The sequence below is a fragment of the Perna viridis genome, chromosome 6 (genome assembly GCF_037379345.1).
Source record: "Perna viridis isolate PV_CMFRI_1.1 ecotype Kerala chromosome 6, ASM3737934v1, whole genome shotgun sequence".
Lineage (NCBI taxonomy): Eukaryota > Metazoa > Mollusca > Bivalvia > Mytilida > Mytilidae > Perna > Perna viridis.
The window spans coordinates 14,653,321-14,797,499 of NC_142450.1; the positions used below are offsets into that span (position 1 = coordinate 14,653,321).

Below are 144,179 nucleotides of genomic sequence, written 5' to 3' on the forward strand. Positions count from 1 at the left end.
AAATAGTTTTTGATGGGCCTCTTTTGTGTCGGGAAGCTGCAATATTGTTGCTAGAATATTATCGGAGTATTATCGGAGTATACTCACTTGCAACATGACGAGTGCCCTTAACCTTTCTGGAGCACCTGATGCCATTTGATATTACTCTTCCATACACTACTTTCAAAACTTTTAACTTCTATTCTCACAGCTGTAAAGATGGTTTCCAGTCCTACAACTACATTTGTTTTTTTTTCCACAGTGGTATTAATTCAATGAGGAAATTGAAAAAAAATACATAAAAAGTTTATCAACAAACGGTCGGCATGCCAATGGGAACAAATTGGGATCTACTATTAGCTGACCTATTTCCTCACTCTAATGAGTCTGACATTATATCTGAACTAATCCAAAATGAAGGAATATTGTTTAGTCAGACCCTTTGATCTCAGTTTCCGCTATGAAGAAGACGCATTATCGTTAAACAATCCTAGTTTCGGGGATTTTATACATCACAACTACCCAAAAGAACATGAGATAAAAGATACTACATACACTTAGAGATCGATGGTAAGGAAAAAATCTGTTGACTAAACTATACGACAAACGAGAAGACTTTCCACTCGTTATTGGCAATTTTCCTTTTGATATGTGTCAATATCCCTTCTGTACGTTAGGACATTGAACAAAATTAAAAACGAAAAAGGGAAGTCACCTCCTCCGCCGAGTGCGAAATTTCTAATATATTTCGGAAGGGTTACTGGTAGTGGAAAAAGATTTGTTCTAATGTAATGAACGTCTTTAGGTTGTTGTAAACTGGACAAAAGGTTATTATATCTGTGAATATGTCGTAATAGGGTCGGGTGCATTGTTTTACCTAGGCTTCCGTCGTCTTTGGTCATGGCTACGTTAAGTTTTGGGATAGGCAGTAAACAGAATATCAAATACATGAACATATATTGCGTATTAATGAAGACAAGAGATCATCTGTAGATGTTTAAATCATTTAGTCATACAGTTTTGATAATTTAAACACAAGATTACAGTGTTATCTATACTAAAAGCCACACAAAAATAAACTGTTTGTAAAAGTCTTTGAGGACCTTAATTCTTTCAAATTTCGCAACATTGCATCTATTATTTCTGGCAACCATATCACTCAATAAAACGGATCCAAATTTTTAAAACATGATTAAGTTTTTCATATTATTATTTCTGTAATATTTTGTCACCATTGGGCATGTAAAAGCAAACATATGGGAGAAAATGAGTTTCCACATACGGTTTCAATGGCAAATTTGATTGGCTGCATCTGAGCATCTGGTGAGCATCTGAGTCACACAAAAAGTGGATCGTTTGCAGAAGGCATTGAGGCCATTATTCCCACCAAGTTTAATATGTTTCAACAAAAAGATAGTGTAAAATATGTGTGTGTTACAGTTATTAAGCCCTGGTTTGTAATATTAACCCAAGGAAGACTCTGTTATTGTCGGAGCACCACCGATGACTATCTTTGCATTATAGTCTTCCTTCATTGCTGGTCGAGAACATATAAGTGGTCCAATAATGAAAAATGCACATCTATTTATACATACTGTTACTCGAATGAATTAGCATGTACGATAAGTGAATTTTCAAATTCAAAGTGAAATACAAAAACGACAAAAATATTTTGTTGTATTTTTAGTCAGTCATATGCCAATTCTATACATGTAATTAAGTACCTCTCTGTCTAAGAATCAGGCAAAATGTGTATAAGGTGTGGCACATGAAGGAAAAAAAACACAGATTTCATTGCATTAACCAAGTATTTATACCTGATAAGATCCAAAAATAACCATCAAAGTGTTTGTAAAATTTGTCTTTTTAAGATATTGATAGTCCAATTTGATTGAAATGCACCATGCAAAAATGGCAAAAAAAAATTTCCGCACTTCTTCCTTACATAAGCAGTAAAAATATCTACGTCACAGACGCATCAGGATAAATTAGCTTTTCAGTTCTTCCTAGATGTATTGAATATATTTAAGGCAAAAAATACCAAATTGAGAAATATGATGTATCACCCATTGTCGGATTCTCACACAGAATGGTACTTAATATGCTTATTCATGTTTCAAGTTACAATAGTTCATGATCTCAATATTATTTATACCCTTAAGTACTAAATTGGGAAAAGGTAAAATTTGTTCATTTTCCTGTAAAAAGAAACCAAATCATTTAAACGTTGGACTCTAAAAAATATATTACATTTTAAATCTTGTCAAGGTCTTAAATATCAAATTGGAATAGAAAACTCCCCTTTAAATTTAAATTTTGTAATGATTTAAGAAGTTTGCAACTGATATTAGCTGCACGACATAAGTTTGTTTATTATGCTTCATGCTCACTATCTAGTTTTCGAAAGTGGTTTGTCTACTCTATTATTTATGTTAAATTAAGGTAAAAGGATTATTCAAATGACACACGAATACATATAGTTCTATTCTCTGCATATAAACTAAGTATAAAATCTTTTATCACAGTTTTTAGGGTTTCTTGCGTAACCTTCTTTTTTGTAACACCAACTTGGCGGGTATTTCTAGACAAACAGAGGACGCTTACCCTACCAGTGCACCTGGTCCATGCTCCCACTTGTTAGTGGAGTCCGAGTTGCTCATTTGCTTTTGTTACTTTGTATGTATTATTTTAGTTACTTTATGTTCTTTGTTGTATATGTCAGTTTTCCATGTCTGGTCTTTGTCCCTTGATTACATTATTTTGATTACCGCGATAACCTTGGTTCCCGTGATTACTTTATCTTATTGAATATCTGAACAGCTTGTGAGAAACCTTTAGCCTTTCATTAAAACTCCGTCTACATTTAAAAAAAATATTCGGCAGTGCTAATTAATTTTTTTGTTTGACACTTGGTTAACCCACACATGCATATTTACATTATTTTAATGCAAAAAATCCGTAGAAACCAAACTCTTGCTGAAACTTAGTCTTTGGCCCGGCTGAAGGTGGTGTCCAGTTTTAGCAGGGTCTAAAAGTTTCAGATATGAAGTCTTTCCCAACATAACTTTTATTTCGTGTTATTGGTTAAGCAAATTTTACCTTTCTACATGCAAATGGTTTTAAAAATAAATAAACCACGTGATCAAAGGTTGTATTTCCTGTTTCATAAATCTACATAATGCACTTAATAACGGTTATGTTATGTTGACACTTTCTTGTTACATAATGATATTAATCATTGCGACATTGATTGTAACCCGGATGTGAAAATGCGAAAATGTTTTGGTTTTCCCTTTTTAAGTCAGTTCTACACTATCCACTTTAATTTTTTAAAGAATCGTGCATGTCATTTCCAATCATTTAATTATTTTGATATGTGGGAAGATGCAACGGTTTGCAAAAATATTGTAATTACAAATATATTCGAATGCGTTATCACAAGCAATTCTTCAGGCATTTTTTATCACATCATATCAACAAATGTTGCTTCCTCTCACATAAAAAATGCTAGTTGCATAATTTACAGTCGAAATTTTCTAAGAGGCTACATTTTTGTATGTTTGTATCATTTCATATTTTACGTGAAACATCCTATTCGGAAATGTAACCTTGCTTACATTCACAGAGCATATAATATAAAATGACTAAATTATACAAGTTTAATGAAAAACTAGCATGCAAATATCAATACTCTTCAGTGCCAGCGTTTGTTTATTGTCATCATCAGGAACTTGTGGATCGTTATGGTGTATCCATCTGAAATATGGGAACTTGATTTGATCAATGAGTCAAAGTTTCCCTTTCCATTCGTCTACCCTGGACTTGACTTTGTATGAGCAACTCGGTGCGTGCTTCTAGGAAAGCAGTGGACGCTTGCCCTGTCGGTGCACCTGGTTCGTGTTCCTCAAAGATTTTAGTGGAGTCCGAGTTGCTTTACTTTTGTTACATTGTATGTATTATTTTGGTTATTTAATTTTCTTTGTTGTATGTGTCTGTTTCCATGTCAGGTTTTTGATCCTAGATTACAATCTTTTCATTTCCACTAGAATCTTTCCCTTGGTTACTCGTTCTATGTTATTCACATAAAGAAATAAAACAAGATCGAGTAAAGCAGACGAGTTTCACATTATTCTCGGACCAATCATACATCAAACAATTTGTATACATACATGAAATATATTTCAATTATTTTTCTCTACCGTAGAATGACCTTTCAATATTTTTGTCGTTACAACATAACTGTTTTGTGTTGTTCTAATACGGACAAGCCATATATACTTACGAATACAAAACTCAAAATTTCATTAGAATATGAGTTAAAGTAACTTTACTCTTCCTAAAAAAAAACAAAACAAAACAAACAAGAAAAAAACAAAACAAACAAAACAAACAAAACAAAACAAAACAAAACAAAAATAAAACAAAATAAAAAAAAAACAAAATCCTAAACTAATCAATAAAAATAGAAACAAAAACAAAAACAGAACAAAAGAGAACAAAACAAAAACAAAAATAAATGTAAACTAGGCAAACTCACTGGAAATTTATTATTTATTTTTATATAAACATTATATATTCTAAACATTCTATTATAAAGCCAGATTAGTCTTTCTTGTTATCAAATATGAGTTTATTTATTAAAAAATCAAAAAAAAAAACAAGAAACAAAACAAAAAACAAACAAAACAAAAAACAAAAACAAAAACAAACAAACAAACAAACAAACAAACAAAAACATACAAAAAACATATACCATTAGTGATGCTTCAGACGTTAAACTTAAGTAACCCAACCTTACAAAATATAAGCAGTGTACAACTATATTACAATGCTATCAGTATTGAACAATTCAAAGGTTTGATAGGTAGTATTTTTTTTAATTACATGATATATATATATTATATTTGTTTATGTAATAACATAAATGTTCATGTGTAATGTTTTGTGTCTTTATATTCATTTTAGTATTATAGTAGTCCACTGTTTGAAATACCGCAATAAAAACTTGTTTTATGTTCGTTTACATTGAATTCTTTAAAAGGAGATGATTTAACAAAGTCTATTTTTTAATACGTTTCAATATACCACAAACCTCTTTCAAACATTTTTACTTCTATACTCACAGATGTCAAAGAAGGTCTCTAGTGTTACCACAGCACTTTGTACTCCCGTAATGGTATTTATACAATGTGGATCCTGACAAATTCGAAAGATCTTTTGGATACCCTCAATTCAAGATTATAATCAGAATGTAATAGCATTAAAAACTATGATTTTTCAACATTGTAGACTTCTATTCCTCACAAACAGTTAAAATTCCGACTCAGAAACATAAGACATTGTTGTTTCTAAAAAAAAAATATGGTACACCTAGATATAATTATATAGTTCTTGGTAGAGATTCCTCATACTTTGAAAAAGAAAAATAATTCAAAATCATCCTCCAAGTATATAAAAGAAGTTGTTTTCAACATGTGGGAATTTTTAATCGATTACATATTTGTCAAATGTGGTGGACGCGTTTTTTTTTTTTAACAAACGGTCGGTATTTCAATGGGAACAAATTGTACTCCTCTACCTGCTGACCTATTCCTACACTCTTATGAGGCTGACTTTATAGCTGATCTGATCCAAAAGAAAGAACATCGTTTGGCTAGACCCTTTAATCCCAGTTTCCGCTATATAGATGACGTACTATCGTTAAACAATCCTAGTTTCGGGGACGTTATATATCGCATCCGCCCCAAAGAACGTAAGATAAAAGATACTACAGACACTGTGAAGTCAACCTCATATCTTAACCTACAATTAGAGATCTATGGTAAATGATTACTGTTGACCACATTTACGACAAACGTGATGACCTTTCATTCAACATTGCCAACTTTCCTTTCATCTGTGGCAACATCCCTTCGGCACCTGCGTATGGAGTTTTAATTTCACAACTCATACGTTATACCAGAGCTTGCCGTATTTATGCGGACTTTCTGTATAGCGCTTGAACTATTACAGATAGGCTTTTGGAGCATGGTTATGTTGCTTCAAGATTGAAGTCATCACTACAGAAGTTTTATGGTCGTCATCATGAACTCGTTGACCGTAATGGTGTATATAGCTGCACCATGGAAAAGGATTTGTTCATAGTGTCATAGTTTTCCTTTCTTCTACCCTGGACTTAATTTGTATGAGCAACTCCCCGTGTGTTTCTAGAAAAGCAGAGGACGCTACCCTACAGTTGCACCTGGTCCATGCTCCCAGTTTAGTGGAGTCCGAGTTGCTCATTTGCTTTTGCTACTTTGTATTTTTATTTTAATAGTTTAATGTTATTTGCCGTGGATTACTTTCTTTTGATTTCCGCTAGCATCTTGGTTCCCTTGATTACTCTTTAATGCGATCTACTTTGTACTAGCAATTGCAAGTTTTTATTTGATTAATATTAACATATTTGATTTAGTCTTATGCAGTATCAAGTTCCAAGCCGAGATAATATCCATTTTCATTCTTCTTACTTACCGCTACAGACAGGCCTTTCAAATTTCTCGGACATGGTGCAAATGAAACGTCGTATTACCATCGGATGACGTCGCGTTAAATCATTCATTTTTGTCCCGCGTTTGAAAGTTTTTTTGCATCTTCTAAGAGGGCTGACTGCAGCTTTTAGAATAACTTCAGAACGTCCGTTTCTGTTTGGAGCTTTATGAAGTAAGTACCTTTTAAGTTTAAAAATCAATGAGGCTCTTTGCTCGAAACATTAGATAAATAAAAATCGTTAAAATGAAAGTTTCTTCTGTTAAATGATTCACATTACACAAGCGCGATTATGGAACAATAATATGTGCTTTGTGGGGAAAATCTGAATCTTAAAAATAATGCCCAAAATATGAATGTTCCAGACATATTTATCATTTAATTTGTTTTATTTGTATTTCAGACATCAGATAAAAAAAGAAAATTACCCTTGAAATTGTGAGATGTTGAATTTGCATTTCAACGTACATGTTTAAACTAGTCTCACGAAAACTGTATAAAAATCATGTTAATAATTTTTATTATGTGTCTTTACAATTATGGACTCTTACATGTATACGAATACATTAACAAAAAGCTGGACGCTTTAGCTGTCTACTATAAAAGAATAATCAAGGGAACCAAGACCAAAGCAGTAATAAAAAAGTGTAATTCAAAGACCAGACATGAAAAATAGACACACACAACAAAGAACACAAAACAAACAAAACATCACATACCTGTACAAAGTAACAAAAGTAAATGAGCAACTTATAAACGAATCAAGTGTAAAACATAAAGATAATATAGTTTTGAACCTTCTAGAGGAGGAGGAACAGAGTGCGTTGATTTTGTTTTTATTTTGCTTCAAAGTAATCAAGGGAACCAAGATTCTAACGGGAATCAAAAGAATGTACTCAGAGGACAAAAACTAGGGACATTGAAAACAGACACACACAACAAACATTAAATAACCCAAATAATACATACAAAGGAACAAAAGTAATTGAGAAACTCGGACTTCACAAAAAACTGGAAGCATGGACCAGGTGCACCGGTAGGGTAAGCGTCCTCTGATTATATAGAAACACTCGCCGAGTTCATGATGACGACCATAAAACCTCTGCAGCGACTTGTAGCAGCATAACCCTATTCCAGAAGCCTAATTGTGAGTAGTTTATCGCGATACAAATAGTCTAATTAGGTATGGCAAGTTTGAGCAATGATGTGTACTCGGGTATTTCGTCCGTGCGAGACCCGACAGGGTAGTCAAGGACGTTAGTTAGTTACTAGGAACTAGTTACTAGTTAGTAGACAAAATGTATTTCTCATAAATAAAGCATTTGTTGAGACATTTTTTGTTTATATCAGTCATAAAATAACTGTGAGTATCATTCATTATTTTGTCAAATAGTGTACCATTCTTGTTTTTTTTTGTTTTTGTTTTGTTCTGTTTTTTTTTTATATTTCATACATCATATTTTGAGTTCCTAGTATTTAAACATAGGTCATAATTAGCGCAACCCTATAGATAATATTTTTTTATTATTTACAAAGTGCAAGAAGAATTTATCGATCCGTGTATGACATCAAAAGGGCTTTGTTTTTCATTTAAATTATTAGAATTAAACCTTCGGTGAAACAAGACTGCTTTTGAATCCTTCTTTTGAACTTGAGGAATAAGTGGTCTTCCTAATCTTAGCTTGATTTTAGAAACCAGATCATGATTTCGATTTGAAAAGTCAATATCGTACTCAAGCCTCAAAAAAGCTCGTAATCGTTGGTCCATGTCCTCTGCAGTATCGATTTGGTCAAAGTTTATTACGATAACGTTACGATCCAATTTATCAAGAAAATTGTGCCAAATGTATTTCCATTCTAGTTTGGTCCAGGTGGTACTGCCGTGTTTGTAGTGCTTACATAAAATTACAAGAGAGTTTTGGCTCTTCAGAATGTATTCTAATGGGAGTTCCTCCTTAGGAAATCCAGCCAGTAAATCCAGCCAGTAAATCCCTGTAAGGAACAAAAAGTCGTATTCGACAGACTCAAGTTGCCTAACTAAAACATTTAAAATCCAATATCTTAATTCATCATTATCCTCATTAAATGAAAAGAATGCGTCGTATTTCAACATTGGTATTATTTTAGAGCGCTTTGACCGTACGATGTTGTACATATGCTTCCGGTGTAAAAGGTGTAGTTCATACCGAACTTTGTACGTTGCAAAGGCAGACCCAATCAATTAAGATGAACATAAGCCCAACGCTACAGCAATATATACTGATTTGTATGACATTCCCCGATCACATATTTTGCTTTCATCAATATTCTCAATTGGCATTTCCCCGTTTTCTGTTTGGCAAATATATCTTGATGAATTTCACATTTCTTAATCCTACTCTTTTCAGACCATTGCATAGGCCAGACGGAACTACAATCGCACTTTAATTTCACTTCTCCGAAGCTTGCACTGCAAGGATCGAGAACTTGAAATTCCTGCGGAAGCTTTGTTAATGGGTTGTTTGTAAGATCAAGCTTCATCGATGGTTTTAATGCACTAGAGGCTTTTTGCGTGAAATCTGTTATTAAATTTCCTGAAAGCTCTAAAATAGAGGTATTCTGAAGATAGGGCCTATAATCAAATTTCGTGATTTGGTTATTCCTTAGGATCAGAGTAAGATTGCTGCTTTCAGGAAGTTCTTTGGGCAACATTCCGTCTCTCTTTTGGCTGGTCGAACAATGGCATTTGTAGGCCATTTATCAGTTAGGTTGCATATTAAAATATCTAATCGACCTTCCCTCACTATATCAGGAATAGTCTTACCACGTTGTTCTAGAGGATTCCAACAAGAAATATTGAAATAATCTCTCCAAAATATCGAGATAACATCTTCTGCGAGTTCAAGGTAAGGTTCCATGTGGCAATCACAATTCCATTTTGTATCCGACATCACAAACCCGTACTGAAAAACTTTGCCTAAAATAGTAATATCTGTTATCCCTATTTTTTTTTCAAAATTGATAAACTGCGTAAAGCTGTTATGATTAATGTTGACGATACCACCATGATATTTCTTGTTCGGGTCTATTGCGAAACTGTTAGTGTTAACAATTTCTATAATGTTGTTATTAGAAATATCTATTTCGCAAAAATCAGTTTCGGAAATAAGATTGCTATATTCAATTAATTCGAGATTATTGTCAGAGAGGTCAATCTGGAATATTTGGGCATAGTTGCCAGTAATTGTGGCAGGATCAAGAGTTTTTAAGCCATTATTTGCGATAGATAAAATCCTTAAATTCAAAAGTTCACCAAAAGTATTATTTCAAATGTGCTTAATATCATTTTAACTCAGATCTAATACATCAAGCAAAGCTAGACATGATATATTTCCGATTTCTGTTATTTCATTGTTCCTTAGATTAACGGTAACTATTCTTTCAAAGGTACAAATATTATTTGGAAATTTTGACATAAATCCTTGGTTATGAATTAAATTTAAATAAATGTTTTCTTTGTTTTGTTAATCATCGCCACCAGCAACAATGGATTCGCCGTTTCTGCGAACGTATTCAATATTAAGATTAACGGTAATATCTTTAGGAGAGTACCATTTTGGTTTTGCCTTACATAAGCAACAATTTTGTCTATGGTCCATTTGTGGTGTTGTTATATTTTTACAATCACTAAATGGACAGACACGATAATTCCTATTGGCATTTTAGGTGACCATAACTGACCTACATGTACTCTATGTGTAAAACTATCCAGCATACACAAGTAAATGATTGCACGGGAAAAAAAGGAATAGATAAATCGACACTACAACACATGTTGGCTAATTGTATACTAATCTATCTAAATGTTGTAAGTTTCATTCACCAATCCTTGAACATTGTTACATATTGTTGTCGGTGGTTTATTGTATAATTCTGAATTTATTTGATGAACAGGCGAATCATTCTTTTACTTTTATATTTTTTTTAAACTATGACGTAACAACATACATATTAATACGAGGTTATTTTTTAAAGAAGTCAAAAGCGTTTCTTATATTAATGATTTTTTTCTCAACTCATTTGTACGGTTCATGCGCATTGAAAAGGAGTGCGTATGTTATGAGACGCAAATTGGACGAAGGTATTTGTGTCTGGTTTGATTTTTTATCAACAGCTATCCATTTATTGTTTCATGCATCTCATTAGAATAGAAAGTTATAACTTAGCAAAAAAAGTGATATTCATTGCATTGCACTAAATGTGTCCCATGACACATCTAGCCTTAGTCCCTGACAGGTTTTGACAGAAACTATCCTAGGTCGTGAAAAGGGTGTTTTTAATTGTCATACAATGTACCCTTGAACACTTCCTGTCAAAAGAAATCCCGTTATTCTGCATGAGGAAATCTTGAATAGCAAATCTGCTGTAAAATAACCACTGTATTACCCAACTTTTGGGTAATCATTTCTCAATATTCACTTATTCGCATTTCATATCACACCCGGTTTATTTTCCGTCTTTTGGCGGTACGTGCATAACAAACTGTACCGCATGTAATAAAAATACATTAATGCTTTTTACAAACATACTTCGAACATTCTGAAGTGTAAAAATGATAACAAATAACGTTAAAATGCTTGGTAATTTCTCACTTAATTCAAGATTGGGAGGAAATTCTAAAAATTGAAAGATATTTTTGCGAAGTGCATGAAGTTTTAATTTACATTAAGGTCTCAAATTATAAATTTATATACCAAAATGAACGGGATGTTGAAAAAAAAGTAATTTCAAGACATATCCAACTGTTTAGATCTACCAATATTTTTAATATATTTTGTCAATTGATTGATAGTTATACCTTTTTTTTCTGTTTATTAAATTTGAAATAAAGGATCACCGACCTATTGACAGAACTACGATGCCATCTCTCCACCTCTATCACCTTGTTTTTAATCTACAATAATAGATAGTTTAGCTAATTTAGTTTCTTCAAGAAATCTTTTGAGGTTTTTTTAACAAATAATCCAGGAAAATATTTTCTATTTAGTGACTGCCAAGATCTGACAGGAACTGTTTTAATCAACTCCATTTAGAAGGAGATTTGGTTTATATGGTTGGTTAAGTAAGAAAGACATCAGATAAAATGATTCTAACTAGAACAGTTCCTGACAGAAAGTGTCATGACCGACGACAGATTCTGACATGGTCTGTCGCGGGTCAGAACAGTTTCTGACAGTTTAGACTGTTCTTCGAGACCAGACAGACTAAACGTTAGGTAGTAAAGGCAACCGTTAGTTGTCAAAAACTCAAAATGTATTGAAAATAGGATTGCCATATTTCAACACAAGAAATATTCCAGTAACGTTTGTTACTTTGTACCCAAAAACAATCAGTAAATAACAAGGCCGAAAAATGCTATAAACGAATATTCCCCTTTGGATGCTTGACAGTCAACTGTAATCTCAAATTACCGAAAATGGAACATGATTCTTTTATTTTTAGATTCGTTTGTAGATAAGATTTGACTTGAATTGTAATTCGACAAATGGATCAAGGCAAACACGCTTTAACTTCTTACAGGATATCGGGTTCTTTTAAGTTTCCTTGTTTTACACATATCTCATATGTAACTTTTTTGTACAGGCCATAGTTGAAAGTGGTACTTAACAGACTGATTTAAATTGATAAGATCTTTTAAAACTATATTTAATATTGCATAAACATTGTTTGGTGTGTGGTTTTACGTATAGATGGGAACAATAAAATTCAAAAGCATCAAACCACAAGTTTAAATATGTATTTCATCCGCTGTCTTTTTCTACTCAATGTACAAAAGTAAAAAATGCACATATAGCAAAATGTACATTTCTAAAATTCGTGTATTATTTTTTTTACACATACAATTATATTTTCAAAAGATTTTAAAGGAACCTTCAAGTTGAAAGTAAATGCTGAGCCACACATCTTTACACACCTACAGCGAAATTGCTTGTATATTCTTTTAAAACCGAGCCCAATATTTATTAACTTCCCATTTTGCACTAACTATTCAACATTTTAACCTTTACCTCATTCGGCTTCCATAATTCTATGAAAGACTTATTGTTGTGAGTACCACTCTCCCAAGCTCATTCAGCATCTTAAAAGATGGTCGTTTCCTTTCAATCCAACCTCTGTAGAAGTTCAGACAGTTGTTGTAATTAGCATGTGTCGTGTGCCAGTAGAAAATTTTCAACTTTATATATGTACATATTTTTTTTGCTTAAGACACAAAAGATATTTGCTTTTTTCAAAAAAAGGACTGTTTGCAGCCTCTAGATCATCAGACGTTTTCAAGACTTTGACAAGACAGAGTCCATGGTTAACATTGTTTCATGAACCTAAAAAAATCAATTTCTTGAAAATATAGAATTTGCTCCTTTCAATCAAATAATAAAACTTAAAAAATCTTAATTTTAACGCACGTAAATAAATACCTACGAATATAGTTACATTTATGATACATGATGGTGAGTTTGATATATACGGTACAAAACCACCTCTGTGTTTGTCTGGTATAGCATGCTTTCGTCAAGAGTGTAAGAGTTCCTAGGATCCATCAAAGGCCGAGTCACATCAAGCATTCAAAGGACTCGGTACATATCAGACACAAAACCTGTTTGTTCGGAGTCAGAATAGTGTCCCTATCCCCGGTGTATTGCTTTTGTGATATGAAGGTTTATAACAAAATCACCAAACTAATAAAAACTAGGCAGTAGTAAAAAGAAAAGTTCTAAAAGGAAATTTCGCATAAAAATTGCAATGTCAGGGCAAAAACCGATAATTTTGAAAACCACCGCAATGGTCCTCACTTGGTAAAGGCATTTCAAGATGAAAGGTTGATTAAACCAAGTTTGAAAGCGCGCTGAATCTCCTGTGAATATTGCAAAATGGGTTGTATTGAGTAAAAAACAGATTTAAACAAATTAAATTTGCAAAGCGATTTTATTATCAATAGAAAAAAGTTCCGAAATCTACATTATAAATAAATAACCAACAACCTTTTTTTTCAGAATCGCATGTGCTCTATAAAGTTGTCATATAAAGAAGTCAACAGAAGTCTCCACATTTATATTTTTCAACTTTTTTGGAAGTAATGAACAACTTTTAAAAAAAAGTTACCAAATCAACAGTAAGAAAAACCTTAAGAAAATGAAGAAAAAAAGGAAAATATATCTTTTTACATGAAAATTGTTTGATCGACATTTAAATAATTTATAAGGTGTTGATTTGTGTCACATGAGAGATAGCATATTCAAAACTGCTTTAATTATACGTGCATTGTTAACAAAGACGTATTTTGATTTAGTAGCTGTTAATAGATTTGTTGTGCAGTGAAATGAATTGTACATTTGTAAAAAGAACTAGATTGGACAGTGTTAAGTGCACAACACACAAAGCGTTGAATATAACATCTTGCTGGTAAGGAACCATCATCCTGATTGAGTCCAAAGGAAGAGTGGTATTGGTGGACGAGTTGTCATCAACATTAACGTTGTGATAGATCGCATGATATCTGTTCGGTTCTCGAGTGGTTTGTTCAAGATATCTGTATCCACGACTGCTCCATGAATAAAATTCAGTATATGGTCGTCCTAATAAACATTTAAGTTTTGGAACAAAATCATGTTTCCGATTCGAGAAGTCGACATCATAACCTAGTCTTATAAACGCGAGTAAACGTTGGTCCATGTCATCAATCGCATTAAGTTGGTCGAAGTTCACCACGACAAGGTTACTGTCCGGTGTATCTAGATAATTATGCCAAATGTATTTCCATTCCTTTTTTTCAATTTTTTATTTTACTCTTATCAAGCCATTGCTTGAGTCATAAGGAATTACAATCACATATTAATTTCACTTCACCAAAAATGGAGCTACATGGATCTAAAGTTCAAAGTTCACTTGGTAGGTATGTGAAAGAATTGTTTGCAAGGTTAAGCTTAATTGACCTTTTTAATCCAATGCTAGCATTGCCTTTGAACTTTGTTATTAAATTACCCGATAAATCTAAAAAAGTATTTTTCAGATAAGGTCTATACTCAAATGATTAGATTTTATTATTTGCAAGAATCAAAGTAAGATTCCTGCTTTCTGGCAGAACATCAGGAAGTCTTTTAAGATTGGCATTTGTGCAGTTCACAGCAATCCTTACCTCTTTCGGTTGCTCAAAACAATGACATCCTCGGGGACAATTTTCGGTAACGTTGCATATTAGAGTATCTAATTGGCCATTGTTTACAATTTGAGGTATAGTATTACCGCGATGTTCAAGTGGGGTCCAGCATGATATAAGTAGTCCCTGCAAAATATTTTAAGTGTATCTTCAGCCAACTCTAAAAACGGTTCCATACGACAGTCACATATCCATTTCGTGTCAGTCATAACAAAGCCGTACTCAAACAAACCACCTAAAGTCTGAATATATTTAATTCCAAGCTTTTCAAAATCTATAAATTTTGTCAACTTGTTGTGATTCATATTAACCTCACCTCCGTGGTATTTTTTATGCTTTGGGTCTAACTCATAATTTATTGTATTAATGATTTCCTTAATTCGATTGTTGGAGAAGTTGATTTCACAAAAATTAGTATCTGAGATGGCATTGCTGAATTCCAAGACTTCCAGTTCATTGTGTGAGAAATCTATATTATATATTTGATAGGAGTAACCAGTAACAGTTGCGGGATCGAGAGTTTTTAAACTGTTATGTGTGATTATAAGAGTCCTTAAATTCGATAAACCACGAAATGTTTGATTTCCAATGTGCTGTATCATATTGTAGCTTAGGTCCAGTTTATCCAGCAAAACGAGGCATGATATTTTTCCTACTTTTCATAATTTGTTATGTCTCAGTTCAATCGTAACAATTCGATCGAAAGAACAAATATCATTTGGAATTGTTCTCATAAACCCATGGTTATGAATCAATGTGAAATGTGAATGTCTTAAATCAGTTGTATAATGATCAGCAAAAACAATACATTCTAACTTCAGGTGTACTGTATTGTCGATTGGTACGCTCCATATAGGCTCTGCATTACATATACAACATCTTTGTCGTTTATCCTTTTGGGGCGTTCACACAACTGTAAAGGACAAACGAGATAGGACCTATTTCCATATTTAGGTGACCATATATCATACGTTCCAGCATGTGTGAAATGTTCAATAAAACACAAATAAGTAACTATGATTGAAAGTCTATAGAATAAAACTGCTTGATTATACATGTACATGATAGTTCAATGCTTTGATTGTGTCTTAAGGCTTCTTGAACCTGGTCGACAGATGATTACATTTATATAAGTAGATATATCTATATAATTTTCTTATCAGTAACAAAAGTTTCTTTAGAAATACAATCCCATGAAATCTTTATCAAATATCAAATATTCAATCGAATTTAAATATAATTTGCGGGATTAAAATGAAATGGGGAAGTAATAGAAATTCACAGTCAGTAATAATAACTTGTGGGTTCATTCCATGGCTTCTCTGTACCTTTCCTTACCTGCCAACTAAACAATCCAGAATAGAGCATATTAGCAGTTAGATATTGCTCATCTTGATTTGTTGTTTTTATGTGTTTGATTTTGTTGCTGTTGCTGTTGTTTTTGTTTTATTTTGATTTAAAAAAAATATTCGCCATGTTATATTATGTCTTTTTTTGTTTTTGTTTTGTTAATGTTTCGATTATCATTGTCATTATTATTTGTCTTGGATTTTAATTGCACCTTGTGGTACAATTTCTTAAAGACCTATTCATTTTTACAGCCCTGAAATGACTATGGAAGAAGACGATGCCTACACTGAAAACAACGTCATAATACCAAAACATAATTAATATGATTATATTTTGTGGTCATATAAGATTTGTGCCATTATTTTGTCTGTCATATTAGGCATAGTAAAAGATACAGGCCAAAATGTGTTCCTTTGTAAAAAACAAGGTGAGATCATTGAAATTTTAAATTTCATAAAAAATTTTAAACTCGGACTAAAAGTTAAAAAAAAAAGGATTTTTGGGCCATGGCCTAATTGGATACCTAATTTGATTTCACAGCGATTAAAGATAAGTTTATCCTGTAACAGACTCTTACAGTAGAATTTCATACGGAAATTATAACAAGAGAATCATCTAAAATGGATCTACAATGCTTATGAGATACACTTGAAGTGTTTCAAACAAATTGTGATGAACTGTTGCTTTGGTTGTATATTTTAGGAATAAATCTAACTTTAAGTGGCACAACGTAAAAAATGGGATCACAATTTCCAGAAAACATGCACAACTACAAGTAAATATGGTAAATGTCCTTACTTTCTATTTCCTTTAAAATATTCACCAGTTGAGTAGTGTTTAAAAAGTTACGTTTTCAAGCTGTCTCAGTTGTATATTTTAGAAAATTTCTAAGTTCTAAGGAACATTCTGTAAAAGTGTGTGGGGGTGGGGTTGGTATCAATTTTCGTGACTTTCATGGATTTGGTAAACCACGATATTTGGTTCCATACCAAAACGGAATTTTGAATTCATTGTAAGATGGATTCGGAGATGTAAAATCTACGTATTCAAGAATCATTACATTAACAGGACAAAATCGCTAAAGTGGGGAGCTTTGCATAATTCCAGGAATTCCTAAACCACAAAGATTGCTACCCACGAATACAAATTGAACAGTGCATTTGCACTATTGCTAAGCAATCTAGTAAATTCCCGGTAGTCTAGGATCAGCAAGATATTCATTACCATGGGCAAGACAAAGACAAGACCTATGAAACAAAATGTAAAAAAAAGACAGAATGGCCATACTCAATACTCAAAAAGGCGGTCATGATCTTCGCGTCATTTCTTCATCAAATGTTTTGATCCGTTTCCTACCGAGCGCCTCGGCTGCTGCTATCATAAATCATTCTTACAAGTTGGTGATTTCTTTTATTTTTTAAAATGTTTACCTGATATTGTTTGGAACTGTTTTATCTCTTGTTACTCCTGTTTAAAAACATGACATTTTCATTTTGTTTTTTAATGCTTATTAGATTTCGTTTAAGCAATTTTCAGTTTCTTCGACCTCAGATTCAAAAGACAAAAATATCATTGTACACAAGGAGTCGTAATAATGTTATTTTTATTTTATGTTTTTTTTTTTATTTTATTTATTTGTTTTTAATGTGCCAATGTCCATTTACTTCTGATATTTATAATGAACACTGCCCGTAATCTGATTTAATATTAAGACGTAATGAACAATCATGATAACAAAGTATAATCACATACAAAATAAACACGCTGTTCCATGGAAACGCAAATCACCTGATCGCAATTCTGTTCCCTATTGGCCAAACACTGCTAACTTAGTTGCGTTCGAAAAATTGACAATCGAAAATAACAACTGCGTGCTATGTGTTATTTCCTTAGTGAAATGTAGAAAATTATACGTAAAAAGAACAGATTTTACTGCGTCGGCTGTCTTTATTTTTAAAGATAGTACTTGTTTTCAATGTGCCTATGTTCATTTACTTCTGATATTTATAATTAACACTACCTGTTATCTGATTTAATATGAAGACATAATGAAAAATAATGATAACAAAGTATAATCGCATACCAAATAAGCACATTAATCTACATTATACCCCATTCGTGCACACCAAACTTTATGGTGAGTTTTAGATACCTTTATACCTCCCATTACCGAATCAATTTGTCGATTATTCTTAGATTCTTTTTTAGTATAAGCCTATATTTGTACCCCACTGGGTAAGAAAAACTAGATTTTTGTGACTCAATTGTTTGATCGTCTAAGTCTTCCTGCATGTATGAACAAACTAAACATATTTAAGTATAATCATGTCGCACAAATTCTCAGCTTTTCAATTATACCAAAACAGTTGCGGTAACACTTAGAGTTTAGGGGTAAACTGAAATTAATTTACCCCTACCCAGCCGAACAATCGCTTAAATTGGCATATTTTTTAATGTCAAAACCCCTAGAGTATTTATGCTCCAATAAAAAATGGCATATTTGGTAATTTCTGTTTAGTATTATCAAAATTTATACTTCTGGTGTTCTATTGATGAATTTTGCCGATTTTCGTAGTCAGAATTTATCAAAAAATGCAAAAAATGGGATTTTGGAATGTTCCGTAATAGTCAGATTAATTCTACTCTACAAGTTATTGCTCGACTGAAACGTCTCAAATTTGGTATCATTCGATAGCTAATTTTATTTTCTACATAATAAATACAAAAACTAATTTTCAATAAAGATATTTTTAAAAAAATGATAAAAATATTACCCCTACCCCTAGAAAACTTGTCTTAGTATCAAACAGAATTCTCATTCACATCATACCAAGAGTGTAGGACTCATATTTTAAGAATTCATAGTTAAGATAAAGATGAACAAAACATATCTGATTAATGCATGCGCTTAGTTTTTCCTTTTAGTGTGACAATTACTATAAAATTGGAAAAATGGGAAATTTTAGAATTTCAGAATGTTCTTCTATAAATTCCATAGTTTAAACAAGCTTCTATGTGATACAGCAAATTCATAAAATGTCTAAGCTTCAAAATGAGCCTATGCAATAAATATTTGAACATTTTCATGCCATGTTAGGTGGGAAATGTCACCCCTTCCCACGACAAAAATGCCTCAAAATGAACTTTAATATTAATTTTTAGCAAATAAAGGGTGTACATGTTGGGTTCTTTTGTTTGACCTAGCGATGCATCTAACATATCTTTTTATTGTTTCAGTTTCAATGTGGCAATAATGAGTTTTTCATAAAAAGGGAAATTTTTGGAATTTAATAATTTCTTCAATTTCACATATATATATAATTGTCATTTTTTTTTCAAATACTGTACTTCAAACAAACGTGGGTATATTCAAACACAATTATATAGTGTGTTAGCTTTCTGATGAGTCCTAATAATAAATATTTAATTTTTTTCAAGACCAATTAGGTGAAAAATTGCCACCCCTACCCATGAGAAGAATACCTCAACATGGACCAAAATGTTAATTTTAAGCATATCATCGATGCAAAAAAGACATGGTGGGTACTTGTGTTTTATGTATCGATGTATTAAACATATGTTCTCATTTCAGGCGAGTGGTTTTCAGTTTGAAAGAGTATTCACGGGAACCAAGGTTATAGCGGTAATCAAAAGAAATAATCCAGGGAAAAAGTCCAGATATGGAAAACAGACATACACAACAAAGAATATACAGTAACTAAAATCATACATACAAAGTAACAAAAGCAAATGAGCAACTCGGACTCCACTAAAAACTGGGAGCATGGACCAGGTGCACCAGTAGGGTAAGCGTCCTCTGCTTATCTAGAAACACCCGCCGAGTTGCTCATTAAAAGTCAAGTCCGGGGTAGACAAACGAGGAAGCTGACAATGATGATTTTTTCATAAAATGGGGAATTTTCGGAATTTCATATTTTCTGCCATTTCACATGTAGTCAATGCGCGATTGGTCAAGCTCACTTGATCCTTTGAGCCAATACATAGGTAGGAATCTCTTTTTAAACGATTATCAGAATGTATCAACATTTTTGTACTCGTAAACATGGTATCAAATACAGCTGGCCCGTATTTTGTTGCAGGTATATATTTTCTCAGCATTTAAATCATGATCATGCATAACGGATACTTTTTTTTCGGATTTCCGATTTCGGATTTGATATAATTATCATTTACATATGGTCATTTATTAGCCAGATACGAATTAACCCTGGTCTGCAGGCGTCTTTTTACATGGGGAGACATTGTCGGCTGAGGAATAAAAGCTTCTTACCAGGATAAGTTCCTAACCTGGTCACTAAATGACTTAAGTAACGAATCGACGCCATCGATAATCTACATTTGTTGTCAAAAGATTTGCATTTGAGCGACACGCTTTGTCCCCATATTTGTTTTGGACAGCAACCGGAAATAAAGATAACTCCACCATCGGCCAGTTATTGCTAACCGAGTACAAAACGTCGACCATGTATAAGAAATACATGGTCTCGTTACCATAATAATGGAGGGGTTTGGCAATTTTTTTTAGAGACGGGGTAACTTACACTGCATGCTTTTCTCTTAAACTTAAATTAATTTGATTTATCCTAAAACATACTTATGAACAAGCTAGTAAAATTCAAAAGCCAAAATTATCCATATTTCAAGCCTTTTGATTTAATGAAATTGTACATTTTGTATATCTAAGTTGACATCTTTCTTTAGAACTTAATGTATATGTGTTGTTGATTTTTAATTTGAATTAAGTAAAATAGACACTTACTGTACTTTCATTACCCCCGCTCGAAAAAATCGTGTAAATTTTCAGGTTTTTGGCATAAGCAAGGCAGACATAATCTAATATTTTTTTTAAAGTGAAGCGCATGACTTTACACTAAACAAACTATACAATAAACCCGATAAATTCTTGTTCCGTAATGAAAACCTTTTTTTTTTATTTGTTGTATCATCCCAATAGTACTTTCCAATGGGACTTTTTTTATATCTCATACGTAATTCCAGGACTTTATGAAATTATGCGCACTTTTCATAGTACAGTGTTTGATTTCTTACAATTAGGCTTCTGGACAGGGTCAAAGATAAAAGATAAAAGATAACAGTCATCCCTTCAAACGTATGGTCGTGTAACGATATGGTGTATACATCTGCATTATGAGAATAAAGTTTTCACCATTTCACTTCATTGGCAGAGCGGTGGGTGGAAGACACTTCCCCTACTAGTACAAATGGTCAATACTCAAAATCATAGACGAGGCTGGAGGTGCTTTCCATTAGACGGTTCGTTCAACTTGGACAACAGATTCGTGTTCCATAATTGGTTCGTACCCTGTGGGATGTCGCAGTCACACGACGAACCAGACAAACCGAAAGTGGAATTGGAAAAAGTTGGTTGGCACAGGTTAATGGGAAAAAAGCTAGGTTGCACATTTATTTTTGTTCCTATGTAGTTTAAGTAGTTTTTTTTTTGTTCTGTATTGTGTGTGCCTAATCCCTTTGTCTAGTCAAATTTCTCAATAATGTTCTTTTTGATATACGTAGGTTTTCTCTTAATTTCCCTATCAATATATATTTTTACCATCGTTTTCGCTGGCAGCTACAAAGCTATGGTAACAAATGTTACATATATCTAACTACATTGTACAAGTCTGTGATTCTATTTGAAGGAGTTAGACCTAGGGTAAGGGACACAACTCTTAAACATCATTGGAACGTTTGTATTCAGCATTTTACATTAATATTATGTAAGCATCTAATTAACTTGGATTGATTTTATTCTTATTCAAATGAAAGCTTGAGAGGCTTTGGTATAATTAAATATGATACAGACATATCACTCATTTCAAAACCATACATTTGATAGATTGTACTATGATATTTGACACATATTTCAAGAGTGGTGCAAAATTTAACAATAAAAATACTACGTTTTGTATGTTTGTTGTAAGGTAGTGTTAGACAATTTATTCATGGGATAATCAGGTAATCAGTGATTTCTTTTGACGACTAATATATGAAGTGAATATAGATCCTTTCATGTTAACTGCTGGATAGTCGATGAGCAGGCCCAATACGCATTTCCGCGAGGAAATTTCTATTGTTCTACCCATGCAAGCCCTGCTACGCGAACTATCAGTCACACATGGTAATCGATTTAATGTTTATTCATTTGAATTTGATTATAAGATGTGTTTGGAAAATCAGAATCACCTCCATTTAAAATATAATTCGTTATATATATATATATCGTAACTAGACTAGGAAGATTTTGCAATATATCAGAAATAGAATTTGAGAAGTGATTTTTCGACCCATTCAACACTCATGACATTTTGACTGCAAAAATTATAAGAAGCGCTTGAACATTATAACTTCCGTCATCTCATCAATCTCTGTCCTTGATTCTTTCCTAGTTAAAGACAGTCCTCGTCACGTTCGAACTATCAATATTATTTATTTAATCCTGAAATGATACGAAAATAGATTCAATGTTTTAAAATGATCAGGAGATAATGCAAACTGATCCCTAAACACTGCATAATATCTGAAACATTACGAACTGAGGTCCAGTTGGAAATGAGATATTTTATGAGAAGGTAAAGTGAAATTCTCTTTATTTGTACTTGGGAAATTACATAATCAGACCTAGTACTCCATGTGATTTGAATATATTGTGTAACATTTTAACCACTTATCAAAGTTATAACTGTGCTAAAAAGTTAAAGTTGAATCAGTTTATCATTAAGAATAATGATGACACATGTAAAATTATACAATTTGACAACAAAATTTATGATCATCTGAATCCATGAATTTCCTTTCTTCTTCAGTCTACCAAGGACTTGACTTTTTTATGAGCAACTCGGCGGGTGTTTATAGAAAAGCAGAGGACGGTTACTCTACCAGGGCACCTGGTCCATGCTCCCAGTTTTTATTGGGTCCGATGTTATAGCAGTAATCAAAAGAATGTAATCAAAGGACAAAAACCAGACATGGAAAACAGACATACACAACAAAAACATAAAGTAACTAAAAGCATAAATGCAAAGTAACAAAAGCAAATGAGCAACTCGGACTCCACTAAAAACTGAGACCATGGGTCAGGTGCATCGGTAGGGCAAGCGTCCCTTTTTTTCTAGAAACACCCGCCGAGTATATAACTTTGTAAACCTATTGCTTAAAATTAACTTATTTTGTGTTCAAAGTTAAATAAAATGTGGTTTGTTTTGAATGGAATCTTTCATTTGGTTGTATTTGTTATCAATGTAGTTTTACACACAAAAAAAAAAAAAAACAAACAATGGAGAGAGATATTTAGATTTCAACTTCTAGAAAGTAAATTCTTTACCAATAATTTATTTCAAAATCCTAGCAGATATAAACGAGACTTTTATTTTTAATTTTGATAGATATCATTTAATTTCAGATATGGGTATTAGCTTGAAATACACTTTTCTTGAAAAATTAATTTATCATGAAAACGACGTGTTGTCATTTGTTCATGATCCAGTACGCATTTTGATGAGAATGACAAAGCAAATACAAACATGTTGGCATTAAGACAACATGAAAAGTTCTTTTGTACTTTTTACCTGTTTCTTACACACTGTTAATTTTGGATAGAAATTATCATCAATGTAACAGATATGATATCAAAACATACCAAGCAGTTCCCACAAACGTCGACTGAAACATGAACATATCGTTTACGCGTAATAAGATAAATTATCATCAGAAAAATGTGCAGTATATTTGGACGGAGTCAATAGCATAAGCTGGATATCATACTTAAAAAAAAGGTAATTTCACTGAAGAGCTTGCACATTGATTGAATCTACATGGACAGTGGTAAGTTCACTAGTACTGACTGCCTCGAAACTTTGTTTACCATCCGTTTCTTGAAAATTCAGCTTTTGATAAATTATTCCCGGATCAAATCGTGCTTTTAAGTTTTTCTTTGACGGTGTTGCAATTAAGGGCGGTCCTAGTTGGAGTTTAATTTTAGAATTGAGGTCATGATTGCGATTAGAAAAATCAATATCATATCCGAGCCTTACGAAAGCGCGCAAACGCTGGTCCATGTCGTCGACAGTATCAAGTTGGTCAAAGTTTACAACTATTACATTTCGCTCAGATATATCTAAGAATTTATGCCATATGTACTTCCATTCTAACTGGGTCCAAAGTGATCCGCCATATTTGTAGCAGTCACATAAGACAACAATCGAGTTCCGGCTGTTTAGAATATGATCAAGAATAACTTCTTCTTTGATCGACCCTATCGGCAAGTCTCTGCACGGAACAAAAAGACGGTATCCAGATGATTCTAAATTCGTAACTAAAACTTTCAACACCCAATATCTCAACTCAATATTCTCATCATTAAAAGACAGAAATGCATCGTATTTCATGACTGGCAGTATTTTCGAAGTTTTTGACTTGAAAAATCGGTAAATATATTTCCTTTGGACGAGATATATTTCGTAACGAAATGAGTACGCGGAAACAGCGAAACCAAACGAAACTGACGACAATAATCCAAAACAAATCGCTAAATATATTGATTTATATGATTTTTCCTCTTCACATATGTCGTTTTTGTCTAATTGTTCAATTGGTACTTCACCCGTTTCTGTCTGGCAAATATATTTGGAGACATTACCACAATTCTTAATTCCAGCCTTTTCGGACCATTGCTTTAGCCAAGCTGAGTTACAATCGCACTGTAATTTCACCTCACCGAAATGAGAACTACATGGATCTAGTGTTTGAAATTCTCTTGGTAAATCCGTGAATGAATTGTTTGCAAGATTAAGCTTTATTGATGGCTTTAAAGCACTTGTGGCATTCCTGGAGAAGTGGGAAATTGAGTTCCCTGAAAGATCTAAAACAGATGTATTTTGAAGGTAGGGTCTATATTCAAAGTTTTCAATTTTGTTATCTGTCAGAATCAATGTTAGATTACTACTCTGTGGGAGCTCATCTGGTAATCGTTGTAAGTTCGCATTAGTACAGTTCACAACATTTCGCCTCTCTTTCGGTTGTTTAAAACAATGACAGTTCCGTGGACAGCTTTCAGTTACGTTGCATATTAAAAGGTCTAAATGGCCTTCTCTGACCATTTGGGGTATACTCTTCCCCCGATGTTCTGGTGGGTTCCAGCATGTTATATTAAAGTAATCTCTCCATACATTATGTAGCACTTCTTCGGCTAATTCTAAGTAAGGTTCCATACTACAATCACAATCCCACTTTACATCTGTCATAATAAAGCTGTAATCGAACACACTTCCCAGTAGTGAAATATCAGTTAATCCAAGGTTTTCAAAGTCTATGAATTTAGTTAGGTTGTTATTATTAAAATTAACTTGTCCACCGTGATATGTTTTGTTTTGGGGGTCAAGTTTGAAACCATTGTTGTTCACAAGTTTCTCTATTTTGTTACCTGAATATGATATTTCACAAAAATCACTTTCAGAGATCACATTGCTTACTTCCATGATCCTTAAATTGTTGTTGGAAAAGTCAATATTAAATATTTGAACTGAGTCTCCCAATAATGTTTCAGGATCTAATGTTTTTAATCCGTTATTACGGATTGTGAGTATCCGTAGATTCCAAAGCCCGTGAAATGTACGGTTTCCGATGTGTCTTATTTCATTGAAGCTTAAATTGAGCTCATCAAGCAAAACCAGACACGAAATATTTCCTACTTCTGTTAATTTATTGTGTTGTAGGTCCATAGTGACAGTCCTATTGAAAGAACAGATGTTATTTGGAATTTTAGACATAAATCCATGGTTGTGAATTAATGTAAGATATGATTTGCTAAGGTCATTTGAACTGACATCAGCAAACGCTCTCGATTCTCCTCCTCTGCGAATATATTCCAAGTTCAAGTGAACTGTAGTATCGCCAGAAACTTGCCATAATGGTTGCGCATGACAAATGCAACATCTTTGTCTCTTAGCTGGTAGGTCAGTTTTTGGACACCAATATGCTGGACACACTAGATAAGATCTATTTGTATTATCAGGATACCAAATATCACTGTTTACAGCAACTGTAAAACTGTTAAGGCAACACAATAGCACAATTGAATATGTGGGTGAAAACAGGTAGAAAAAGATCGCTTCGGAGAACATTTCTTTTTACTTCGATTTTAATGCACACGAAAGTCACCAGCGTGTAGATTAACTCCTATTGGCGTACTTTATCGAAACTTCAATAATTCATTGCTTACATATATGAACTATCTATGGGTTATTTTAGATGTATTTGATATGTTTTATTTATCGACATTGATTTCTATTTGGGTCAAAACCTTGTCGTTATCTTCCTGTTTTGAGATAAAGAAATAGATGTTTACATCCCCGTAGGATTACATTCATTTGGAACACCAAATCAAATATTCAATATTTACATTTAAGTGATGTTGGGTATATTCAAAATTGTACTGCCACCTTCAAAGCAAAGTTATTTATTGATGTTTGTTTCAATGGTCGATTGAGCTTTATTAAAATATTGATGAAGTTCACAATATGTTTTCCGATTTCTCGCAATTTTTGTCACAAACAAAATATTCTATTTAATTCAATTACCTGTGTTTGTGCAACTTTTATAAGTTTTTGAAAAAAAGCAGTATCATTGTGATACTAATCAATGATCTGTTCTAGAATTATTCTAAATATATTATTAATAAGATAATTAATTGGAAAGAGTGAATAAATAAAATATTATCACTAGTGCCGACGAACGCTTGGATTTAACGAGTATGCGGAACTAGTTGATGATGCATTATTGTACATGTAAATGATTAGTAAAAAATATGTTTATCTATATAAAAACTCAGACCAGCTGGATGAAAAATACACAATCATTCTATGAAGCTATTTCATTTGTACTTCTATTAATAAAATAGTTAAGGAGGAGCTCTGCATACAACATGGTTCATCTAATTGATCTCTCTAAGTCAAAGATTGAGTGCCAACTCATTAACAGAATTATATTAAAAAAATAGCAGCTTCACAAACGCATAACCTAATTATCCTTTTCAGATTTTCGGGACGTTTTAACTTCCAATGCATCTGAGGTCTATGCTCCACGACTTTAGTGTGGATCAAGTTGTTCGTATTTTATATAGTTCCTATTTGCATTATTTATGTTCGTTTTCAAAATAAATTTAAAAATCACATAAAGACACGAAGACTCATTAATGTCAAACATTGACATTAGGGCGAACACATCCATTTCTAATCAAGCATTACGCTGCAAGTACATGGAAGAAGTGAATCTGTCAGCGAATAGAATGACAAAATGACGGAAGATCGTGAAACCTCATTATTTCATCCTACCCCGCTTTAACAAGAGGGGAGTTGTAAAAATATTCTGGATCTTGTCGCTTAATATTTTTCATTCGAAATGTGTTTTGTTTCAGTATTTATGTATTTCGTTCAATGACATTGATTGTAAAACCAATATTTAATCACCTGTTAGATGAACTGTATCATGACACTTAGTGCGCCTATCTGCATTTGTTAAGTTTAAAACTAGACACATTTTATAAATGGAAGGGAAATGTAGATTAAACCTTCGTCAGTTATCTTTTGATATTTGGTCTATATCATTTCGTGTAATTTGTAACCTTTGTGAACAATATTTTGACCCTCAGATTTGTTTGTTTTGACAACTTACGAAAAGGCATATACAAGTAATACATCATTTTAAAGTTCAGTTAGTGTGTAGATTAAAGAAAACTATATAGAAAGAAATTGTCATCAACATATATTCCATTGATCTATATATTTCATTTTATTTGACAGTGCTTCATATAAAAACGGTTAACATGGGTATAACACTAACAGAATTGCACTCTAAAACAATTCAATATTGCCCTCATGCATGTGGTAATGTAGCCACGAGATTAAAATATGTCTCGTGACGTAAGCAATACGATGATAAACTGCTCTATCAACACATTATTTGACAATTTATTACTTTAAAATTGTGTTGTGTATGAGCATGCACTTTGATGAATTACTTGGAAACCTCCAATTGAATGTTAACTTGGCTCTTATTATGAATTTTATAGTTTCGACTGAAAGAGTAGTGGAAAGCCAGCTGAATCATTAAATGTTAGTTGTACAAATAAATCTAAGATTGATGTTGCCAAATATATGTATTTATCCTCTTGTCTTGAACTTTCGCTTTAAAGTTGCATTTTTTCCTTTGTCATTTTGCGTACTATTCATGTTATCTATCTTAACAATGTAATTTTGACATAGTTTTTCTTATTTTAGGTCCTTTTTTCAGTATTTTTAATTCTCACTTAAACTCAACTCCAGTTAAAACCTTTTTTCGATTTTTCCTTTTTGTTTTCGTTCAATTCTCCAGCCGTAGTTGCCCTTCTCTTTGTTTATTGTATGTTTCTCTGTATATAAACACATGTACTAAGCATCAATATATACGATTAATATGCTCCATTAAAATATATAATTTCTTGTGAGAAATTAAATTGAAATTCCGCTCTTAATCCATTTCTTTTCGTTTCTAAGAGCCAAATGGTGAAAAATGATATATGCTTTTAACGTGCGTGAACATGCTAAATCATTCATTAAATATTTTGTATTACAGAAAAACAAATTTCTTATTTCTAGTCATGCATGTGGCTGAATATGCGCCTGATATTTTAAACACAAAGTTAAACAGTAAAATGCAGTTCTAGACGCTCACTTTACCGGTGCAACTGGTCCATACTTTTTAGTGAAATCCGAGTTGTTCATTTACTTTTATTACTCTATGTATCATTTTGGTTATGTTTTGTTCTTTGTTAGGTGTGTCTGTTATCCACGTCTTGTATTTATTCATGGATTACATTCATTAAATTTCCGCTAGAATCTTGGTTCCCTTGATTGCTCTTTGAATAAATAACTGCAAATCGTTAATGTAACAGAATCGTGGCCGATTTGTAACCATAATGTTTCTGGATTTCGACGTCAAATAATTTAAACAGTTCTTTTTTTTTGACGGTGGGGTGGGTGGGTGTGGAGAAGCCCTGTTATGGTACTAATGAGCTGGTAGATCTATATAACTAAACAATAATGGTTGGCAGTAAACTTTGTGTTTTATTTTAATTTAAATTTAGACAGAAAATCAGACTCCTTTTTTAAATAATAGCATAATGATCCTGCCAAAACAGATACATATTTCTTAAAATGGATGGGTTAATTTCTAGTACTTACCATTGTTAAGGGCACTTGATTAATATGAATTAGGCCGAATATAATTATTATGCAATTAGTTTCAATACAGTAAGTAAAATTGTCCAGTTTAAAAAAAAATGCTTTATGATTATTCGGGTTTATTTTCCTACTACTGGGGCTTTAATTACTCTGACGTATTTGTAAATAGGTTCATGGACTCCTTCACTAAGCGTGTAATAATTCATTCCATCAGCATCCCAACATATCGCTTCCCCAAATAACTCAGAATGGTACGGCAACTCAATTGGCGGTGTCGTAAGTGCTGTTAGGTAGTCATTATTTTGCACTTTCCAGTAAAACACGTGGTTTCTTGCTTTTATCAACACTTCCGTTCCATCAGGGGAAATATCACCTGCACCTGGGTCGTGATGGTGAGTAGTAATATTGACATGCGCATTTGAAACAACGTTAACTGGTGTTGTTGCCCCCCAAGCTAATGAGGGAAGTTTAACGATAAGACCTTTACCTCCATTAACATTTGAAATCATATACACGTCGCCATTGTTATCTATCATCAATGTTTGGCCGTCATCCGCATTCCATCTACAAAGATAGATTACTCCAATATCTTGCGTTTCTATTAATATTATAATAACTTGAAATTACACAACTCAAAAATATAAGCATGGAAAATCTTCATTAATAATAAATTGCAAAGTCAATGTTATCAAATGATAATCAAAGACTGTCGTTTCAACTGAGTACAGCAATCTAGATATTATTTCAAATATGTGCCAAATTTTATATATACAACAGATATGTGTCGATTGGTCCTATTTTATATAACTCGAATGAATAGCTAGTTTACATGAAACTTTTATGATTATTTCAAAAACGGGAGTCTTTCTTACTTGAAAGGTAAACTGCTAGATACTTTAAGATTTTGGTCCATAAGTACAGCTGGTTCAGGGACCATGTATATCATGTTGACTTTCCTACTTGAGCTGTGTCCAGCGTCAGCTATGTAGATACATGATGAGTTGTCGGGACATGGGCCAATGGCAATATCCTCCCAGTCATAATGGTCAGCGCCGGAAATGCCCAATGTTGCAACCAGTGAACCGTCATTAACGTCAACAGCAAACAGTCTGGTTGTGTCCCCGCCATCATTATGAGTATAGATAATATCTTTATGAATCCTGCTTGCAGCTATGCCCGAGGCCTCGTCAATGACCCGAGGGATAAGGTTGGACACAATAACTCCTTGCCTAAATTGTGGCTGTGCGTATCCTAGAAAATATAGAAGTATATTTTTTTATAGAAGTCTTATCACATTTTTGTTAAAATCTAAACATTTTCAAGAACACATTTTATATCATACAAACTATAGTACCATTTACCAACGAACATTAAGAAATAAAAAACAAATATTCGTATTATGTTCACCATACACAAATATGTTTTTTTCATTGCTCATTCAACTGTTGAAATCAACGGATCTATTGATTTATTGATTTGTTGGAGTAACATTACCAAACAAATAAACCCTTTACAATCATATGCTTTGCAACAAACGATTATCATATAAATTGAGCACATAATAATCATACGTATTTTCCAACTTTCCGGTTTCGACTTATGATATTGCTATTTGCAATACGGACTTTTTTTCCATTCCTTTTGACCTTTGCTTAGAGTTTATATCAGTTTAATAATAGTTTGATTTCTCTTTATTTGATAAATGTAATAGGGAATCCTTTCTCGTCGGTTACTTTGTTTGCCAAATCCACGCACCTTGAACTTTGAATCTCACAAAAATAATTCTTCCACAGCATGTTATATATGGTCATGTAATGATAGAATTTAATAGTAGATTTCGTAAGAAAACGTAAATGATCGAACTTGTAAGTACCAATCCATATTCAATGCATACACTGACTATGGTAAAGGTGATTATAAGAAAAGAAATCCCTACAAAAAGAACTATTTTATTTTCGGTCTACATATGCTATAATATAGACATTACTGAACTCCTTTCTACAGACTGGTTACATGGTCTGTAACTGTTACCTAATAGAGAACAACCACATTTTGACATTTCTCAACGTATCGGGACGTAGACATAAGGGGACCGGTTTTTATTCAATAATAATACCATGACAAAAACGGTGTTTGGCAAATTGAATTACATGCAGTAATTTTGTTTCTTCATTTATTTTACTTTACTTACACTATAAACAGTCTCTCACAAAACGGTTTTGTGTGCAGAATTTTGTCGCTTTATCAAAAGGTGGAATTACGCTTCAACACGTTCTCGTATGTGCTTGCAATCAGCTACATTTATCCCAAGGTTATCGTTCTTGTTTATATGACTGTATGTGTTTTCTTTTTTATTTAATAATGATATTTGCTAAACATATAAGTAAAAGTAGTTTGAGTTGAAAATACTACGTTATGCACTCTAAAATAATTCTTTGAAATTATTAACAATGATAGGTCAATGTTTAACATTTTTATCAGTTTGCTTTTTTGCTGTGAAAGAAAAACATCATTTTAAAAAAGGGAAAATCAGTCTAAGTCTCACAGCATTAACTGTCAAAAAATTGTAAAAACTAACTGTTACATGTAGACTAACAAAAGAAATAAGTAGCAGTCCAGCTAAGAAATGTGCGAAGAGTGACGCTACATGTATTTTATCTTTGAAATCTTTTCAAGTTGGTCTTAAATAATTCGTTCATTATATAAGGGCACTTTTGGGGGGGGGGATTTTCCAATATTTTTTTCCTTTATAACCAGGTAAATTATATTTCCCATGAACAGAGTCAATTGCATACAAGTCTACAGCGGCAGTAGTTCGTTTCTTCTCTTACAAACCGCTGCAGATTCTCAAAAATGACTGAAATCATAGGTCGTTTGACAATCGGATAACGTTGCGTAAAATCATTCACTTTTTCACGATCGACTTTGCATTTTCTTAGAAGGCTGGCTTTATACATTATAATGTATCAATTACTTACATTTGTATAACATGAAGTCACGATCCTCGACATAAAGGCCCCGATAATAAAGACATTTATCTGGAGTTTGGTTTTGTCTTAATTCAAAATCACGAACATTTCTATTTTTTTAATTTCGTTTGAACGAGGTGCATATTTATAATATAGTAATTATTTTGAAGTAACAATTACACGGTTATACATTTGAAAACAATAGTTTAGTTTCATGCTTGAAAGCTTTATGTGGCGATAGGAAGTCATACGTTGATAAGTAGAGATACGTAGAGTAATGTCAAAATGCGGTTGTTCTTTGATTAGAAATCAAAGACATGTTTTTGACATGAATAAATCAGCCTCTGCCTGATATCAATAAAGACTGGTCCTGTATTATGTATATAATGTGTCACATACCTGTAGCAGCAAGGACCAAGTAAAGGAATCTCAAGAGAAACATGATAACAGACTTAATTCCTTTAAACAAAACTTGACCTCATTGTCGTCGGTTGTTATCTGTACATTTTGACATAAGAAGGTCAAATATCAATACAAATAAGATCGAGCATTAATATTTATTCTACAATCTTATAAAATAAACGGAAACACTTGTTTCGATACTATCAAACCCGTGAACTCCTGAAATTTAAGTATATGTACGCGTCCTATCGAATACAATTGTCTGAGCTGTTTTCTGGCATTCTGGTACGCTACGAATACTGGGCAAATTAAATCAAGGGGATGAAGTAAAAAGGAATGAAAAAACGTTCATTGGCTTTACACTTAATTAAGACATGTAAGAAGCATTACTTCATGTTACAGAACGTGCTTTAAATATTAATTATCTCCTATTTTTTTCTCTGGCGCTGGACACACTCTAGACATTGCAGACAACCCTCTTAGAAATTTCAGTTATTTTGCAATGTCTTGGACAACGACTAATTTTATTTGACTATACTATTGTCAAACAAAGTCTAGTGTAAAACAGAGGAAGTCTAAAGCTGCGTTGAGCTTGCTCCTCCACAGACTTTAGTATTACCCGATTGACTATGAAATATTCACTACATTGGTCAGGGAATCATTGTTCCTGGTAATAAACGATTCTGCAAAGGCACGCCCAATACTATAATAAACAAAGCTGTATTCGCCGTACTATGAATGAATACAATGAAGAGGATGTTCTTAGTAATGATTTCTGCAGGGGTGTCGAAGTACATGATAAGTAGCTGTGCTCCAGTAAATGGTCTTTAGATTGAATGTTTCATTTTTTTTAAATCTTAAAACGGTGTATAAAAGGTTGCCCGTAGCACTTCATGTCTAAAATGAGCGACCGGTCATTTTTTTTTAATTTACTCGCCAATAAAAATTGAAACATTCAATTCTTCTAATTACATTCCATATGTTTTTCTCTTATTTATTTTATAATATTTTAAATATTAATACAAAACAGAAAATTCACAGTGATAAAGAAATTAGTCCACTGTATTTTGGGCATGGCGAATATAAATAGTTAGAAGATGTGTTTTACATCACGTGTAAAGCCTAGCACCCAATAAAATTAGCGCATCGTATTTATTAACACAGTTAAGGGAATTGTGTTGGATTAAATCGTTCATCTTGAAAAGGAAAACAATTTATGTGAATGTTTTAGCTCATACATGTTTTAGTCATTGTACATTTCTTGCAAGAGTCTGAATTCATGCATCTTTAGATAATTTTATTCTTATCGTGATAGGGAGATTTCATTCTAACGAGTGATGGCTCTGATTAAGCTTACAAATCTTTTATAACTTTAATTTAAAACACATTTTAATAGAAGACTAGGATTATTATTGTCTTTTCATTATCAACTTACCTACATCTCACATAACACTAAGAATAAATATTTAAAAATAGTTTAACAAAAACACTGAATACACAATTCACATCATTCTTATAGTGCTTCCACTTGAATTGCTTGTAAAAGCTGTCTAACTTCTGACTTAGTGTATAAGCTGTGAGTGATTGGTAAAAAAGTTTGTCTCACAGAAATAGCAACTGCAACGCCATCTAAGTTGAGGCACATTAGTGTGTCCTTAATAAACGCATTATCAGCCATTTCATTGATATTACAACGGTTCTTTAGAAATAAATCATACATGTTGAACATTTACATGGTAAATAGTTAAGGTTGTGATACACAGGGATGGTACTTTAGATTAGCTCCTAGAGAAGTACTTCATGCAAAATACCAATCATATTGTGCGAGAATGGATATATGGACATATAGAGACGAGGACCCCACAGGAATGGAAAATGCCAGCTCAAGTCAACCGATGAGTCTTCGATGAATGGCGAGGAAACCCTAAAATCACGAGACAGGCTACAGCTGACCCTCAAACAATATTACACACAGGGTTAGCAAATTAGTTGCCCCCGTATATTCCGGCAACATAAATATCATATGAAAAAGTATTTCTTACGGCAATCACATCTCTGATAACCAAAATCCAGCACATGGCCTTTCATCGGTAGAACTATTATCGCCAAAACAAGTGAAGGGACAAAGGCCACTAAAAGCCGGTACATTGAGTAGATTGGACTCGTAAGCCTGGTAGGAAAACTGATTCTAAACCAAGACATTACAGCTTATGAACTGTGGGACATATAATCTTTCCAATCGTGATATCCTGATTAACTTATTTTGTTTCGTAAGAATAAGGTTTTAATTAGCATTGAGTTTTCAGATTGCTTAGTATAAATAAATATCTGAGTTATCCAACATGTTAGACTTTCATGGTTTTCTAAAGATGTCATGAGAGAAACTAATTTTCTGTTTGCTATTTTCGATTTCAACCATTTCTCCACTCTACTATCACCGGTATAATTTAGATTTTACCACCGAACAAATACCACTTATAAGTGCAGGAGAATCTATGATTTTGACTTTCTACTCTAATGGTAAGCCATTATATCATTATTTAAAATATCGGTTGCCATAAAATAAATTATTTCATGTAAAAATTTTAGTATGTTAGATTGCTTACTGAACTCATCTGTATCACAAAATTCAAAGCTGTAAACAACTCATTTTGTTTATTTTCTACACTGATTTTTTATCCCTCGAAGTGCACATTGTTGACTTTCTTGGCTACGGGTTTTGTTTCTTATTCCAGTTGTGTGGGTTCATTATCTCTTAATTATTAATAAATTAGTATTAGTATTAGTATTAATATTTGGATTCAGAGCAAGAGAAATACTTGAAACTTTAACATATATCTCATCGCCAGCATTCAAATATACATCTCTTGAAACAAGACTGCTGTATTTAGAATATATCATATTCTGAGAAAGTTCGAACGGGTGTTGCGTTACTACGATTTCTTCCTCTTTGACTCCTTGATTATTTCCTGACTTGAAGACGGCTGTGTTATTGACCTCTTTTCGGACTGCCCTCTGACATATGTAGCATTTTGATTTGGTTTATTTAAGACCTGGTACATATAGCTAGAGTGTACCAGACTGTATACATGAAACCATCCACTGACTGGAACCTTGATTCGTCCATGATTTAAACGTACTCCATTCAGCAATAGACAATTATTTGATCTATGCCACTTTTTAATTGTAATCAGTGTCCTTTTTGAGCAAGCTAAAACGAAAATGAAAGATATATTCTTGCTTAAATATTTCTGTGATGTAATGAGACATTCGTAAACGGAATGCAAAAATTGAACAAATTTTGCATTTAAAGATTTCAACTCTGTTAATAGTGGAGGACATAACTCTTGAAATCAGTGATACATTTGTATCAAATTCAATTTTAGCGAAGCCTATAAGGCTTTACTTTGAAACTGAATGAAATCAGTCCAAGTTATTTTGATGCTTACATGGGATTGATGTAAAATGTTGAATACAAACGTTCCAATGATTTGTAAAAGTACTCTAGCCCTACCCCTTTAAATAGGAACAGAAACAAATATGATCAGCCAAAGTTTAATAAATTACCATTAGCTTTATTTTCTTTCTCTTCGCCAATTAAATGAGCCAATGGCTTGACATCACTTATAGTACCATTATATATTATGTTACCTGTGTGAAAATAGATATATTAGTTGTAACAGAAGTAATGTTTTTTTTCTGATTATTTGTTTACTTTTCTATATCAATCAATTTGTGCCTGCCTGTCCAGTATCCAATATATAAGAAAACCTTACTTTGCTGTCTATCAAGCTATTAAATAGGTTGGTTCTCTTTTTGCAAATCAGGTTACTTTCTATAACCTCAGTTGGTATTGTTACGTCATGAACATCGATAGGATCGCATTCTGACATTCAAATAATTCCAGACAAAACAAAACGTATTGATAACGAAAACATTCTTAATATCTGGATTTGAATCCATTAGAAATTGAATCAGAAGGATTGTTTCTAATTTATGAACGGTTACACGATGAACCTGAATTGAGCTAGTTTACACGGTTTATAAGTTTTAACTGCCGCATACCATGTTATTTTATATAACCGATTGAAAAGGAGAAACATTTCATCATCCATTTCATATAATTAAACTTTTTTGATAATACATTTTCTATACTGCTAAAAGTACTTATTTATATATACGCGTCTTGTTTTCCTATCTTCAAATTTTATGTGTAATCTACTTCATTGAGCTTGCTACAGTGTGTATATTTTTTTTGTTTCATGTTTCACATTCAAGCAATGATTATGTTGAGATTTGTAAGTATTTGACTTACCCAACTTACCCAACTGCTGACGCTTTGGTATTTTCTGCCGATATTTAAATATATATATATATATTCCCCTTACGTAATGCTAGTTATCAAGTTTAACAGAAAAATACTTGCCTTTGCTGTGAAAATTTGGTTCAAACTTTTTTACAACCATATCTGTTACTTTGGAATAAACCTGGTTGAATTTCTGAAATTATACAATATCAAACAAATTCTAAGCAATTACTTTATTACCATGTTCTGAAGGGGTAAATTCACTAGCATTCGTTTCGGTCAAAAATTCTAGGGAAATTGTAAACTTTCTTTCTTTGATTTCTTTTTGGTATTGCTGAAACATAAAAAAAGGATATGCACATATTATTCGACGTTATCCTATTGTCAAACGATGTCTTGTGAACTATATTTGAGAATATGAAAATGTTTATCTACAGTTGCCAGTAAGAAAGGGAACGAACGTCTGCAGCGCTGAAGCTTTGATTTGTCGATGCATTACATATTATCAAATCATTTCCAACATCGTCCATAAAATCCATATATGTCCACCTTAGCTGGTTCAAACTTGCATCTAAAATGATCTTTGTTTTGTTTTCATGTCACGAAATATTTTTACCTTTGAAATACTTTGTAACGTACACACATTAACCATTAGAAATCGTATCTAAAGCATCAAGACAGCATCGTTGTTACTTTCACAAATCTTTTTCTCTGCGCATGAGATGTAGAGATAACATAACCGCGTTTTTTTCTAAAACGAGCTGCTGAACAGATGCAAGTATTTGTGTTTGAAAATAGAAATATTGGTTAAAAAGAGACATCTGCTTCGTTGGAACGTCATTATAGCTGTAAAAAATGATATAACTTTACAAAGGTATTCCATTCAAATTAAAGATCAAGGTCGATAATTGAAGCTCTTACTGTCAAAGAATAATCAAAGGGACCAAGGTTATAGAGGTAATCAAGAGAACGTAATCAAGGGACAAAGACCAGACATGGAAAACAGACAAACACAACATTGAATATGAAGTAACTAAAATCATACACGCAAAGTAACAAAAGCAAATGAGCAACTCGGACTCCACTAAAAACTGGGAGTATGGACCAGGTGCACTGGTAGGGTAAGCGCCCTTTGCTTTTCTAGAAACACCCGCCGAGTTGCCCATAAAAAGTCAAGTCCGGGGTAGACAAAAGAGGAAAGGACAAAGATGAGACGTTGAATAAATCAGTTTTCATGGCGCAGATTGATACGCCATAACGATCTATAAAACTTTTATAGTGATGATTCCAATCTTGTAGTAACATAACCCTGTTCTATTTGTTAGAATTTTAGTGCGATACAAAACGTCTGCGTAGTGTCGGCACGCTCTGGCATAACGTATGAGTTTAGATATGAAGACTCCATACGCAGGTGCAGAAGGGATGTTCCCACAGATAAAAGGGAATTGACAATTCTGAATGAAAAGTCACCGTTAGTGGTCAGGTTTGGTCAATATTTTTCTTTCCTTTACCATCTAAGTGTAGCAAAAGAATATGAGGATATGAAGTTTCAATAAAAAAAAATATATATATGGTTTATTGGGTCAAACGTGCGTACAAATTTAAGGTCATTACGAAGACAACAGAAAAATTGACAGTATTTCCACAAAAAAAGGAAAGGATTGCATTTTAAACTACAATTAAGGAGGTAGACCAATGGTAAGCAATCACTTTTGATATCAGAAATATGTTTGTATCATATTTAATTTCGCCTAAGCTTATCACGTTTTCATTTGAAACAGTTTAAAATCAATCCAATTTTGTCACTTAATTTAGGTCTACCTTACTGAACTAAGTGTGGTTGAAAATAAATGGTCTATCGGCAATGAAAATGCCGAGGCATCAGTAGTGGGATGTTCCAAATGCGTCAAATTCCAAAACATAGCTTTAACGTGAACACATGAAAACAGGGACGATCTACATACACAACAGATTTAAAAAGATTACAAATGAAACTGAAGATTGAGGAAACAAGAAGTCACAAGAAAATAAGCCCTAGCTATAGCAATTTTTAATTTAAAAGAAAATAATAAAATAAAATAAAAAAATAAATAAATAAACAAAAAGATGAAAAGAAAAACCAAGCGTTCCGGAATTATGTATGAAGTGACACTTGATGGGTGATAGTTATTTATCTTTATAATTTTGTTTTACTGACATTCCATGTGCGTAGAACTTGTTTTCTAAACACCTTGATCGTCCTTTGGTTTTTAAATGACAATAAAATAACAGATCTGTTTTTGTTTATCAATTTTCAAAACACGTTTGGTAGACTTTGTTCTTACAAGTTAAATTTGCAGTAACTGTTCAAGATTAATTTGGTTCTTTCACTTGTATTTAAAACAATGAAGCACAAAATATCTCATTCAGATATCATTCCATATTTCAGGAACAATAGAATTGTTTGCGTGTAACAGGAAATACATATATGCATATTTTCTTACGTCATGTCAAATAAGCTTCGACACTTAAGGTCATCTATATTGTGACTTATATTCTCCATAACCACTCAATAACCATTTCTGTTATTCTGTTATAAAACTTTCTTTGGCAGACTGGGTTTTAAAACATTCTAACTTGCATGTAGTTCTCGGTTCTTTCACAATAAATCTATTGTGTCTTTAGCTTTTATTTCTATTTTTTAATTTCGTGCTTCTTAAGTACATTCATTTTGATAAACGTGTGTGTGTGTGTGTGTGTGTGTGTGTGTGTTGAATAAAAAAGCTTTTAACAATGATTTTTTTACGTCTCAATGTGGACTGTTCATATCATGAGATAATGATATATAAATCCATTTAATAAAAACAACTTTTATTAGTAATTTTTGTTGTATGTTTCCTCAAAATAGAATATCAACACAACTTCAGAAGTTAAATATTTCCTTAACTTGTGATTTCATCACAAAATAAAACAAAAAAAAATGAAAAGTATTTTGAGAATATATTATGCATACAATACAGTTTAGATTTGTATATTTCTATGAACGCTTGTACGTTTCATACCATATACACTCCAAAAATGTTTCTCGGTGGGTTGACAGCAAGAGAAATGTTTGAAACTTTAACATATATCTCATCGCCTGCATTCAAGTAGACATCCTTTGATACGTAACTGCTGTATTTTGAATATATCATATTTTGAGAACGTTCGAACGGATGTTGCGTTAATACAATTTCTTCTTCTTGGTCCCCTCTAGAAATTTCTGACTTGAAGACGGCATGTTCTATCGAACCTTTTCTGGATTGCTCTTTAATTTTTTGACCTTGATTATTTATGACAGGATACATATAGCTAAAGTCTACAAGACAGTACACATGGTACCATCCGCTGACTGGAACTCTAATTCGTCCATGGTTTAAACCCATTCCGTTCATCATCAGACCGTTATTTGATCTTTGCCATTTCTTCATCGTAACTAGAGTCTTATTTGTTTTATCTAAAATAAAAAGTTTGATATTTTGATTTAAAAAAAAACGTTATTAAAATTTCATATAAAATAATGCAACATAGATTTTATTTTCCGTTATTCTCAAATTATATGACCACCTAATGAAATGGATAATGAGGTGTTCATATATCACAGAACTGCAAGTACTTTGCGATACGTAAAATAGATGATAAAATATTGCCTGTCTGAAATTTTAACTATTATAAACTTTTTAGGAGCCGTCATATAGAATTTGTAAGACTATGGTAACTTCAATGATTATTCCTTGGTCCTAGGTTCATTTCGTATTTCATTTAATTTTCTTTTTAAGAAGCTTTCTGCATGGTTGGTTTTCCTTGAGCAAACTAAGGGATTTTCTATAAATTGCGTTTGCACTGTGTGTGACGTCATTATCGTCGATCGGTTTACAATTCGCAATTCAAATAATCCAAAATAAATAACGTTTTGGTAATAAGTGATTCTGAATTTTTGGATTTGAATCCTTTAGAAACGAAATTCTGAATACCTTTTTTAAATGTGTGTACCGATTATACAATAAAGCATGGTTAGAGGCAGTTTAAACGCACAAACTGCAAAAGCATAATCATTTAACTTTCATCTTTATAGAATTCTAACATTTACAGCAGTCCTGTTAAAAGTGCCAATACTAGACGCTTCTAAGACAAAACGGTAAAAAATATATTTAGGTATAGATTAGTGATGATTCCTTAAAACATCTTTACAAAGGCAATGCTTTTGAAACCAAGGATTGAAGGTGATTTTAGATTGTACTTCAAAAATAGTTATTCAGAATGGTTTTGACCAAGTGTTGGAAATTGAAGAGTTTTGCTTGATTGTTTTAGATCTAGAATTGTTTGAACTTAAACATTTTACTCAACTTTCAATTGAGTTTTTATCGACATTTTAGTGTATATATATAACACTTACATTGGGCATACATATACCAATGGCGGTAACTATGAATGCAAGCTTTTTTTCTTACCATTCTTTAAATTTTCTTCCTCTTTTCCAATAAAATTTGCCACAGGTTTCACATCACTAATGGGTCCATTATATATTCTGCTTCCTGCATGTATGTGAAAATGAATATACCAAGATTATGAAATTAAAGAGAATCCGTGTAATGACCAACTGATATTAAACATAGGAGAGTGTATAAAAACATTGACGAATTACATGGAAGCATGGGAGCGTGGACCAGGTGCTCCCTACCGGTGCACCTGGTCCATACTCCCAGTCTTTAGTGGAGTCCGAGTTGCTCATTTGCTTTTGTTACTTTGTATGTATGATTTTAGTTCTTTATTTCTTTGTTGTGTATGTCTGGTCTTTGTCACTGGATTACATTCTTTTAGTTACCGTTATAACCTTAGTTCCCTTGATTACAAAAGTACTGATCATACATGATTAAATATTACATTTTTCGATATGATGTATATGTTTGTAACACCTCTGTCTGCATTACAACCAAATACTTTGGAAGTTCAAGATACAAACATATTATGTACTCAAAACCAAAAATATCGCATGCACATTTTATTTCCTGTTACATCATCGTACAAAAGTACCTATTTCACTTATCACTCTATTCCAGTACTAAATTGTACATGTTATCCAAGTGTGTTCAAAGTGTCGTAATTCTTTTGAAATATAACAAACTTTTGTCGATTCTAATATAGATATGTTTGAGGATTTAAGTGATTGGCTAACTGAGTTAATGACTAACTTTATGCAACATACACCCAAAAAAGGAATTTGTCAATGTGTTCAATAACTTTGTGATCAGAGTGATCAATATTACTAATTTTTTTATTATATTTATTATTATTTAATATTACAGTGTAAATATTTCCCAGAGTATATATTGTGTCGCTTGTCTAGTAAAATCCTTAAATACCGATATTTAAAACATAGGCCAAGAGTTCTAGAAAAAACTTGCCGTTTCCATGAAAACTGGAAATAAAGATATCAGCGTACTGTTTAGAAATTCTTGGATACTCTTGATCAAATATCTGCAATAAAATCATCATATTTCTGAATTCTAGTTGTTGTACAGCTTTATTTTCTCACAGGACATTGCCAATCCCATAAAACATGACTATTTCGAAAAATGTTGTTAATAACACCCGGGGTAATACTTTACTTTTCATATTGAATGTTAAAATTGTACATATACGTCATTATAAAAAGAAAACATATCAACGCTGATAATGATTGGCGCGTCTTAAAAATTTTGGTTTCCGATCCAGGGATTTAATAACGGGGGATTCAGGCTGTCATTTGCTATCTTGCTTAAATTTTGCATAAACTTTAAAAAAAAAAAAAAAAAAAAAAAAACTTCAGAATAAAATAGAACAGAAAACAGAGAGGCAAATATATTTCACGTGAATTCATTTAATTAAGCTTCGCACGAAATTAAAGTGGTTTTCACATTAAATTTACTAAACACGAATTTCATGTGAAGAATCCACGTAATGTTCATGTGAAGGTGCGAAGGTGAACTCTGTCAAAGGTTAAATTGCGCAATTCAGGTGAAAATCATGTGAAATATTTTGCCTGTGTATGCTACACTGCTCCATCGGATCAAATTGAACGTAATTTCCCCATATCAATTTGATCCGATTGATGGAGCAGTGAAGCGAATAGAGTCGTCACATTCTGAGACGTATATATATAATGATTTGTTGTGGCATGCATCGTTAGTTTGATCCTCTGTCCTATATAACAACACCTAGATGAGCTGTCCCGTAGGCTCATGTATCGTGTACCAAGTTACAACCCTAGATTTATCCTACGAGGAGGAATGTCCCGGCCAGCGAAAGTTATATTTTTATAAAGCCTAGCTAGCCGATTGGTCTATGGCGCTGGATTTTGTGCAGGCGGTGTTGCCATAGATGTCTCAGCAGTACAAGTTCAAGTTCCGTGGAGGGAACGACCAAACATTTGCCTTGTTAATTTGACAGTTCTAACATCGTTGGGAATTGTTCAGACCCTCACATATATATATTCATTGCCAGTTGTTTCATCTGGTTCCAAATCTGCTATCCTGGTTAATATCTGAAGCGATCCAAAGATCGCTTAAAATTTAAGAGAAACTTGCGGAACGGAAACATTCCCACACACTACCTGGTAATCAGTTGTTATGATTAAAAAACCTATCGTTATCGTGGTTACAAAAGAGTAATGATATCAAAGGTACCTTATTGGAAGTTACCCGATTTTAAAGCATACCGGTATTATATTCGTGCAATATCGGAGAAAGGAAGCCACAATTATTGACAAAAATTGTTTGACAATTAGTGACTTTAAAAACTTTAATCTCTGATTTTATATAGTCACTATTCGTGCTAGTCAAAGCCATTGTGCCGCGTCCGTAATCGGGGATATGCGTCAAATAAAATTATCATAATCATTGGGCTTTTTTCATGCCAATTCAATTAAATCACTTGGTTGCATATGTTTATCTTGACTCCAGTTGAGACAATATGTCTTTGTGTCATGCATATTTTAAAGAATCTATAAACAAAACGCGACTGTCAGCAATTTAAAAGTTCTGTATATCGAAGGGAACAATTAACTCCTGAACTGAAGTGTACAAAATTTAAAATATTTAAAGAACGTGAAAGTGTCAAGTTTATCGAGATCATGTTACAAGGTTTTAAATATAGCAATGGGGAATATAAATATGTTTTGTTCTTTTTGATCAGCGTCCAATTAACTTACCATTTCATTATATTTCAGCAGAATCTCATCCCTGCACCCACAATGCATGGTTTTAAATTGCAAACACATATAGCCACAGTTTTTGATTTCCATTTTGTTCTCTGGCATATTCCAAAGTATTGTTAAAACTATTAACAAAATAATGAAATTTAAGGTAAACACAACCGTAATAACAACTCCGTTCCCTTCAAGCAAAGCACGTTTAATTTTTTGTAAAGGCATATTTTCGTTAAAATGAATTCACTGTTTTGCCTTTAATGGTCAGCTCTCATTTAAGTTTTTTGCATTGGTCTAATTTCTATCGTTTCATTCCAGTAACGGCTAATACTGGACACAACAAATAAGCATATCTAATGAAACAAATAAGTACACCTGAAACATATTTTAAATTCCTTCTAAGTGTATAAATACGTAACGATCGCATGTTCAATAATGTGTATTGGACTATTAGGTAGCATTAATATAAATCGAAAGTTTATTGATTGCTTTACAAAGGAAATGCAAAATACTTTCTTTCAAGCAGTTTCACAGACCTTTCACAGGGCTCGGGAGCTTGCTACACAAAATATGTATTAAAGTAACCTACAGTTAAGAATAAATATTACAAATCTAGTGACAAAGGAAAAGATTAAAAAAAATATGATATAATCGCTAATCATGTACGCGCTAGACATATATTCACTCTATGGGAATTCCACGAAACAGGAAGTTTCGGACAGCCACGGAAATCGCTTACAATGTACGTTTAATATATAGTCACATATCAAAATCAATCGGTTCATTGAAAACAACGATTTTTTACAAACATTTTTTATCTGGGTTCAAAACGGACTGGAACAGACAAAAACATTTATTTATGAAACTATTGTTTCAAATCCTATGCCATTTATCCATTGTTCAGGGAGCATGCTGCAAGTTATTTTCTAACTTCAACTTGCTGCTACCATTATGTTACCTTAATTTTTGTTAATGAAATGCATCCGTTCGGTATTAGGCTGGCACTGAGGTAACTACAATTCGATCCTCAGGAGAAGGAAAATCATGCTCTTCCGTTACAATAGCAATGGGAGTAGATGACTGGAATTGACATTAGACTAAAAACAAATAGTAATAAATTGTGTTAACGGGAAGAAAATACGACACTTCTTGATAGATTGTTCTAGATGCTTAGGATGCTTAACAAAGAATGGTAGAAAGATATCTTGCCTGATGACAGGGGTGAAAGACATATTTAACCTTCAGTGTGGATGAAATATTGTTAATAGTGATTTGTATGCTTATTTATTTTTTTTCAATAAAGGTATCAACAAGGACATTGGAAATACTAAGGTGCCCACATTTTCATGGATTTAAAAGACACAAATCCGAAGGATCCTTTTCCGTTTCTGCTGCAACAGAAAACGGAGTATTTAGTGGCGGTCAAACCTCAAATGTAAACCGAATATACATGGGGCAATCCGCTGTTGAATTTTATAAAAACAGACTGTCTCGGACACTGGATAACATAGCGGCAACATCAGGTTGTTTTGTTTTGTTTTGTTTTCTTTTCTTTTTTAGTAAAAGATATTTTACAAGAAATCATTGCCATATTTTGTTTTTTCTTTCTATTTTAATTGTAGCGATTTCTTGTATGCACATTAATGTATATCTTTTTATTTAAGGGTAATCAAGGGAACCAAGGTTATAGCGGTAATCAAAAGAATGCAATCCAGGGACAAAGACCAGACATGGAAAACAGACATACACAACAAAGAACATAAAGTAACTAAAATCATACATACAAAGTAACAAATGCAAATGAGCAACTCGGACTCCACTAAGAACTGGGAGCTTGGACCAGGTGCACCGGTAGGGAAAAAAAGGAAAAATGTCATTGGCATTTATATTTGATTATTTCGCTCTTTTACAAGCATAACTATTATTCGAGATAAATAGTCTCCCAAATCAGCTTTTTTCGCTTTCATATCATACTTCCGTGCCCAAACCCTCCAGATAAATCATTCAGTCATACCGTGGCTTCTACTGGACTAGACATTTTATGGAACTACCAGCACATATGCCGATTGCACGGGTTAATAAAAATGTCCCGGTGCATGAGAGATTCTACGTAATTCGAGGTTTGGATATTATGTCTTAGGAATTCAAAATGTTTCCATGACTGATACGTGCATTTGCAGATGCTCTTTTGTAAAGTAAATTCAGTCTAAATATGTCAAATTGATCGTCAAAGGCATGTATTTTATTCATGACTAGAAACTAAAACTTCGATGTTATGTCAATTTGTATAAATAGACCCTTTTGTCTTAAATGCAGGCAGGAGATGAACATATGCTAATGGGAGGTACATTGTATAGCTAAAAGTATAGCAGTAGAATAGGCATCATGACTAATGTTCTTACTTAGTCTAGTAATAAAGAATAAGCTAAGAATAAATCGTTTTCTTTTCTTTTTAGTTATTTATTTATTTATTTAGTATTATTTCATATCTTATTTTTTTACCTGATAGTGTGGTTTAGTTCGATTTTCCAGAGGGTTCTGTCCCTGGTATAGGTCACAACTCCTCTGTACACCATATTCTGTCCGCAGTGTCACACACGCACGCGCGCACACACAATAACACACATGCACAGAATATTTTACACAGCAAGTTTTAACATATATGATAAATCCTGGTTTGATCTGCGCCTGAATATTAAAAAATACCACGATGTTGAGATATTTGTATGGCTGTTTACAAGGTACAAATCAAACACAAATTATCAAATGAGATGTTCTTTAAGGAAGTTACATATCCTCTAGAAAATATTACAATGACATATGAAATAATCCATGTGTTTCTTACCAAAACCATCTGATTTGCCATCTAAAATCCAACAACTGTACGAAAACCTTTTGATTTTAACGGTAGAATGCAAGATTCTACTCAGAAAATTTAGGGATCGAATTTTCTCGGAAACCCAGGTCAAGGTTAATTATTGATTTCAGATGTGGAAGACGTCTCAAACCCTTATTAAATTTTGTCACGTAATTAGCACTCATATGCATAGAAGACATGCAGAGTAAGCAATACTATAGGCATCATCACATGAGTATGTAGAGTGTGGTCCTAACTCAGTACTAATTAAAAAAGAATACAGAAACAGAACTATTTAGCTACTCGGCGGAGGTATCTGCAAACGAAAATGGCACTTAACCTACCGTGCATCCGGTCTAAGCATGTAACCAGGTAATCAGATACTTTTGTTTCTGTATGTGTGTAATTTTAGTTATTTCATTTGTTTTTTCATCCCCATATTTTGGTAACAACTATCGTTTGTTTAAATTTTTCAAAATGATTATGTGAGTAGAATAGATCTTATTTTTACTTATAACTTTATTATGTATTAACTTCTAACTTTCTCTACATGGTACCAATATTTACCAAAGTTTAATGCCTTAACATTACGTACTGACAACAACAAAAATCAATGTATATGCTGATTGGTTTCTATAATAAAATGGCTTAATACATTTAAGACAAATAGTTCTTTATTTTGAAAGAGTAACTAAGGGAAACAAGGTTCTAGCGGTTATCAAAAGAATGTAATATAGGAACAAAGACCAGACATGCAAAACAAACATACACAACAACAAAAAAAGAACATAAAGGAACTAAAATAATTCATACAAACCACAAAAGCATATGAGCAACTTGGACGCCATTCAAAACTGGCAGCATGGACCATATGTACAGGTAGGGTGAGCGTAAACGTAACAATATGAAGTGATAATCATCTCCTGTTTAATTCTAATTACACAGTTTATATATTGTTGCACTTGTTCAATACTGTAATACCGTGCGGTTTTAATAGCTAAGTTTTGATCACTACTACGTAAGTTTGTTACGAGGAACTTATACCTGTAATTAACTGATCTTTAATGATAAAATTGTTAACAAAATTCATAATATGAATTAATGTAAGTACTTATCTATCTAAGAATCTGGGAAAATGTGTATAAGGTGTGACACATGAAGACAATTTTAAACAGAGATTTTATTGTTTATCCAAGTATGTATATCTCATAACATCAAAAAATTACTGTCAAAGTTTGCCTTTTTAAGATATTGATAGGTCAAATTTAGTTGAGATGCACAATGGAAAAATGCGAGAAAATTTTCCAGAACTTTTTCCTTATATAAGTAGTCAAAAATATATACGTCACCAAAGATTCAGGATAAATTTAAATAGCTTTTCAGTTGTTTTCTAATTGTATTTGAATAAGACTAAATTGAGAAAAATGATGTGCCACTCCTTGCCCGATTCTTACACAAAACGGTACTTAAAATGTCAAGGGAAATGTACTTTATTTTATATCAGTATCACCTTATTCTTTCAATCAATGAAGTATATCTATGAAATCGGAAATGTAAAATATTTAAATTGCATGTATACTATGTCAACTTTTGAACTTCTTCATTCATGTTCTTGCTCCTTTTTGTGGCACATATATGAATGAGTAGTTAGCATATACCATATACATTGTTTTTAAATATTGCTTTGTCTTAAAAAATTACAAATATGCATATGTCATTATAGGATGTCAATCGAAATAACTAACCCTTTAAATCATTGCACAACGAAATATATAACGAGACAAATATAAAGTTTAGTCGCAATTCTGTTAGGAGGCTGTCCATGAGAAAACCATGCAAAACCGTCCGAAAGTGATATTGGCAACTACATATAACCTTTAGGGCATCTGGTAGGGCCCAATGAGAAACTTCTAATTGCAAAATATTTTTTTTCGAAAAATTAAAGATGGCGGAGAAAAAGGAAATTTCCTTAAAAAATGGCAACTTTTCATAATTGAAATATGCAAAAGAAGATCTAAAGTTAGGTATTAAGCTTACAATTGCCCTTTTTATTGGTTTTTTTTTCAGCTAAGTGTATTCAACATCGCATATATAGGTTCTAATAATGGCTTTGAAAAAGATATTTGACCTTGAATTGTGGCCAAATGCCTACATTTAGAAAATTGTCATTTGTACCACATTTCAATGCCCTGTATTTCCTAATATAACACTTTGAACAAGCTGTCATGTTCATACTCAATAAGATGCAGCTTTATATAAACTAGACTGCACTTCATGCTGGACATTTCAAATATGACAATAAAAGGACATTTTAAAGTAGCCAAGATTTTGTGGAATCGTGAAAATGAGGAAACAGCAGTTTTCTACCTCCTGTGTTTGTGATACAACCTCAAGATGATGTGTTGAATACCAGGATTTGTGACGACGGACCATAACCTTTGACCTTTAGGTAAAATTTTGTGTCCAATGTGGCTGTTTCTAATGTGCATGTAACAAATTGTGCTCCGGCTGTAAATGTATTACTATTCTTTTATCTTTCGACATATACAAATAATTATTGTAAAACGTCTATAAGACAGCAACAATTTATCCTAAATACCAGATGCATGTAGCCATTATAAATGTACACATTAAAGTTAGTAAGAAATCTTGAATGATTGCCCAATTGATGTTAACCAGGTCAGAGGTGTGTGGTAACAATGTTATGTATTTCATCATCTTCTACAATACTTGTAGTGCATCAGTCATGACCCATGGTAGGGTCTGTATGAGTCTCTTGCTAATCACACAACAATGAATCACTTGGGTAAATGTATTTAAGCTTCTTTACCTGAAACAGAAAGAATAAAGGGTTTTACATGTATATTCTTTTTATAAAATAAATTCACTCTACATGCACATTTTGTACTTAGTATCAATCAATTTAAAAGGAGTACTATAAAACCCATATTTAAAACATACACAGCTACATTGGATAGTTTAATACATGTACCTTATTACATGTACTTAGCATTTAGTTGTTAGATTAAAAATACATGCACATGTACATATATTTATACATCATATATCACAAGCATGTGCATTCTATATTGTAGAGACTGGATTCGTATACATGTATATAAGCATTTATTGACATACATGTACTTGTACGCTGATTCATGTAGACCCCATGTGGTCCATCCCTCTTATAAAATTCTAACTTTGAAAAAATTGCTACATTTTGTATGTTAAGACACTAAAAATATTTAGAATTCAAATAAATAATCAAGCATATCTGTTATTTAGCATTTCAGTGAATATACATATGTACATGCACTGATTATTTTTATCCACATTTTTCTTGCGGAAAAATTTGAGTAATGGTCTTTTTCCTTTTGCAAACCCCTGGATCTGCTCAAAATTAATCAAAACAATATATACAAAATAAAAATACTCCATTGCTACCAAGCACGCCTATAGAGGTCGAACCGTAAACAGATTGTGCGAATTAAGTTTTGTTAGTAGCAACCACATATACATGTATCCACGTGTGTGTGGAGGCCCAAGTGGTTTGAAACCTAATGATGTTACCCCCTAATTTACAGTTAAATAAAGAGTTTTGCAGAACAGAGCATAATACAACTACACCATGTTAAACTCTCCTCACTTTGGGCAAGTGTAGACACAATCTTAGTATTTAAACAAAGCGACTTACAGCTCAACTGGTTTTGGGGCAATACTGCGCAAAATTTGAAGTTCAATTTAAGTTGAAAGAAGCTAAATAAGGGTGATGAAAACAATTTCCTAAAATCCCTATAACCCAAAACCATGAGAGGTATCTGTATATTGACTGAAAAATTTAGGCAGGAATTTTCATAAGGAATCTAAATGTAATAAATACATGTTAGTCACAACATCTGACAAAAAAAAATATAAAAAAAAGAATTAAAAAAAAAACAAGAGATTTCTGTGCCGTGGCCCCACTTTGGGCCCCAATAACCTGTAAATGCTAAACTCTATATAAAATTTGTTAATTCGTCTTTCAACAGATTTGAATTGGAAAAATTTTCAAAATTGAATGAAAAATTAGCGTTCTAAACCTTTCATGTACATATTTTACCCCTTTTTTCATTTCATTTATTTCATTATTTTTAAACTTATACACATATTGAGCATGTTGAGAATGCTTGTTTCAACCATTGTCTATTTGGGTATGTGTCATGACCATTTATTACAAATGTATTGGTACAATAAAATAATTGTATTTTTACAATAAAACTAAATGTAACTTACCTAATAATTAGTAATATGCCTTTAATCGTTCCATTTTCCCTTCAATTAATTAATCTTTTATACACAGACAGTGTGTCCCTGTCACAACTTACATGTTCAATGATGAATGTGCAAATATACTTGCTTGTATGACATGAAAAATGATGCAATGATTTGCAGGTCCTCTTCTATCACTACAGTTAAATATAAAACTGTCTCCGATGTTCCCTCATTAACTCATTGTAATCCAGTGAAGGCAAAAACAGTAAAAGTGTCCAATTGTACATGCATGAAAGAACCTACATGTGATATATTGTTACTGAATATCGGGCATATATAAATACGACTCTCTTCTTGACTGAAAGGCATTTATAAAATGTTTGGTCCTTTGTATACTGAAGAACGAATTATAAAGAACACATTCCAATTCATGTCAGTAGGTACAATGTACATTTGAATTCATGTCAGTAGGTACTTATGAATAAGTCTTTTAAACTAAAAAACAAAATAGGCATTTTTTAGCGGGGAATACAAAAAAATCAATCTACTCGGAAATCCTCTTTCTCTGTTTAATTCAATTTACCTGACCATCACCTACAACTTCTCCTGCACAGGTAACCTTTGAACAGTATAAATTAATAGAAAATCTAATGTCTAAATATAGGTCCACAGCAGTGAATTCAGAAATGTCAACTTTGAAATATTGTCGAAGAGGCATAACTCCAGTTTAAAATTCAACTTAAAAATACAGTTCAGCAAATTATAGTCCATTTCAAATTCAGGCTCTGAAAATACACAACAAATAGTAAATGTAAATGTAAATGAACTTTTATCAATTATTGTGCCTATTAATATAGAATTCAGCAATGGTTTTATAGTCTGTATTTAACTCCTCACACAAATTACAAACAAGTTACATCTGACTTAACATTTTTCCGTCATGATAAGATTTAACACATGCATATATATATGTGTGTGTGTTTGTTGGTGTGTGATTGCATTTACTTATCTTTTTGCAATAATTTCTATTTTTGTTCTATAATTTTGCCATAAAAATATGTTTACATCAAATAACAAATATAAACAAATATTCAAATATGTACCCTACATACAGCCAAATAAGTAAATTTTCTATTCTGATTTACAGCAAACACACTAATCAATTATAAATTAATTAATAAACTCATACTAACAGTAATTTTAATGTTCCTTCTTCCTAATCTTCCTTCAACTCTTCAATAGTCATATCGTATTTTTCTAATTTGCTATGTTCTTTTTCATTTTTGTTGGTATTCCAGATGACAAGCTGAAATTGTTAATATGATTAAATGTTTTGGTACATAAAATTTTCAAAGCAAGTAACGTCAAATATAATTATACCACAACAACAGGAAAATATGAAAGAATCATAGATGCATAAAAAGCATTTAAAGCATATAACATTTACATCACAAACAACAAAGTATAAGCACTTCTGTGTTAAAAAGCAACACAGACATAAAGAGTTAATATTAGTAAACAGTATGTAAATAAAGGCAATTTTAAAGCACAGCGACCAAGCTGATATTTTTTTTATAATAAATGTATGTAATAAAGAAGCAAATCATTAATTGCACAACACTACAACCACACAGTCCAAGTAGCTACCTTTAGACCTATTTTGTTGGTCCAAATTCAGAGTCATCAATCTTATTTCTTACATAATCTATCATTTTCATGAAATGAAGTGATGTAAATTTAAAGCATAGCTACTTTGACATCAGTAAGTTATAACTAGTGAACAAAACTACAATTCTTTCGCTTTATCATGCTTATTAATGTATTGATAAAACAAGACTTTATCAATACATATTAGATAATCACATATTTATCAATGTGTATATTCAATGTTCATGTACACATCCAAATATTTACAATTCTCATTAAAAACAATTTTACATGCAAGTGCTACAGTATTCATGTAGTAACAAAACATCTCTACAACGTGCATCTTCATACCACTGAAGATGTAAAAAGTCCTTAAAACCCTGAACTGTTAGGACAAACGTTATTATAACAATTTCATGTTTAGATAATTTCTGAATTGTTTGCTGAACAATCTATACCATATGTATAATATTATCATAATAACTGTATGAGATTTCAAATGGAAGAAGTAACTGTTTTTGACAGCATGCATACCAACAAACGCAATTTTTTTATTACCCTAAATATCTTTTTTTTTTCTGTGTAAGAATCATTGAGTCATAGAAACTGGTTTGAAAACGAATTGGAGGTTGTGTTTCATCTGAATCAATGAAACTTGCACTGACTGATTCACCTTCATGGTCAATGGTGTACTCTGACTTTCAAAATCATTATCAGAATGTTTTAAAAGTAACTTTGTATCAGAATCAGATAGGGTATTATCACCAGATTAAAACACTATGACGTCAATCAGCTGACTGTTTTCTGATGAATACTCTTTTGATGATGTCTCTACAAAATCTCAATAAAAAAAAATCATTAACAGCAGCATTTATGCTTGCCTTCTCCCCACATGAACGGCAATTACAGTCTCCTGCATATGTGCAGGCATAGTGAAGTTCCTCAGCGATATTTTTATCTTGGAGAACTCCAAAATATTCACCAAAGATAAATCTGTACATTAATACTGCATTAGCATCATCACCTTTTGGCAATTCCATCCAAAATCTTTTAATAATTTCTGTAAAATCACAGAATATGAACGTTTCATTCTTACGATCCTGCTTAATTAATAAAATACAACCCTTTCCTTATAGTTAGGTTACTACAACAAAGTAAATCTTAACAAGCATCCAAATAAGATTTTGTTTTCAATATGCATCTAAATATGTATCAATCCAAATCATTTAATAGAGTTAATTAATTCAGTGGCGGACCTGGGGATGTGCAAGAGGTAAGTACCCCTCCTTTTTTTACTATACAAATTAAATCATGTCCTAACATCATCCCTTTTTCTGAGGAACCAAAGCTTGCTTCCAACATTTTCAAATTGTATAGATCCGCCCCATGCTAATGTCAAAATATAAAATAGAAATTACCATACATACCATTAAATGAGATGAAAAGGTTAACGTTGTATTCATATGCGGCAGGTAGGTCTAACTGTTCTTTCTAACAGAAAGTACAAATATGTGTATTACAAGAACACGGTATTGGTTTGTATTATAAAATAGCATCTTAGTTCACATTTTAGGGGGAAGACAACATCCAGAATAAACTCCTTATTTGTTTCTAATAATTGTTTTTTATTATTATTATTTGGTTTTTTTTGTTTTTTTTTGTTTTGTTTTTTTGTTTTTTTGTTTTTTTTTGGCAAATTATTTGGAAAATTATCTTCCTTTTCTTGGTCACACTGTAATTGGCATTTATTGTAATGGTGTTTTGCATAATCCACAAACTTTCATATAGGATGGACAGATAATTAAAACTTAGCTTTGGTTACCACCCCCTTCTATAATGATGAAATTGGAGTTTGAAAATCTACATAAAATATTAACACACAAACAGTAAAATGTTTGTATTGAATATTCAGTACGAATATGTGTACATTGTATCTTATATTGCAATTTAAAATAAGTTGAGTTATGTGTATTATATGAACAAGACTTTATGAAAGGTAGATAACTGATATCATGAATAATTGTAAAAAATGACAAATTTATGTGAATTGCAATAAAATAAAGCTTAAACTTGCATTGTTTCTCATAGACAGGCCCTTCAAAAGACGTTATATAAAGTATCAAGATGTTACAGCATTTTACATTAAGGAACAGGTAATGTTAAAAACATTTCTTCCTATTCCAATAATTTGCAAACAAACACTTACAATTTCTTTTGTTGCAAAATAATTTCATCCCTGCAACAACAACCACTTTTTTCAACTGTTAACATGTATATATATCCACAGTTAGTTCCGTCTATCTCTCTGTCTATAAACATAAGTAGAAATATCATTAAATATGTTGAATTCAAAATAAAGACAAACAATACAACTTATCCAATCCATTTTATATTTTGTCATGGCATCATTGAATCGACGAAATTTGCATTTTATTTTTCATAACATTCATTAATCACGTGTTATTGATATACGTTATCTGCAGTGTTTTGCTTTGTCTTAGTCCATTTTGTTCATATATTTTCACTGAATCTGGTTCCATCTTTCATATGTACTGATACTTACAATCATACCTCGGTAGCTCGAACTGCATGGAACCATTGAAAATGTGTTCGAGTCATCAGGAGTTCGAGAAATTGAAGTTCGTATATTTCCGGATATTTTTCGATGCCGATCCGAGTTCGACTGTAACGTTAGAAATTGTTTACTTCCTACAAGGTTTTGTTAGTTTATGGATGTTTTTCATTCGCTTTCGGAAAATTATGTTGATTTGTGGTCATTAAAAATGCTATGTTCGCTTTCAATCACGTTCAGAGTTTGAATTCCTTGGTCAATAATTTATTTTCATCTGATTTTCTTTGATGCTACAATCAGTACTATGTTAGGATCACAACTACCTATAGTTAATTAGTGATGACTTAAATATATCCTGTAATTAACTAAAATGACACTGATTAATGACAGGGTTTCAGTGTTTTACGCCTTTTATTTCCCAAGCTGACAAAATGGCTGACAAGTTTGAGATTCTCTAAGATTTATTACCGAACAGACCGACTATTCATCCGAATGTTCGAGAAATCCAAGTTTATTGATATTGATTGAACATTTCGGTACTTTGAACTGTGTTCGAGTAATCCCCGGTGTTCGAGCAATCCGAGTTCTACCTAGTGAAGTTCGACTGTATTTTGTTTTGAAGTCAGAAAATGATCATATTTTCTTTAAAGCAAATAAACAATAAGCAATAACGTTATTCTAGGTCAAGTACATTCGAAATGGTATCTAAAGCATCAACGCAGCAATGTGGTTACCTTTACAAATATTTTATTGCATACGAGATGCAGAGATAACATAATCAGTGTATCAATATAACAAGAGCAGAATAACATATGCAAATCTTTGTTAGTGTTTAAAAATATGAACATTGATGAAAATGATACATATGATTACTGTACACAAAAAGACAAAGGCTCGTTATAAGCTACATGTATCTAATACAGATAAGTGCGTACCTTTATAAAGGTATTGGGGTATTCCTTTTATGCAAAATTCAAAGATCATTATCTATATTTGGTACCCTTACTGTTTGAATGAGGATAAGGAATTTAAATAAATAAATAAATAAATAAATATCATCGTATTTTGGGGTAAAATGTGCTTAAACATCTGATGTCAAATGGGTTATAAAGACAACAGAAAAAATAACCCGTCAACAAAAGGAAACTAAACAAGGCAAGCATATATCAAAAGCAGCATGTGATTTTCTCTCTGCTGTCTTTTTTCATTCCTGTGTAGCTTTACTATTAAAGAAGTGCAATACACTACCTTTATTTTGAAGGTCATGTCGGCACAACAGTTGTATATTTCATATATAAGTGACATTTTTAATTTTGTTTGATTGCCATCCCATGTAAGTTGACTGTGTTTTATTTTGTTTGTTTGTTTGTTGGGGTTTAACGTCCGAGCAGCAATACTTAAGCTATATTCAGACGATGAACATGAAATGGATGATAATATGAACATGAAATGAAAAAAAAGGATGGGTCACAAGGATAATAGGGTCGACAAATTTTGATTGCCACTGGAAAAAGGGGGGATAGGTAACGTCGGGCAATTTAGCCTCCTGTGGCGGAGCGCAAAGGTTCCTACTCCTATCGAATACCACAGCAAGGTTCTTTAACGTGCGAGGAACGTGGCATCTTTCCCAACACGGTGCACCACTATGGTTTGCGGTCAGGTTTTCCGTATTATAGCCTGACAACCCTAGCATGTAACACGCCAGGGGTACCCCATTCCACCACCTGGGGCACACATCCCAGTTGCTCTGTGGGCAGAGCGCCTAACCCCCGGCTAGGTTTCTGAGAACTGTTTAGTCGCCTTATACGACAAGCTTAGCGCTGCAGCAGGCCTATTCTTTTAACACCCGAACCTGCACGGGGCGACTGTGTGTTATAAACCTTTGATTAGTCTTTTAGGTTCTAGGTGATAATGAAAAGCCACTCTTGTTTTTGTCTTCAATTTTAAAAACTATTTGATGGACTTTAACTGACATGTTCAGTTTGCAGTAACCAGTCATTTAAACCAATGAAGTACAAACTATTTTCTCTTGATATTCTTTCAATCCGTTGCCAGTCATTCGTGCTTCAGGATTGATAGAATGGCTAACTTGTGACAGGAAATTCATATATGCACATGTTCTTGCATCATAAAAGTAAACTTCGTCTTTCAAGTGTAATCTGTATTTCATAAATATATTCACCATAAAAACAACTCAACCATTGTGATTCCTATTATAAAGTCCTTATATATATTAACATTTCCTTTGACAGATTGGGTTTAAAAAAGTATATATGTATGTGGTTCTGTATTTTCTTCGCAATAAATTTATTTTTGTCTTAGCTTTTATCCATTGAATAAATGTCCTTTTATAGTTATTATGGTTATGTACAATTTAAGAAATTAAATATTTCCTTTCCGTGAGATTTCTATCAGATAGTAAAATAAAACAAAAAAAACTGAACAATATTTCTGAGAATGTATTATGTCCGTTTGACCACTCCCTTGACATGTCTACTCATATAATACATTTATAAGTTTTTATGCTTATAAAAACACCAAATGTACGTTTCATACCATATACACTCCAAATATGTTTCTTGTTGGGTTCACAACTAGTGCAATATTTGCCACTATAACAAGTAATTCGGTCCCACCATTCCTGTAAGCATCTCTAGAAACGGAGATGCTGTATTATGTATATATATATCATTTTTGGGAAAATAAGAACGGGTGTTGCATAAATCAATCTCTATATCATGGTCACCTCTGGAATGATCTGACTTGAAGATAGTAGGTTTCATGGACCCCCTTTTGGATTGCCCTTTGACATATATAGATTTTTTTATCAGGATGATTTATGACGTAGTATATAGCTAAAGTTTATAAGACTGTACACATGACACCATTCACTGAATGATCGGTCCATGTTTTATATCCATTCGTTCAATAGCGGACTATTATTTAATCTATGCTATCTTTTCATCTTAACCAGTCTTATTTGTTACGTCTAAAATTCAAAGTTAAATATTTTCATTATAAGATTGATTGATTGTGTAATTGATGTTTTACGTTGAGGCATCACTATTTCTGCTATATAGGGTCGATGAACATTACATAAATGATAAAATGAACATGACATGTTGATGAAATGAACAAGGGATGAGACAAAAGGATAAATACTTTATACCATGTATATTCAAAGCAATGAAACATTTGATTTTAAACATAAGAAATTATTTGATCACATATTGTAACGGATAATGGGTACCTCATAATACACAACACCGTGTATACTATTTTTTTTAACCAGCATAAGATTTCTAAGAATATGGTGCATGCAACTTTAAGGATTAGTAACTTGGTTCTGTTCTGTTTTATAAACTGTGATATTACAGCCTTCAAGACATTAATACAGGGCTATTATGGGTAAAACGAATAGACTCAAAGTTCATAATGAACAATCTTTTTCACACGGTATACCTAGTGAATTAAAACAAAAGGGAATCTACCCCACCCCCAGCATGTGGGGCATCCATTATTGGTGGTTCCATAATATCAAACATGTATTCGGGTAAAAGGAAATATGAACATGAGTGATTTCAGTAATAGACAAAACATTTAAAAGAGTTATTTGTTTCAGATGACACCTAGTTCACAAATTAGTTAATGTTAATGTTATATTCATATGTTAAATACATACATATTGATGGTAGATTTGTCTTGCTTTTATGTGAAATAATGAAAATATGGTTGAAACGGTTTTGTACGAAGAGGTTGAAGGTGCTTTTAGATTGAATGTGCTTTTGACCATATGTCTAAAACTGAAGTGTCAGTTGTTTGAACTCGAATGATCTTTTATCGAAATTCTATTAATGACATTAAATTAGGCTTACATATACCGATGGCAGGAATTTTTGAAAGCAAGCTTTTATCTTACGACTCATAGAATTTTCTTTCTCTTCATCAATTAAATGAGCCACGGATTTCACATCGATGTTGGATCCATTGTATATTCTGGTTCCTGCACGTATATGACAAAAATAACAAGATAAAAAAGTGAGAAGAATGTTCATTTAATGTCTCATTCTAATACAGAATCGAGATGAACGAATATTCAAATTTATTGACAACTAAAATGGTTTTCACCATACATGTATAATGCACATTTCGGTATTCTGTGAATGCGTATCAACGAATAACCTCTCTATCTGGATAGCAATCAAATACGTTGGAAGTTCAAGATTCAAAAATGAGATGTACTCAAACCAAAACATATAGCACTGCAATATTTTGTTCATGTTACGATACCGTACAAAATATCTATTTCCCCTTATAACTCTACCCCAGGACTTCCTTTATTTGATTCAATTTGTTTTCAAAGCGAATCAGTTCAGTCTCGTAATGTTTGCAAGTGTATCAATATTTGTTCAATCCTTATATGGTATAACTGAAATATTTGGTGATTAGACTTATAAGTATTTAATGGGTAATTTTAGAGAATTGCGATGCAAAATGAACATCCGAAAAGGAGTATGTCAGAGTGTCGGGATAAATGACTATAGAATGATCACAATGATCTGTAATAGTATAGACTTTCAGTTTACCTATTCTTCTTGATTTTTTTAATAAGAAATTTTATTTGCAGTAGGAAATATTTCCGAGGGTCCTGATTTTGTCGCTTGCCATGTAAAATCCTAAATTACTTCAAACACAGTTCAAGATTTAGAATTACTTGCCGTTTTCTTTTGAATCAGGAAATCAGCCTTTTAGACGATTTAGACATTCTGAAATACATTTCATCAAATATTTGCAATAAAATAAGTTTTGCTGTAGTTGAATTCCAGTACTTGTACAGCTTCATTTTTACAAAACATGATCATTCCTTATGTTTCTATATTACACGAACATTTGGGCGATACCATTTTTACCATTACCAGGAGTCAAACCAAACTTATGACTTTCATGTTTTGCCCCGTCCGGTTGTCAAAAGAATAAGCCCTCAGCAGCGCTAAGCTTGTTGTAAATGGCGACTAATAGAGTATAGAACACTGGGTTGTGTGTCCAATGTAACTAAATGGGAAACCCCTGGCATCCTATATGCTGGGGTCGTCCGACCATTATACGGAAAACCTGACTGGTGTACCATGTTGGGTTAAAATACCACGTTTCTCGCACGTTGTGGTGTGGTATTCGATAGGAGGAGCCTCGTCTTCGCTACAAGAGGCTCAATTGCCCGACCCTACCCACCTCTCATTATTTCTAGTGGAAGTCGAAATTCGTTGACTTTGTTATCCTTGTGTCCCATCCCATTTTTCATTTCATCTCTATTTCATGTTCATTTTTCATCCTTTTCTTGTCCATAGCCGGATATAGCTGAAATACTCTTTAACAAAACTGAGTTATATGTGACTTATTATGAGCTTGAGTTGAGATTATTAGGCATTTGTTCTTTGTTTTATACATATTTTAAAGATTGTATCATTTGAATAAACTGCAGCTGTCAGAAATTCAAAGGACCTCTTTGTCGAAGTGAACTATTGAGTTCTGAGCAATAGTTATTGTTTAAAGACAATTCAACTTTGTCCAGGTGATGTTCCAAGGTTTTTTTTAAAGTATAGCAAAAAATGATATAGTTAAATATAGATATAAATGATATAGATAGTTTCCCTCTTCTTTGGACCATTAACTAATATTCAGACTCACCAATTCATTATATTTTGACAGAATTCCATCCCTGCCCCCATCAGGCATGGTTTTAAATTACAAACACATATATCCACTATTTTCGTTTTCCACTTTGTTGTCTGGAATAATCCAGCGTATTTTCAAAAGTGTTCATTGGATAATCGTTTTCAAAACAAAAGAAACACATGACTTTCTCCAGTTCTTTCAGACAAAGCACGGTTATTTTTTTGGAAAAGCATTTGTTTTTGTTAGTAAAATCAATTCATTTGTATGTGTCATAAATTGGAAGTTTGTTCAAGTTTTATTAAATAAAAATTTATGTGAATGAAAAACAGTGATTTGTCATTCAAATACACGTGTACAGTACAGTACTGCACCGTGTTATTCAAGTATACGTGTACACTACAGTACTGTACCGTGTCGCTCAAGTATACGTGTACACTACAGCACTGTACCATGTTATGCAAATAGTGTGGAATTAGATACACAATTACTTACAACGTATGCCTTACCTATACAAAGCCACACATCATATGCAAGTCAAGCCGTCTATTTGAAGCCAAGATTGTTTGGAAACTAAAGACAAAACATGTTTTTCTTAACGATATTGTTTTCAATTTATTGCCACGTATCCATGGTTAAGGGAGGATGTTTCAAGAAATAAACTCTAGCTTCACCGTACTACCATCTTCATGGTTTTTTTTGTATAGGGGTAGGATAATTTTACAGAAAAAAAACATATTCTATTTATATGTGCCATATTGTATCATTTCCGTAACATTTGGTCTGTTAGAGGAAACATCCACTTACAGGAATATTTGCATTAAATTGAAGGCAAACAGTACAGCGGACTTAACAAATCCAAAATTTCTAATAGGTTTATTTTAGACTTTCATTCGATATACAATCAAATTATGTTACACATCATTTTTGAAATTAGAGAATGTTTTTGCTCTCTAGATTGGCACTTTTAACATGGATTCTTACACTTCTAATTCTAGGTAAAATTTTCATTTTATTGGTCAAATATCTCGTCCTGTAATTAATAAAATATCTACTAAACGTTAAAGCCCAATCTGTTTGTCAAAAAAAAACAGATTTCTGTATCATATTAAACAGAAATGATAGTATATGTAATACTAGGTAAATAGACGTGTGTATTCCGAATACTATATTTTCTATATTGATTTATATATTAAATTACCAATAAAATATTATACATGCTTCAAATAAATTAAAAATATATAAGACATATTACATTAATCAGTAATTAGTACTTAGTCAATTAATCAATCAGTAGTATAGTTATGATCATAATGAAGCATAAATGTCGCATCATAACATGCCACAAGAATGATATCTTTGACATTTTAAAGATTTAATTCTTCCAAGCGAAGAAATTTTTTCTTCATTTCTACAACATTTTGTAACAATACCAAACTAATCGTGAAATAATGGCATTCAATAATATCGTGCACATTTTTTGATAGATGATTTGCCCCAATTGTTCAGAAAGTTTTGTTTTTAAACCAATAATGATCCCACTAAATTACTTCTTCTTCTTCACATGTTGCGTGTTTTTCGTTTCCTTTTGGTTTACAATTACTGTAACCAAGTTCAGATTTCTTTTCGTCTCTGAACTAAAAATTCTACAGGAAATCAACGTCGTTCTTTTCCTCTCTTAAACATTTAATTGCACTGGTCTGTACATATTATATCTTTTCATTTTAAAATATTATCTGTTTCCGAATTAAACGGCACTGCATTTTTTTTTTTTTTTTTTTTGTGCTTGGGCTGATTTTATAGAAATAGACTCTTCTCGTTTCGTGCTACTTAAATTGTCTAAATTTACTATATTCTATTTTCAGAGATAAATAGCCTCATATTTCCGAATGTTTCGCTCGGGAGCACTACCATACTTCCATGCCAAAACCCACCGGGTAATACAATCATCCAATGGTTTCTTCTGGAAACGAAAATAAATGCAACAACCAGCACTTATACCGATGGTTTCCGGATTAATAATGGTCTCCCTGTCCATAAAAGAATTCGGATTCTACGTAATTCGACGTATGGAAACTATGCCTTAGAGATTCAAAATGTGTCCATGGCTGATACGGGCTTGTACAGATGTGCATTTCTAAATAACAGCGTTCTGCAGCATGTTGATGTCAAATTGAATGTAATAGGTACGTATTAAATTCTTAGCTAGAATTGAAACACAAGTGTTGGTCTCAGTACGAATAGACCCTTTTATGTTAAATGCGGTTTGTCGATGAGCATATGCTGATTCGAGGTAAGGCTAGGGATCGTACAAAATCAATATATTATTAAAGAATACACTCAGCAACTAAGAAATGAATAAGTAACCCGTATTCCACTAAAATAAAACTTTGAATATTGATCTGGCGCACGCGCCGTTTTCTTTTCGAAACATCTGTCGTAACTGGTGTCAGGAAAGCGGGGAATTTTCAAAGAATTTGTTGTCACTGTTGAGTTGGCCAACAAAACTATGTCAGATGTAATTTTTTGAAGTGATTATTTAACTAGTCTTGTGACAATATTACATGTATCAGTAGTAAGGAACACGTGTACACAATATAACAATCAGATGGCCATATGTTTTGTACATAAGCTGTATATGGGTCCGTACACGTGATTCAATTGAAAACCAGTAGTGCAAACGCAAAAAGCGGTGCTGCATACATTCGTTTGTGGGTAGAACTTTTCACAAGCCGTCTTTTAATAACCAAGTAAAACAAAATGGCTATTATCGAGATTTATCTGAAATTCATCCCTTATTCCGACGGAGGATAATGAAATTTATTTTTCAAAAAACAGGTGGGTTCCGAAAACGACATTTAGGATTCCTTACTATCTGCTTACATTAGCACATTTCTGTCCAACAATAGAGGATTCCTATTGGAACCCCTTCAAGGACCCACCATTAATTGTGTATATGTTAAATATTTGGTTACAATAATGAATGTTTTGTGTGACTTGGAACACATTGAAACACTGAATCAGGAGAATAGGTATGATGTATATGTTATGGAGTCACAAACCCCACCGGAATAAAACAAAATGTCATGCCAAGGCCACTCATTAGCATACAAACAAAGTATACTGCGTAAGTCATTATACTATACTCCAGATTACCAGTCATACATGTTAACTTTATAACACTGTCTTATGAGTTATTCAGTTGTAAATAGACTTCTAGCCCGCAAAGCGAGAAGTCTATTTGAATAACGAGGACGGTGGTGTTAAAATGATTTGTTACATGAATTGACCACACACGTTAATCGATAATTGACAAATGAGAGATATAAAGGCACGGGTAGTTCGTGCTCTCGTTCTGAGAGGAGTCATTTTCGTCAGAGGCGGAGTTGTCCATGTGCATTTTTTTATGCTAATGAAGTTGGATATTGCACAGCTGTTTTCCAATTGAGTTCTATGGGAACACGTGATCTTTCATGCAATATCATACAATATTTATAGGTAGAGCACACTTGGTTTTCCTCATATATTAATTTTTGAAAAATGACCAAAAGAAAAATCTCAATTCATGAAGCAATTACTTACTACATGTTGATATTAAACTTCGGGTTTTTTCTATTGATAGATGTTCTCGATTTGCCAGAAAATGAAGTGGATATGGAACAAAATATTACGAAATATGCTGATCTTCAACAGGAACAAAGACAAAAAGATATCAAAGGTTTTTTTGTGCTTGAACATTAGTTTTGTACATATAGACAAGGTCAATATGACTTAGTACGTATATTGATGAATTGTATGTCACGTGGCTTACTCTTAACCAGCAATCGTTTCATTTTACGAGTCGCCAAATAAAAAGACTTTCGTCGAATCGATGTACCTGACGCCTATATATCTTTATTGAAGAGGGTACGACAGGACACCAATATTGGTCTCTGAGGGTTGTCTTGCTAATAGAATACTATCACAGACCTATAACCACTTTCTGATTCATGGCATATCACTCCGCAAGCCTATAGGCTGTGCTATACAAGATTTCTAAAATAAAATCACAAGGCATGAGCACTACTCATAACAAATCTGCCAAGCTACATGTAGTTCCGTTGTTCTGTACTTATTTTCATAAAGAGGAGGGGTTCAGTACTGAATATGGTTTGAAATTGCGAATCAAAACCTCTGTGTAGGAGATTGAGTAAATTGAGTTTCTCTCTGTGTCACTTAAAATGTAATTCATAATATTAGCAAGTGATTTAGTGGAAGAACAAAAAATTCGCGAAATTGCACACTAATCAATTGCACTTGCATATACATGTACATCTATGATGTATATATAACATCCAAAAGTGTCCTGCGTGAAATTCTTTCCACTGGAGAAAAAATAATATCAAATTTATGTATTTTATGCTAGTTAACTGTTTTCAATATACGGGTAAGAAAAATAATTGAGTTAATATAACAAAATATGTTGTTAGGACGGGGTCGATGAATTGTTTTCATTCTTCTTCTTTGTTATGGAGATACATTTACAGTATATGTCTTTATTCATTGAACGACATGAATAATATATTGAGCTATCATTTCAGATTTCGAAATACGGGCAGTGTATATAGCAATATCAGTAATGGGAACGGTGTGTATTGTGCTCGCTATTATTGGTGTTGCTGTAACAAAGCGTAAGAGCCAAAGCAAACGGAAAACACATATTCATGACGAAAGTAACACGTCTACTGGAACATAACATAACGATCCTTTATCCAGAACACGTGATTTACCGTCTTACATCCAACAAGTGTATGGGGAACATATGTTTGGAATGCAAGATTCTGCTCAGAAAGATGACGTTCCGAGACTTCCGGAATTTCAGGGAACCGCAGGTAGTCTTTTGTATTCGTATATTGAAGATGTGCCAAACCCTTATCAACTTTTGACACGTGGTCAGCAGGAATCACATGTATACAAGACTTGCGCAGTGAATAATGCTTTAGGCGGAATGATTTCAAAAAATGATGAAAAATCACATGAATATGCAGAGTGTGGTCCTACCTCAGAACTGTATATGACCATGTTTGGGTGAAACACTTGAAGAACGGGGCACGTATTGTAATAGCTGACATAAATCATGTATTATATACTAATTGTGTATATTTATCTTTTTTATGATTTCTTCACTAACGATAGGAAAAGAAGTAGTTTAATTGTACAAAAAGGGCTATCCAGTGGCCCTGAAATTCCTAATTACATTTGGCTAACATTCCTAAAAAAAAACTTGAAATTCAAAGGGAATTCCTAAAAAAGCCTTCATTTTTCATGTGAATTCCTAACTTTTCACTCACTGCTGTTTTAGGAGTTACGAAAATAATCCTTGCATTTTTTGTTTCAATGACTGCTTGTTTTGTAATAAAGAGAGTGCATCGTTATTGTCTGTAAATAATTTCTTAATAACAGGCAATTATTCTGTCAGGAATTATCAAAAGACATGAAAGAGAGATCGAAAATTTTCCCAGTGTTCGTTACTGAAAATTCCTAATTTTGACCCTAAAGTAGCACTAAAATTCCTCATTTTTAATCCTAAAATTAACAACAAAAGTAGCTAGACAGCCTGTAAAAAGGTGCCAGATATATTTGTACATATGCTGTACTATCATTTGCCTTCTTACGGGGAGTATTAGGAAGACAACAGAAAGTACATATGAAAAATACAATGTACATGTATTTTAAAATGATATATTTTTTTCATCTTTCGATCAGTTCCAAATTGAGTTCTTGAGTTTGCATATTTATTGTTAATTTTTTTTGCAAGATTTGTTGCGTTACAATTCATTTTTACATTAAACTATATGGTGTGTATTGCCAGCATTGTAGCTGCTGTAAATATTTACTAGCGATAGGAAGAGGTGGGGCCCATTAACCTTGCTGCATCTTTTGCAATTGCCCAAGTCAATAACTACTAGACTTTGATAGTCTTGTATGGTTTTTTTTGTTTCTATTACGGGGCACCAAATGGGACTCTTGTGGTTTTGTAATCAAAATTAAAATTTGTACAGAGCAAAAGTGAATTTTCTTCAACAAAAGTGAATTCAGATTAACAAAATTAAGAAAACATACTACAAATTTTAATTTTCTGTCATAAAAGTTATTTTTGTGTCAATATTTAGAATGTTTTGATTATGAACAGACACAGACAACAAAGAACATAAAAATAACTAAAATCATACATACAAAGTCAAAAAAGCAAATGAGCAACTCGGACTCCACTTAAAACTATGAGCATGGACCAGGTGCACCGGTAAGGTAAGCGTCCTCTGCTTTTCCAGAAACATCTGCTGAGTTGCTCATAAAAAGTCAAGTCCGGGGTTCATTTAACTGGTTTTTTTAAGATATGTTTTCTTTTTTTCTTTCTTTTTATAAGAGTTGTCGGTTATGCCGTTGTTGTCTCCTTAGAAACTCTTAATTTCTTTCTTTCTTACACTCTATAACGAATAGGGGAGGAGAACGTGGAGAATGGGTTACGACTATCACGGTAAAGCGAGCTCTCATCGACCTCCTACTGAAAAATGAAAAAACAATGCATGACAGCAAAACCGTACAGAGAAGTAAATCATATCTGCCCCACTGCAGATATGTGCATGTCTACAGTCTTGAGATGTTGACCATTAATGTGTATTCGTGTCGTTATTTGAATCAGTTTGTCTTCAAGAAATGTCATCGTTCTTTTATCGTTCTGGATTTTATTGCTTTTGTTGTCGGGGCCTTTTAGAGTTACTCAAAGGTATTTACACTTGTTAAGATCTTTTGGTGATGTGAAGACTGTGGGTTATCATGCATATTCATATTTTGATAAAGTCACTCTTTGTTTACATGTTTATGTATTTATTGTATTTATTCGAAATCTATTTTGAAAATAAAATGTAATTTAAGATAATTTAGTATTCATTCACTGGGCATTAGTTTCTTTCGTTATGGACTCGTTACCAATTTATTCCTTGTAGAAGTAGATATCATTGAGATGGGACCTATCTCTGTGGGCTCCGCTGTCAGGTACATTTAGAAAACAGCACAACAGAAATAACCTACAGTTAGAAAACATCACGACAGAAATATTTTAAATGCATTTATATGAGAAAGTTGAAATACGGTAATCACTGTAATTTCATCTACATTCAATTTTACTGATGTATGATACTCCACATCCATTTTGGAGGGTATTATGACACATCGACGTAACTACGAACTAATAACGGTTCTCAAGAAATAGAGCTGACACATTTTTTTTAAGAATGGACAGATGAACAGTACGTTCGACAGACGGACCTTTGACTTAGGAAGTTGTACAAACATTATGACATACCCTCTGGTGTTGGTTAACATACATGTCAAGTATAAACTTTGAGATCGTAACGGTTCTCAAGATATAGAGCGGACACGATCTTTATCACATGACATGGGGTTGTCAACTGAAGCCAAAGTTTTTGACCTTGCCCATTGACATAGGAATTTGTACATACATTATGACACAATGTCTGTTGTTGGTTAATATACGTGTCAAGTATAAACTTTGAAATCATAACGGTTCTCAGGACATAGAGCAGACACGATCTTCACCAGAGGACATGGGGTTGTCAACTGAAACCAAAGTTTTTTTTTACCTTCACCTTTGACCTAGGAAGTTGTACATACATTATGACACACCTTCTGTTGTCGGTTAATATACATGTTAAGTATAAAGTATGAAATAATAACGGTTCTCTAGATATAGATCGGACACGAATTTGTTACAAACGGACGGACAGACAGACTTATCACTATAGGGCGACCCGCCTAAGGCGGGGCCCTAATAAAAATGAACATAATATAAAGGTACTCAACTAGATTCGTAATGTGTAGAAGGATATGTTTTTACCTCATCACCGATACAGTCTTAAAACAAATGTAGCTGGTTTCAGTATATTGTGAAAGTACTATCATTCGTGAGTACTAATTTTCGTGGTTTAGAAAAAAAGTTTGTTCGAAGATTCTTGAATTTGTGGATTTGACAACTTCAAACCTTCAAAATAATTGTACAAACCTTTTCTATAACATTACAATTTTATCACTTTAGCCTGGGACTTGGATGTCAGTGTTTTAAACCTAAATTACTTCCCTTTTCATGTTCGCTTGTACATTGCATCTTAATCAATAGTATAAATATAACGAGAATATATGTCAAAGGGACAATAAACACATTGGAATGAAAAATGTCAGCTCAAGACAATCCATGGGTCTTCAATGAACGACGAGGAACCCCCCACACCACAGGGCCGGCTGTAAAACTATTACTCTGTCGTTTGATATCGAATGATAATTAGAAACGTGTGTATTGTATACATGTATTAATATTCGGTTCAACTTTAGAAAATGAACGAATAGTAAAATTAAGCTTAGATAAAAGAACGATGACACTTCTTCAAGACAAACTGATTCAAATAACGACACGAATACACATTAATGATCAACATCTGAAGACTGTAGACATGCACATGCCTGCAGTGGGGCAGATATGATTTACTTCTCTGTGCTGTCATTTACTTTTTTCATTTCTCAGTAATAGGCCATTGAGAGGTTGCCTTACAGTTATAGTCGTAACCCATACTCCATGTTCTCCTGCCCCTATTCGTTATAAAGTGTAAGATGGTCTGCAATGCGAGAAGCAGAACTGCAGTTGAAATACACGCGTGTGTATTAGCCAAACCCGAATTATCCAAAACAATACGAAACAAACAAACAAACAAACAAAACAAACCAAAAAACAAACCAAAAAAGGTTGTATCTAATCAAAGTGTAATAATGTATGATGTGCATGAAGATTTAATCTGAAAAAAACATATCACCTAAAATCGAATAACTTATTGAGATAAAAAGAACAAAGCAGACATACATGTACATTGTAATAAAGAGAATTGATGTTTGCTATGGGGAAATTCCCAAAAACCACACATTTCTAGATAAAGGACTTACAAAAAACAAGAAAACACAGATATATTAAATACAATGTTTCTACAAATAAAAGCATTATCATAAGTAATCCATAAAAATAAGTCCTTGAGTGAATGACCTCATTTTTTTTAAAAAGCAAATCCTGTTGGCCACAAACGATTGTGTGAACTCGATTAATTTCCTTCCTCAACTGGAATTCCAAAGAAAAACAATGACAAGCGTGACTTTGTCTGGTTTGTAACATATTATTAGGCGTCAATGGTTCATACAATAATCTTATCGAATAAACATTTTACAGCCATTTTATATTTACTTTAGTCGCAGTGTTAAAGCAGTCAAACAGGCAAACAGCAATTTCATCAGCAGAGAAGCAGTAAAAACTGTAAACACGCGTGTAAACACAGAACTCTAGTAAACCACAGTAAACACACGTACATGTATAACCTGACTAGAAAATATTATGGTGGATATGTGCATTAGTTTGGGAGCGATAATGGTTGTCACATGAATTGCAGTTTAGTAAAGTCAAATACAATATACAATAGTCCTGCAAATGATAATTATAACAGGTGCTTGTGGTCGAACGTGCGCATCACTAAAATTGAAGAAGTAAGATTTAAAAGAACAATTTAAGGTACACGTAGTCAAACATTGTCTAAATACAAATTCTTTCATTACATAGTCTAGAATTGCTTTCAAAACTTTTACTTCTAGAACTTCTCTTCTTGTGTATATCCGCCAATGGTATTCTATTCTACGTTATCAATGTGACAGGAATGACTAATACATTAATTTGTTAAAACTGCATGCTATGCTTAAAAATTGTGTACTTTCAAGATTTCAGGGCAAATAAACGTTTTTAGTAAAATCAGTATTTTCTAAACCCGATATCAGATTACGTTTTGTTCTGGAGGGCATGTTGTAATGCACGCACAGATAAGTCGATCTTCACTTTGGCATTGGTTAATCGGTATTACGTAGAGACAATAAGAATCTCCATTACTAGTCTAAGTAAACGAAATTTTATTTAAAATTGGGAAGAAAGTGAAAGTTTTACAAAAAGACAACAACGGCACAACCGTCAAATCTACCAAAGAAAGAAAGACAGAAAGGAAGAAGAAGGAGAAAAAAAGAAAAGCAAACAAAAACAAACAAACAAAAAAAGCTAAACGAAGCCTTTGATTGAGAGCCTTTTTCACAAGTAAGAACTCGACCCAACACGTCTAATTTACCGATTCATCAACATGGGCACCACGCTATACCCTGAACATATACAAGAAAAAATTCAAAATCACACAAGATTGTCAAAAGCTCGTAACTATTGACATGGGAAAAGTGCAGAAGATGCGGAAAGGTTGAACACTAGGTTGATGGGCCCCACCTCTCTCTATCGATACCAAATATTTACAAAAATGACATAAAACACACAAAGAAGATCAATTCAAAAAAGGTCAGAATCCAATGTGAAAAACAAAAGTATTTAATAAAAACAACAAAGAAAATATTATTTTAACGATAAACGCAGGACTATTAGCAGTTAAAAGGAATGCAACCTAAAGAGCTCATTTCGGAACTAATCAAATGATAAAAAAAATATTAATTTTACATATGTGTATTCTGTTGCCTTTCTACTACTGTCTGTATGTGTAAGAAGGCAAGTGATAGTACCATACTTCCCAACTTATAAATGATTAAAACCCTGATAAAATCGGCGAGGGGTCTGGTCCCCTTGGCCGAAAACGAAAGTAAGGAGTTTGGAGAACATTCGGTCATGTTTCAAAGGATCAGTTTAAGCTTGTTCCATATGACTCATTGTTTCAAAATCTGTAAGGTAGCCTCTTACTGGGAAAAGGGATGTAATTTCTTCCCTGACAATGTCTGAAAACGCTGAGAATATTTTTCGCAACCATGAAACCTAAAAGAGGGCCAAAATCCCCAAGGATCAGGATGAATCACTGAGTGTTGGCATGTATGAAGTACCGTATATATAGTACAAGTATCTAAAGTTGATAAGGGTTTAGCACATCTTCAAAATACGAATACAAAAGACCATCTGAGGTCCCCTGAAATTCCTGAAGTCTCGGAACGTCATCTTTGTGAGCAGAATCTTGCATTCCAACCATATGTTCCCCGTAGGCTTGTTGGATGTAAGACGGTACATCATGTGGATGAAGGATCGTTATAGTATGCACCAGTAGACATGTCACTTTCGTAATGAACAAGTGGTTCCTTGTTGTTCTGGCCATTTAACGTTTTTACAGCAAACCCAATAATAACGAGCACAATACACACCGTTCCCACTACTGATATTGCTATATACACTGTCCGTATTTCAAAATCTGAAATGATAGCTAAATATATTATTCAATTCGTTCAATGCATAAAGACATAAACTGTATCTCCATAACGAAGAACATTTCATCGACACAGTTTCGACAACATATTTCATAATATGCAAGTGCAATTAATTAGTGTGCAATTTCGCAATTTTTTTGTTCTTCCACTATATCACTTACTAGTATTATAACCCCGTCTTGACAACATATTTTGTGATATTAACTCAATTATTTATCACAATTTACCCGTATATTGAAAACATGTCACTAGCATAAAATACATAAATTTGATATTATTTTTCTCCAGTGGAAAGAATTTCGCGCAGGAAACTTTTGGATGTAACATATACATCATTCATGTACATGTATATGCAAGTGCAATTGATTAGTGTGCAATTTCGTGATTTAATTTTTCTTCCACTAAATCACTTGCTAATATTATGAATTGCATTTAAGTACACACAGACAGAAACCCAAATTTATTCAATCTTCTGCACAGAGGCCTTCCTCGTTATCCGAATAGACTTCTCGCTATGCGGGCTCGAAGTTTATTTGAATAACTCATAAGACAGTGCTGTAAATATAATATGTATGAATGGTCATCTGGTGTATAGTATAATGACTTACGCAGTATAATTTGTTTGTATGTGTATGGGTTGCCTGGGTATAATATTTAGTTTTAACCCGGTGGTTTTTTTCTCTCTTTAACATATACGATGTACACCATACATGTACCTATTATCCTGATATAGTGTATTTAATGTGTTCCACGCCACACAGAACATTCATTTATATACCCAAATATTTTAGCATATACAAAATCAATGGTGGATCCTTGGAGGGGTTCCAGGGGTAGGAATATCCCCTATCGTTGGACACAATTGTGTTAATGTAAGCAGATAGTAAGGAATCCTAAATGTCGTTTTCGGAACCCACCTGTTTTTTGAAAAATAAATTTCATTATCCTCCGTCGGAATAAGGGATGAATTTCAGATAAATCTCGATAATAGCCATTTTGTTTTACTTGGTTATTAGAAGACGGCTTGTGAAAAGTTCTACCCACATACAGATGTATGCAGCACCAATTTTTGCGTTTCCACTACTGGTTTTCAATTGAATCACGTATACGGACCCATACAGCTTATGTGCAAAAAGGTGTGGCCATCTGATTGCTATATTGTGTACATGTATTCCTTACTACTGATAATATTGTCACAAGACTACTTCAATAATCATTTCAAAAAGTTTACGTCTGACATAATTTTGTTGGTAAACTCAACAGTAACAATATTTTTTTGACAATGTAATAGTTCCCCTGCAGGTGCACCAGATCAATATTCAAAGTTTAATTTAAGTGAAATACGAATTACTTATTCCTTCCTTATCCTCTGGGTTTATTGTTTAATAGTATATTTTTTTTTTATTTTGTGCGATCGCAAGCCGTATCTGCATCAGCTAATGCTCATCGACAGATCGCATTTAAGATAAAAGGGTCTATTCGTACGAAAATCAACACACGTATTTCAGTTTCTAGTTAAGAATACAATACATACATTTAATTTGACATCAACAGACCGCAGAACGCTGTTGTTTACAAATGTACATCTGTATATGCCCGTATCAGTCATGGACACATTTTTAATCTCTAAAGCATAATTTCCGTACGTCGAATTACGTAGTATCCGAATTCTTTTATGGACAGGGAAACCGTCATTTATCCGGAAATCATCGATATAAGTGCTGTTTGTTACATTTCTTTTCGTGTCCAGAAAAAGCCATTGCATGACTGTATTACCCGGTGGGTTTTGGCATAGAAGTATGGCAGTGTTCCCAAGCGAAACATTCTGAACTATGAGACTATTTATCTCTGAAAATAAAATATAATAGATCTTGAAAATTAAAGTAGCATGAAACGAGAAGTGTCTATTTTTATAAAATCAGCTTAGACACCAAAAAAAATTGCAATGCCGTTTTATTCGGAAACAGATTATATTTTTAAAAGGGAAGGATGTAATCTGCACTTACAGCAGACCACTACAGTGATTTGTTTAGAGAAGAGAAAAAAAACCACGTTGATTTCTTGTAGATTTTTTAATTCAGAAACGAAAAGTAATTCGGACTTAAAGACAATAATTGTAAACCAAAATGGAACGCAAAACACACAACATGTCAAGATGAAGAGACAATTTCGTGGTATTATTATTGGTTTCAAAACGAAACTTTCTGAACAATTGAATGCCATTATTTCATGATCTGTTTGGTATTGTTACAAAATGTTGTAAAAATGTCTTCGCTTGGAAGAATTAAATCCCTGTTAAAGATATCATTATTGTGGCATGTTATGCAAAATTTCAGCTTCATTATGATCAAACATGGGTTTTGCAAGAAAAAAAATATAGACTTCTTATCAACATTATCATCTTCATAACTTTCAGTGCTTTCGTTCATTTTCTTCTGATATTTAATGTGTTCAATACCATTTACACAATCGGAATTGTAAAGTTTCATCTCTATAAATAGCTGATCACGAACCACCGTAATCTTCTTTTTTATCTGTCTTCGTACTTTTTCAGTACAGGATAAAGTTGATTTTTTTTCTTTTCTTTTCCATCTTGTCTGATTATTGTTCCCTGACCGAAAAATTCGTGCTTTTCAATTTGTAACAGTCTTTCATGCCTAACTGTTTATCTGTTATCGAAACAAATTTAGCGACGATTAGTCAATCGCCGTTTTTCTTTTTTCTGTCCAAAAGGATGTACATTCATGAAACTCATGTTTTTCATTGATTCTATGTTTATTGTTGATGACTTTGTCACGGTGCTTTCTGCGTCCTCTGCTTCAAGTTCTATTCTTTACACAATGATGTTATTATTCATAATGGAGCTTTAAACAAAATTTAAAGAGGCGGTGTTTATTCATGATTAGCCCGGACTTTGAATGCGTATAACCTGGTATTAAATCATACCAAAATATCACTTAAAATATTGTGCATTACACCAAATAATTTTATAATTTCTGATGATAAGCATTTCAACCATTTTTAACAAAAACCCAGTAGTGTGTTTTATAAAAATGATTTTTTTTAATATTTTACATGTATATACATGTACAACAATGACTCAGAAGTCAAAGTTGACTGGGTACCAATGAATAATTGACACAATTTGCATTATACATTTTTAATATTTTATTAGTAATTTAATACTTAATTCAATATAGAAAATATAGTATTCGTTATAAACTCGTCTATTTACCTAGTATTGTTATACATGGACTATCATTTTTGTTCAATATGATACAGAAATTTGCTTGATTGAATAATGGATTAGGCTTTAACGTTAAGTAGACATTTTATTAATTACAGGACGAGATATTTGACAACTAAAATGAAAGTTTACCTAGAAATAGAAGAGTAAGAATCCATGTTAAAGGCGTCAATTTAGAGAGCATAAACATTGTATATTGAATGAAATTTTAAAAATGAACAAATTGAAATCTTGATTGATGAAATCTGGTATATATGCAATCTATTAACTTAAAAGAAAAGTCAATTCTGTAATTGGATATTTCCTCTTATAGACAAAATGACAACAGTTCCGGAAAAAATTCAAGATGACATATCTATATTTATAGTTATGGTTATACAATAATAGGTTACCCCCTTTACAAAATGAAAACCTAAAAAAAATTAACAAAAAACAAAAAACAAAAAAACAAAAACAAAAACAAAAACAAACAAAACAAGCAAAACACAAAGAAAAAATTAGCAAAAATAAAGCAAAAATCAACAACCACAAACAAACTGCTACATGAAATTTTCTTCCCGCAAAAATTAATGATTATGTTGAAAACGTGTATTAATGCTTACATTCACATATTTGGGGTAAGAATTTATGTACATGATATTTGTACAGTACATTGTGCGTTCAGTCAGACTTAGGTACGTTGGTGCAATGTTTAGAGGCACAAGTCTTAAAAATCACTGCTAAGTTTTTTAGAAACCATTTTATATAATTAAATCATCTTAAAAACTTATAGTTTGACATAAAAAATGTGGATATATGTGTTTGCAGTTTTTAACCATGCGTTGTGGGTGTAGGAAGTATAATCTTCCAAAGAGGAAGGAAACCGTCAACATCATTTATTTGCTATATTAAAAAAAACTTGGAACATCACCTGAACAAAGTTGAATTTTTCTTTAAACAATTAGTAATAAGTTTATAGTTCAGAACTAACTCAATAGTTCACTTCGACATAGAGGCCCATTGAATTGCTGACAGCTGCAATTTGTTTGAGTGATGCAATCTTTAAAATAAGTATAAGACAAAGAACTAATATCTAATAATCTCATAAAACAATAAAAGTTATTTCATTACAATGATATGTATCATGACTTTTTTTTATCTAATGCATATCTCCGACTGTAATAAACTAGAATAATGAATAAGTGAATAATACGTTTGAAAGGTAAGAAGAAAAGGAACTATTGTAACATACCAATAAAATATAAATACATTTTTGGATACGCCTCGGGTATTATCAGCGATGACATGCGTTCTTTTCCCATAACGTACACTTTCAACATACATGATTGATTGGTGGATTGGGTGGTGTTTAACTCCCAAACAAAAGTATTTTAGTATTTTAGCTCTATCCAGCAATGGTCAAGAAATGGATTATAAAATGAACATTAAATTATGATGAAATGTAAAATTGGTTGGGACAAAAAGATAAAAGATTTCACCGGAAATAAGAATAAGAGGTGGGAAGCGTCGGGCAATTGAGCCTCTTGTAGCGTTGCCGAGGTTCCTCCTATCAGAGTTCAATCAAAGTGCTTTTACGTGCCAGGAACGTGGCATTTTTTCCAGCATGGTGCACCAGTTAGGTTTTCCGTATAATGGTCTGACGACCCCAGCATATAGGATGCCAGGGATACCTAATTCAATCACCTGGCGGAAACAACCCAGTTGCTCTGCGGGCAGAGCATCCTGGGCTCCGGCCAGTGTTCTATGCGTTATTTAGTCGCCTTTTTTTCAACAAGGAAAAATGATTTCAGTTGTTTATGTCATAAATTGGGAATTTTTTTTCAGATTTTGTTCTTGATCGATTTATCCATATTATTATCGTTGACTTCCAGTAACCTCCACTATTTAGTAGTAAAATAAATGCATTTGTAGTCAAGTGTCCATTAAAATTTTATATGAATACGTAATGACCTATTGGAATATGAGGGATCATAAGGTATTAAAGAAATTTTGTGTTTCCGATAAGATCATCTTCAAAAATAGGGTCGGTAGGTTTGGTGGGGGGATTATAAATTTGCAGGAATTCAAAACCTACTATTTTGCTGCCTCTGTTATGACACCGCTGAATAATGAACTTGTCGTAGCCATGGCCATGTTGTTTAATTTTTTTTATGAAATTTGAACCTCCACGGAAACACCGAAAACCATGGCATGCACATAGTGTGGAATTAGATACGCAATTACTTACAAAGTATGCCCTATCTATAGAAAGTCCCATATCATAGGTATTGCAATCGGTCAATTCAAGTCCAGGATATCTTTGACGAAAAATATCTTTCTTTCTTTGTATTTTTTTTAATCCAATTCAAGCACCATAACTCTAACTTCAACTTACTGCCACCTTCATTTAACACAAGTTTTAAAATTAAGCGGAATTTGTTTGATGTCAAACTATAAGTTACTAAGATGATTAATTTACATAAAATGGTTTTAAAAAAACACTTATCAGTGATTTGTAAGACTTGTGCCTCTAAACATTGCATCAACTATCTAAGTCTGACTGTACGTACAATGTACTGTACAAATATCATGTACATGTATTCTTACCCCAAATATGTGAATGCATATAAGCATGAATACAAGTTTTCAACATAATCATTAATTTTTGCAGTCACAACATTCATGTAGCAGTTTGTTTGTTTATGGTTGTTGATCTTTGCTTTCTTTTTCTTTGTTTTTGTTTGTTTATGTTTGTTTGTTATTTTTTTTTTTGTTTTCTTTTTGTTTCTTTTTTTTGTTTTTTTTTTTTTTGTTTTTTTGTTTTTTTTTGTTTTTTTTTTTTGTTTTTTTTTGTCTTTGTTTTTTTTTTTTTGTCTTTGTTTTTTTATTTGGTAAAGAGGGATAACCTATTAGATAACCTCAACTATAAATATAAATGTGTCATCTTGATTTTTTTCCGTAACATTTGGTCTATTAGAGGAAATATCAAATTACAGAAATAATTGACCTTTAAGTTAATTCAATGCATGTAGACCGGATTTGATTACTTAAAACATTTAATTCAATATATACAATCAAATTGTGTTCCACATCATTTGTGAAATTAGAGAATGTTTATGCTCTCTAGATTGGCACTTTTAACATGGATTATTACACTTCTATTTCTAGGTAAACTTTCATTTTAGTTGTCAAATATCTCGTCCTGTAATTAATAAAATGTCTACTTAACGTTAAAGCCCAATCTGTTATTCAATCAAACAAATTTCTGTATCATATTGAACAGAAATGATAGTCCATGTATAACAATACTAGGTAAATAGACGAGTTTATTCCGAATAGTCTGATTTATATATATATATATATATATATATATATATATATATATATATATATATATATATATATATATATATATATATATATATATATATATATATATATATTAAATTACCAATTTTAAAGGCTTAAAATAAGTTAAAAATGTATAATACCTATTTTGTCAATTACCCATTGGTACTCAGTCAACTTTGACTTCTTGGACACTGTTGTAAATGTCTATACATGTAAGATATTTTAGTAAAACACACTGTACTGTGTTTTTGTTGAAAATAGTTGAATTTTTTATCATCAGAAATTATAAAATGATTTGGAGCACTGCACAATATTTGAAGTGACACTTTGGTATCATTGAATACATGTACCAGATTATAACGCATTCAAAGTTCGGGTTAATCATGAATAAACACCGGATCTTTAACCTTTGTTTAAGGCACCATTATGAATAATAACATTATTGTATCAGTAATAAAACTTGAAGCAGAGGAGGACGCAGAAAGCACCGTGGCAAACTTCATTAACAATGAACTTAGAATCAATGAAAAACATGAGTTTCATGAATAAACATCCTTTTGGAAAGAAAAAGAAAAACGGCAATTGACTAATCGTCTCTACATTTGTATCGATAAAAGATAAACAGTTAGGGATGAAAAACTGTTACAAATTGAAAGGTACAAATTTTTCGGTCAGGGAACAAGATGGAAAAGAAAAGAAAAAAAAATATCCTGTACTAAAAGGTGCGTTGAAAGACAAAAAGAAGATTACTGTGGTTCGTGATCAAATGAAAATGGTGTTGAACGCATTAAGTTTCAGAAAAAAAACACATGAACGAAAGCACTGAACGCTATGAAGATGACAATTTTGATGAGAAGTCAATATTTTTTCCTTCAAAACCCATGTTTTATCATAATGAAGCTGAAATGTCGTATAACATGCTACAGGAATGATAACTTTAACAGTGATTTAATTCTTCCAAGCGCAGATTTGTTTTGATATTTCTACAACATTTTGTAACAATACCAAACTTATCATAACATAATGCCATCCAATAATATCGTCCACACTTTTTGACGGATGATTTGCCCCAAATGTTCAGAAAGTTTTGATTCGAAACCAATAATATTGCCACTAAATTGTCTCTTCATCTTCACATGTTGCGTGTTTTGCGTTTCATTTTGGTTTACAATTATTGCCTCCAAGTTCAGATTACTTTTCGTTTCTGAGCTAAAACATCTACAGGAAATCAATGTGTTTTTTTTTTCTTCTCTACAAAAATCCATTGCAGTGGTCTGCAGTATGTACATATTGTATCCTTTCATTTTAAAATATAACCTGTTTCCGAATAAAACGGCATTGCAATTTTTTTGTGCCTAAGCTGATTTCATAAAAAATAAATTACTCATCTCGTTTCGTGCTACTTTAATTGTCTAGATCTATTATATTCTATTTTCAGAGATAAATAGCCTCATAGTTCAGAATGTTTCGCTTGGGAACACTACCATACTTCCATGCCAAAACCCACCGGGTAATACAGTCATGCAATGGCTTCTTCTGGACACGAAAAGAAATGTAACAAATAGCACTTATACCGATGGTTTCCGGATAAATAACGGTCTCCCTGTCCATAAAAGAATTCGGATTCTACGAATTTCGACGTATGGAAATTATGCTTTAGAGATTAAAAATGTGTCCATGACCGATACGGGCATGTACAGATGTACATTTGTAAACAACAGCGTTCTGCGGTCTATTGATGTCAAATTGAATGTAATAGGTATGTATTGTAGTTTTAACTAGAAACTGAAACACGGGTGTTGATCTTCGTACGAATAGACCCTTTTATCTTAAATGCGATATGTCGATGAGCATATGATGATGCAGATACGGCTTGGGATCGCACAAAATACAAAGAACGATATATTATTAAAAAATAAACTCAGAAACTAAGGAATGAATAAGTACATTGTATTTCACTAAAATAAAACTTTGAATATTGATCTGGCGCACATGTGGGGTAAATGGGCGTTTTTCAATAAAAGTGTGATTTTCAGTTGGCAAAACATATCAAAAATAACGTTTAATTATGTGAACTTTTTTAATGTAACCAAACTTTTCAACATCAATGCTAACAAATTCCAAGACATGCAATCTTAATGCAAACATTAACTGACTCAAAAAACAACAATATAATGGCACATAATAATAAAATATCCACTACGAAACAAATTATTTAGCTGAGATTAATAATATTAAAAAGAATATACTTCTATTTTTCGTGTTGATTTGGCATTAACTATGACAAAAATGATATGAAAAGTTTACTCAATATTTGGTATGTCACTTAATGAGCATTCACTTGGACATTTCATATCAAAAATACAATAACTTGATAAAATTATACCCTTTCAAATACAAATATTCTTTGATGATCTTTCAAAACCTGTTTTCTATACTTTAGAGAGTGTTGACTGGAGGGACTAAATTGATGTTTAATTCGGTTCATAAAAATAAATTTGCATATGAGCACAAATTGTATTTTCATGTTGCGTTACGTATTGGACAAGATTGTTTCCTAATGGACTAAATCGTTACGTATTGGACATTCAGCATAACTTGCTGTTTGAGTGGAAATTATAATAATACTATTACAAATTAACTGAATTCCTGGTATGTACCCTTACTCAGATAATATTTTCAAATTGCCTTAGATAATCCAAACAAAATAAGAATATGGCATTGCCTTATTATTACATTATTGGAATAGTAAGGTAAGGCTTGTAGTTATAACTTACATGAAAAAAAAAATTTTTTCGATTATTGTACAGCAAATGGAAATTAATAATTTTAGATTGGAGCTATTTAGATCAAAAGTACATATATTCTGATCTTTGCAAGATATACAAGGGCTAAAATATGTATTGGAATCCTCAACAAATCATGACATTTACTTGGCACAACTTTGCAGGACAAATATTCATGTAGACGAAATATTATGAGGTGTAAATGATATGAATACGTTGACTTGAACAATAAAATGTATGACTTAAATTGTATGCAAGATTTGACATATCCTACCTACAATGTTTATCATGTGACACAGTAAATTGATTTCCGTAGGTTGAGCATCTAATTCATATCAATATTTCAAATGTAGTTTTGCAGTTGTTAATATGGAACTAATAAGGTTGAGTTATTGGCATTCCGTGCAGTAATATAAAAAGTCCTTTTCTTTCAAAAATATGAATCAGATGGGAAGACCTGAAACCCATTTCCTGTACAAGGGTAAGGCATACTTACAGACGGACAAAATGATCGATATATATATATATATATATATATATATATATATATATATATATATATATATATATATATATATATGCCCCTAGAGATATGAGAGTATGGTAGCTACATAAATAAAATACACAGAACATCTAGACATATTCAAAACAGTCAATCAATGAGTTTATATCTCTGTATTCGATTATTTCCCTTAACATTTTGTCCTTTTCTGGAGTTTACCCATCGTTTTCTTCCATGTTTTATCATCAATCTGATAATGTGTTGTCCCCTCAATCGTCCTTGGCTGACTTATTATTCCCAAGATGTCTTCAAACTCATATCAGGTTTTGTCAAGGATATTTTTTTTTGGCCACAAAAAGCAATTTGCACCCTTAGATCCAACTCTTTGCATACACTCAACATATAAAATCTGCGATTCTGAATCAATGTTTTCTACATAATATTATCCTGGATACGCGTGTCCTTGGTATTCTATTATAACATATGAACTAACATAGTTCTCTACAGTATCTACAGAAAATAAGGACTTTGATGACTGCCCCCTTTTTTTATCTTCCTGGGTTTACCATGATTCATCGTTTGTCCTTTTAATCAGAATATATTCTGTCTCCTACCACTTGTGTCTTATAATTCAAATGTTAGGTGTCACAATTTGGAAAGAATTATTAAATGACTAACTTGTGCAGTATCTTGAGTGAATGCATCAAACGCCATATGTACGTAAGTTTCTTTGTTTTGAACATAAATATCTTTTGGTGGAAAAGAGGTATTTCGTAACATTTTTTTCTTTTTAAAATCTTTTTGGTTTAGAAAAATAAATAATGCGAATAACAAAATGATTTCTTCAATAAATGTCCATTACGAAACGATTTTGTCAACTACGAAACGAAAACTGTCGTTTCGTAGTTGACCGTTTCGTTGGGGACATATTTGCGGGAAAACGCGGAAAATTTAGCCACTAACACTACTTAAACAATTTTCTGATATGTTTTGATCTAAGCAACAACATATCTTCTAAATCACAAATTTAGGAGAAATTTCAGCGTGTGCATGTACGTTAAAATCTCCGTTACCAAGTGGACAAGTAAAAAAATACGGGGTGCTCTCTACTTACCAAAATGCAAGTATTTTCTTTACTTGTTCATTTCGACTTCCAGTATGCAGCCATGTTGTTACTAGGATATAGTATTAGTAGTAAGACACTTCCTAGTAACAAGGAATCCAGTTATGTGTTTATATTAGCAACAAAAGTAAAATAGTTTCGTAGTGGACTAAATTTCGGGGACAACTACAAAATGTAATTTTACATCGATTATGGAAATAAATCGATCAAATCGTTTTTGGATATTAATTTTGAGTATCTTGTTATGATCAGAAATAATGTATCATTTACTTTTGAATCCAAAAATCGATCAATTTCGAAGTGTATTTTATCTGTTCATGTTTTGGGGACATGTCAATTCCAACCATTCGAACTTGTTTCTTTCATTGATAACATTGAGGAGTTTTTTTTCTCCCTACTGTGTTTTGTATATTGACTCACAATATACTCAACAGACTAAAAATTACTCGCATATTTAGACAGAAATTCACAAAATCTTTTAGGACAAGAATTCTCGCTTTTGTTGAAAAAAGCCCATATATGCGTCCTTTTAGAAATATCTGTCGTAACTGGTGTCACGATATAACAATCAGATGGCCATATCTTTTTGTACATAAACTGTACATGGGTCCGTATACGTGATTTAATGGAAAACCAGTAGTGCAAACGCAAAAGGTGGTGCTGCATACATCCGTATGTGGGTAGAACTTTTCACAAGCCGTCTTTTAATAACCAAATAAAACAAAATGGCTATTATCGAGACCTATCTGAAATACATCCCTTATTTCGACGGAGGACAATAAAATTTATTTAAAAAAGACAGGTGGGTTCCGAAAACGACATTTAGGATTCCTTAGTATCTGCTTACATTAACACAATTGTGTCCAACAATAGGGAATATCCTTACCCCTGGAACCCCTCCAAGGATCCACCATTGATTTTGTATATGCTAAAATATTTGGTTATAGTAATGAACGTTCTGTGTGACGTTGAATACACTGTATAAGGAGAATAGGTACATGTATGGTGTACATTGTATATGTTAAAGAGACAAAAACACCACCGGGATAAAACAAAATATCATGCCATGGCCACCCATATGCATACAAACAAAGTATACTGCGTAAGTCATTATACTATATTACTCCAGATGACTATTCGTACATATTATATTTATAGCACTGTCTTATGAGTTAATCAAATAGACTTCGAACCCGCATAGCGAGAAGTCTATTCGGATAACGAGGAAGGCAGTGTTATAAATGATTTGTTACATGAATTGACCACACCCATTAATCGATAATTGACGAATGAGAGATATACAGGCACGGGTAGCTCGTGCTCTCGTTCTTTGTTGAATCATTTTCGTCAGAGGCGGAGTTGTCCATATGCAATATTTATGCTAATGACGTTGGATATTGCACAGCTGTTTTCAAATTGAGTTCTATGGGAACACGCGACCTTTCATGCAATATCATACAAGATTTATAGTTAGAGCACACTTTGTCTTCCTCTTATATTTATTTGTGAAAAAGAACAAAAGAAAAATCTCAATTCATGAAACAAGTACTTACTGCATGTTAATATTAAACTTCGGGTTTGTTCTATTGATAGATGTTCTCGATTTGCCAGAAAATGAAGTGGATATGGAACAAAATACTACGACTTTTATCGATCTTCAAAAGGAACAAAGGCAAATAGAGATCAAAGGTTTATTTATTGTGCTTGAACATTAGTTTTGTACATATAGACAAGGTCAATATGACTTAGTACGTACATTGATGAATTGTATGTCACGTGGTTTTCTATTTAACCAACAATCGTTTTATTTTGCGAGTGGCCAAATAAAAAGACTTTCATCAAATCGATGTTCCTGACACTTATGTATGTATATCTCTATTGAAGAGGGTGCGACAGGGGCACCAATATTGGTTTCTGAAGGTTGTCTTGCTAATAGATTACTATCTCTTCCACAGACCTATAACCGCTTTCTGATTCATGGCATATCACTCCGCTAGCCTATAGGCTATTCTATACAAGATGTGAAAAAAATTAGAAGGCATGAGCACTACTCATAACAAATCTGCTAAGCTACATGTAGTTCCGTTTTACTGTACTTATTTGCAAGAGGCGGGGTTCAATACTGAATGTGGTTTGAAATAGCGAATCAATCCTCTGTGCAGGAGATTGAATAAATTTGGGTTTCTGTCTGTGTGTACTTAAACGCAATTCATAATATTAGCAAGTGATTTGGTGGAAGAGCAAAGAACTAAAAATTCGTGAATTTGCACACTATTCAATTGCACTTGCATATACATGTACATGTATGATGTATGTGTAACATCCAAAAGTGTCCTGCGTGCAATTCTTTCCACTGGAGAAAAAAAAATCAAATTTATATATTTTATGCTAGTTAAATGTTTTCAATATACGGGTAAGTTGTGAAAAATAATTGAGTTAATATCAAAAAATGTGTTGTCGAGACGGGGTCGATGAAATGTTTTCATTCTTTTTCTTCGTTATGGAGATACATTTACAGTATATGTATTTATTCATCGTACGACTTGAATAATATATTTAGCTTTCATTTCAGATTTTGAAATACGGGCAGTGTATATAGCAATATCAGTAATGGGAACGGTGTGCATTGTGCTCGCTGTTATTGGTGTTGCTGTAAAAACGCCTAAGAGCCAAAGAAAACAGGAACCCCTTGTTCATGACGAAAGTTACATGTCTACTGAAGCATACTATAACGATCCTTCATCCAGAACACGTGATGTACCGTCTTACATACAACAAGCGTATGGGGAACAAGATTCTGCTCAGAAATATGACGTTTCGAGACTTCCGGAATTGCAGGGAACCACAGGTAGTCTTTTGTATTCGTATATTGAAGATGTGCCAAGCCCTTATCAACTTTTGACACGTGATCAGCAGGAATCACATGTATACAAGACTTGCGCAGTGAATAATGCTAAAGGCGGAATGATTTCAAAAAGTGATGAAAAGTCACATGACTATGCAGAGTGTGGTCCTACCTCAGAATTGTATATGACCATGTCTGGGTGAAACACTTGATGAACGGGACACGTATTGTAATAGCTGACATAAATCATGTATTATATACTAATTGTGTATTTTTATCTTTTTTTCATGATTTCTTCACTAACGATAGGAAAAGAAGTAGTTTTATTGTAAAAACAGGCTATCCAGTGGCCCTGAAATTCCTAAAAACTCTGTTTTCAGTTTGGCTAAAATTCCTAAAAAACTTGAAATTCAAAGGAAATTCCTAAAAAAAACCTTCATTTTTCATGTGAATTCCTAACTTTTCACTCACTGCTGTTTTAGGAGTTACGAAAATAATCCTTGCATTTTTTGTTTCAATGACTGCTTGTTTTGTAATAAAGAGAGTGCATCGTTATTGTCTGTAAATAACTTCTTAATAACAGGTAATTAGGTTTTCTTCTGTCAGGAATTCTCAAAAGACATGAAAGAATGATCGAAAATTTTCTCAGTGTTAGTTACTGAAAATTCCTAATTTTGACCCTAAAGTAGCACTAAAATTCCTCATTTTTAATCCTAAAATTAACAACAAAAGTAGCTAGACAGCCTGTAAAAAGGTGCCAGATATATTTGTACATATGCTGTACTATCATTTGCCTTCTTACGGGGAGTATTAGGAAGACAACAGAAAGTACATATGAAAAATACAATGTACATGTATTTTAAAATGATATATTTTTTCATCTTTCGATCAGTTCCAAATTGAATTCTTGAGTTTGCATATTTATTGTTATTTTTTTTTGCAAGATTTGTTGTGGTACACCTCATTTTTACATTAAGCTTTATGGTGTGTTTTGCCTGCATTGTAGCTGCTGTAAATATTTACTAGCGATAGGAAGAAGTGGGGCCCATTAACCTTGCTGCATCTTTTGCAATTGCCCAAGTCAATAACTACTAGACTTTGATAGTCTTGTATGTTTTTTTGTTTCTATTACGGGGCACCAAATGGGACTCTTGTGGTTTTGTCATCAAAATTCAAATTTGTACAGAGCAAAAGTGAATTTTGTTCAACAAAAATGAATTCAGATTAACAAAATATATAACACAGTACACATTTTCAATTTTGTGTCACAATAGTTAATTTTGTGTCAAAATTTTGAATGTTTTGATTACAAAAAGATTAAGTCCCATTCGGCGCCCCGTATACGTATGTATATGTTAAGGGTGATGCCCATTTCGATAAGTCGGTAAATTAGACGTATCGGGTCGAGTGGCCTACAATTATAAGAGTAATCAAGAGAACCAAGGTTCTACACAACAAAGAACATAAAGTGACTAAAATCGTACATACAAAGTAACAAAAGCAAATGAGAAACTCAGACTCCACTTAAAACTGTGAGCATGGACCAGGTGTACCTATAAGGTAAGCGTCCTCTGCTTTTCCAGAAACACCCGCCGAGGTGCTCATGAAAAGTCAAGTGCGGGGTTCATTTAGCTGTTTTTTTAAAGATATTTTTTTCTTCCTTCCTTTCTTTTTTCTTTCTTTTGTATGCCGTTGTTGTCTCCTTAGAACTTTCACTTTCTTCGTTTAGACTTTAAATGGAGATCTCGATTATATCGTCGTAGTACCGATCAACGAATGCCAACGTGAAGATCTACTAATCGGTGCATTACAACATGACCTCCAGAAGAAAACGGAATCTGAGATCGGGTTTAGAAAATACTGATTTTACTAAAATGTTTATTTGCCCTGTAACAAATTCTTGAAAGTACAGAATTTTTAAGCATAGCATACAGTTATAACAAAATATATTCAGTCATTCCTGTTACATTAATAATGTAGTAGAGAATACCATAGGCGGATATTTACAAGACGAGAAGTTCGAGATTCAACATTTTAGGAAGTAATTCTAAATAATTTTTACTATGTAATGAAAGGATTGTGTCTAGACAATGTTTGACTACGTGTACCTTAATTTGTTATTAAAATCAATTTACAAATTCATCCATCCACTTTTCTATCCTTTTAAATCTTACTTCTTCAATTTTAGTGATGCGCATGCTCGGCCACGAGCACCTGTTATAATTATAATTTGCAGGACTATTGTATATTGTATTTGACATTAATAAACTGCAATTCATGTAACAACTGTTATCGTTCCCAAACTAAAGCACATATTCACCATAACATTTTCTAGTCAGATTATACATGTACATATGTTTACTGTGGTTTACTAGAGTTCTGTGCAACATGAAGCAACACGCGTGTTTACAGTTTTTGCTGGTTCTCTGCTGATGAAATTGCTGTTTGCCTGTTTGACTGCTTTAACACTGCGACTAAAGTAAAAATAAAATGGCTGTAAAAATGTTAATTCGATAAGATTATTGTACGAACCACTGACTAATAAAGTGTTGCAAATCTGTGGAAGTCACGCTTGTCATTTTATCAATTATATCTTTTTGGAATTCCAGTTGATGAAGGAAATAATCGAATTCACACAATTGTTTGGTGCCAACAGGATTTGCTTTTCAAAGGATGAGGTCATTCACTCAAGGACTTATTATTTTTATAGATTAGCACTTCTCTTAAAAATATGTTTTTATTTGTAGAAACTTGGTAATGTCAGTTGACTCTTACTTTGTATTTAATATATCCGTGTTTTCCGGTCATTTTTTGTAAGTCCCTTTTTAAGAAATGTGTGGTTTTTAGGAATTTCCCCATAGTAAACATTGATTCTGTTTGCTACAATGTATGTCTCCTTAGTTCTTTTTATCTCCATAAGTTATTAGATTTTAGGTTATATTTTTTTTTTCAGAATAAATCTACATACATTATTACACTTGGATTGTTGGATACAAACTCTATTTTTTTTTTTTTTTTTTTTTTTTTTTTTTTTTTTTTTGTTGTTGTTTTGTTTTTTTTGTTTTTTTGTTTTTGTTTTGTTTTGTTTTGTTTGGTTTTTTTTTAATTCGGCTCTTGGCAAATACACATGCGTGTATTTCGACTACAGTACTGCTTCTGATAATTGCAGACCCTCTTACATTTTAAAACGAATAGGGGGAGAAGAACGTGGAGTATTGGGCAGAACTATCACTGAAAGATAAGCTCTCATCGGTCTCGTACTGAGAAATAAAAAAAATGCATGACAGCAAAACCGTACAGAGAAGTAAATCATATCTGCCCCATTGCAGACATGTGCATGTCTACAGTCTTGAGATGTTGATCATTAATGTGTATTCGTGTCGTTATTTGAATCAGTTTGTTTTGAAGAAGTGTCATCGTTCTTTTATCGTTCTGGATTTTATTACATTTGTTGTCGGGGCCTTTTAGAGCTTTCTTAAAGGTATTTACACTTGTTAAGATTTTTTGGTGATCTCGGTAAGTACTCACTATTTTTATAAAGTTTATACGGTGGAGCATACTTGTTGCATTTCACCATGTCTGTTCTTTTATTCAATGTGGATTATCATGCATATTCATATTTTGATAAAGTCACTCATTGTTTACAAGTTAATGTATTTATTGTATTTATTTGAAATCTATTTTAGAGATAAGATTTAAGATAATTTAGTATTCATTCGCTGGGCATTTGTTTCTTTCGTAATGGAGTTACTAATTTATTCATTACATTTAGAAAACAGCACAGTCAACAGAAATAATCTACACAGTTAGAAAACAGCACGACAGAAATATTTTAAATGCATTTATATGAGAAAGTTGAAATACGGTACTTACTGTAATTTCATCCACATTCAATTTGACTGATGAATGATACTCCACCTCCATTTTTAAGGGTATGATGACACATCGATGTAACTATGAAATAATAACGGTTCTCAAGAAATAGAGCGGACGCATTTTTTCAAGAATGGACGGATGGACAATACGATCGACAGACGGACCATAATTTGACCTAGAAAGTTGTACAAACATTATGACATACCCTCTAATGTTGGTTAATATACATGTCAAGTATAAACTTTGAAATCATAACGGTTCTCAAGATATAGAGCGGACACGATCTTTACCACAAACATGGGCTTTTCAACTGAAACCAGTTTTTTTTTTACCTTCACCTTTGACCTAGGAAGTTCTACATACATTATGACACACCCTCTGGTGTCGGTTAATATACATGTTAAGTATAAAGTATGAAATCATAACGGTTCTCTAGATATAGAGCGGTCACGAGTTTGTTATAAACGGACAGACAGACTGATCACTATAGGACGACCCGCCTAAGGCGGGGCCCTAATAAAAATGAACATAATATAAAGGTACTCAATTAGATTCGTAATGTGTGGAAGGGAAAGTTTTTACCTCATCACCGATACCGTCTTAAAAAAATGTAGCTGGTTTCAGTATATTGTGAAAGTACTATCATTCGTGGGAACCAATTTTCGTGGTTTAGAAAAAAAAGTTAGTTCGCAGATTCTTGAATTCGTGGATTTGACAACTCCATCTTACAACTGTATTTGAAATTTCCTTTTCGTTCTGGGAGACAAATTTCGTGGTTTACCAAATCCACAAAACCACGAAAAGTGATACCCAACGAAAATACATACTTTCGCAGTATACATGTAGCATGGGTTTATTTCAAAGAGGTTTTTTTAATTGATAGGACCAGTAGGACTGGATGATTAGAGGCGGGATTAACAAATTTACTTGAATCTTGAAGTCACGGAAGGAAGCATAACTGACTCAAGACATTTATGGTACCGAACCATGAAAAAAGTACTTTTTCGCAAGGACATGACGTGTAACAGTAAGCTTAATTTTACTTTTCGTTCATTTTCCAAAGTTGAACCGGATATTAGTACATGTATAAATACACACGTTTCTAATTACCATTCGATATCAAACGACACAGAAATAGTTAAACAGCCGGCCTTGTGGTGTGTGTGTGAGGGGGGGGGTCCTCGTCGTTCATTGAAGACCCCTGGGTTATCTTGAGCTGATAGTTTTCATTCCGATGTTATAGAAAAGGTTTGTGAAATTATTTTGAAGGTTACAAAACGGTATTCCTCATCGTATGGTGTATGGAATTTACAAATACAATTTCTGTTTTGAGTAGTATTTATCAATGTTGCCTGGTGATTTAAGAATGTATCAGTTAGTCAGCTAAATAATAATGACATGTAAAACAATACGTTGATAGTTCAATCATTTTGAACCACGATGGGAAATTATATTCTCCCGTTCTACACCAGTAATTAAAATGCCCGTGACTTTTTAACCAAGGGGCGGTGGTTAAATTTCAGCAGGAGTTTTTCCGCCATTTTACATTTCCGAATTTTCTACAGATTTCATGGGAGAAAAAGATTCTCCACAATGTTCTCGATAGTTAAATTTTACTTGTAGATTAAAGCCACCTCTGCAGTATAAATTTTTAATAACTATCACGAGTGGTGAAATCATAAAACCCCCTCGAGACTGAAGGGGGAATCTAGTATATTTCTACAACGTATACACTCCTTGAAACGTTCACGTTTCCCATTTTAGCGTTCGTGCATCGTTTATCGTGCGTTTACGCATTGTTTTGCGTTCGTTTAAACGCACGGTATGAGCGTTCGTTTAAACGCACGATAGAAGCATTCCTTTAAACGCATGATACAAGCGTTCATTATTTTTGTACTTTGATAATTTCCATGATTAAAATGTTATTTTTATATTTTTTGCTATTATTAATTCATTATTAATTAATATTATTATAATTTTGATAATTTTATTCTCTATTTTTTTTCTTCCTTCATTATTTGTTAATATTATTATTTTTTGCAACGAACGCCTGTGTTTGAATCGGACACTGGTTAATATCACATAAATTCAATGCTAACCAATAATTTTATCTTTTAATGTAAACTTCCCGTTCTAATACGAGCAAAAAACACGCAAGACATGTGTAGGATATGTTTTAATAAAGGTACGTGTACGTTGTAGCGAACTTTGGGTTGCTTATGATAATGACCAGGGAACCAGTTTTTAACCAGTTTTAAGCAGCTGGCAATGAATATTCATAAAGGTCAGGCGTGCTAATGTATATAACATAAATAGTTTTGTAACGAGCCTAAGTGCCTGAATCGGAAACTGGGTAAATAAATAAATATATAAGATATGTAATTTCATATTGGCCCTGTTATAGGTTTCGGTCAATCATATTGGCCTCGACAGCCGGGAGCAATACGACCGCCTCGACCAACATGACTGATCTCAAACCTATAACAGGGCCAATATGAAATTACATATTTATTAACATATATTATTGACTAACGATCGAAGATTAGCCTAAATATGATAAAAGCTGTCAATAACTAATACAATACAAAATACAAAAGTGCCCCAATGCTGAACTTAGCCGTCCAATACGAATTTTACCAGTCCAATACGAGATTTAGCCGTCCAAGACAGCTTTTATCCGTCCAATACGACATATTGTCCTGGTAAAGATCCATATTGGCCTAGGCCAATATGACGTATTGGACTAGTTGGTCAACAGTAAAGGTATAATTACTTAAAAAAGTTTTTCCATATTGGCCGAGCTATTGGTCCTGGGCTAGTAATGTTGGACTGAGGCCAATACAGCTAACCTCGGACCAAACAATGAGCCGATAAGGAAAAAGCTGCAGAAACACAAAAAACTTTCATTTTATACAAAAAAAGATATTTAAGACTGATTAATGCAAATATACCTACATGTTCTTGGTAAACAACTGTTCTACAAAACATTTAGTTGAGTTGGTTAATAAAATTGTTTTCGGTCAATCATATTGGCCTCGACAGTCGTATTGACCCTCGGCGATGCCTCGGGACCAATACGACCGCCTAAACTAATATGACAGACCTATAACAGGGCCAGTATGAAACTACATATTTATTAACATATATTATTAACTACCCAAAATACGTTAAAATATGGCAAAAACTGACCAATTGATATGAATTCAAACCGGGCACTTATACGGACCCAAAATGGATCAAACCAAGGCCAATACGGCATCATAACTTCCGGTCGTTTGGCACCGCCATTTTGAGTTAGAATTGTTTTTAATGAACTTTGATCACCAGGAATAAAAGCTACTGAAACACAAATAAGTCTTCCACTTATACAAAAGGATTTTTAAAACTGGATAATTCAAATATGGGCCAATATGAAATTACATATTTATTAACATATAAAATATATATGCATATTATATGGTTCATTACTGTTGGTCTTAGCGGATCAAAATACGACCAACACTAACCGTACAACTATATACCCAGAAAATTTGAAAGGGGTCCAGAAAATGTGGTGCCGGGCAATATTGTTAATATTTTTTTAACAAACTTTTCAAAAACAAGGGAGTTCCTACCCTAAAAACCTAACCCCTTCTCCGGGATGAGAACGCTTTATTTTCGATGCGTAACGACAACTAAGTTCTCTGTCTCAATTCACTCCTAAAATTAGATCTACATGTACAATGTACGTCCCTAGTCTATCCCACAACTCCTTATCCAAGATACATCATATATATGACGATGCAGAACAAACAAAAATAATTATATAAGTCTAAAGGATTGTACAACGATACCGATAAAGATGTTAACACACTATAATAAAGTATATAATGGGCAAAATTTTCAGTCAACAAATGACCTTCTTCAGTGCCTTAAATCAACTGAGTGTGTATGAAAGTAAATGGTCTGTGAACACAACTCACTTCCTAATCAGATGAATAACTGTGACGTTTAAAATTTTTTTTACCGACAGTAACAAAGACCTTGAACATTGTGCTATAGACACACTTGTGTGTTGATCCTGAATACTGAACTATAAAAATAAAAAATATTTACAAACACTGCTACAAGAAACTATACAAAATAGGAAGAACCCAATGTTTTCTGTTAACTCCGTGCGGGTGTAAAACACGGAGTTCTTTTATCCAAAATCCCTCCCACTTCACTCTCTGTAGATCGCTCCAGATCGTGTTTTGTTCCACGATGAAGATTTTCATTTTGTTGAAATCATCGAGGCAGTGGTTAGGTAATCTAAAGTGTTGACTCACTGGGAGTAAAGGCTTTTTTGTTAGGTCGCTTCTGTGTCCGTTCAAGCGCTTGTGAAAAGGCTGTTTAGATTCACCAACATATTGAAGGCCACAAATGGGACAGTGGAGCAAATATATTACATTAACACTCTTGCAGTGCACGTTGCTAAATATTTTGTAGCGTTTCCCCGTGACTTTGCTGGTGAATGATGACGAGTGGTGCATTTGGTTGCAACATTTACACCTTTTGTCACCACAGGAGCGACTCTCGCCTAGAGTCAAGTTGGGCTTAGATATTTCAGCCCTCACAAGTAGACTACGCAAACTGTCTGGCTGTCTGAAAGCAATCGTATGTGGTTCGGGAAAGAATTTGGATAATGTTGAGTTTCTCTCGACAGAGGCCCATTGCTCACGAATGGTGTTGTGGCTGTTTTTTAGGCAGGGGTGGTATGTTAGAACACAAAGGGTTCTTTTACATTTTTCTTCGCCTTGTATTGTAGCAGACTACTTCTTGGGATATTGTGAATTTTTTGGAACCCTTCTTTGATGGTCTTGTATCTATATCCCCTTCTTCTTACATTTTTCTTCAGTTGACCTAGACGTTTCTTTAAGGATTCGTCATTTGAACAAATGCGTCTTAGCCTAAGAGCTTGACTGAATGGTATACTCTTAGTCAGGTGAGATGGATGAGAGCTCTTAGGCATAAGATATTGATGTGTGTCAGTTGGTTTTGAGTATAGGTCCGTGGAGAGCTCTCCCCCCGAAAAGGTGCTGGAGGTATCGAGGAACGAGATGCTAGTAGCAGATGTTTCGTTAGTGAACTTAATTGAAAGATGTTGACTGTGGGCACGAGCGATAAAATTGTTTAGTTCTTCTTCGTTATGTGTCCACTTCATATCCACGTCGTCAATAAACCTATACCAGGACAGAGGCTTTTCTATAGAAGATTCAAGTAGTTCTTTTTTCAAATTTTCCCATGAAAATGTTGGCATAAGACGGAGCCATTTTGGTACCCATAGCTGTGCCATTTATTTGTAAGTAATGGTCTCCATTAAAAGTAAAATTGTTCTTTTTTAAAACCATTGTGAGCAAAGTGACTAGGCAGTCAGTAGGTGGAACTTTGACCTCCCGAGAGTCCCATACTTCTCTGCAAGCCTCGATACCATCAGAGTGAGGAATGTTGGTATAGAGAGATGTAACGTCCATAGTGACTAGAGTGGTGTTTGGAGGAAGGGGATTCAGAGCCTGCATCTTCTGTAAGTAATCAGTCGTATCTTTTATAAATGATGGAAGTTTTTCAACATGTGGACGTAGATGAAAGTCCACGAATTCCGAAATTTTCCCTGTTGGATGGCCGTTAGCAGAGACTATAGGTCTACCTGGGTTGTTAACTTTGTGAATTTTGGGGAGTAGGTAGAATCGACCAGGTTTAGGATTTACAGGTTTGAGATATTCAAGAGTTTTAATGTCAATGTGGTTATTATCGTACATTTTGTTTAACTCGGTGTTTATTTCGTCCGCAAAGGATTGAGTGGGGTCTGTTGTTAATTTGATATAAAAACGGTCGTCTTTAAGTTGACGCTCGGCCTCATTAATGCAGGCGGATTTGTCCATGATCACTACAGCGCTGCCTTTGTCTGCAGGTTTTATTATGATATTGTCATTGGTTCTTAGACCTTGAAGTGCAGCACGTTCCCCTATTGTTAAATTATCGCGATTCTCTACGTTGACCCTTACATTTCTTATTAAGTCAGATTTTACATTATCAATAAATGATTCCAAAGTTAAATTTTTGCTCTTTACAGGGACCCACTCACTTTTCTTTATAAACCGATAGGTGTTTTCATCGTCTGAATCACACTCATTTTGACCCTCACTCTTTTTTGAGCCAAAGTACTCTTTGATCCTCAAACTTCTGGTGAAGTTGTCAAGTTCCTCGATCAGGATGGTTTCATTTACAGGACCTGGAACTGGGCAGAAATTGAGACCCTTAGCTAATAATGATGTTTCATCTTCAGTCAGGTTGTGTGATGACAGTGTTGGATGGTTGACTGTCAGGTTTGTTTCTTCGTTTAAAATGTCTGTTGCGTCTTTTGCCTTGTTTTTCTGATGGTGAGAATGTTATTAGTGACATGCCATCACGTTGGAATTTCGTTTCTGTTTGTCATGAAGGGCCTGATTTTGAGTTTTTGTGATGTCATCAAGACGCTTAATAATAAAGTCATAATCAGAGACTGTGAGTTCTTTCGTCGATGAGTCTATCAATCGATTAAATTATGTAGTTAGTTTCTTAAGATGTTCTTCGCAGTGTTTCTTCAGTAGGATCAGTAGGCGTTTTGAATAATTGAAAAGTGTCTGATCCCATCTACGAGATAGGGTGCCGGAAGCCCTGCCTGGTGTTTGAGGCAAGAGCTTGATGTGAAGACCCTTAGGAATGACAACTTGTTGGATATATTGAGTAAAATTTGATAAATGGTGACTAGTTCTCAATTGCTTTTGTTTAATTATCCTTAATTTCTTAAAATATTCGTCACAGTTCATAACGGATAAAGATGGAAAATGTAAAGTCTACTGGGATCGCGTAAAAACACAATACAGGCAGTTCAAAAAATTATATAAAGTCTAAAGGAATCTGCCAACCAGCAAACTTAATGGGTATCGGATCGTCATGACGATGCAGCACTAACAAAAATAATTATATAAGTCTAAAGGATTGTACAACGATCTTGTAGCAAAGATCTTGAACATTCTGCTATAGACACACGTTCTGTGTTGATCCCGAATACTGAACTATAAAAATAAAAAATATTTACAAACACTGCTACAAGAAACTATACAAAATAGGAAGAACCCAATGTTTTCTGCTAACTCCGTGCGGGTGTAAAACACGGAGTTCTTTTATCCAAAATCTCTCCCGCTTCACTCTCTGTAGATCGCTCCAGATCGTGTTTTGTTCCACGATGAAGATTTTCATTTTGTTGAAATCATCGAGGCAGTGGTTAAGTAATCTAAAGTGTTGACTCACTGGGAGTAAAGGCTTTTTTGTTAGGTCGCTCCTGTGTCCGTTCAAGCGCTTGTGAAAAGGCTGTTTAGATTCACCAACATTGAAGGCCACAAATGGGACAGTGGAGCAAATATATTACATTAGCACTCTTGCAGTGCACGTTGCAAAATATTTTGTAGCGTTTCCCCGTGACTTTGCTGGTGAATGATGACGAGTGGTGCATTTGGTTGCAACATTTACACCTTTTGTCACCACAGGAGCGACTCTCGCCTGAAGTCAAGTTGGGCTTAGATATTTCAGCCGTCACAAGTAGACTACGCAAACTGTCAGGCTGTCATAGGTGGTTCGGGAAAGACTTTGGATAATATAATTACATGTACGTGCGTCTTATGGCTCTGTCTTCACAACCTTTGCTCCAAGTCATATGAATGAACTCACCACAAATGTGATAACCGTTACTAAAACCACAAAGTGTCGACTTTTGAATAGTTTTAAATAATCTGAACACTTGTTAACGCGTTGATATGAAATCTTTTGTTTACGATAAAATGGATTCGCCTGTAACGGATATATGATACTTGAAGTGCAACAATATATATATATGTATATATACACAAACTTTCTCACGTTGAGGCAAATTCTACTATGCAGAAAATGTGAGTACTTGTGTTTTTATTAAACTTTGTACATTAGAACGAGCTGCATAATTCCTTACATTCACACATGTATACAAATGTACTTTGTACATGTACATGTACACTCATGTAGTATCCAATTGGACGGGTCCATGTTTTATATGAAATGGTCATAAGAGTTTGTACGAAATTCAGCCGTATTCTATTAGATTCGTAAATGAACTGCATGAAATGAAAATTTAAAATACTGTACATGATTTCATAGTAACCCCTTTACGTGTAGTTATGAACAGGTAAAATAAGATAACATATGCTCCTCATTATAATAAAGTTAGAGCATTCTTACGTTATCATTGACTAGTTCATTGACACTAAAATCACTGATCCGATTGAGCTAAATAAAAGGTAGTTTAGAATATGTAAATTTTGCACTTCATATTCTTATTATTTCCCCTTCCCCGTGTGAAACATACCGCGTGTTATTAAATGTGTTTGTAGTTTGTCTGTCTGTCAAATTGTAAATAAGTGTACATGTACATGATTCAGTAACGGATTCAGAAATTCCGGAGTGGGGCGCTCCAGCGAATTCCAGATTAGTACTTTTTTTTCAAATCGACCAATCTTTTCTGGCATGAAGGGACCTCACTCCCAAGGTCTCCTATGAATATCAACCTTTTATAGGAATCCACCTTTTTGAATTGTTAATAAAAACGCCCACTTACACAGTGCAACCTGTCTAAACCGAACCGTGAAAATCCGGAAACCTGTCTTAACCAGAGATATCAGTTTATTATGTGTATTTTGAACCTTGGTAAATCAAACATGTGTCTAATCAAAACTCCAAAACGGGTACGGTTTAGACAGGTTTTACTGTTTGTTTGTTTGTTTGTTGGGGTTTAACGTCCGAGCAGCAATATTTCAGTATATTCAGACAATGAACATGAAATGGATGATAAAATGGACATGAAATGAAAAAAAGGATGGGTCACAAGGATAATAAGGTCGACAAAGTTTGATTGCCACTGGAAAAAGGGGGAATGGGTAAGGTCGGGCAATTTAGCCTCCTGTGGCGGAGCCCAAAGGTTCCTACTCCTATCGAATACCACAGCAAGGTTCTTTAACGTGCGAGGAACGTGGCATCTTTCTCAACACGGTGCACCACTATGGTTTGCGGTCAGGTTTTCCGTATTATAGCCTGACAACCCCAGCATGTAACACGCCAGGGGTACCCCATTCCACCACCTGGGGCACACATCCCAGTTGCTCTGTGGGCAGAGCGCCTAGCCCCCGGGTAGGTTTCTGAGCACTATTTAGTCGCCTTATACGACAAGCTTAGCGCTGCTGCTGGCCTATTCTTTTAACACCCGGACCTGCACGGGGCGACAGGTTTTACTGTAAACGGGACTCGATTTTTGGCAAAAAAAAAATAGGACTTTCAGGGCCGGATCCAGGATTTTATGAAAGGGGGAGGCGTAATTACAAGACTGAATCAGTATAAAAGGAAACCAAATTATGACATGTTTGATAAAATAAATATGATAAATTGTCATACTTTATACAATATTTAGTGGATTACGATAGTTTTGGGCTTATTTTTTCTTTGAAAAGGGAGGTCTACACCCGTTATGCTTTCGCCTTCGAGATGTATTTTCACTGGCAAATAATCTCCAAGGGAATTAAAGATTTCGGCAAACATGACATTTAACAATGATTCCTCGTGGAGTGTAATCTTATGCAAACTAAAACAAGGAAACACACGTAGCTATTATATCAATAAGGCCGTGTTTATAATTAAGGAACTAGATATTTCACTTCAACTGTCAATAGAAATACCATCATATCAGAATGAAATGTCGTCGTGATTTATATCCAAATTATCTTATGAATTAAAGTACGAATTCGATGGGGAAATGGAACGCAATTTGATATGTAGATGAGATTTCCAATAAGGTAAGCAGTATCCAATTTACTAGAGTCAGGGCAAAGGTTATAAAGGTGCGCGGTCATGCAAAAATTGACTTTATTTATTATTATTATTATTTTTTTTTTTTTGTAACTGAAAAGAAGTGTTTTCTAATATTTTATTTAATTGTGCATTTTTAATCAAACACTTCCCCCTTTCCGTGTTCAATCAAAGAAGTAGAACTACATGTATTTAGCCAAAAATAAGTTCTTCATTTAGTAATATTAATGGCTATTTGACAAGTGTCTCATCGCTAAAAAAATCAAGGTACATATGTACTGAGTCAAGTATGCATTATTAGTCTATAAATTCTATTTGTATATACTAGTAAATCCATTAACATTGGAAACTTTCCACTTTGATATTGCAATACAAATATAAGTATATTGCACAAAATATTTTATATTACAAACGTTTTATTACTAAACTTTCTTTTTATATGATCTTTTCCTTATAAGGAGAAGTCAATAACTCAGATGGTCGAACATACAAATCCCGGTAGAGACTGGCAGTTGGGTGGGGGTACCACGAGATGAACGTTTTCTGTCATTTGTGTACAGAGATGGTAGTTGGGGACGAATTCCATTATTTGTTTTTATGTCAATGTGCAAAAGTTGCTGATATCCGTGATGAGTACATTTCGGCAAAGCATATGAATAGACCATCGAAAGGAAAAAATGTATGGTCTGTTGTCGTTTTGCAATATATCAGTGCTTAAAAATTTGACATTGTTTGTCAAAGATCTCATGAAATTACTTTCATTAAAAAATATGAAGATTCCAGCTGTCACTTGTAACACGTTAAATCCCATTGTATATAAAGTATCTGAGCTCAGATGTTATTATTACTTTTTTCATGGCACGTGCTTCCTGATCATGATTAGTTTTTGAGTTGTCGATCGTGATTATGTTGGTCATTATATTGTTCATACAATGTTTATTTATTTGTATGAAAATTTACTGTTTACTTGTATAAATGTCTATACCTTGTCTTTCATTGTGGTATTGTAAATGTGTTAATTATCTGCCTCTTGTTACACTGTAATTTCTGCAAGAGAGTTTAAATAAAACTTGAAAAATAACCATTGGTACTCTTCATTTTCATGAATATGGCTACCACTAAGTTTTATTTGCTTACATGTTTCTTTTTGCCTCTTGTCTCTCACTAATTTAAGTTAAAAGTCAATGAGAACCAAAACCGATGAAATAATAGACTCTTTCTACGCTTATTTTGTATTTAAATTAAGATAAACGTATAAATAAAGATGACAATAGACCCTTTTGTGGTAACTGGCTGAGTATACTCAATGTACACTTCCGCGAGGTAGGGCTTGTGTAGAACAAAAGAATTTTCCTCGCGGAAGTGTATAATATTGAGCATGCTCTACGCGTGCACATCGGCTATCCCACAGTTAGCACAAAAGAGTCTGTGCATTCAAAAATTGAGTGTCTCGATCTTGTTTCTAGGTTTTCCAGCTTTAAACAATGATGAACTTGTACAACGTACGGTAAATAGCAGATACCCCAAAAGATGCCCCAACAACGAGGCGAATGTTTATTTTTTAAGACTTCGGTAACTGAGTTCTAACTTCGTAAGGCGCAAATCTGTACAACAGAAAAGTTACTGTAAATCGTGTAATAAAAATGATGCAATTTACCTAAATTCATGTACATGTTGTACCTGAACCCCTGCTTCATACATGTGCATTCAACCGTATCTCTTCTGATCATCACTTATACGACAGGCCATTCCGAAGTTGTTTTTTAATTAATGATATAAAAACTAAAAATGCATGTGTACATGTCCTTCTTACTATTGATTGAAAATGGAAAACTATGTCGTAAATCGATTGCAGGTAACTTCTGTATATATACACGTAATAAGAAATCGTGACTCGCGACTGATTTCTGTGTAATAATAATTGTATATGGTGAAATGTTTCCTTTCCAGCGTATGTGGTTAAATCTTACCCTACTGGCGCACCTGGTCCATGCTCCCTGTTTTTAGTGGAGTCCGAGTTGTTCATTGGCTTGTGTATGTATTATTATTGTTACTTAATGTTCTTTGTTGTGTATGTCTGTTTTCCATGTCTAGTTATTGTCCTGGATTACATTATTTTTATTACCATTATTACTTTGTATGTATGATTTTAGTTACTATATGTTCTTTGTTGTGTATGTCTGTTTTCCTTGTTTAGTCTTTGCCCCTGGATTACTTCCTTTTGATATCCGCCGAAACCTTGGTTCCCTTGATTACTCTTTTTTTTTAAATCATTAACCTAAAATCATTCGAAAATAAAAATTTATATCGCCGAAGTACTATCTATTACACACCTGTCATTTTTTTCAGATGTCAATTTATTCAAATAGGAAAAAATAATGCTATAGATATTTTTTTTAATTCTAAAGTTGCACGGTATTTCTCCTACACTGTACATTTTAAAGTAACTTGACAAAGAAATCTGGAATGTTATTAATGCATATACATTCTTCCAAATTGACTACATGCATGCAGGCAGTTTTGCATTTAAATAACTCGGTTAATTTTGGAAATCTCGATATTCTGTAAATCGCACTTTTCTTGAAAATTTAGGATAATTTATCCTACATTGTCACACATCCGGTTTTTACCATATTATACCTTAGTACATCTTGAATTTTGATTTATAAAATTATATTTGTTCTTTCTTACAACTTTAAGTGGCAATTTTTTTTCTATTGTGGTATTTTGGCATTTGATGTGGCAACAATTCTAACGTTTTGATTATCTCAGGCGACGCAGGGGGTGGATCCAGACACTTTGAAAAGATGGGGTGCCAGCACGGGTTTCTCACAAAAAGGGGGTGCTAGGACATTATTTGCCATTTTTGTCAATTCTACAAATAAAAATATATTTTTTCAAATACAAAGGAGGATGCCAACCCCCCTCATTCTCCCCCCTTAATCCACCACAGAGCCGTGTGCTCATGGAGGGGGCGGTCCAGGCGTACACCCCTGATCTAAAATTATGATTTTTTTAAAAATGAAACCTTGTGTCACGGTAATGAGTTTTCACAAACGCAAACTATAATTGTATTCTGCCTGCCCTGCGGTCGGCCCATAATTCTATTGATGTCCCCTCAGCTCTACATTTTATGTATTTACATGTACAAGGCTTTAAGTTATGCTAGACCATAGTTACTTTCTGACGTACACCAAAATGGAATTAGTGAAAGCTCGACTTAAATCCTCCGAATTATTTCCCTCTTCCTTTTATAACTATTTGAATCAAATGAGGATCCAGATGGGATTGCAGGTATTTGGCACTTCTTCCCTTGTTATTGGAAGTCTTGCCATTTCTATGCGTAAAATTGACAAATAAAAACATATAATGTCCAAGTACCTCCTTTTTCTTAGGAACTCCTGCTGGCATCCCTCCTTTTTAAAGTGTCTGGATCCGTCCATGGGAATTACTTAAATACATGTACATGTAGTATTGAAAGATGTTATTTTATCAAAACTAACTTGAACTGTATGAGACTATTCAGTAGTTTGATAAAGAAACAACGACATTGATTTATATTTTCATTGCATTTTTATTGAAAGTGAGAATGATATCGCCCCATGCAGGTCCGGGTGTTAAAAGAATAGGCCTGCAGCAGTGCTAAGCTTGCCGTATAAGGCGACTAAATAGTGCTCAGAAACCTACCCGGGGGCTAGGCGCTCTGCCCACAGAACAACTGGGATGTGTGCCCCAGGTGGTGGAATGGGGTACTCCTGGCGTGTTACATGCTGGGGTTGTCAGGCTATAATACGGAAAACCTGACCGCAAACCATAGTGATGCACCGTGTTGGGAAAGATGCCACGTTCCTCGCACGTTAAAGAACCCTGCTGTGGTATTCGATAGGAGTAGGAACCTTTGTGCTCCGCCACAGGAGGCTAAATTGCCCGACGTTACCCATCCCCCCTTTTTCCAGTGGCAATCAAAATTTGTCGACCCTATTATCTTTGTGACCCATCCTTTTTTTTTTCATTTCATGTTCATTTTATCATCCATTTCATGTTCATTGTCTGAATATAGCTGAAATATTGCTGCTCGGACGTTAAACCCTAACGAACGAACGAGAATGATATCTATGAGATATTTATTTAAATGAGATACCAATGTGTGAGGTACCCCATAACCTAACATTTTTCAACCTAAATGTATTAGTTACCTAAATTACTCAAGAATACCTTCAAATTCCGTTTAATTGCAGTGTCCAGTAAGTGTACTACAACTAAAATGTCTGTCCTTTTAACCAGTGAGTTCAAGGAATGATAAATTACTGTAATAAACCCAATAAACATAATGGTGTTAACTGTTTTTAGAGTGAAAAACTCGCTGAAAGTTTTGGATAATTTACTTACTTTGGGCACACCCGTAGTGACTGTGGACATTTATGATTTCTTCACAATTTACACCACACTTGCACACTTTAATTCCTCTTTGAAGAGAAATTTTCTTGTGTTTCGATAAAACAGATCAAAACAAACTTTGCTGTAATAAAGAAAGGTCAACGATCATACTTGCTGGATGAGGATATGAATAATTCAGTCAATTTTCTTTTTGAACATGCACACTTATATCCGTTTATCGACAGATTTTAGGAATTCCGATTGGCACAAATTGTGCTCCTTTGATTATTGATAGCAGATCTATTTCTAAGCTAAGAAAGTCAGTTTTAATTAGTCATTTTAATTAGTAAAACTAATCAACTCGAATTGTAGACTTCCATTGCACAAGGTAAACTCAAAAACTAACTTTTTTGACAAATAGGACGATTTGTCGTTTCCGATTGTTAATATTCCCTTTCTTGACGGAGATGTTCTTTTGGTTCCTTCATTTCCCAACTAATTCGATATGCCCGTGTTTGTAGCGAAGTTTTAGACTTTAATGAACGAAATATCTGTATCACCGGTATATTATCGAGTCAAGGTTTTCGTCACCATAAATTAGTTCAGAGTTTTACTAAATTCTTCCACAAAATAATATAAAAATTTGATGCTGAAGTTTGGTGGAACTTGCCGTAACTAAATCAAAAAATGGGATTTTACATCCTAGGTCTTACGGTAATGTAATAAATAAAGCTCGACATTTTAAACAGAATCCTTAATGTCTGGAAAAAAAACAATATTTGAATAAACTTATCCGTACGGGTTTATCTTCACCATGGCATTATTAAATCTTTGAATTATGTTTCATTGACTCATATATTGACTCTCCAGTTAACAAATTAAATATTAACTATACATAATACTACGTGTGTACATGTACATGTACTAGTACATTATTTGATATTGTTTTTACATAGTTCAAGTCTAGCGAATCCCGCGTTATTTGAACGTTATCGCTTTTAATCTTGTCATTTGCATGAAGACCTTGTTTTACTTAATAGATATTTTATGGTATATTTTACTAAATCCTATTGGCCATATTGGTATTTTTGTTGGAGTGAACTTGATGTGCTTCTGTGAAATAGCTTACAAGAAAAGCAATAACTTTCGAGGTTGGTGCGGATTGTTGTCTTTTGTTCTGTTTGTTAAGATGCTTGTATTCTGTATTGACCTTAAGATTCAAATAAAAAAATGACAGATTTTTACAGTTTGTTTGTTGTTGGTTGTATTTTCCCACTACTGTCTCACGTTAGTGGGGTTGAGCGCTCAAAAAAAAACAATTTTAATCACGCCAGATACTTTATGGACTTCTCCCATGCCAGGAACCTGTAATACAGTGGTCATTGTTTTTTTTATGTTCTTTCTTATTCTTGTTTTTATATTGATACATGGTTGCCACAAATGTGTCTGAGGTACCCAACCTAATTAGATATACAGATGAGATCAGTTCTACTAGCAGAACCGGCTCTACGAGAAAAGTACTACTAATAGAGCCAGCTCTCCTGGATAACTCAAGAAGAGCCAACTCTACGAGAACTGTATAACTAGAGGAACCGGTTCTGCTAGAACTATCAGAAAAGCTGGCTCTAGAACTTTCTGAGAACTGTTCTAAATCTGTCATAGAACTCTTCTTCTGGCAGTTCTAGGACTTTTTATTTTTGAGAGGTTAGAACTGATCTCATCTGTATGGTCGCCACAAATGTTTGTGAGGTACCGAACCTTATTTGATACATGTATATGGTGGCCACAGCCATAAATGATTTCAGTGACTGTACTGAGCATGGTCTTTCTTATCCTCCTTCTTGTCTTACAAAAAAACACATTGTATTAAACATATAATTATTTTTATTTTTTTTTTCAGTTGCAATTCTTCACAGGAGGCAATGAATTACACGTCTAGTTCAATTATAAGTACAGTCACAGCAAACAACACGAATGTTACATTAACCGAAGAAGAACTCGAACAGTACGAATTCGACTATTACTTGAAGAAGTATCCCCTTGCAGTTGTATTTCTCATCATTCTTGCCGTAGTTGGTGGAATCGGAAACTTCCATGCATTACTCATTTACTTCTTCCGGTACAAAAGGTCACCCAAGCGAATATTTGTGCTATTTTTAGCATTTGTGGATTTACTTGCGTGTTGGTTAGTTATTCCGTTCGAAATATTTGACCTGAGGTATAGTCTTACGTTTCATGCTGTTGCGCCGTGCAAAATTTTTCGCTTCTTGAACCACTTTGTGTCTGTAGGTTCTGGATTATTTTTAGGCGTTATTGCCCTTGAAATACATCGGAAGGTGTGTAGTCCGTTCAAGCGTCAAATGAGTGAGTCATGTGCCAAAAAGACGGCCGTCGTTACAGTTTCAGTAGCTGTGGCGCTCTCTATCCCGGGTTTTGTATTATATGGACCATCAGATAAAATGACAGACATTAATATTGTAGGTAGTGACTGTACAGTGTTAAGTAAATACAAACAGAGTATGTTTTACTGGGGCTATACTGGCGTATTTCTTGTCATAAGTACCTTACTTTTCATTTTATGTGTAGTAGCATATATTCGTGTAGGAAGAGCAATTTATAAACAATTAGTATTCCGTAAAAAAGCGCTTGTCAAGCCGAACTTGCAAAAACGTGAAAGTAAAAGCCTCTGCGAATCCAAGTCTTTCAGAGTAAGTTTTGACGTGAAGGAATCCCGAACTACAGACACAACTCTGGAATTAGACAGTAAAGAATGTATAGATCAAGTTATAAGAGAGCAAAATAGCACATGTGCGGATGAAATACTAAAGGAAGAAAACGATTGCACAATTTTCAACACGCACGTAAGTGATCTGAAATCAGATGAAAGCGATGAAATAAGCGATACTTGCACAGATGAGATGCTTACTACAGAGAAAAACCCACTCAACCACACTTCCTTTAAGACAATAAAAGACGAAAGCGCCGATGAAATACACGACGAGACTTGCGCAGATAAAATGATTTCAAATAAGGAACTATTTGATAGCAATCATACAAAGACCGCGAAGTTCGAAAATGAAGGAAATGATATAAGCGACACGTTTATAAAGGCAAAACTATACGATAACACAAAAACAAATACACTGAAAATCGAAAATGAGATAAATGGCACACGCACTGACAAGGTAATACCAAAGAAAAATAAGCCAAAATCCAAAAGGTTCACCTTTGATCGCTCGAAACGTATAACCATGATGTTTTTGATTGCAACCGCTGTTTCGTATTCAGGAATTTTGCCGTACTGTATTATTACTCTTGTTAAAATATTCAACAACCGGGCATATCAAAATGCAAAAGATGCACTTGGGCAGTTTATGGCTGTTTTGTTAAGAGGATATTTCTTAAATAATGCATCCAACTCCGTAGTATATTTTATTATGGACACACGGTTGAGAATTGAGTGTAAACATATGTATGTAAAATTATATAGATTGATATGTAGAAAAGAATGAAAAAAAAAGACCGACATTCCTCCGTCTTTCCCTTTTCCTGTTTTTGTTGTTGTACATTTACAATATTTCAGACCCATGCATCTACATGTATAACCGATGAGATCATCTAGCTTTAAGTGGTAGTCTTTGTAAGAATGATACATAATCTGAGAAATGTGATACACCCCAAAACAGGGTAAATATTTTTATATTTGAAATTAAGTTTTATGGGTCTAGAATATTATGAAATGTGCAATTATTATAATCAACATTGAAAATCCAATAGATTCTATTGTACACGTATTTGAGTGATATTTACAGAGTTATCTCCCTTAAGATCGCATTCTACAGTGCATTCTATATAATTTTGATCTCCTAACAACATGGGTTATATGAAAATTTAAACCAAATACTTATTTCTGTTTACTATGGCAATTCAAACAAAATATAAAAAATAAAAATATGTACGCTTTTCACCCATGAATCACATTTTGCATAATTCTTAGCTGGAGTGCTACTTAACAGACAAACCTACATGGTTTTGTCCGTCTTTAAACAAATTGTAGTTGCTACCTAACTAACCTTCTAGAAACAACAAAATTTATTGATAAGGTTGTTTAGTCCTTGGTATGGTTACATTGCTTTCCGGCCTACTACGTTTTTTAACACTGTACTCGCACGTCATCTGTACGAAATTTATAGTACCAATGGTTGAGGTGATCCATTGGCAGAAAACTTCGAGAACAACTGCAATGTTTTTTTCTTCATTCCGCAATGTATATACGCCGTATTTTTACGTAATGATACTCCAGTCTGTTAACAGATCTGTATTTTTGAGAAAATAATGCATTCTTTTGCACCTAAATCAACCGATTCATGAACGATAACTCTTGCTTAGTGCAAGTTTCATATATACAATCTAAATAAAATTCATTTTAAAAGTGCAACATCCAATTGAAAAACTAATGCTCAACAAGAGAGCAATTAATGTTTTGTATCTTATTCCATGGTGAAAGCTTGGAAAGGCTTACTAACACTCTTCATAAAACTGCGGTTGTTTCCTCCATCACCCTACAAAGTTCATGTTTTTCCTTATCCAGAAACAGTTAAAGACCACAAAAAGGCTTTTGAGTTGCTTTGGGACGTATTGACTTTTTCCCTTTTAAGCATGTTATAATATAAAGCAAATTACCTAAGACGGGTTTTCATTATTCATTTTAATAAATGATTTATCATTCTAAACTTCCGCTTATAAAAATATAACAGTTGCTATCTATAAAATAACGAGGAAAATAATTATCTACGATTTATGCAATTATACATTGTAATTTCCTAATCACCCTACTATTTATATGTACACGTAATTCGGGGATATATTTGTTGTTTTCATTTTTTTTAACTAAAGACTGCGAATGGTATTTTTATTTTTTTTCATTTTCAAAGAACACTTAATTTGTAAACTTTCAGAAAAGATAAGATTAGAAATGCTCCGGTCGTAGACGAATTTCTGTATGTTTCAGCGAATAGCAACTGCTGTGGTTTGACCACATGTCCCATACAATGCCATTGCACGAACTGCCGTAGTAGTGCGAAGATGGGTACCAAACGCCATTGAGGTTAACCACAAAACAGTTTGAGAACCACCAACCAGAATTATAGTTGGTTGCACAATTTCCTGCGACGTCATAATCATTATCGCTGTCAAAGGTTGAGAACTGAGCACTCTGCATTCGTTGCTGGTAATACTGTGTATGGAACGGATCGCCTGCTGTTCCATTATATCCACCTGCTCTTATTCGGTATCTGTCATTTTCGTCATTAATCGTGACGTAATCAAATTCTGCGTATCGGTACTCATCTTCCCAGTCTTTAAGATCAATTCTCATACGGTTGTTTCCGTGTTTTGTGAGAAAGTGCATTTTTTCTAACCCTAACCAAAAGTCGTGATAAAAATTTCCAAACCCATTTTTGTAGTCGAGCCATCCACGATAAAAGTCATCTGATCCATCAAATCTTCTCTGCAATAAAAAAGATCTAGTCATCATCAGTCAAGTACATTAATAAAGGCTGAATGATTGGTTCTTCATGTCACATACCTTATGATTTCATGCAGTCAAGTGCATACTATAAACCACACACACAAATTTACTTTCTTGCGGAGATAGTAACCATTCTTAATTAAGCGTGACTTTATTTCGAAATCTTATTTTGTTCTGTATTAAAATTGAATGAAACCAAAATAACCCACACACATGTTGCCGTCTCAGCAACCAACTTAACTATTCAAATGCCTCAGATTTACCCTTGAAGTTTCAATAGATGAGCACAAAAAATCTTGCCTGTATAAGTGTCCACCCTCCTCCGAGAGTTTCCATATCACAAACGGCATTAAATCTTGTTTTATTATCAGCGGGATCTGGTTGTAAGGTGTATATACCGCTGGCATTCACACCAGACTTTCGCAGAGATGCACAGTCAAGTCCATAAGCTAAAACGGCAATAGAAATTATAAAAATGGAGTCAATTTAAAGGATTTAAATTGGAGCTAATTTTGAATGGAACACCAGTGTTTTACCATAAATTGAATAAAAAAAGTTAGGCGACACAGTTTAACTTCGTTATTTTTGCTTATACTTTCTATAATGTCATTTCATTAAAAAAATACATGAAACGAGACTTCAGTTTTCGATACAGGTTATGGCAGCGCGTTTTTGACCGATTGGGAAACAGAATTACCATCGGTTAACTTAGGTTTTATAGATAAGTGCCTTTAATTCCAAACATTAGAGAGAAAAACGTTCCCTACCGCGTCCCGAAACGGGCAGAATAAAATTACAATGAAAATGTTTTGAAATAAAATATTTCTTGATACCGCTTTACTTATTTGAATACCTATTTCGTATTCTCCTCAAATGCACAACTTGGTTAGTTATTACTAGTCATTTAATAATTATCGTACATTTTGATAAACCTACCAACAGGTACGTCGGATTTTAGTGAGACAACATTGGCGATGACAGGTGTTCCCGACGGTGTTTCCCCTTTTACCACACCGTACAATCTATCAATATCACTTCTCATGGACTTGATTTGTTTAAAAAGCTATAACAAAATAACGGCCGTTAGAAATTGGTTTTCACATGTACATCTACATTGTACGCCCCACAGCAGGTATTGAATGTTACAGTACATCTTGACGAGTTGTTCAATTAAAAAGACTGTGTTAGTCTAATCCGGTACGTGGGGCTAGATTTAAGTTGTGCTATTTATCTCACATAAGTAAACAAGCATGCAGGTTGAAATGTTACTCTTCTCTGACACATTATTCGGACTCCGAGCTAATAATTTATTTATTTTCTTTCTACCACGTGCTTGGTTGAGAACAGTGACTTGATATTTTAATGTTAGTCATGACTCGGTCGCAGAACGAATCCTCGACCGCCTACACTCGAGGCAAATACCCGTCCTCGGTTCCATCAACGCAGCCACGTAAAATTTATTTATACTCGGGAGCTAAAGTCCACAGGAATATATTTTATTTTTTCGCAACAAGTTTTTATTATCAAAGTAGGACAGTTAAGAAAATTTTAAAGACTTCAATGGAGAATCGGAAGGAAATTTATGTTCAACCGTTTGAGCAGCAATTCTACAATAACTCTTTTTGCTAGTCGTGAAACCCTAAGCAAATTTTCCATCTAACCAAGGGAGTGGGTGCACTGGTCCTGGAGATGCCTTATACAGATGGTTGGAATATTGCGGAACTATCATACACTTAAAGATTAACTTTCAACCTACAATTTAAATGTAATTCAGGTTACATGTATATATGCATATGAATAATTATTTCTAATTACGCAATCATAAATTAATTTAGACTATCGTTGTGCTTTAAATAACTAAAAGTCTACTTACGGCTTGGTTCACTGACTGCTCTGTTTCTAACGATTTGCTTATGGTTCCAGACATTTTAGTTTCAATCATAGACAAATTTCTTTTTAGGCTCTGTATTTCCTTGTTATAAACAACTTTGTCTGACTGGAGAACAACTGCAAGGTTTGCGATAAATTGCTGAAATATAAAGAGAAAGCAAATTAAAAGTAGAAAAACCGTGAGCTAAGCTAAAGAGGTAATACCATGGTCCCCTGTCAAGATACCAGATACTAGTAGTCGAAGTATAAAAAAGTCGTCAAACAGTAAGTTTTAGCTCACTTGAGCCTGAATTTAAATCTAAAATATCTACATGTATCTTCTGTCAAAATTTCAATTGGCTGTGATACACATGTACATTTAAGTAGTTACAGAGAATACTGCCTCTCACTGCCTCATGTATGACAAAGTTGATGTTTTCAACCAGGAAACCCGAAAATCATTTAAATGGAAATGCCAGTAATGAGACTATGGCATCATTTGAAAACTGTTACTCAAGTTTCATTCAACTCCGCCATTTTGTGGTACGTTCAGAGAAGTTGTGAATGGAAATATGTCTCTCCTTGGTTGACGAATAGGACGTCTCAGGAAACTGCAGAAGTCATTTAGAATGAAAATGCAAAATACATAAGGCCATTGTGCGATAAAAAATGGGGTCAAGTTACATTGAATTTCATTAATGGGTTTCTGAGGAGTAGCGAGTAGAATCAAAAGACGGATAAACAGGTGAACAGAATGATCATTGTATACCTTCCGTTTGTTTTCCAAACCAGGTGTGTAATAAAATCTTTATTAGACTGAAAACTTATTCATGCCTCTCTGCATAATAAACTTGTTGAAACTTGTTGAAACTGAACTGCTATGATGAAATATCCTTGCTTTTTGCAAGTTAGTAATTTGTCTTTTTGTTTTGTTGTTTTTGTGTGTGTTTTTTATAGGATTTGAAACAAATCATGCATATATGTATAATAGCCTAACTCTAGGGTGAAGGCTTACGCCAGGCACTCCTCCTTTTAAATATGTGTCTATCATAGTTCGCCAATTGTATGATACATGTACATGTATCTAGATGAAGTTGCTATGAACCATTTTTTTTTCGCGGATACTAATTTTCTGGGTGAAGAACGCCAATTCAATTTCGCGGCTAATACTCTTCAACATAATATTCCATGGCAAAGGAACGTATTCGTGCCATATTTTTTCGTGACGTTTTTTCTTGCTAGCGAAATATGCGAAAAATAAATCGGTTGCAAAAATAAGGTATATTGTAGATTAAAGTACTGACTAGTATACTGAACCACACGTTGCATTGTATCATTCGCTTACCTGCAACTGTTTAATCTCATCAATAAACTTCCGGGGTAAAGCAATGTTCGCTGTCTCGTTGTTTCTAAAATTGGTAGAAACTTTTACAATATAGTCGCAGGTATTGCCATCACAATGCTTTGAAAACGAGTTTAATTGCCTAACCGATTTTCCAGTCGTCGACACAATCAAAGAAAACAGAACGAAAACTACGACTTCCATTTGTTTTAAAAGTATCGACATTAGATCTTCTTACTTTTTTTATAATAGATTATTTTATCAATTCGTGTAATAAGTTATCGTTTCAATACTTACATGAAAGGCATTCAATTGACTGATCGAGATAATTTTCACAACACCTGCTATTAAAAGCGACTGTCAGTTGTAAATTAAAGAAACCCGTACATGTTTCAGTACCGAAAATCATCATATAACAAATGTGTTACATTAGGCACAGACCTGCTGATTAAATCGCCGTTGCCTAAGGTTGAAAGTACCCTTTTTGTTATTTTTTACTTAGTTACGTAATTGGGCAAGAAACGGCGATAGAATAGTTTTAAAAAGAACACTCTTTACACACATGTACGTACATGCACGATTATGAAATCGTATTTGGGTCAAATAAAGTGAGAGAGAAAAAAATAATCCGTTGCCACGATATTCTAATTTGTGCTCCTTATCATCAATAATTATAGTACATGTATATTCAGCGAGTGTATACACTGTAATAGGAGGCAGGTGAAACCTGTAAGAGGACGAAGTTGAATATTTATAGGATAATTAATTAGAAGGAGTTAATAACCAAAATATGATCACGAGTGCCGAAGAACACATAGATTTAACGAGTGTGCGGAACTTGTTCCGCGCACGAGTTAAATCTTACTGCGTTCTTGGCACGAGTGATCATATTTGGTTATTCACGATAATCAATTGATTTTCCTATTTATCATATAGATTTCCTCGATTATTCGTTGCTGTTGCGGATTGATTTTAAAGTTGTGATGTTTTGGCGGGAGAAAGTCCGAGAGTGAAATTACTGAATTTATTTCACTGTGTGAATTATCGAAATTTATTTCACTGGAAACATTCGATAAAACACTGCTATCTATATAAATATATAATTAGACCTACATTTGTAAAATTATCTTGTCATTATTTTCCCTTCTTGTCGATTTTTCAGACATTTTGATGGTTCTTCTCACTTCTTGACGCTTCATGACACTTCTTGTCGCTAATTATTGAGACCGGTATTACTCAATTGGAACTATTCGGCCATTTCCGCTACGCTAAAAAATAAATTTTTCCTCGTTATATCTAGAAAGCCTGAGGTGTTCCGATTGGGTATTACTTAGTGTTCGTTCTTTGGACTTCAGGCTGAAGCTAAAGGCTTACATTTGTGGAAAATTGGAAACGATAAAAAAGCATCTTAATTCAAATAATTATTGAAGACCATATAATAAAGGCTTTTCAAAGGAATATACGTAATGAACATTGTATGGGAAGCTCCAAAAGACTTCCTGCCAGACTGAAATCATGCTCTCAGTGCTTCCAAGCTATGACTTTATTTCGCAAAACTGATTTATAAAAATATTCTCTGTTCTCTGTTAATTAATAAAAAGGCTTGTAATACTCGATACGTGCACGATATTTTCTAACTCGTGAGCACGCGATTAACATATTTTACAGCTGAAATATGAACTGCGTGTCCTGACTGTATATGTACGTACCACTACATTGAAAATAATTAGAACAACTAAACTCCAGCGCTCGTGCAAGTTCGCGATTAAAATTTTGATAAAATGTTGCGTTTTACGTCTTATTTGTAAATTTTTCACCGTTGAAACCGTTTTGATTTTTCTCCGTAGTTATCACACTTTACTTTGAGCGGAATTGACCGACACCATTTACAAATCTAATCTGTATTCATTTTTTGTTTTGGACACTGACTCAATTTTTCTATGAAAATTTGTATCCAAATTAAAGGTATTACTAACCTAGTTATATAGAAAATACGACTTATGTTTTGGTTATATTTACAAGTCCGCGATTAAGTCTTTAAGAGTAGAATAAAACTTAAATTTTGGGGCGAAATCACTGAGAATATATAAACCGTAAGGTGGTTTCATTGAAGTGAGAAAATACATGTAGGGTAAAACTACAGCTGTGAGAAGCCTTTGCAGTATAAGAATGACCCTTATTTTGTATCTACATTAATTTCAACCCAAAATCTATTTCACTAAAATAGGGAAATATTTATAAACACTGTCTTGATCAAAAATTATTTCATTCTAAAATTATGTTCGATTAATTGTACTATGACTTTTGGCGGAAAACCCAATACGCAACTCGGAAATTACAAATCAAGTGATTAAATTGTTTCGTCTTCATGTATACCAATTTATTCATTAATTCAAGGTTTCGAATACAACTGTGCTATATTTTTGTAAATTTTTCCCTGGCACATTAATATTACCGTGAAGGAGAGGAATCCCCTTGCAATCAGTAAATCAACATGCATGAAGTAAATTCTGTAGAAATTGTAATGAGAAATTCTTCTAAAAATCAAAATAATTTTATTGCTTTTTCATTGCAATCAGAATGAAAAAAATATTACGGTTTCGCCGGAAATACAACCTGTACGTGTACTTGATGTGGGCTGTGAAATGTACTCGCCGATGGATCGTCATCATGAACTCGTGGATCGTTATGGTGTATCCATCTGCACCATGAAAACTGAATTATTCGACGGGTCATATCCCGGACTTGACTTTTTTATGAGCAACTCGGTGGGTGTTTCTAGAAAAGCAGAGGACGCTTTCCCTACCGGTGCACCTGGTCCATGCTCCCAGTTTTTAGTGGCGTCCGAGTTGCTTATTTGCTTTTGTTACTTTGTATGTATGATTTTAGTTACTTTATGTTCTTTGTTGTGTATGTTTTCCATGTCTGGTCATTGTCCCTGGATTACATTCTTTTTATTACAATTATAACCATGGTTCCCTTGATTACTCTTTCACCCCGTCCCTAAGCCTCAAACACATACAGGCTGTACTTTTCGACAATACCACGATATTGTATATATCGTCTTCTTTGAAATACTAAACCTATACGTTTATTACAAATTCGTTTATCGTTCATTTTGTTTCATTAGAGTATCATACCCGATGGAATGCATAATGGTGTCCTACCCAGCAATCCAGTTTTTGTTAGGGAACGACAATAATTAGAGTTTGTATGTTCTTAATAGAATTGAGATTTTGGTTTTGAGCACTTCTTGTACATAATTTAATTATTTTTGAATCTGGAAATTTCTAAGCATTTGGTTCAAATGCTGTTGATGAGCAGTTAATCCTGAAAAAAAGAAACAAAAAACAAAAAAAACAAAAAAAAAACACATTTACAATATCTATAAAACAAATAATTTATGGTGAAAGGCAATAAATGCAGCATTGTATAACCACTTTATAAAATAGGTCTTCAATAATTGTTAAGACACCTTCAAGTAAGCTCTAAAAGGTCCGACAACAAAAGTAATAAAATCCACGGTAACACAACCCTGACACTTCTTTAAAATCAACTAAAAAGTCAAATAACAACACGAAAATACATTGTACAATAATGACCAACATTATCTTACTGTGGGCATGCGCAGGCGAAAACCATAATGTAAAATGTAAGTGGTGGTTTCTATCAAATATTTTGTCGTAATGGTTTATTTTATCAAAGATGTGAAAAAAGGGTGGCCAGGGAGATGCCTTTTTGTATTGAGATTAATCGTTTGAAATTAACAAGGCTTTTTCTAAGACTAGTAGGTTCTTAAACGAGTGCGAAGTGGAGGATTGGGATATATTTTACGAGTGTGAGAAGCTCTGACTTTTCCCGAGTGGAGCGTTGCGGAATGAGGCAAAGACGTAGAATTTCTCACACGAGTGGAAGATATCGGAGTTCTTCACTATTCACGAGTGCAAGAACCTATTTCTTTCATTTAAAATTACTAAAACAATATGAATAAATTACGTTGAAAAATAGAGCAAATTAATGCGCCCGTGCGAAAATGTATGTAATGTCAGTCGAAAATAAATACCTTGAAATAAAATCCTCAGTAAAATCAATTATTGTATAATTGCTAAAAACAATAAAATAGAGACGCAATGGTGTGATCCAATAGAAGAAAGTTTTGGAATATTTTTTTTCTGAAATATGGTTCTACAACGCACTATTTTTTGGACGAATTTTTTTTACCTCGCTGGAACAGGGTTATGTTGCATCAATATTGAAGTCATGACTATACAGAAGTTTTACGGTCTCCATCATGAACTCGTGGATTGTTATGGTGTATCCATCTGCATCATGAAAACTGATTTGTTCATCGCGTCATAGTTTTCCTTTCCTCTTTCGTCTACCCCGGACTTGACTTTTCATGAGCAACTCGGCAGGTGTTTCTAGACATTTTGGAACAGCAGAGGACGCTTACCCTACCGACGCACCTGGTCCATGCTCCCTGTTTTAAGTGGAGTCCGAGTTGCTGATTTGCTTCTGTAACTTTGTATGTATTATTTTAGTTACTTTACGTTCTTTGTTGCGTATGTCTGTTTTCCATTTTAGGTCTTCGTACCTAGATTACTTTCTTTAAAATCAGGGTCTCGTGTCGCTGTCTTACGGAAAAAAACTATCATGAATGAAATTGCATATCATAGTTACTGCGTATATGAAATTGCATATTTTAGAAATTTTTCTGATTTTTGAACAGGTTTCGACAGATTACACTTATAAAACCGCGAAAAAAATGTGTTATCTTGCCAAACCAGGCTATTGAGTATAACCTGCTCAAAAATTTGAAACATTCCTTGCAATTTAATTTCTAATGACAATGTGTGAAGATCCAAATATTAACAATTAATTCGTTATCAAATATTGATTTTGTGCAGGATTATTTAAATCGCAGAGTGCGGACCAATCGATGTTAATGGCGTCATAGTACCAAAACCATGTTATACAAAATAAACTGGTTTGCTCAAAAAGAACCAACAATTACAAAGCTTGTTACAAATCAGATTAAACTATTTTGGGATATTCTATATTTAAACGTCTAACAATAATCCTCATGTTAACGCGATACGCAATTGTTTCCAGTATTAAAGTCATTGGAAAGATAGTAATTCATCTAATTTGGATGTTCTGTATCAAACGGACAGACAGAAAGACGGACGAACAAAAGAAGCGCTACTCAATTGTACTCTCCAAATTTGCAGTGGTGATCGAAACTCGTCGATCCTATTATCCTTGTGTCCCATCCCATTTTTTCATTTCATCATCATTTTGTGCTAATGTAATCGTCAATTTCTTGTTGATCGCCCGAATATAGCTGAAGTATTGCTGCTTTACCGTCAAGCAAACAATCAATCATTCAATCAATCAATCCTATCAATACTGCAATATTTATCTTTAAAGTATTTTTGTTTGATTTTGTTTTGTTTTTGTTTGTTGTTGGTGCTTTTATTAGCTGGACTAATACATGTTTGATACGATTTATATCATACATAATTATATACATGTATCTAGTTGTTTTTTTAGGAAAACGTTGGAAAAAATAACAGCTCGCCATCAATGCTTAAGAAACCGAAATGTCCATTATATGATCAAGAATTTATACAATTATAATTTATTTTATGTATGAGGCTCTCTTATAATCTTAGCATATGTACATGTATTAAAAGATGGGCATAAAGTTACGTGTTATTTTTAAACACTTGTCAGAAAATAAGTTTATCGTGTCTATTATTAGTGGTAAAAGAGAGACAACTCGTATGATTTTTGCATTATAAGTTACTGCTTGTACAATGTACTAAATGGCTCAGGGGATTGAGGATAGTAAACGTCATTAAAATTGTCGTTCAGTTTTATAGTTTTTTGATGTCGTTGTTGTTTTTTTTTCGGGGGGGGGGGGGTTAATCAGTTAGTTTGATTATTGTACTCTCTAGTGTTACTGGTGTGATAGATGGGCTGATATAACATGGTCCTACAGAATTTTATCAAAGTAAAAATAATTTTAAAATATTTTCTTAGGTTCAGGTTTAAGCTTTTACCTTAAAATGCTTAATTTTAAAACTGCCAAAACTAGACACCGAAAGTACATTTTTAGGCAAAATATCAAGTATGGTTTACTCATACATAGATTGAAACTACATCAACTTAACTTGCCAAGATATTAGGGGCAGGAAGAGGCTAAGTGGCTACTATCTCCTGCCCCCTTAAAAGTCTATCAAAATCGTATGAAAGTCAGTAGTTCGGGTGCTCATACAGACAAGGTTGTCATTTGCTTATTTTTGTATAAATTCTACAAAGAATAACATTTTCCGATCATAAACGGGGGGGGGGGGGAGTAGCTATGCTATATTGCACAAGTTATGTTTTGTTTGTTTGCTTGTTTTTGTTTGTATTATTTGTTTTTTTTACGTTTGTTTATGTGATTTGGTGTTTTATATTTTAACTTTTACAATTTCTCGATTGAAAATGTTTTGAATTACAGGTTTTCAAGATGAGCACATGACGCGTGTGATACCCCTACCATAGCACCTCGTTATTTGTTGACCTAGACTTTAGGATTTTTTTAGTATGTTCACTATAAGTTTCTGTTAGTGTTTCCGAAAGTATTAATTTTTATTACATGAAGATGTCCAATAGTTGCTGTAAAATACATAATTAAAAATTACTGTAACTTTTTAATTTTTTTTTTTTCAGTTTTCTTTACTTCAATAAATCCTATCCTAACCGATCTAAATCCGGTATAAATGTATTTGTACAGCAAAAGCTGGTATGTGGATTAGACAGGATATTTGTGCGGAAGAGGATCTCCTTGTAAACCTTTTATTCATTTTTCCAAATATTGATACCAATTATCGTGTTTGACGATTTTTCTTGTATCTCAAAATCTGTAACCAGTTGTATGGAAGTCTATTTCTGTCATCAAGATAAATAAAAGTCGCGAAAAATTATCTCGAAAAGTCATGATTCCATACACTTCCATTTCATGGTAAGCTTATACAATTCGTTCCATATATTATTTTACTACATTCTTAAAACGATTTTCAGGTTTCGTACAACATTCTCTTTCCGACGCAGTATCGAAAATTGAAATTGCGTGCCATGTGTTATTACCTGGTTAAAATGTAGAAAATTAAAACTAAAAAGAAACAATTTCACTGCGTTGATCATTATAGTATAAATGTATGGCCTTTTCCATATTGGCCCTGTAACATGCCTTTGGTATTAATAATGGCCTCGGATGGCCGTAATTTACCGAGGGCCATTACAGCCATCTGAGGCCATTATTAGTACCAAGGGCATGTTACAGGTCCAATGTGGAAAAGGCATGCATTGATACTTTGTATTAACCAACTTTATTTCAGGACATAGTCAGAATCCATTATCAATACATATGATTTCACATTAATTAAAAATAAGTTCATATCTCAACGAATCAAATATTTATGAAAATAAATCATGAAGGGTTTGTTGTCTTTCCCAATACCCCCCCCCCCCAAACAATCTGGTTTCCTGGTCAGTGTCGTAAGCGACCTTAGAGAGAAACTTATGGAACGAAAATATTACCCGGGCTTCCAGGTTACGCCCCCCCCCGCCCCCCCCCCAAAAAAAAAATAAAATAAATGAAATAAAATAATCAATCGTAAATTTACAGACACGTACATGTACAAGATTAAGATCATAAGCTAATTAATTACGCGACCAGTTACCCGATACCCGACATCGCAAAAACCATGACTTTTCAGACATCCATAATTTACGGAATATTTGGGTTGTTTCCGTCACCGTCCTTTGGCTTATTGATACTGTCCTAGTATGTGACCAGGGAAATTCCAAAAAACAAATAATTTGGCCATTTTTTACGTAAAAAACCGTGTTATTAAGTGCATTTTGATCTGGAATCAAGCTATTTTCAAATGTCGTGGGAACTCTTTTGACAGAGCACATAATGTAGGTGAGTAAAAAGAGAAAAGAAATGTACTTTGAAGATTAATTTCAACACCTGGATACGTGCAAAATAATGAGATTTGACTGCACATTTCGTCTTTGAAAATCACTAAAACACGAAAGGCGCCTTTTTTCTTTAGCATTTCTCTATTTAAAAGAATTTGCTCTCGCTTCGAGATTTCATTTTTGTTGCCTTTTCCAATAATACCCCCTCCCCAAATCGTAAATTTAAAACTCAAGATTAAACATACCTAATAGTTCAATATACATAGACCCAGTACCATCTTTCAGCAATTTTAAATATCCTAATCTAATTAATTGAATTATTAGGTTACTCTTAATTTAAGTTGTCACTTTTGATTTAGTTCATAATGGCCCGTATTGATGCCCCGTTTTGAAATTCGTAATGCATGGCTGTGATTTCATGATGACCGGCTGTAGGAATTTCCGGTTCATAAAGGATGGGCATTTCTATACATATTGTAGTAAGTTGGTTAATATTCTTTTTATAAAAGATACACGTGTTTCCAATGTTATTTTACTTCTGCACACATGCTTCACTATATTTTTTTCACTGTCATATTAATTCATTTTCAAAAAGTTTAGAAAAGTCATATTCCAATTCCAAAACAAAGAAGTCACTTTTTGCAGCATACAGGGTCCAGACATTTTAAAAGGGGGTGCTAGGACATTATTTGCCACTTTTTGTCAATTTTACAAATGAAAATGACAAATTTTCCAATAGAAAGGGGATACCAACCAACTACACCCACTCTGCATCCACCACTGTGCATACACGTACATGAATGAGAGCTTGCGCAGACCATTCTAAAACAAGTTCTGTAAAAACAACTTCACGTTTAAAACCGGTTAGGATGTTTTATATTTTCCTCTTGATGATGTATGATATAAAATGAAACTACAAACATTCCCTAAAATCTGTCATTCTACGGTATACATGTATGTGGCAGAAAATATTCTTTTCAGGACACACCAACAAAATCTTGTCTTCAGGGCTAAAACACACTGTTCTCGGATTTCGTAGACCTGCAGAATCTGTTTTCATTTTTTTTTGTATGTTTTATCGTGTGCAGGTATTGGTAACACGTCCTGCAATTATAAGTCCAGCTACAAAAATGTTTCCGAAACGATCAACGAATACGCCACTTGGCTTTTTTAGGATGTCCTTGTTCTTGAATTTCCAGTTCAATATACATGTACCATCATGTATGAAGCACAATACACTATTTTCTTTCCAATTTGAAAAGCAAATGTTTCCCCTGGACGTTGTCACATATGACAGAAAAATTGCAGTTGTGGCACAATTTTGGCAGTCGTAGAGGCTTGTTTTGAATCAGACCAAAAAATCGTAAATCAGGCTCGTTATGTTCAATTTTCTCCCTTGATTGAAGATCAGCTATACTATCCTCAATAGCCATCGGTTTGTCGTTCAAAAGTTTAGAAGCGTATTGAGTCTGCAGTGTCTTTTCGATATTGTGAAAGTTTTTGAATGACACATTGTGTTTCGGACTCATTTATCATTTGACTCATTCCTCAAATCGGAAAGCAACTTGTGTAGTTGAGTATTAAACCTTGTTCTTATCATTTAGATATTTTCTTCTATCTCATTTCCTTATGAATTAAAAATGTTCATGGCAATTGTTTTGTTAGCTATCACATCTTGACAAAATAACTCTACACTATATATTTTTTGAAGTTTTTCTATAGTGTCTGATATTCTCTAGAAAATCGTCTAACGCTGGGAGTCTATGGCAGTTTTTGTAAAAAAATATAAATAACATTGGGTTTAACGGATATAGATATTGAAAATAATTCCTGTTAATATATATATATTTTTTTTGTCTGTGGAATGCATATTTTAATTCTAATTTCAATTTAAATGCTGCTTTCATTTTGAGTTCACTTCCCTGATCCATTTCTGCGTTTACAGTTTTTTTGTCGTATATCGATACCCTCGCATGCGATGCTCGGTATAATACATACTTCATTTAAACCATTGCTTCTGGAAAATTAAAACTTAATTCAAAATCGGTGTTTATTGTTTTTTTTTTTTTCAGTAATAAATTACAAAACAGTTCAACCTTTTATAATATCATTGATGAAAAACAACTTCACTCTTTAATTTTATGATGCAGAATTTATAACAAATGGACGATGACATTGTAAATAATTTGAACAATTGCATTCGCAAACTTAACATATCAAACAATGGTAATGTCACGGCAGAAAAAAATTATGACGTTTTGAAAGAATAAATTTCAAGAGTGAATTTTACATGTGAATTTTTCAAAATTAATGATACAAGGAACACATGAAACATTCGATAATATGTAGTGTTGATGAGCCACTTATTAATAGAAATCATTGATGAAAATCAGCTTCACCCTTGAAATTATTTTATGGTGCAACAAATTATAACATATGGACACATATGAACAAAATGAGCATACACACACTTCAAATAATTTTAATGTCACAAAATGTGAAGGGATAAATTTCAAGAAAGAATCTTACATGTGAATTCTCGAAATTTATGATACAAGGAACACATTTAGATGGAACATAATTTAGTAGACTAAAAAAAAGTGATATTCAAGAAATGCAATTATGAAATACCACGATTTCACACCATATTTCTGGTTCCCTGCCAATTCAATACTATATGTGGTAAGTTTCATATTAGGTACCAGTTGTAATATTTTCATTCGGAACATTCGGGTTTTTTTCTTTCATTAAAGGTAAAGAGCAGAAATATGGCGAGAAATCATGGTATTTCAGCTCTTCAATTGTGAAATAATTGAGAACATTTCAAAATATCCATAGAAACAAGATGGCGGATAAACAATACGTTCAGTGCAAAGTTCCCGTAGAAAAAATAAATATGGAAATATTTCGATCTCGGAGGTAAGAACGAGAAATAATTGTATGAGAGTTGTAGTACAGAACGACCTGAATAAAACGGCAAATTTTTCAAAGGAACTTATGAGTAATTTACAAAGTAATTTAAAATAAAACTGAAAACAGGCTGAGGTTAATTTGAGTATAGGTTTGAGGTAAAAAGGTAAACTGGCCGGGTAAAATGAATTAAGGCAGTGAAACATAACTTCGGACTTGCTGATCTATTTACTAAACTAGCATACTTAAATGGATGTTCTTGTGACAAAATAAGAACAAATTAGATAAGTACATCAAATACAAAACAAAGTAAAATACTTCGGTATAATTCAGTCTGAGATATGATAGTGTTCAGGGGGATTCAAAATGATGAGTAGGAACGTTTTTGTTGACATCTCTTAAAACATAACATTATATAATATTATATATAACAGATCGTAAACTTTAAAGTGTTCATCAAACATAATGTAAAATCAACTACAAGAAAGATGACTAATTTGATCATGAGGTTCAAATAAATGTAACCCTGAGTTTGTGAAAGTAAATATTTAAAAAAAATGGTTCTGGAAATCAATTTTATTTTTTACGTTCTTTTAAAACATGTAAACGTTACAGTAAATGTGTATAGTTAGTTATTTCTATGCAATTAAATATGTATAATTACTCGACATTTTATGTAATACATATAATTCCTAATTTTGTCCAGTAATTATGCATAATTACTTTTTTTTTTCAATTTTTTGTTCTAAAATTTACTGATTTAATTTTAGTAAAATGTAAATTATGATATAATATTTGAACAGAATCATTTAATGCTTATTGAAAACTCCTGTCGCCTCGAGGATTGTTTTTTATTTACCATGATCAACCTAGAATTAGATTATATTATGACAGGAATTGCATTACATAAGTTAAAATTAAGTATATAACAAAAATCACGAAATTAAAACATATGCAGTATTAACATATTATTGGCACATACAAAATACTGTTAGTTCCTGAGATAGAAAAAAACCTAATATAAAAATAAATCGTATATGTACAAAGAGAAGGACACAAGTGGGTTTCCACTAACTTCATCTAACGATTAAAATGCGAATTAGAAATGTTAACTATGGAATATGATACTATAATATACAGCGTTATTGACATTCTATATATGTAGAATGTAAGACTATAAGTATGAGTTGCTAAAAAAATATTTTGACGTAAGTGACGAAATTTTGCGACATGGAAGTAGACGATTGCGCAAGTGCGGAGGCGCTATATTGTCTTTTAATACGCCATTCAGTTCTGTCTATCATAGGCATAGCCTAAAATTATATTACAAATATGATTACATGTAAAACAATCTTCGAATGTGAGACCAAATAAACGACATGCAATACTGTTCTGGTTTACATTTACGTTTTTACATTTACTTATTCTTGTCTTGTTACCCACTAAGAAATTTAACGTTTCCATGTACCGCTCTTGAATAGTATAAACTTTTCATTTACACCAAAAACCACCCTAATGGCTTATTTCCAGTTGTCACTATCAGCATCACCTCGTAGATTATTTCCTCATTCACTACAGAAAATTGTTCACTCACCATAATGCATTTTTCAATATTTGCACCACTGCCTTTAAATGAATTACAGTTTGTTTACAAATAACTATATCTTGCGTTGACTTCCCTGTTCTCTCCATTCAAAATCCCTGTCTCCCATACGAAATCATAATCCCCCATCCACCCCATACAACTTAGAATGGGAATTTTAACCCCATACAAGTACTGTACATGTAAGAACAAATTATTTTATACATTTACAGGATTATAAAATAATTTTAGTAAACCATTAAATGTACTGAATTTTGTACGGAGTACTGTTTTTGGTGTTATGGTGTGTCCATCTGCACCATGAAAACTGATTTATTCAAAGGGTCATAGTTTTCCTTTCCTCGTTTGTCTACCCCGGATTTGACTTTTTATGAGCAATTCGGCGGATGTTTCTAGAAAAGCAGAGAACGCTTACCCTACCGATGCACCAGGTCCATGCTCCCAGTTTTTAGTGGAGTCGTGGTTGGTTATTTGTTTTGTTACTTTGTATGTATGATTTTAATTACTTTATGGTCTTTGTTGTGTATGTCTGTTTTCCATTTCTGGTCTTTGTCCCTGGTTTACATTCTTTTGCTTACCCTATAATCTTGGTTCCCTTGATTACTCATTGTTTAAAAATTAAATGCATTTTTCTAAGAGAAAGGATGTGAGTATTAATACATGTAAATACGTATAAACAAATGTGTACATAACAATGTAGAGTACTCTTAGAGTATGAGCGACAGTCTGTTAATACCCTGTAATCGAATTTACTGGTATATATAATTACATATCTCAATGACATTATACATTAAATTATAAATAAGGAAATATAAAGGCGGCTGTAAAAAGTTAAGTTTCCATACAAAAATAATTACATGTATGAATTTTCAATTTGCCAGCCTCAAAATGCTTCAAATGCCGGAAAATCTGTTTATGATATATGTTATCTATTAATTGAGTTGATGAATTATTATGTTTTACAGTCAATTAAAAAATGCCCTCTAAATCATCAACTACTGCGTGAATTTCAATGAGAAATCTGAAGAGAGCATAATCGTGTGATACTGCTTTGATCATTATCACATTATTAAATCCTCTTGATATTTTAAGGCATATTAATGAATCCTGAGGGCACGTTTTATCCAATAAGAATAGCTAATTCTTATCCAATATCAAACCATATCATGACGGTATTTCTAGTGCTGTTGTTTAACAATGTTCAGGTAGATGTACATTTGGTCCTATATATTCTGAGTATCGTCTTTTACTGAAGGTAACTGCAATTAGAATTGATTTAACTCATTAATCATAAATTTGTTGGGATATATTCATGTCCAATGTTACCTTACTTTACATATTATAATTTCCCTCATTTACATAATGATATAGGAATTTAAAAACTTCTGTAAATGTATAAAATTCCACGGGTACCTATTTTCGCAATAAGTGGTTTTGAAACATTTTTCTGTTGCGAATAATGAAGTCTGGGTTATAATGGAAAAAAACAATATGCTGAACGCTAAAGGTGTATATTCGTGCATGCTTATTTTCGCTAATAATGGCTAATAATAACCGTGAAATTCGTGACAATTAACACGCAAAAATAAGTTTAACTATCGTATGTATTAGTACTTAGAAATACTGATGTATTCCATATTATGAGGGAATTTTTTTGTCTCCCCCTACTACTTTTGTCCTGTCCGTCGCACTTTTATAAAGAATCCACTGCACAAACTAAAATGACACTCTGCAGGTAGTATGGGATGATATGTAGTTGTTCAAATAACCAGGAAGTGATGATCCCCTGATTTCTGCTGGAGTGATACCCCTTTGAACTTTGGAACGGTGTGAGACATACATTACTTTTGAAGGCAAATACAAACTTTTATTTTATGTTGATTAGCACGATACTAGAAATATCAGAATATTCTTTTTTTTTATGATAGTTAGATATTCGTTTTCACTTGAAAGTAGCATTGTTGAAAAACCATACATTTCATTAGTAACTTTCTTATACCTTAGGAACATGTCCCATGCAGTTGGCGTCAGTGTTGTTTAAAGCAGCCATTACCGATTCCTTTGCCCATACACAATCGTTGCCTGATCTTGAAATCACTGAATAGTTTCGTAAAGCACTTATATTACAAGGAAAACCCATCTTGTCATGATTTGTCTTCAAAATAATGAAAAAAAAACTATTTAAGAATTAGCAATAATAAAAATTTTGTGCAATAAAAAAAATATGTACATGGAAAATTTATGTTATTTTTCAATAGACAAAACTTTTATCATAGCCAATTCTTATAAATTAATTTTAAAACATATTTCATCTTTAAACATGAGAAAAATTCTCTGAATTAAACTTAATGGGGGGGGGGTGTCAATATTTTTTTTTCCATTGAGATATAACAAAATTATTTTAACCAATTAGATTGAAGTATTCATCTCAAATTATTTTATTGTATATTAAATTTAATGACAGTATTTTTATGATAACATCATAATACTCCATTAACTTCACTGATTCATGTATACCGTTTAGCGGAAATTATATTTTCTCTTATGATGATAATTGGTTTTTTTTTACAGTCTTGACTATCCTTACGGATCTGGCACGACCGGCCCTTACGGGGATTCTGTTAGTAAATGTCTGTTAGTAGTTGGAGGTAGCGGAGCCCAGCCTTCGGGATACCCGACCGAAGAACTCAGTCAGAGTATGTCCTACTAGCGGCTGGGCTGCGATGTTGACGCTCTGGCCTACTCCCAGACCCCACGTGGGTCCGAGAGCGTTTCCCCACTCTAACTGTTTGGGAGTACGTCAACGTGAAGAGTGCTATATTATACAGTTATTAAATGGGTTGGATGCAATAGACCAGAATATTTGTCCTGAGGTACCGAGATTGATCAAGTGTTCTATTGCACGAGGCCAACGATTGCCACCAAGGTTTGATCGAAATAAAAAAGGTTGAATGCAACAGTGCATGTAATATATTTTGAAAATGATCGTAGGTCTTTGATAAAACGCTACCTTTCGTTGATAATTTTATAAATAGATTCAATCTATATTTATCTGGAGTTTAAAAATAGATCGTTTGATAATTATCATTTTTCCATATATGTAATTGCCGACAAGACAATTTATTAAGGTGAATTCTCATTTCTTTAAAACAATACTCTCAGTCACATATTAGATTGAATTAGCAATCAGATAGTTAAGGAGTAAACTGCATTTTTATTTGTTTACGTACGTGGAATGTAGGTAGTTGGTTGTCGTTTGTATCAATAAATCTTTGCATGTGTATTTTAACTTACATTGTAACTGTTAATTTACACTTTTTTGTTGCTATACATTATTAACGTGCGTATACAGTTGTTACAGCATGAATTACTTTTATTATATCTGACGACATTACCGTTTTTTGAAGTGTTAAACCAGCATATTGAATTAGTGGGCGGAGTTAGATTGTTTGTGGATTATTTCAGTTAGCCATAAATAGAATAAATAATAGTTCGAGCAATCACTTCGAACAGCCATCGTAACAATATTAATTTACTTATAAAATGGCACAAGAGGAAGTTTTACAATTACGTAATAACTGTAAAATTAGCTATAATTCAATTTTTGTTTACCCACATTGTGTTAATCTGCACTATTTTTCATCTATTTTTTAGAATTAAAAGCTAAGAAAAAGATCCTAATAAATTGTAATAAAACACCTACCTCACTACATAAATGTGAACGCAAAATTACTACGATAAAAAGTATAACAACAGAAATTGTCAGGAACAAGATGATTTTCCCATGATGATTTTCTGCACATGTTTTAACTCTTTTAAATCCATTATCTCTGACGCAACTCCAGCCTTTTGAACTACCTCTTGACTTATCATCTAAACTATCTTTTTGGTCATCTTCTTGATCAGCTGTCGGATTTTCTGTTTGAACGTTTGATTGTTTATTTACTGAAACTTCCAGTCGGTTAACTACCTGAATTTTCTCTTTGTTATCGTTTGAATTTCTTTGGTGATCTTTCAAATTTTCTGCTTGGCTACCGGTTAGATTTAGCACTGGAATATCCTCACGAGTATCGTGCAGTAAAGGATACTTACTTGGGGTGTCTTCTACAGACATGGCGTAGTTTCAACAAAAGAAAATATGTTAATACATACACGAATCTAAAATTAGTTTTTAAAAAACCTTATCTATATTTAGCACTAATATTTGGGGAGTTTTGGATTTTCCACTTTATTTTTTCCCAGATATCAACCAGTTCAACAATGTTTTTATGTTTCTTGCAGACGTGAAATTATGACATGTTGTTATGATTATGTATTTTTGAAAATATTTAAGGAAATGTTTGATTATACGTAACGTACTATTTTAGTGTTGCATAATCATTAATACTTAAATGTTTATCATAATAGATATCAGTAGTACTACACAGCGATTTTCAATATTTAAACAAATGGAGACTTACTCCTACGGATCAGTATTCACTTCCGAGACATACACACAACTAGAACAGTTCATTCATACACAAAGTTATTGAGCCTTATTCCTCAATTGGAGACATACTCCAAATGAATCTTACAATAGGTATCTAAGATGTTTGTCACTTATAATCTGAGTTAGGAGATTCCTAACATTATATATTGAATCATTGAGACGAAGGAGTTAGATATAGAAGGATTGAAATCTCGCGCATTTTTACACAATATGTTAATAAATATGACGCGTGGGTTGTATATAAGGAGTTAGGTAGCAGTCCACCTAAGAATCATGCTGTGGGTGATTTATCGATGTCAGACATTTGAACCAAATTGACTTTCAATATGCAGGATTTAATGGAAAAACCAGAATAAATATAAAAAAATGAAAGATATTTTCACTGTAACCATTTCAACGACCATTCCTTAGCGACCACCAATTTTGGGCCTAAAAAACACAAAAACATCACAATTTCAATGTATTTTTTTTTATCTAATGGTGGAAATTTGTCAAACTACATAATTATATTAATGAACTATGTCTTAGGAAAAACACTTTACAATAAAGTACAAAGCAATCTGATTGGTATAGATCTGGTTACCATAGATTTCACCTCACAGTATGTCGTAAATGTAAAGAATCACTTGCCCTTTATCACCTGATTGTGCGTAACTCCAGTAACTCCAGTAGGAGAACTAATCTTTTACATATGTTATGGTATATGTGTTCTCTTAATTTCAAAGGAGAACTTTGAGCTTAAATAATTATACCCCATGCAATGCAGTTGCGCAGGGTATAATGTGTTTGACCCGCCCGTCTGACCGTCAGTTCATCAGTCCATCTTAAGTTTTCCCGACTTTTTTTTTTAAAGACTTGCATATATTGAAATATTTTTTTAGTTAATAAGTTCACCATGATAAGTTAGAGGTCAAGTTTACTTTTCGATAATTTTTACCGCAGTTACGGGCTTTGTACTAATCAAAATTCACAGAAATAACCATTTTCCTGACATTTTTTTTCTGAACATTTGCAGATATTGACATGATTTTTATTATAAATTAACCGCGATAAGTTACAATACAAGTTTGTGTTTGGTTTCACTTCGATGATTTTACCGAAATTACGGGCCTTGAACTTAGCAAATTTATAGAAATAATCATTTTAAGGACTTTTTTCCTAAACGCTTGCAGGTAATGACATGATAAATTCACAATGATAAGTGGCAGGTCCAGTTTACATTTTGTTCCAATAGACGATATTTAATTTAGATTAATTAAAACTTAAATTAATCAAAATCTGGCATTTTAAACTAACATTTTGAGTAACAGAATTTAGTTAGAAGAGGTTGGTTTTCTCATCATATATTTAAGGTCATCTGGGACGAAGATCAGTGTGAGCTATAGCCATCACTTTTTGTTCGTTGTAGTTGTCTGTTGTCATTGTTGACTTTTTCAAAAATCTTTTTTTAATTTTTATTTTGTTGCAATCTTTTCTATACCTGATTTAACACTCTTATTCCTTTTTTAGCTCACTCGGCCAAAGTCCAAGTGAGCCTATGCCATCTCTTAATGTCCGTCGTCGTGGACAAATTTTTAAAAATGTTCTCCTCTGAAACTACTGAACTGACAGGTTTTAAACTTGGCATGATTGTTTCTTAGGGTGTTCTGCACAACAATACGGTTGAATGTTTGATCCATGAAAAAAAAACATTGTCGCCGTTACTAAAAGTAGAACATAGGAGTCAGATGGCAGTTTTTGCAAATAACTCAAAAACCGTTGCCTTTAGCAAATTTCTGGCTGAGTAATACTATTCAGCATCATTAGACGGACCTACGCTATGCCAAAATTTTCAAAACGATTGGTCGACTGATGTAGGAGTTACGGCCCCTGAAACAGTTTTTTTGCATTTTTCTATGTGCAACTTTGAAATTCTTCTCAAAATCCACTAAACAGAATTTAATGAAGGTTGGCATATATGTGCCTTAGGGAATCCCAAATTGATCGTTGGGATTGTTGATTCATTTTCTGTCTGGGTAAACTTGTTTAGCATCATGAGAAAGACCTATGCGAAATTTTCAAAACCATCCATTGACTAATGTAGGAGTTACGACCCCTGAAACAGTTTTTTGTTGTTTTTTTTTCACATGTCCAACTTTGAAAATCTTCTTCTCTAAAACCATTTAAGATCATTGAATGAAAATAAGCATAATAGTTCTTTAGTCTATTGTGCTTAAACATGTTTTTTTAATCCGTCGATAGATATGGCTGCCTATACTCAAAATGGAACTTACGGGTCATAAGATAGGTTTTTGAAAAACAAATTAGTACGATTTAGTACTTTTGGTATCATATCTCATTAAATATAAAAGGCAGGATTATATAACTGGAGTAATATACGGATACATTAGGATATTGAATCAGCATCCAAATGAAGTCTGCAACCTATATTTTACATTTCATTGACTGTATTAAAGTTTACTTCTGATCTTATTTATGGGCAATAATAAGTAGAAACTTGTTGACTATAAATTAAAGTAGTTCGCATTTTACAATAATGCAATTTATTCTTAAATGCCACGACAAGATGAAATGTATAATTTTAGGTTACTCATGTTTGGTTCTCACATAGTTTCCAGACAGCTACAAGTAATAGATGTAGGGTAACAGGCCAGTAAAGAAACATTTGTTATTTTTAGCTCCCCTTGATGAAGGCCAAGTAAGCTTATGCCATCACTTGGCGTCCCTCCTCATCGACAAATTTTTGGAATTCTCCTCCATTTGATAATTGTGCGCAAAATGACTGTTGGGATTTATGATCCGTGAAAAAAACATATCCGCCATTACTAGAAATAGAACAAAGGTGTCTAAAGGCATTGTTTTTGAAAATAACTAAAAAAACTGTTGCTTTTAGCGTAATTCTGGCAGGAGATAATATTGTCAAGGATTAAGAGAAAACCTCTGCCGAAATTCTGCAAACGATATTTACAACTGATCTAGGAGTTATGACCCCTATAAAAGTTTTTTTGGCATTCCTCGTATGTACAACTTTCAAAATATACTCCTCAAAAAACACTAAAAATAAAACAAAAGAGTCAGAAGGCAATTTTTTTGCAAACAACTCAAAGGTTGTTGCCCTTTTTTTGGAGGGTTATATAGTTAAGCATCATAAGATTGACCAATACCGACATTTTTGAAACGATTCGTCTACTAATGTAGGAGTTATGGCTCCTGACACAGTTCTAAATGTTTCCACATATACATGCGCAATTTTGAAAATCTTCTCTAAAACCATATAAGTCCAGTTAATGGAAATACAGCAAGTCAAAAGTTGATATGTTATTTGTATTTGACCATGAGGTTAAAGGTCAAGTTCAAATATCAACCAATCTAGTACGAGGCGCCTCACCTTGAGAAAACATAATCCCATACCAAATATCAGATTTCTAAGTAAAAAGACAAAAGAAAATTATAGCCCGGACAAAATTTTGTACATTTGGCCAAAATTTTGTATGTCATTTGTCCGGTACAAGACACTTTGCCCCGAGAGGATATACCAACATACCAAATATCAGAAGTCTAGGTCAAAAGACAAAAAAGTTATGGTCTGGACAAAGTTTGTATGAAAAGTGTTAAGAAGAAGAAATGTCTTTATGGGGGTGATTTAAGGTCCAAATGAGCAAAAAACAAAGATATGCTACATATTTTTATTTTTGATATGTTTCAGTGGAGAACATCTACTACACATCCATGCATACATTTAATTAATATCTTCTTGCTCGTGTTAGCAAAACAGGTCTGAACATAGCCTATTTTTGTATATTTCAAATTGTAAAAAAATAAGAATTTTGGGTGCTATAGTGACCAGATCCAAACCACTCGGATTGCTTTGTACTTTATTGAAAATTGTTTTCCATAAGATACACTTCATTAATATAATTTTAGTTTGGTAAATTTCTACCATTAGATATAAAAAAAACAACATTCAAATTGTGACATTTTTGTGATTATTAGGCCCTAAATTGGTGGTTGCTAAGGAGTGGTTGTTGCTATGGTAACGGTGAAAATATTTTTTATTTCTTCATTTTATTCATTGTTTTTCTTATATATCCAACTGATTTAAAGTCAATTTAAATAAAATATCTGACATGAATAAATCACTTTCAGTGAAAATTGCACGATTCTTAGGCGGACTGCTACTTAAATAGTCTTAATTGTACAAATCACGAAATAAAAGAACTGTAATCCTGAAAACACAGTCCTTGCAGATGAAATCTACTTCCCTGTTATTCTTTACGAATCTGTATTTGAAAAGCCTTTCACTTTTATACTCATATTTTCCATGTTTTGAAAATAACTTTATAACTTATCCATTCCAAAGAAAAGGCGAACAATTGGAATTTCATTTTTTCCTCAACTAGACATTAATAAAACAGTTACGGATCAAATGGAGGTGGGGTTAGGGGAGATTTGTACCATCTTTTGTTGGAAAGGAGTTGTCAATTTCGTACACACTTTTTGCAAAAATTAGCAAATAAAAACCTATAACCCTTTTTTCTGGACTTATTTCTATCTTGATCCGATCTTGATACATGTGTTTCAATTGTAATTGATTGGACTTTGGAAAACTCATTTTTTTTTTTTTTTTTTTTTTGTTTAAGTGTAACAAAAGTGTAACAAATGATTCCAGTGTACAAGTCGTGTACTTGATATTCAGCATTATGATATAGGATTACATGTGTAAGACTCGGAAGTGCAATGCGGACGCAGAAGTGTGATTGTTGCGCTGATCTACTTTAATAAACATTGAGTACGTTATGTGTGTAACGCTAATGCGCGAAAGTTGATATAAACGAAGACGTGGAATGGCGTTGATACATTTAGTACCCCATTCAACGCCATGAAATTTTATGTGCATAAGTTCGTATTGATGTTACGGAGAAAACTAACGAAGAATTGTTAGACAGTAGAATGTTCTGCAAAAAATGCTGAAATGATTCTATATAGATATAGGTTATGAGGAACTTAATGGCACTTTAAGCGTCCTGTTGAAGTTTGAATAATGGAAAATTCAAAGGAGCGTTCTATACGATCTCTCGATTTAATTAACCCGTTTTTACTTTATTTTTCACAGATACAGTTGATTTCAAATGAATGAAGTCACGAAAAAGAAGTGATTCATTTAGGTCAAAAAACAAACAGAATTTTTTTTTTAAATTTTGATGTAAAACAAAAAAATATTACATCAAAATACATACATATATATAAGTAAAGTGGGAATCCTTTTATGTGTGTCACCTTTGCTGATGTTTTATATGACTAAGTTGACTAAAGGCTTTATGTCAGCACAGAAAATCATATTCATAAAATATGGTCAATTAGGTTTTACGATTTTGCCCTATTCCTAAATCAAATTGAGGTATTTAACCAGAAATTGTCAATAATTTTGTGTTTTGTCAATTTAACAAATAATAGCATTAAATTGTCAAAACGATGACCAACATCTCTCATTCATTTACAATTGTATTATAAGCGTAATATGATGCAAATGTAACCTGCCAGGGGACCAAGTTGTATATTGGCATTTTGGAAGATTAATCAGGCTTTTTTTATAGTAAAATTACATTAAGTAGACGTAGTTATTTTTTTCATAACTTCACGAAACCGTTTTTTTCTATTCTACGAATAGCTTTACATTCAATGTGTGTTATCAGAGGATGACGTAGAAAATAATAGCAGTGATATGACTTATACTGCTACCACACTCTCTAGAGAAGAGATTGTGGAATCCATAAATCTGTTTTATCCTCTTTTGGTCTCTCCACCAAAGGGGTGATTTACCGTCTATGTACTGGCTTCCTAAACTCAACAAGAATCCATAAAAACAACGTTACATAGCTGGATCTGCAAATTGTACCACCAGTCCTAATTCAAATCTTTTAACTTCTATACCCACAACTGTCAAATAGGGTCTGCAGTCCTCCAACAGCACTTGTTACTCCCATAGTGGTATTAATTCAATGTGGATCCTGAAAAATTCGAAAGATCTTGTGGAGACTATCCGTTCAAGGCTATTATCAGAATATAATAGCATTAAAAGCTATGATTTTCCAACACCGTATACCTCTATTCCCCATACTCAGTTACAATTCCGACTTAAAAAACATTATATATCGTTGTTTTTTTTTGTTTTTTTTTTCAAACAAATACGGTACACCTAGATACAATTATATAGTTTTTAATAGAGATTCCTCATGTACAGAAGAAGATATTTACCAAGTGCTGGAATTTTTAATCGACAGCATGTTTGTCCAGTTTTTCAACAAACGGTCGGCATTCCAATGGGAACAATTTGTGTGCTCCTCTACTTGCCGACCTATTCCTACCGGTGCACCTGGTCCGTGCTCCCAGTTTTTAGTGGAGTCCGAGTTGCTCATTTACTTTTGTTACTTTGTATGTATGATTTTAGTTACTTTATGTACTTTGTTGTGTATGGCTGTTTTCCGTGTCTGGTCTTTGTCCCTGGATTACATTCTTTTGGTTGCCGCTATAACATTGGTTCCCTTGATTACCCCTTCACTATTATTGGGCTGATCTGATCCGAGGTAAATAATATCATTTAGCTGGATCCTTTGATCTCAGTTTCCGTTGTATGGGTGGCGTGTTTTCTTTGGACAATCCCGGTTTTGGGGATTTGATACATCGCATCTACCCAGGGAACTTGAGATAAGGGATACTACGGACGCTATGGGGTCAGCCTCATGTCTTGATGTGCACTTAAAAATCGATGGTAAGAGAAAACTATCGACCAAATTTTACGACAAACGTGATAACTTTTCATTCAGAATTGACAACTTTCCTTTCATCTGTGGCAACATCCCTTCAGCACCTGCGTATGAAGTGTTCATATCACAACTCATACGTTATGCCAGAGCTTACCGAAACTACGTGGACTTTTTGTATCCCGCTAGATTTCTAACAAGTAGTCTTCTGAAACAGGGTTATGTTGTTATAAGATTGAAGTCATCACTACAGAAGTTTTATGGTGGTCATCATGAGCTCTTGGATCCTTGCCGTGTATCAATCTGCGCCATGGGGACTAATTTGTTCGACTTATCATAGTTTTCCTTTCCACTTTCATCTGCCCCGGACTTGACTTTTTGTGAGCAACTCGATGGGTTTTCAGGAGTAGGGGAGAACGCTTGCCCTACCGGTGCACCTGCTCCTTGCTTCCAGTTCTTTTGTGGAGTCCGAGTTGCTCATTTGCTTTTGTTGCTTTGTATGTATTATTTTAGTTCTTTATGGTCTTTGTTGTTTATGTCTATTTGCCATGTCTTGTCTTTTTCCGGTGTTACATACTTTTGATTACTGCTGGAACCTTGGTTCCCTTGATTATTCTTTATTAAAGATTAAAAACTAATAACATCATCACTCCGTATGACTGGCTGCCGGCCGTGATTTCACTACACATTTAAATGTTATCCATTTGGGTTACCTGTATACCTTCCTCAGGTTTACAACGGCGACAACGGCTAGAAAAACGACATTGTCATACCATTATTCAACCGCAATGACTTGTGGTCAAATGCAAACAATAAAACTGTATCGACAGGTCGAATCTTTGATACGTAACTATGATCGTTTAAGTTGTTCCGTGTTACCTATTTTTAATACAATATGGTGGCCACAGGTGAACAATCTTGAATATTAAAATATTTTGCAGCTATAAACTCCTCAAGCTGGAAACACTAAATGCATTAAAATTGTCATGCATTTGCCAAAATTGCATTCGGAGCTTATTGTATTGTTTTCTCTTAAAATCAAAAGCGAATTTCATTATCATATTCACCTTCAGTCAATGTTATAAAACGTATATCAAATTATCAAGCTAATATATCACTCAGTCTCCAGATCATTTTCTCATCCTTATAGAGGACACGGATTTATAGAATTCTCAAATTGAGATTTTCGTTCATCTTTTAGTTGATCTTAAAAAAATGGAATCACAAACACATATTCGTTGATATTTAGATATATGTAATCGGGCCTAGGTACCATTGGGTAGATACTTGAAGTAGAAATAATTTTAACTATTTTACCTACAATTTGCCTTATTTAAAATTAATTCTATTTTACATCCTTGACTGAATGCCCAGGAAAGGACTGAAATACAAATTTGACAGTTCGTTTTTTTTTTACAAATTAAAGACATAATTTATATTTGTATTCTTCATTAAAAGCAGCTTAAATTCAAGTTGAATACTATAAAGTTATGGTTTATGCTTTTTCAAATTTTGTAACAGGAAAATTGATTGTAGCTAAAATTGTTATTCTACGGTATATATAGCAGCGAACATTCTTTCCGAACAAACCAATAAAAGTTTGTTTTCTTTGCAGAAATATATTGTTCTTGGATTTCTGAGACCTGCTGAATCTGTTTTCACTTCCTTGTAATGTTTACCATTCGCAGATATCAGCACAATGTTCTGTGATTCAAGTCCAGCTACAAAAATATTCCCATTAAGATCAGCTGTTACCCCACTTGGCTTTTTCAGAACAGTTTCATTACGGAAGCTCCAGTTCAATAAACCTTCGTGTTTGAAGCACGATACACTATTTTCGTTCCAATTGGAATAGTAAATTTTATTCCTAGATGTTGTAACATATGACTGAAAAATTGGATCATTTATATTAAGTTCGGACACTACGTTTGTAGCAATATTTAGTTCTTTTATTTTTGCTTTGTCCGTGGTGTATATGAGGGTTCCTTCTAGTTTGGAAATCCCAAACGCGTAGCCATTTGCCTTTGTCTTCGATTTAACTTCCTTCCGGTCAATATCAACAAATGTTACAGAATCATCGTCGGTGACAGCAATCGTTTTGTTGTCAATTAATGTTAGATCATATGTCATTCGGAGCTGCAATGTTTTTGTGACACATCCATTTGTGTCCAAAAAGTACAGACAGAAATCACCAGTTAGAAGTATGCCCTTATTTGGTAGCATGATACATCCAGTGATGCTGATTTCATTTGGAAATCTGATTCTCCGATGAAGTGCAAGACGCATAGTGCTGATTGGTCGACTAGTTATGGTGATCATGTGTTGTGTCTTCAAAGTTTCTGTTTTGAACATTCGCGGACATGGTAAGTGTTTAACCGTTGTCGATGCCAGATTTAAATCGGATTTCTGCAGCGAACTCAAAAGTGGACTTTCATTGAAAATCAATCTTGTTCTGTTAAACTTCCCTCTTGATTGAAGATCAACTATATTATCTTCAGTTACTTTCAGTTTGCCATTTATATGTTTGGAAGCTAGAAAAAGCTGAATATTTGAAGCATATTGTGTCAACGCTGTGACATTTTCTTGAAATTCCTTCGTTTCTCTATGATGTTGTGAAAGTTTTTGAATAACGCCCTGCGTTTCTGCCTCGTTTATCGAGTTGGTATTCCTGACATCTGTAAGCAACTTGTCGAGTTGAGTATTTAACCTTATTCTGATTATTTGGATCTTTGCTTCTATCTCATTTGCTTTTGATCTGAAATCTTTCATTTCTTGTTTTTTCGAACAGATCGCATCTTCACAAAATGTTACGATGTTTTTCAATGTTTCCTCGAGCTTCTCTATAGCAAATGAGTATCTTGTATTCTCAAGAAAATCATCTAGTGCTGGAAGACCCTGACAGTTTGTATGTTTTGGATCTATACACTTACGACAACACAACTCCTCATGGGTTACACAATAATTTTGGTAAGGTGCTGAATGACGTTCACAGTTCGAACTCAATTTCCTTGCAAATTCAGGTAATTTTCTGTAGTTCTCGATTGGTATCACGACATGATCACGTGTTATTTTTCCACCACTGTGATGATCATTGCAAATGGAGCAGAATGGGTCATCACATTCCGGACACCAAAATTCGGACTTCTTTTTTATTCCACGATATCCGCATGGACCACAGTGTTCCATGTTTATTTCTGTCATTTTTTTCCTGCAATTACATTTTTGCATAAGTGTAACAAATCATAAAAATTAACGAAAAAATATTATGCTTGTGTAACAAATAACCAAACACTGAGAGCTTTTAAATTCAAGGCTCAAAACTTAAGCAGCAGTCTTTGTGAGAATCCAACAAATTCTGTAAAATGTGATACACCTAAAAAGGCTACATACATGTGTTTTTATTTTTGCTTTATAGGTCTATATGATGAAATGTATAATTATTCATTTCTATCTGCCTGCCCTCTGGAGATAATCCACATGGAAAATTCAATAATTTCTATAATTCGGAATTGTACAGTACATTCTTTATATTTTTGATCACTTATGAACAAGGGTTCAATGAGGAGCCACATGTAATTTTCTGTTTACTAAATTATTTTAACAAAATATCATAAATAAAAGTATGTAGGCTTTCCAACCATGAATCACATTTTGTATTATTCTTAGCTGGAGTGCTAATTGATCGCTATTTGTCGAGTATAAATTGTCTTAAATCATCTTACTTACATTTTTTCCTAAACTAAAATGGATTGCCACTAAAACGTTATTTCTATATTATAATTAAAATGCGTTCAGACTGTACTTCAAATGGGCCAGCTCATTATTTTATGCCATACTTAGAACCTCCTATCTACTTGTGGTACTTGATAGCGTCTGCTGATTAAAGTTTTTTTTGTGATCATCAGGGTTGATAATTCTAGTAAAGCATAAGACTCCTACCTCACCGGTGCACCTGGTCAATGTTTCCTGTTTAATTCCAAGGTTAATTAATACATGTTCTCGTTTTGTGTGTCTTTTTTCTTTATATACTCGTTATCGTTTGATTATGTTCTTTTGATAACCGTTCGAATCTTGGTTTCTTTGATTTCCATTTCCCACGAATCAGGCTTAAACAATTCTCTCATCAGATGATCAATCTGATTGTCAAATACTACCAAACCATGTTTGGAGAAATCGTCGAAATATGTAGTATTTTCTATAACATCGCCTATCTAGTTGTTGTTCTTCGTTGTTTGTGATTGATCGTAATGTCACCACGGGGAATATTCTTAAAATGAATGTACCAAAGTAAAGTTTATGTTTTTAAACTTTTTAATGGTTGTAAAACAGTAACACCTATGCAGTTTTATGAACCGTAATAAGACATTCATATATATAGATTGTTTTTGATTTTTGATCAAGTTGTGCAAATAACCATCTTTTGGGCAGTTTACTCTTTATGAACCGCAAAAGGTCTGTGAACAAGCCTTAATTGACCTTTAAGTTGGTAATGCAAGAATAACTTCAAAACCTCAAACATCAAAATAATCCTTATAATCTTTGTTGTGAATGTCACTCGGCGGGGCCCCGTGCAGGTCCGGGTGTTAAAAGAATAGGCTTGCAGCAGCGCTAAGCTTGTCGTAAAAGGCGACTAAATAGTGCTCAGAAACCTAGCCGGGGGCTATGGCGCTCTGCCCACAGAGCAACTGGGATGTGTGACCCAGGTGGTGGAATGGGGTACCCCTGGCGTGTTAAATGCTGGGGTTGTCAGGCTATAATACGGAAAACCTGACCGCAAACCATAGTGGTGCACCGTGTTGGGAAAGATGCCACGTTCCTTGCAGGTTAAAGAACCCTACTGTGGTATTTTCCCGGAGTAGGAACCATAGGGCTCCGCCACAGGAGGCTAAATTGCCCGACCCTACCCACCTCTCTCCATTTCCAGTGGCAATCAAAATTTGTCGACCCCATTGTCCTTGTGTCCCATCCCTTTTTCATTTCATCATCATTTCATGTTCATTTTATCATCAATTTCATGTTCATCGTCTGAATATAGCTGACCGAAATATTGCTGCTCGAACGTTAAACCCCAACAAACAAACAAAACAAACAAATCACTCGGCGGGTGTTTCTAGAAAAGGAGAGGACGCGTACCCTACCGGTGCACCTGGTCCATGCTCCCAATTTTTAGTGGAGTCCGAGTTGCTCATTTGCTTTTGTTATTTTGTATGTATGATTTTAGTTACTTTATGTTCTTTGTTGTGTATGTCTGTTTTCCATATCTGGTCTTTGTCCCTGGATTACATTCTTTTGATTACCGCTATAACCTTGGTTCCCTTGATTACTCTTCCATGTCTGGTTTTTGTCTCTGGATTACTTTCTTTTGATTTCCGCTAGAATCTTAGCTCCCATGATTACTCTTTCTAATCAATTTCAGTCAGAGTTAGGATTTGCACCTTCATCAAAGTCTCATTTAGTTTGGAATTATTTGAATTTTCGAATATGGACTGATCAACTCTAATGACGTCGCAGTATCAAGATAGTTATGGAAATAACCTACCTTGCGCATAAAAGTGGTTAAATTATATATTATAATAAACTTGGTCAAATGCAACACACATTATTAAAGAACTGAATTAAAAGATGAAGAAACAGTACGCCAATTATGCAAAACTGCATTTATTTTTAAGTCAAGTCTCGTTTTTTAAGTGTCTTGTAAATATGTCAACAGTCGCCTCCACTTACATGTAAGTATTCACATGACATATTTATTCATTTATTATCAATCACTATTGAAAGGTATCCGGATTATTTGTAGCAGGTCGACGGTGCTATACTGTAAATGTACAAATGGATTCTCCTGCTCCATGACCGAATAAGTGTTAAGGAGGTAGACCTGAGGTAAGGGACACAACTCTTACAAATTATCGTTACGTTTGTGTTCACCATTTTAAAACAATTCTATGTAAGCATCAAAGTAACTTGGACTGATTTCATTCTGTTTCAAAGGAAAGCTTGAAAACTTTGGTGATATTGAATATAATACAAACATATCACTGATTTCAAGAGTTATGCCCCTTACCCTAGGTCTACCTTCTTAAGTTATCAACGAATAAATATTTAAATTGCTGTTCAATACCAAAGTTTCCTCATGAAATCCACACAAAGCTACGTAGGTAACCATCTTATTAAAGTGTGTTTACAAACATAATCTAACGTTCCTCTATTTATTAATGTCATATCAATTATAGAGTTTGTCATGGGAAGCTCCCGATGGCGTATTTCTAGCCTCTTTATTTTTACAGTAAATATGTCAAATTTTAAAACTTACCGTTTCAGTGTAAACACAATGGACGTTAATTTTAGTTTCGGTTTACAAACTGGGTCAGATATGTGTTATTTACAGAAAATCATTACAAAGTCACATGCTATATATACGATACGATAACTTTAAGTGTCTACATTTTTTATGTGTATTGATGTAAAAACAAGTGCATCATTTTACTAAATGCATATCAAGAGGTGATACTTATACTGATTATTTTTTCTGCTAACGCTTTGAAATAAAATCACGGCTGTCATTTGTACATCGAACAAACTGCTCATGAAGAACAAGGTAAAAAAATAATGTGCGCGTAATTTGTTATACAATAACGCTTTAATGTCTTAAATAGAGTGAAACAGAAATCTTGAAAGGAGAACTTCCAGGCTGTCCCCATGTAATACCCATGTATTACCCTATCCCTTATCGCCATCATATGGAGTTAACATATGACACGTGGTTCAATTTGCTCGTATATGTAACATTTTTTTTTTTTTTGTACAGAATAAAACCCGAGAAATGTCTACATTAAGGTTTTCGATATAAGAAGCTTGTAAAGACAGTCACAACATTTTTCAAATGATACAATGAACTCATTTTCAATTATAGTTGAACTAATAAACAATGACGGGTATCTCTAACCTATATTTCATGGTAATTTTCTTCACAAAGGCTCTCCCCAAAATTATCTAACCGCTGAATAGGCTGATTCGTAAGGAATATTTTGATGATTTGTTGTCAAATCTTAAAAAAATAGCATTTTTAGATTATTAACATTGATTCACTCTTACACAGAAACTAACACACTACATTTAAAAACTGTTTTCGCTGACAAAGATTGTGTCCTTATTACTTACGAAGTACCGTAATTCTCAATCCTCATGGTATGAAGTGGGATTGACACTACACACGG

At 33.3% G+C, this 144,179-nt stretch overlaps 10 protein-coding genes and 1 long non-coding RNA gene across 28 annotated transcripts; 3 read left to right on the forward strand and 8 right to left on the reverse strand.

The window, feature by feature from the left end:
- Positions 1–23,406: 23,406 nt before the first annotated feature.
- Positions 23,407–26,356, reverse strand: LOC148613777 (uncharacterized). Its single transcript, XM_088587361.1, has one exon. It carries the CDS (start codon positions 26,209–26,211, stop codon positions 23,872–23,874), a length of 2,340 nt encoding a protein of 779 aa, XP_088443487.1. The 5' UTR covers positions 26,212–26,356; the 3' UTR covers positions 23,407–23,871.
- A 2,814-nt stretch (positions 26,357–29,170) lies between these two features.
- LOC148613778 (uncharacterized) lies at positions 29,171–32,835 on the reverse strand. The gene is made up of 3 exons (XM_088587362.1): positions 32,676–32,835; positions 30,180–30,558; positions 29,171–29,871 (listed from the first exon to the last, which is right to left on the reverse strand). Exons 1-3 carry the CDS (start codon positions 32,716–32,718, stop codon positions 29,427–29,429), a joined length of 867 nt encoding a protein of 288 aa, XP_088443488.1. The 5' UTR covers positions 32,719–32,835; the 3' UTR covers positions 29,171–29,426.
- A 130-nt stretch (positions 32,836–32,965) lies between these two features.
- Positions 32,966–37,342, reverse strand: LOC148613779 (uncharacterized). Of its 2 annotated transcripts, none has more exons than XM_088587363.1 (3): positions 37,225–37,342; positions 36,246–36,329; positions 32,966–35,889 (listed from the first exon to the last, which is right to left on the reverse strand). In XM_088587363.1, the coding sequence occupies exons 1-3, from the start codon at positions 37,325–37,327 to the stop codon at positions 35,612–35,614; spliced, it is 465 nt and encodes a 154-aa protein (XP_088443489.1). In that variant the 5' UTR covers positions 37,328–37,342; the 3' UTR covers positions 32,966–35,611. The 2 variants fall into 2 exon arrangements, with proteins under 2 accessions (XP_088443489.1, XP_088443490.1); XM_088587364.1 differs by lacking the exon at positions 37,225–37,342 and adding an exon at positions 37,105–37,194.
- Positions 37,343–39,817: 2,475 nt separating this feature from the next.
- Positions 39,818–44,587, reverse strand: LOC148613780 (uncharacterized). The gene is made up of 4 exons (XM_088587365.1): positions 44,192–44,587; positions 42,408–42,480; positions 41,454–41,537; positions 39,818–40,459 (listed from the first exon to the last, which is right to left on the reverse strand). The coding sequence occupies exons 1-4, from the start codon at positions 44,411–44,413 to the stop codon at positions 40,020–40,022; spliced, it is 819 nt and encodes a 272-aa protein (XP_088443491.1). The 5' UTR covers positions 44,414–44,587; the 3' UTR covers positions 39,818–40,019.
- Positions 44,588–47,950: 3,363 nt separating this feature from the next.
- LOC148613781 (uncharacterized) lies at positions 47,951–56,172 on the reverse strand. Of its 10 annotated transcripts, none has more exons than XR_015923448.1 (7): positions 55,515–56,172; positions 55,150–55,252; positions 54,371–54,434; positions 53,825–54,003; positions 52,490–52,602; positions 51,318–52,081; positions 47,951–49,875 (listed from the first exon to the last, which is right to left on the reverse strand). It is a non-coding gene; the product is annotated as an uncharacterized LOC148613781 (long non-coding RNA). The 10 variants fall into 10 exon arrangements; XR_015923447.1 differs by having other exon boundaries at positions 55,507–56,172; XR_015923446.1 differs by having other exon boundaries at positions 55,150–56,172.
- Positions 56,173–62,032: 5,860 nt separating this feature from the next.
- LOC148613782 (uncharacterized) lies at positions 62,033–68,104 on the forward strand. The gene is made up of 4 exons (XM_088587367.1): positions 62,033–62,183; positions 63,051–63,371; positions 64,808–64,903; positions 65,766–68,104. Exons 1-4 carry the CDS (start codon positions 62,126–62,128, stop codon positions 65,918–65,920), a joined length of 630 nt encoding a protein of 209 aa, XP_088443493.1. The 5' UTR covers positions 62,033–62,125; the 3' UTR covers positions 65,921–68,104.
- A 10,642-nt stretch (positions 68,105–78,746) lies between these two features.
- On the forward strand, positions 78,747–88,903 carry LOC148613783 (uncharacterized). 2 transcript variants are annotated; one of them, XM_088587368.1, is made up of 4 exons: positions 78,747–78,904; positions 80,526–80,846; positions 85,092–85,187; positions 86,071–88,903. In XM_088587368.1, the coding sequence occupies exons 1-4, from the start codon at positions 78,847–78,849 to the stop codon at positions 86,544–86,546; spliced, it is 951 nt and encodes a 316-aa protein (XP_088443494.1). In that variant the 5' UTR covers positions 78,747–78,846; the 3' UTR covers positions 86,547–88,903. The 2 variants fall into 2 exon arrangements, with proteins under 2 accessions (XP_088443494.1, XP_088443495.1); XM_088587369.1 differs by lacking the exon at positions 85,092–85,187.
- Positions 88,904–91,227: 2,324 nt separating this feature from the next.
- On the forward strand, positions 91,228–108,278 carry LOC148613784 (uncharacterized). Of its 7 annotated transcripts, XM_088587373.1 has the most exons (4): positions 97,835–98,165; positions 101,574–101,679; positions 102,058–102,141; positions 106,385–108,278. In XM_088587373.1, exons 3-4 carry the CDS (start codon positions 102,098–102,100, stop codon positions 107,994–107,996), a joined length of 1,656 nt encoding a protein of 551 aa, XP_088443499.1. In that variant the 5' UTR covers positions 97,835–98,165; positions 101,574–101,679; positions 102,058–102,097; the 3' UTR covers positions 107,997–108,278. The 7 variants fall into 7 exon arrangements, with proteins under 7 accessions (XP_088443503.1, XP_088443496.1, XP_088443499.1 ...); XM_088587370.1 differs by lacking the exon at positions 102,058–102,141 and having other exon boundaries at positions 97,831–98,165; XM_088587372.1 differs by lacking the exon at positions 101,574–101,679.
- On the reverse strand, positions 107,442–113,454 carry LOC148613785 (fibrinogen-like protein 1). Its single transcript, XM_088587378.1, has 5 exons — positions 113,229–113,454; positions 111,888–112,043; positions 110,951–111,077; positions 110,315–110,463; positions 107,442–109,993 (listed from the first exon to the last, which is right to left on the reverse strand). The coding sequence occupies exons 1-5, from the start codon at positions 113,448–113,450 to the stop codon at positions 109,454–109,456; spliced, it is 1,194 nt and encodes a 397-aa protein (XP_088443504.1). The 5' UTR covers positions 113,451–113,454; the 3' UTR covers positions 107,442–109,453.
- Positions 113,455–123,668: 10,214 nt separating this feature from the next.
- Positions 123,669–129,877, reverse strand: LOC148613786 (uncharacterized). The gene is made up of 3 exons (XM_088587379.1): positions 129,419–129,877; positions 127,715–127,870; positions 123,669–126,974 (listed from the first exon to the last, which is right to left on the reverse strand). Exons 1-3 carry the CDS (start codon positions 129,827–129,829, stop codon positions 126,939–126,941), a joined length of 603 nt encoding a protein of 200 aa, XP_088443505.1. The 5' UTR covers positions 129,830–129,877; the 3' UTR covers positions 123,669–126,938.
- An 8,045-nt stretch (positions 129,878–137,922) lies between these two features.
- Positions 137,923–143,348, reverse strand: LOC148613787 (uncharacterized). Its single transcript, XM_088587380.1, has 2 exons — positions 143,276–143,348; positions 137,923–140,173 (listed from the first exon to the last, which is right to left on the reverse strand). The coding sequence occupies exon 2, from the start codon at positions 140,164–140,166 to the stop codon at positions 138,511–138,513; it is 1,656 nt and encodes a 551-aa protein (XP_088443506.1). The 5' UTR covers positions 140,167–140,173; positions 143,276–143,348; the 3' UTR covers positions 137,923–138,510.
- Positions 143,349–144,179: the final 831 nt, after the last annotated feature.

Excerpts from the sequence above, each read along its gene's own strand:
- LOC148613777 (XM_088587361.1), bottom strand. The coding sequence starts at position 26,211 with ATGTTCTCCGAAGCGATCTTTTTCTACCTGTTTTCACCCACATATTCA.
- LOC148613778 (XM_088587362.1), bottom strand. The coding sequence starts at position 32,718 with ATGTTTCTCTTGAGATTCCTTTACTTGGTCCTTGCTGCTACAG. Across the intron at positions 30,559-32,675 it reads CTTGGTCCTTGCTGCTACAG|GATACGCACAGCCACAATTT; the intron begins GTATGTGACACA and ends TATATTTTCTAG. Across the intron at positions 29,872-30,179 it reads TCTAGCAGTTTACCTTTCAA|ATGGAATGCGGATGACGGCC; the intron begins GTAAGAAAGACT and ends CTATCTTTGTAG.
- LOC148613779 (XM_088587363.1), bottom strand. The coding sequence starts at position 37,327 with ATGTTTCAGCAATACCAAAAAGAAATCAAAGAAAGAAAGTTTACAATT. Across the intron at positions 36,330-37,224 it reads ATTTACCCCTTCAGAACATG|GTAACATAATATATAATGGT; the intron begins GTAATAAAGTAA and ends ATTTTCACACAG. Across the intron at positions 35,890-36,245 it reads GAAAGAAAATAAAGCTAATG|CTTGCTCAAAAAGGACACTG; the intron begins GTAATTTATTAA and ends TTTTCGTTTTAG.
- LOC148613780 (XM_088587365.1), bottom strand. The coding sequence starts at position 44,413 with ATGCCTTTACAAAAAATTAAACGTGCTTTGCTTGAAGGGAACGGAGTT. Across the intron at positions 42,481-44,191 it reads TGCTGAAATATAATGAAATG|ATATTTGATCAAGAGTATCC; the intron begins GTAAGTTAATTG and ends ATTTTATTGCAG. Across the intron at positions 41,538-42,407 it reads TTCCAGTTTTCATGGAAACG|GAAGCAGAATATATAATGGA; the intron begins GCAAGTTTTTTC and ends ACATACATGCAG.
- LOC148613782 (XM_088587367.1), top strand. The coding sequence starts at position 62,126 with ATGTTTTTGCTCTCTAGATTGGCACTTTTAACATGGATTCTTACACTT. Across the intron at positions 62,184-63,050 it reads TCTTACACTTCTAATTCTAG|AGATAAATAGCCTCATATTT; the intron begins GTAAAATTTTCA and ends TTCTATTTTCAG. Across the intron at positions 64,904-65,765 it reads AAGACAAAAAGATATCAAAG|ATTTCGAAATACGGGCAGTG; the intron begins GTTTTTTTGTGC and ends CTATCATTTCAG.
- LOC148613783 (XM_088587368.1), top strand. The coding sequence starts at position 78,847 with ATGTTTATGCTCTCTAGATTGGCACTTTTAACATGGATTATTACACTT. Across the intron at positions 78,905-80,525 it reads TATTACACTTCTATTTCTAG|AGATAAATAGCCTCATAGTT; the intron begins GTAAACTTTCAT and ends TTCTATTTTCAG. Across the intron at positions 80,847-85,091 it reads TGTCAAATTGAATGTAATAG|ATGTTCTCGATTTGCCAGAA; the intron begins GTATGTATTGTA and ends TTCTATTGATAG.
- LOC148613784 (XM_088587370.1), top strand. The coding sequence starts at position 98,081 with ATGATACTTGAAGTGCAACAATATATATATATGTATATATACACAAAC. Across the intron at positions 98,166-101,573 it reads AATTCTACTATGCAGAAAAT|GTTTTCCAGCTTTAAACAAT; the intron begins GTGAGTACTTGT and ends TCTTGTTTCTAG. Across the intron at positions 101,680-106,384 it reads GTTTATTTTTTAAGACTTCG|TTGCAATTCTTCACAGGAGG; the intron begins GTAACTGAGTTC and ends TTTTTTTTTCAG.
- LOC148613785 (XM_088587378.1), bottom strand. The coding sequence starts at position 113,450 with ATGTCGATACTTTTAAAACAAATGGAAGTCGTAGTTTTCGTTCTGTTT. Across the intron at positions 111,078-111,887 it reads AGCAGTCAGTGAACCAAGCC|CTTTTTAAACAAATCAAGTC; the intron begins GTAAGTAGACTT and ends ATTTTGTTATAG. Across the intron at positions 109,994-110,314 it reads GAGGGTGGACACTTATACAG|AGAAGATTTGATGGATCAGA; the intron begins GCAAGATTTTTT and ends TTTTTATTGCAG.
- LOC148613786 (XM_088587379.1), bottom strand. The coding sequence starts at position 129,829 with ATGTCTGTAGAAGACACCCCAAGTAAGTATCCTTTACTGCACGATACT. Across the intron at positions 127,871-129,418 it reads GTTCACATTTATGTAGTGAG|ACAAATCATGACAAGATGGG; the intron begins GTAGGTGTTTTA and ends ATTATTTTGAAG. Across the intron at positions 126,975-127,714 it reads GCATGGGACATGTTCCTAAG|TTACCTTCAGTAAAAGACGA; the intron begins GTATAAGAAAGT and ends TTCTAATTGCAG.
- LOC148613787 (XM_088587380.1), bottom strand. The coding sequence starts at position 140,166 with ATGACAGAAATAAACATGGAACACTGTGGTCCATGCGGATATCGTGGA.